Below are 144,179 nucleotides of genomic sequence, written 5' to 3'. Positions count from 1 at the left end.
CCACTTCTCTCAGTTGTCTAATTATTTCTTCAGCAAACTCCAACCTGCTGTTCAGCTACCTGCAACCACTTTCTAGCTCAGACTTAAAGAGTTGTCCACTACTTTTTGACCAAGACCACTACTACTGTCTTCTGGTAGTGGCCGCCGCAGGGTACTACACATCCTCCTCCTATTCAAATCAATAGGGGGCGAATGTGACGCGCCCCCTGGGACATATTCCTTTTTGAGGGGAATACCCGGCACCGGATCTGATGGGGGGTTGTAGTCTCCGAGCGGCTGTGACCCGGTCCCGTGCCCAGGGCGTCAAGCTAAGTGTTATGTGGCAGCTTTATAGATGTTGCTAAAGTTCTTTTGTGTCGACTACGCCACCCGTTGTGATGCGGTCACTGTGGCCGCCGCTGCAGCAGGGTCCGCTGAGGCTGATGGTGGGTGCGCAGCTTGGTGAGATAACCCCCAACGGGAGGGGTATAGCCTCAGAGGGGACAGGCGCAGAGGATGGGGGTTGTGGTGGTGCGGTGCAGCCGGCAATGAAGACAGACTCGGGTTGTGCAGTTAAGGGATTTTACTTACTGCTGATGTTTCGGTCACTCCAGCTGCTAGTGACCACCCGAGCCGTGCTGCGTCCACCAGGTCCTGGATCCAGCCAACCCCCAAACAAGTCCGGAGCGTGGCCCTGAGCTCTCCCTCTGTCCTTTCTTCAGCCGTCCCCACCAGTGATTCACCTAGGTCCAGCTCCCTCGGGCCTTCTTTTGGGACACCCTTGGCCCTGGGTTCCCTGACCCTTCATGTGGTGTGCCTTCGGGGTGAATATGGTGGGTGACCGTGACAGACACTGCCCACGGTCTCCGGTCTCTGGCTGGGGAATGTCTTTGCCCCCACCAGCTTGGGTTCCGGTACCCTCTTGCTGACTCCTCACCCGGTGCTCTAATTTGGGTTCTTGGGTCCCTTCAGTCTTCCCCCTCTGGGTCTTTCTCTGCTCCACTCTCTCTCTCTCCAGGGCTGCTGTTTCCTTCTCTCTCCTCTCCAACTGACTTGTTCTCAGCGTCTGACCCTGATTCTAAGTTGGTGCCCTCCTTATATATCCCTCTATGTGTGAGCTCAGGTGACCAGCACCCAATGAGCTCCTATCACTACCCAGACTGCTCCCCCTATCTGCCCCTACACTACATGGGATGTACCACCCCCCTCCCACTCCAGCCAGGAACAGGCTCGGTTGTACCTGCACATTTCTAAGTGGGAGTACCGTCGGCCTGCTCCTCTGGAATGGGATGTATGTAGTGCATGCAGTCTATCTGAGCTCAGTTCCACACTCCTTCCTTACCCGGGAGTGGAATATCACACCTCTGGGTTGAGGTGCAATACCCCTGTAGCAGCCGAATCCTCAGGGTGCTACATTCCCCCCTGGTAAATCACAGCACGTCCTCGGGCTGTAAGACATAAAACACCAAAACATACAAAATTTTTATATGAACATATAAAACAGTATATATATAAAACTTTTTTTTTTTATATAAAACATTCTCGTCGTCTCTGGTTTCAGGTTCCTCCTCCGGACACTGTGCAACGTGTGTCCGGGAAAAGTGCGACAGTCTCTTAGAAAAATCTGGTTTTCTTATAAAACCGGTAGGGGGCGCTTTAGGACGCGCAACTATATACAGGGAAAGTTGAAAGTTGGCCGCTCTCAGTCCTCGGCCAGGTAGAGGGTAGGGAATGGCTGCTCACAGTCCTCAGCCTGTAAGATGAAGGGGTTAACGGGTAAACAGTTCCCTGGTCCCAACGGGGACTATTTTAGCAGCAACAGTTTCAGTTTCTATATACCCCGATTGGGTAACTATTTACATCACTTGCTCTGCCGCACTCAACGGCGTCTTCCTCCTGCTCTTTGCTTATAGCTGGTTGTTACTTCAGACCCGTCCGGGTCCTCTTGCTCCTCCTCCTCGCACCGCAACTCCTCCTCCGTCAGGCGGTGTACGTGGAGGGCGTAAGGTCCTTTGGCACACTTGTGCCGGGTGAAAGTGACCTCGTCTCCGACGTAGAGGTCACGGCCTTTGTGACCTTCCGGCAGGTGGGACTCGACGTCTCTGCGGGTCACAAAAACGTCACCGCGGTTGTTACGGTCCCGAATAAAGCCCCACCCATGCTGCGGGTTGAACTTTATCACTGTCCCGATGGTGCGGGGACAATGCGCTGCACGGGGGTTCCTCCTAGTCCGGCTCTTCTGCTCCGCGCTCTGGATTTGGGCCTGTTGTTCTCTGACCCGCCTCTCCTCCCGTTCTCTCTTAAACTCTGCCAGCTGTTGACGGCAACACTCTGTACGTTCAGCTGCGGCTGCCCGAGTTTCTCCGGTGAACCCCATCAAATCTTCTCCCGTGGGGTCCCACACGAATTGGGCTTCTGCTAGAGGAGGCGAGACCCGAGCCACGGGCTTCGGAGCCGGGATTAGGGGCTCACACAAGGGCCCTAGTCTTTGCTGCCGCTCCAGCTCAGGGTACCCTTCGGGCCAGATGAAGGGCCGCCCGTCCGGCCATGTGAGCTGGCCGAAGAGGTCCTCCCCCAGGTGTGGCACCCTAGGTATTGCGGGCGCGGGCGCGGTGGTGGTGGCGCCCGGGTTGCCCAGGCCTTGCGGCCAGGCCTGGGGCACCTGGAAGGTGAAGGGCACCGTTAGGACGGCGGCGCCCTGGGCTACCTGGCCTTGCGGCCAGGCCGGAGGCTCCGCGGAGGTAGGGGGCGCTGTTGGTGGTGCGGCGCCCGGGGGTACTAGGCCTTGCGACCAGGCTGGTGGTACTTCCTGCTTTGTCACGCTCCGGGTCGGGGCGCGTGACGTCACAGGGGTCGCTGCAGCGGCTTCCGGTCGGGGCCTAGTCCATGGCGGTGACCTGGCGGCTACGGGCACAGCAGGGGGACTTTCGGGCTCTGCGACGGGGAGCTGGGGCAGGCGAGCGGTGTCACGGCTTGGGGTATAGGCGTCCCCTTTACCTGCCTCCATGCGTTCGGCTCCCTCCTCGGCGCCGTCTCCGGCCTTGGGTCCTCCCGCGCCATCCTCAGAGGCGGTCTGCTTCCTCTTCCAGGGTAGCGTGCTCCGCTGACTGGTCTCTGCTTGTTGGGCCATCTCCCGGCTCCACTCCGCCAGTATCTCGCGCTGTACCCGGGCCATCCTCCTTGCGAGGCCCTCCAGGGCAGTTTGTGCACACTCCCGGTCTCGGGGGAGCTGCGCTAGGATCTCCGCTAGACCTAGCGGGGTTGTGGACTCTAGCAGGCTCCTGACCATCGGGTCGGTGCTGCTCTGCTCGGCTTCCGGCAGGCTCCTGGCCAGCGGGCCGGTGCTGCTCTGCCCTCCTTCCTCGGTCTCTAGCAGACTCCTGGCCAGCGGGCCGGTGCTGTTCTGCTTTCTTTCCATCTCCGGGTGAGCTTTTCTGCTGCTCCTTTCCAGGCTTCCTGCCTCCGGGTGCGCTCGCTCCAGACTGCTCCAAGCGACACCCATCTTTTCTCTTCTCTTTCGTCTCCTCCCACTTCGAGGGCGGTCCCGGGGTAACTCGGTGACTGTCAGCTCCAGGGGGAGTTCTTTCACGCTGACAGACACCTCCAGCATCACAGTCTCTGTTGGTGGGGGCGGTTTCCACTTTTGGCGCCATTTTCTGTCCTGGCCCACGATGGGAGGTGGCCTCCTGCCCTCCTTTGGCACGCCCATAATGGCGTCCGCTGCTCTTCCAAGGCGGGAAATCTGCGGTTTTGGCGGGAAGCGTCGCCCAGCGGCGGGAAACTCTGCAGATGGCGGGAACAAGCTGGAAATGGCGGACAATCGGCGGGAAACGACTGGTGATGGAGTCCGATGGCGTGGACCCTCCGGAACCGGCGGGAGACTTCTTTCTGAGGTAAACTTGCACTTTTCTTCAGGCACGCAGTACCCGGGTGTTGCGGGCACGTAATCCTGCCGACTACGCCAAAGTTGACGCGCCCCCTGGGACATATTCCTTTTTGAGGGGAATACCCGGCACCGGATCTGATGGGGGGTTGTAGTCTCCGAGCGGCTGTGACCCGGTCCCGTGCCCAGGGCGTCAAGCTAAGTGTTATGTGGCAGCTTTATAGATGTTGCTAAAGTTCTTTTGTGTCGACTACGCCACCCGTTGTGATGCGGTCACTGTGGCCGCCGCTGCAGCAGGGTCCGCTGAGGCTGATGGTGGGTGCGCAGCTTGGTGAGATAACCCCCAACGGGAGGGGTATAGCCTCAGAGGGGACAGGCGCAGAGGATGGGGGTTGTGGTGGTGCGGTGCAGCCGGCAATGAAGACAGACTCGGGTTGTGCAGTTAAGGGATTTTACTTACTGCTGATGTTTCGGTCACTCCAGCTGCTAGTGACCACCCGAGCCGTGCTGCGTCCACCAGGTCCTGGATCCAGCCAACCCCCAAACAAGTCCGGAGCGTGGCCCTGAGCTCTCCCTCTGTCCTTTCTTCAGCCGTCCCCACCAGTGATTCACCTAGGTCCAGCTCCCTCGGGCCTTCTTTTGGGACACCCTTGGCCCTGGGTTCCCTGACCCTTCATGTGGTGTGCCTTCGGGGTGAATATGGTGGGTGACCGTGACAGACACTGCCCACGGTCTCCGGTCTCTGGCTGGGGAATGTCTTTGCCCCCACCAGCTTGGGTTCCGGTACCCTCTTGCTGACTCCTCACCCGGTGCTCTAATTTGGGTTCTTGGGTCCCTTCAGTCTTCCCCCTCTGGGTCTTTCTCTGCTCCACTCTCTCTCTCTCCAGGGCTGCTGTTTCCTTCCCTCTCCTCTCCAACTGACTTGTTCTCAGCGTCTGACCCTGATTCTAAGTTGGTGCCCTCCTTATATATCCCTCTATGTGTGAGCTCAGGTGACCAGCACCCAATGAGCTCCTATCACTACCCAGACTGCTCCCCCTATCTGCCCCTACACTACATGGGATGTACCACCCCCCTCCCACTCCAGCCAGGAACAGGCTCGGTTGTACCTGCACATTTCTAAGTGGGAGTACCGTCGGCCTGCTCCTCTGGAATGGGATGTATGTAGTGCATGCAGTCTATCTGAGCTCAGTTCCACACTCCTTCCTTACCCGGGAGTGGAATATCACACCTCTGGGTTGAGGTGCAATACCCCTGTAGCAGCCGAATCCTCAGGGTGCTACATTCCCCCCTGGTAAATCACAGCACGTCCTCGGGCTGTAAGACATAAAACACCAAAACATACAAAATTTTTATATGAACATATAAAACATATAAAACAGTATATATATAAAACTTTTTTTTTTTATATAAAACATTCTCGTCGTCTCTGGTTTCAGGTTCCTCCTCCGGACACTGTGCAACGTGTGTCCGGGAAAAGTGCGACAGTCTCTTAGAAAAATCTGGTTTTCTTATAAAACCGGTAGGGGGCGCTTTAGGACGCGCAACTATATACAGGGAAAGTTGAAAGTTGGCCGCTCTCAGTCCTCGGCCAGGTAGAGGGTAGGGAATGGCTGCTCACAGTCCTCAGCCTGTAAGATGAAGGGGTTAACGGGTAAACAGTTCCCTGGTCCCAACGGGGACTATTTTAGCAGCAACAGTTTCAGTTTCTATATACCCCGATTGGGTAACTATTTACATCACTTGCTCTGCCGCACTCAACGGCGTCTTCCTCCTGCTCTTTGCTTATAGCTGGTTGTTACTTCAGACCCGTCCGGGTCCTCTTGCTCCTCCTCCTCGCACCGCAACTCCTCCTCCGTCAGGCGGTGTACGTGGAGGGCGTAAGGTCCTTTGGCACACTTGTGCCGGGTGAAAGTGACCTCGTCTCCGACGTAGAGGTCACGGCCTTTGTGACCTTCCGGCAGGTGGGACTCGACGTCTCTGCGGGTCACAAAAACGTCACCGCGGTTGTTACGGTCCCGAATAAAGCCCCACCCATGCTGCGGGTTGAACTTTATCACTGTCCCGATGGTGCGGGGACAATGCGCTGCACGGGGGTTCCTCCTAGTCCGGCTCTTCTGCTCCGCGCTCTGGATTTGGGCCTGTTGTTCTCTGACCCGCCTCTCCTCCCGTTCTCTCTTAAACTCTGCCAGCTGTTGACGGCAACACTCTGTACGTTCAGCTGCGGCTGCCCGAGTTTCTCCGGTGAACCCCATCAAATCTTCTCCCGTGGGGTCCCACACGAATTGGGCTTCTGCTAGAGGAGGCGAGACCCGAGCCACGGGCTTCGGAGCCGGGATTAGGGGCTCACACAAGGGCCCTAGTCTTTGCTGCCGCTCCAGCTCAGGGTACCCTTCGGGCCAGATGAAGGGCCGCCCGTCCGGCCATGTGAGCTGGCCGAAGAGGTCCTCCCCCAGGTGTGGCACCCTAGGTATTGCGGGCGCGGGCGCGGTGGTGGTGGCGCCCGGGTTGCCCAGGCCTTGCGGCCAGGCCTGGGGCACCTGGAAGGTGAAGGGCACCGTTAGGACGGCGGCGCCCTGGGCTACCTGGCCTTGCGGCCAGGCCGGAGGCTCCGCGGAGGTAGGGGGCGCTGTTGGTGGTGCGGCGCCCGGGGGTACTAGGCCTTGCGACCAGGCTGGTGGTACTTCCTGCTTTGTCACGCTCCGGGTCGGGGCGCGTGACGTCACAGGGGTCGCTGCAGCGGCTTCCGGTCGGGGCCTAGTCCATGGCGGTGACCTGGCGGCTACGGGCACAGCAGGGGGACTTTCGGGCTCTGCGACGGGGAGCTGGGGCAGGCGAGCGGTGTCACGGCTTGGGGTATAGGCGTCCCCTTTACCTGCCTCCATGCGTTCGGCTCCCTCCTCGGCGCCGTCTCCGGCCTTGGGTCCTCCCGCGCCATCCTCAGAGGCGGTCTGCTTCCTCTTCCAGGGTAGCGTGCTCCGCTGACTGGTCTCTGCTTGTTGGGCCATCTCCCGGCTCCACTCCGCCAGTATCTCGCGCTGTACCCGGGCCATCCTCCTTGCGAGGCCCTCCAGGGCAGTTTGTGCACACTCCCGGTCTCGGGGGAGCTGCGCTAGGATCTCCGCTAGACCTAGCGGGGTTGTGGACTCTAGCAGGCTCCTGACCATCGGGTCGGTGCTGCTCTGCTCGGCTTCCGGCAGGCTCCTGGCCAGCGGGCCGGTGCTGCTCTGCCCTCCTTCCTCGGTCTCTAGCAGACTCCTGGCCAGCGGGCCGGTGCTGTTCTGCTTTCTTTCCATCTCCGGGTGAGCTTTTCTGCTGCTCCTTTCCAGGCTTCCTGCCTCCGGGTGCGCTCGCTCCAGACTGCTCCAAGCGACACCCATCTTTTCTCTTCTCTTTCGTCTCCTCCCACTTCGAGGGCGGTCCCGGGGTAACTCGGTGACTGTCAGCTCCAGGGGGAGTTCTTTCACGCTGACAGACACCTCCAGCATCACAGTCTCTGTTGGTGGGGGCGGTTTCCACTTTTGGCGCCATTTTCTGTCCTGGCCCACGATGGGAGGTGGCCTCCTGCCCTCCTTTGGCACGCCCATAATGGCGTCCGCTGCTCTTCCAAGGCGGGAAATCTGCGGTTTTGGCGGGAAGCGTCGCCCAGCGGCGGGAAACTCTGCAGATGGCGGGAACAAGCTGGAAATGGCGGACAATCGGCGGGAAACGACTGGTGATGGAGTCCGATGGCGTGGACCCTCCGGAACCGGCGGGAGACTTCTTTCTGAGGTAAACTTGCACTTTTCTTCAGGCACGCAGTACCCGGGTGTTGCGGGCACGTAATCCTGCCGACTACGCCAAAGTTGACGCGCCCCCTGGGACATATTCCTTTTTGAGGGGAATACCCGGCACCGGATCTGATGGGGGGTTGTAGTCTCCGAGCGGCTGTGACCCGGTCCCGTGCCCAGGGCGTCAAGCTAAGTGTTATGTGGCAGCTTTATAGATGTTGCTAAAGTTCTTTTGTGTCGACTACGCCACCCGTTGTGATGCGGTCACTGTGGCCGCCGCTGCAGCAGGGTCCGCTGAGGCTGATGGTGGGTGCGCAGCTTGGTGAGATAACCCCCAACGGGAGGGGTATAGCCTCAGAGGGGACAGGCGCAGAGGATGGGGGTTGTGGTGGTGCGGTGCAGCCGGCAATGAAGACAGACTCGGGTTGTGCAGTTAAGGGATTTTACTTACTGCTGATGTTTCGGTCACTCCAGCTGCTAGTGACCACCCGAGCCGTGCTGCGTCCACCAGGTCCTGGATCCAGCCAACCCCCAAACAAGTCCGGAGCGTGGCCCTGAGCTCTCCCTCTGTCCTTTCTTCAGCCGTCCCCACCAGTGATTCACCTAGGTCCAGCTCCCTCGGGCCTTCTTTTGGGACACCCTTGGCCCTGGGTTCCCTGACCCTTCATGTGGTGTGCCTTCGGGGTGAATATGGTGGGTGACCGTGACAGACACTGCCCACGGTCTCCGGTCTCTGGCTGGGGAATGTCTTTGCCCCCACCAGCTTGGGTTCCGGTACCCTCTTGCTGACTCCTCACCCGGTGCTCTAATTTGGGTTCTTGGGTCCCTTCAGTCTTCCCCCTCTGGGTCTTTCTCTGCTCCACTCTCTCTCTCTCCAGGGCTGCTGTTTCCTTCTCTCTCCTCTCCAACTGACTTGTTCTCAGCGTCTGACCCTGATTCTAAGTTGGTGCCCTCCTTATATATCCCTCTATGTGTGAGCTCAGGTGACCAGCACCCAATGAGCTCCTATCACTACCCAGACTGCTCCCCCTATCTGCCCCTACACTACATGGGATGTACCACCCCCCTCCCACTCCAGCCAGGAACAGGCTCGGTTGTACCTGCACATTTCTAAGTGGGAGTACCGTCGGCCTGCTCCTCTGGAATGGGATGTATGTAGTGCATGCAGTCTATCTGAGCTCAGTTCCACACTCCTTCCTTACCCGGGAGTGGAATATCACACCTCTGGGTTGAGGTGCAATACCCCTGTAGCAGCCGAATCCTCAGGGTGCTACAAATGCATAGTACCCTATGGCGGCCACTATCAGAAGACAGCCAGCTCCGCAAGTGAGTACTATTGGCCGGTGGCTGCAGCCGCCAATGCCAAGAGCAGCTAATCGGCGGGGGTGCCAGGTGCCGGACCCTGGCCGATCAGACATTGATGACCTATCCTAAGGATAGGTCATCAATCAAAAAGTAGTGGTCAACCTCTTTAAATTTTTATGCTGACACTACCTACACAATCTCTGCACAAAGCCAGGCTCTGATTCATGCTGCCTGTGATTCTGGCAGCATGAATTTAGAGACAGGTTCCCTTCAAATGATAAGGACGACAGATATTGCCAAATGTATCCATTGCCACATTCCACTCCATGACCTAATTCACGAATCACTGAATGCATGCTGACAAAAATCAGAATCTAACAGCCTTAGAACTTTATTGCGACTTTCTGATTTGCAAACTTTAGCTAGCTCTAATTAGATACTGTTTGAGCCTTCACAAATATATGTTGGAAAGATTACCCCATGGATACCTTCTATGGAAGATTGCCATGTATATTATTCCATGTTAGCTTACTTGAATTCACAGAGAAACAGAGAAAAGAAGAGAAAGAAGGAGTTTTGTACTACAACTGTTCTACTGATGAAAATGTAACTGACAATAAGAAGCATGATATCATCTCCACTCAGGGGCAGACATAGACTGAAGAGGGCTTGTGTACTGTTTGCTACTTTGGAGGTGGACCTCTTTATCTCTAGGGCCCCTATGCAGCTGCACAGGTTACAGAAAGGCCGTGAGGCGAGATCAGCATCTCCTCTCAGGCAGCAAACTGAGGTGACTCTCTTTGGGGGGAGAGGGTGGCATTTTCCCGTCTCCTGCGAACAGGGCCTGCAAAACTTCTAACAGTATTGGTGTCCTCAGGACACCGATATTGTGAACCGCTGTTGCGGGGCAAAAAGTCATCTACTCCCGACTCTGCCAGTTTCTCTTGTAGGCTCCACCAACTACTTCTGTCCTGTGGCATGTCTGGCGCTGTGCTGGGGACGTTGAGCGAAGTGACGACATCACTGTATCACAAAGGCCCGCAACAAGACAATCCAGAAGAGGAGATGGAGGTAGCGGTGGATAGGTATCCTGTATTAGGTAAGTAATAGGGCTTTTTTTTTCTTTTTATCATGCAGCTCAGTAGTTGGGGGTTGTGGTGGCACTATACGGGGAATATACAACGGGGCAATAATACTATGCATATGAGATATCATACTGTACATAGGGAACTTATAGGGCTTCACATTGTATATAGGGGCTATGGAGCATCATACTGTGTGTGAGGTCATCATGCATTGTATGGGGGAATGTACTGTGGGAAATCATATTTTATATAGGGGTCTGTTGGCCGTCATACTATGTATAGGGGCTATTGGTCATCATACTGTGAATAGTGTTGCTATGGAGGCATTATACTTTGTATGGAGGCTATGGGCCATCATACTGTGTATGAGGGTCTGTGGGACCATTGTACAATGTATGTGGAGCTGGGGGGGCGATCATATTACGTATCAGTGGCTGTAGAAAGGAGGCATAGTACAGAGAGGGGGGAAGTATAGAGAGGAGGCACAGTGTAGACAGGACACAGTATAAAAAAGGGGAAGTATAGAGAGTAGGACACACTGAAGATGGGGAGAGACTGAAGGGGGCAGTGTGGAGATAGGTACAGCATGGGGGGACACAGTGGAGAGGGGACAACATTAAGCAGGAAAAGTGTGGTGGTTATAGTTTATAAGGGGTATGTTGTAGATTATAAGGAGTGATGGTGCATAATAGTTGATAAGAGCAGACAGTGTAGAGGCTATCTCCCTACTTAATTGTAAAGTGCTGCTGAATATGTTGGCGCTATATAAATAAAAATTATTAATATTATTATTAAGGACACATGCTGTCTTATTGTTCATTGGAGTGGATGGTTTGCATGCAATATTTTATAGGAGATGAGAGTGTGGAGACTATCTACCATAAGAGGGACTGTATTAGTCATATTATGTGCAGGAAGCAGTGAGGGGCAATAATTATTCACGGGCATAGCATGGGCACATATTTTTAATCAGGAGCATTATAATGACACTGTTATTTTTAAGGGCATCATATTTCAGAAGACTGAAAAAGAGGGAAGTCTACATACATGATCTGTGAATGTCCAAAAAACATCATGGCATCAGGACTAGATGGAGATGACAGGGATGAGAATGACTCCAATTAGAGAACATGTCACTTATAAGGTACCCTACGTGAAAATATTTATTTGTGATACTGACTACATCTCATCAGTACTATGTTTCCTGTATGGTCCACAGACTGATGATGACTGGTAACAACTAGTATCAACTTACCATTGTCAAGGTCATTCTAGGAGTTTCTGACATTACTTTACCCCTTTTCTGAAACAATATACCTCAAAACTATTTTCCCTTCTCTCCATGCCCAATTCATGGCCTCCAGAAGAAACGTCCCAGAATAGCTAGTTTACGAGAGGTTTCTGGCCGGCATGGCAAAGCCTGGGAAATTTGCTGATGCTTCTTGGAAGTTCTCCTTATTCTCGGAGTCTTCTGGACATGTGGGAGAGTTGGCAAATATATAACATGATATACTTCACATTAAGAGAGATCAAGGAGAGCATCAATAATATTTATTCTTTGAGCCTATTTTGCTTTTTTGTAACTGCCACTGCTCTACCTGGGTATATTTATGCTTTCTACTTTTCAGGCCATCACCCACTGGCCTGCAAAACTAGGCCCTAAATCTTTACAATACTAAAACCACTATTTGAATATTTTGCAATATGGAGAAAATGAAGCTTTATGAGTAGTACAAGTTTTTATTTGAATTATTTTTTTGTGAAAAATAAAATGTTAAATCAAAATTAGTTTGTTTTCCCAAGTATTTATACTAAAGTTCTTAAAATGTCTCTTTATTTACTTACTTAAATGAGCGAAATTATGAAGGAAATTATTAAAAATGAGGAGAAAGATTCAACTACCATGGTCTGGTTCCAGTTTAGAGCAGGGCAGTGTTCTCTTTCCGGCATCCTGGGCCTCTCTGGCCACAAGGTCTATGCAACATCTTCACATTGCGGTGCGATGGCCGTCATAACCTCGTGGAGGCTTAGTAATCAAAAGACATTGCCGGAATGCTGGCACTTGAGGATGTTTGTACTGTCCTGGTCCATCTGCTACAAAGTACCAACGTGGACACTGGACCATGGTCCTGCAAATCTTTTTGCTCCACTCTTATCAGATTTCAATTAGATGTATATGGGGCTACTGATTAATTCTTTAAAAGGTGTTTCTCATCAAAGACAACTACTCTCAAAATGTACCCCACCCCCAATGTTCCTCGCAAACACCCAATTTTGTGGGGAAAAGCTACAACCAGAAAAGTCTTAAATCCACAAAATGGGAATCGCTCATATAGAGCAGCTCTTTATTCTAGCCCACAAAGGGGGTCACTGGACCCCCTATATGATGTCCTGATGTCTTAATATGCCATATAAATAGGAGCTATCCTCAATAATTATTACATATTTATTCAGATGTCAGGGCAAACAGAGCTTACAATATCTTTCTTTTAAAAATATTATTTTTTTCTTATAGAATGTCTTTTAATCTAAATTGGGCTATGTAGTAATAGCGACAATGGTTTTTGTGCTCGTCTACTAGAGACAATAATCATGAGCAGATATTTATCAATTTACTACTGACTAGTAGTAGAGGCACAAAGGACAGGACATGATACACTACAAACATGGCATGTCTATTCTGTCAGTCATTTTAAACATCTCAGAAACCTTAACAGCATCCAGTACTGGAAAATACACAAAATATCATGGAATACAGTAATTTATATATTAAGAACAAGGAGAATTTTGTAGTTCAGCCAGCGTTCCTGCTCCAGAAGATATCAGCTGGCTGCCCATACAGCAGGCTTTTTGACAGCTGTCAACTGGCAGAGGAAATCCATTAAATGTGTGTTCAGGGAAACCTCCTATTAGCCCACGAATCATTAAATCAACAGCTTTCTAGGAGAAAAATTCATACAGTATGCAACAGGTTAGTTGTAACTCCACATTATAAAACACTGCGTGTTTCTTATGGACAAGTAGGTATTTTCAGATTTCTTGATTGGGAATCTAAACATTGGGTTTGATGCATCGTCGATATATTTTATTCTATTCTTTTATCATTGATTTTCTTATATCAGCTTAATTTGTATTATATCTTTGATAATGTTTGGAAAGAAAGGAGTTTTGGTGGCCTAAGTAACCCCTGCCTTGACCATGTTTATGGTCATTTTGACCTACAATGATCATTTTGGTGATAGTCTATTGGGAAGGTATGTAAGAACAACATGCTGGTTGACAATTGAGGAATATCGAAAAGGGGATGTTTTAGGTAATTTGGAAATATAGCATATGGTAAAAATTAGGATTAATCACTAAGCATATTTGATTATTTGATATTATACCTGTGTCAAGTGCATGCTTTAATATGGATGATTTTAATTATGTGCCCCTACACATAGATAATACCTTTTATAAACTTTATAACCCAGCTAAAGCACAACATCAAATTTTAATATTGCCTGTTCAATAAATCAACATTGCTTTTTTAGTAACGTCTTGATGAGAAGTGTAAATTACAGTCATATTGGTCCCTGTGCGCTGTGTGTTTATCATGCACACTAGGGCTGCCAGTACCGGAGGCTTTGATAGAACGCTAGATAAAATGGTAATGCCTGAGCTTAGCTTTCCTTGAGGACACTGTGTATTTTGATAAATATACCCCATGCAAAGAAGCTGTGTCCAGTTTTCCTGCCTCGCCATCTTTGCTCTGAGCATTTCAGGCTACATGTTGATAAACTATTTGCCTTTGCAATTACTCCTCTGCCTGTATTGGAAGGGTTATCCTACATCATCAGCTTGAGAACGCTGCTGTTATCTCTTGCATATCAATGTGGACTGCAAAGCATTGTCATGCTTCTCGTCCTTCCCTGCCTCCCTTAATGTTCCAAGACGAAAGAAATCATGTGTATGCTATGTGCCTCATGTTTATATCAAGACTGCATTGAAACACTCAAGGCAATGACATGTTCTTCACACCTTGGGTTAAATATGTGAACGTTTAGTAAGATTTCTGTTGGCAAACAAGATATGGATATGTTTACCAAGAAAAATTCTACCATTTGGGTCTTTCTAAAGTCACAATCAGTTTGTTTGTTTCTCAAAATATTTTCATTATTATAAAGACATTATCGTATTGTGATCTCAATGATATTGTAGAATAATTTCAGCTTTTAAATTCCAAATTGTAACCAAAAATATTAAGCGGAATGTGAAGTAGCTCTAACAGCTGTGAGGATATTGCACCTGTTAACCTTATGAGTTGTCCTAAATGACCTCTAACCTTTTGGGGGAACCTTAAGATAGTCCCATTCTCATAGAAAGGTTCTTCTTCTGTATATTTGGCCCAATTTAATACAGTTCTATCTTTGCTTGGATTTGACCAGGTGCATTGCTCAGTTTTACAGAAATTTTTTAAGAAATGTGTGATAAAGGTTATGTTCATGTATGCAATAACATTCCCATTATTTACTTATTTTGAAGAATCTCATTTACGTAGGGACATTAGCACCTATTTACATTCATTAGTACTAAGTTAGATACAATTTCCTTGGAATCACAAAACATGACTTACCAGGTCACCCTGAGTTCTGAAGGTCAGTTTCTGGTCTTTGCTTTTCGTGAAAAATAGTGGTTATTGAGAGGTTCATTTATTCCTAATGTGGCCAACTCTGTTGTCTAATCCATTGCCCAACATCCTAGATTAAATCCCATGATCACAATCCACATCTCGGCAGATATACCACAGGATTACATATAGAATCAACAAAATGGCAAAAATGAACAAAGCTACTAAAATAGCCTTGGTCACAGGAGAAATGAGGGACTGCATGTCACCTACAGGTTCAGACTGAGAATAGTTGGCAATTACTGTGATTAATGAAGCAAAGGTTAACCGATGGTCTCAACTGCTGTTGAGCAAGGTACCAACTAGGACCTGTGGATCATCTGCATTGCTTCGTGCCAAGTTGAATGAGATGTACAAATGGTGCTTTATTCCAGTTGACAGGGAAAAGGGAAAGAAAATGACAGCTCGTCTTTAACAGATTCAAAATCTGCTCTGCACACATCCATCTGAGTCTCCAGAACGAGAGATCAAAGCTTTAACTAGAGCAAAGAGAGGGACTGCGCAGAGGAAACTTAATGATGCTAATAATCCTGCCATGGGAGCAGCCCTGATCCTCCAGACTTCCTTTATTCTAGCAGAAGACACAAGACGTAGTCAAACTTGAAGAACAAAAAAGAGTGAGAAGAGTTGAGTTGGAGTTGATATGAGCACCTGCTGTCGCTGCCATCAAAAGCCATCAGCTGGGAACAGAGAGGAGGCTGCAGAATAACTGGAAAGAGGAATAAAAGTTGCAGGAGATGAGGTTTAGAGGGTCAGAGGTGTATGGTTTACCACTATAGCTTAGAAGACAAAGTGCTGGAGGTCATGAGTCAGTGGTGGCAAACGATGTACCTCCATTGGCGAGGTATAGCTGGCATATCTGTGAGTGGTGGGTAGTCAGTAGGCATGCATGACAGAGGAAGGCTTCATGTGTAGTGTGAGAGTCTCTTGTGTGTGTATATGTCTGCAGCTAGGCTGCTGCAGACTGAGAACTAGCTTGATTAGTATTCCACCCAGCAATGTCTCTCCCTCCTTCTCCTACCTCAATATCTCCCTCTGTCCTCCCCCTTTCTCCCTGCAAAACTCCTCCCTTTCTTCGCTGTCATTCAGTCAGTCACCCCCATCCTCCGGTGTCATTATTGTGTTGTGATTAAACAGCGTGCTGGAGGTTACACTATAAATACGACTCGTGGTGTAGAGTACTGACGCTGTGCAGACATCAGACTGTACATTAATGGGATTTCCATTAGCACACTTGTTTGCGCATCAGGTTCCATAACAAGTCCTGTACCCTATAATAATGCCATGGCATTAACCCATTACTATTTCAGTTAGAAATAACACCTATAAAATGAGAAACCTTAATGAACACAGTGACTGTAAACCTCTATAATCAGAGCGAATAAATGTGTACACATCTTTAAACTTATATGTATGCAGCGGTGGAACTCTATGGCGTGCAGAGATTGCAGTCACACCCGGGCTCTAGAGCCCCTGGGGCCCAAAATGTCCCTTTAGTCCATATCAGAAAACCAATACTTAGAAAGACTCATGATAGTTGGATGTTGGAGATTTTGCATTGAGACCCACCACTGTATAGGTGGATGGATCAACAAAACAACCATAGAAGCTTTCCTAATAGGGTTGAGCGAGTATGTTCTGTCCGAGTATGCTCGGGCCGAGCTCCAAGTATTTACAGCTGCTCGGTGATAAGGTTAAATCGCTCCCGTGTGCATGATTTGCAACTGTTTGACAGCTTTATTACATGTGAGGAATGTGTAAGAAATAGACATTCCTCACATGTATTAAAACTGTCAAACAGTCGCAAATCATGCACACGGGAGCGATTTAACCTTATCACCGAGCAGCTATAAATACTCAGAGCTCGGCCCGAGCATACTCGGTGAAAGGGTTAATAGAACATACTCGCTCAACACTATTTCCTATCTGTCTAGAGAAAGGAAACTGGTGTTGAAGTAAATTGATTACTTAAGGTGTCGGTGTTAGTGCTACCAGCTCTTGCAATGCACAATCTATATTCATGTGCTTTACAGCAGATGTAGTTTAATTGAGGGAATATGTTTGATGGCTACCACTCTGATGAGGATATCTTACTTAATCTGGAGAGTAAAGAAACCCATCATTGCTTCTACTTCATTCATTCTATAAATTGCAAGCTGTGCTACCTTAATTACTTAAATGAGTTGTCCAGGATTTTCTTAAAAAATGGGCAAAGAGCAGCAATGCTTGAAGAGGACAATTTGCATATTCCAGGTGCCTTCTGGGAAAAGCGAAGAGTCTCCTTCAGCTAGAAGATCGTTGGGTACAGCCGGGACCAGCTGCTTGGAAAGCATCGCCAAACCAGGGATTGAAGCTTGAAGAGGACAATTTGCATATTCCAGGTGCCTTCTGGGAAAAGCGAAGAGTCTCCTTCTGCTAGAAGATCGTTGGGTACAGCCGGGACCAGCTGCTTGGAAAGCATCGCCAAACCAGGGATTGAAGCTTGAAGAGGACAATTTGCATATTCCAGGTGCCTTCTGGGAAAAGCGAAGAGTCTCCTTCAGCTAGAAGATCGTTGGGTACAGTATCACCAAACTTGTTTAATTTGTTTATCCTAGGGTATCACAAGAAAGAAGACAGACATCAAGTCAGCAGGGACAAGGAGCAGCATGGCAGATGTGACAACCTACATGGTGAGCTGCAACATGTGCTACATGTTCACAGATCGACCAGAAGCTGAAACCAACTTCACCTGCCAGAAGTGTAGACTACTGGCTCTTTTAGAAGAAAAGGTGCGGGGACTGGAAGAAAGAATTGCAACATTAAAACTCATCAAGGAAAATGAAGACTTCCTGGACAGAACAGAAGCGTCACTACTGGTCACGGAAAGTGAAGGAAGCGTCAGAGAACCTCCAGAGGCAGACCAGTGGAGGCAAGTGACCAAAAGAAGCAAGAAGACCATGGAGACACCACCAACCACACAACTGAGAAACAGATTCCAAGGACTTGTGGAGGACGAAGATGGCACACCTAAGGATGAGGCACTACCAGCAAGCAAAAAAGAAAAAAGCACCCAGAAACACCAAGAAGCGACAAGAAAAAAGGGCAGCCAAGAAGGGAAGAAGAGTGGTGGTGGTGGGAGACTCACTACTGAGAGGAACAGAAGCAGCTATCTGCAGACCGGACATAACCGCAAGAGAAGTATGCTGCCTCCCAGGGGCAAAGATCAAGGATGTTACCGATAGGATACCGTAGCTCATCAGTTCCAAGGATGTCCACCCATTTCTTCTGATACATGTTGGCACCAATGACACGGCAAAGAAGGACCTACCGACAATCTGTAAGGACTTTGAAGCATTGGGGAAGAAAGTAAAAGAACTGGATGCGCAGGTAGTTTTTTCTTCTATCCTTCCAGTAGACGGGCATGGTGTCAGGAGATGGAACAGGATCCTTGATGTGAACAACTGGCTGAGACGGTGCAGACAACAAGGATTTGGATTCCTGGACCACGGTGTGAATTACCTCTATGACGGACTCCTTGCCAGAGACGGACTACACCTCAACAAACCCGGGAAACACACATTCGCCAGGAGACTCGCAACACTCATCAGGAGGGCGTTAAACTAGAAGAAGAGGGGATGGGAAGAAAAACGCCGGACACGAACATGCAATCAGAGAACATACTAATGAAAGATATGAAGTGCGACAAAGAAGGTCCAAGACAAGATACTTGGAAGGGAGGTAAGAAAATGTCTAATACAATCCACAGGGAGAAGTTTGGAACAAAACAAAATCGTGTAAACTGCGTGCTAGCAAACGCCAGAAGCCTGACAAACAAGATGGATGAACTGGAAGCAGAAATATCTACAGGTAACTATGACATAGTGGGAATAACCGAGACATGGTTAGATGAAAGCTATGACTGGGCAGTTAACTTACAGGGTTACAGTCTGCTTACAAGGGATCGAAGAAATTCGAAAGGGGGTGGAGTCTGTCTATATGTAAAGACGTGTCTAAAGCCTTCAATACGGGAGGATGTATGGGAGGGAAATGAAGAGGTCGAGTCCTTATGGGTGGAGATACATGGGCGAAAAACAATAATAAAATTATCATAGGAGTCTGTTATAAACCACCAAATATAGCAGAAGCCACGTAAAGTCTATTAATGAGACAAATAGACGAAGTAGCAAAAAATAACGAGGTGACTTCAACTACCCCGATATAGACTGGGAGACCGAAAGCTGTAGATCTCAGAAAGGAAACAGGTTTCTGTCAATTATCAAAGACAATTATTTGTCACAACTTGTGCAGGAATCAACTAGAGGGACGGCCCTTTTAGACTTAATATTAACTAACAGGCCGGACAGAATAACTGAGGTGCAGGTCGGGGGGCACCTGGGAAATAGTGACCACAACATTATACAATTCCACATGTGCTTCAGTAGGGTGCCCAGCAAGGGAGTCACAAAAACACTGAACTTCAGGAGGGCAAAGTTTGATCAGCTAAGAGATGCCCTTCACCTTATAGACTGGGATAGTATCTTTAGTAATAGGAGCACGGATAGAAAATGGGAAATTTTCAAAACAGTCCTACATAGTCACTGTAGAAGGTACATACCTTATGGGAATAAAAGGGCTAGGAATAGGAGGAAGCCAATGTGGCTAAATAAGGAAGTCAAGAGGGCAATGAAAAACAAAAAAAGGGCTTTCGGTAAACTTAAACAAGAAGGCAGCGAGGAAGCGCTAATATCTTATAGGGAAAAAAACAAAATCTGTAAGAAACAAATAAGAATAGCAAAAGAGGAGACAGAGAGACTAATTGCCAAGGAAAGTAAAACGAATCCCAAACTGTTCTTTAACTATATAAACAGTAAAAGGATTAAAACTGATGGAGTTGGCCCATTGAAAAATAACCTGGGTAAAATCATCGAGGGCGATGAGGGTAAAGCAAACCTACTCAATAGCTTCTTCTCCACTGTTTTCACAAAAGAAAACAATTTATCGGAAGAAATGCAGAGTGATAAAGTAAACCCTCCGCTAAATATCACCCACCTAACCCAGGAGGAAGTTCAGAAACGCCTAAATAATATCAAAATAGACAAGTCACCAGGCCCAGATGGCATACACCCCCGGGTACTAAAAGAATTAAGTAATGTGATAGACAGACCGCTGTATCTTATATTCAAGCACTCTTTATGGACAGGGACTGTCCCACTAGACTGGCGCCAAGCAAATGTGGTACCAATATTCAAAAAGGGGTCTAAAAGTGACCCTGGGAACTATAGACCAGTCAGCTTAACGTCTGTTGTGGGTAAATTGTTTGAAGGATTTCTTAGAGATGCTATTGTAGAATATCTTAATGATAATAACTGTCTAACTCCATATCAACATGGATTCATGAGGGATCGCTGCTGCCAAACAAACCTGATGGCCTTCTACGAGGAGGTGAGCTCACAGCTGGACCGGGGAGAGTCAGTGGATGTTGTATACCTTGACTTCTCCAAAGCGTTTGATACCGTGCCACACAAAAGGTTGGTATATAAAATGAGAATGCTTGGTCTGGGGGATAATGTGTGCAAGTGGGTAAATAGCTGGCTGAGTGATAGAAAGCAGAGGGTGGTTATCAATGGAGTAAGCTCAGGGTGTGTCAGGGTTACTAGCGGGGTGCCTCAAGGGTCTGTCTTGGGCCCTATATTATTTAATATATTTATTAATGATCTAGTGGAAGGGTTGCATAGTAATAGCAATATTTGCAGATGATACTAAACTTTGTAAAGTAGTTAATACAGATGAGGATAGGGCACAGCTACAGGAGGATTTAGATAAATTGGGGAGTTGGGCCAAAAAATGGCAAATGGGGTTCAATGCCGATAAATGTAAGGTCATGCACATGGGAAAGAAAAACAGCAGTCATCCATACATATTAAATGGGAAACCGTTGGGGAAATCTGACATGGAGAAGGACCTGGGCGTCTTGGTTAATAGCAAATTAAATTGGAGTGCCCAGTGTCAGGCAGCAGCTGCGAAGGCAAATAGAGTCATGGCATGCATCAGAAGAGGAATAGGGGCATGTGATGAGAACATTGTTCTTCCTCTGTATAAAGCACTGGTAAGGCCGCACTTAGAATATTGTGCACAGTTCTGGGCTCCAGTGCTCAGGAAAGACATATTGGAGCTAGAGAGGGTACAAAGGACTGCGACTAAGGTAATAAAGGGAATGGAGGGACTAGAATACCCAGAGAGGTTGTCAAAATTAGGCCTATTTACGTTGGAAAAGAGAAGGCTCATAAACATGTATAAATACATCAGGGGGCAGTACAGAGATCTCTCCCATGACCTGTTTATACCAAGGATGGTGACAAAGACGAGGGGGCACACTATGCGTCAGGAGGAAAGGAGGTTCCTGCACCAGTATAGAAGGGGATTCTTTACGGTCAGAGCCGTGAGACTCTGGAACTCTCTGGGAGAGGAAGTGGTGATGTCCAACTCACTTAATGAGTTCAAGAGAGGCCTGGACGCCTTTCTTGAGAACAATAAAATTACATCTTATGCTTAGCGATAGTTAATTAATCCAGGGATTTAATCTGACTGCCAGATTGGTGTCGGGAAGTGAATTTTTCCTCAATGATGTAAATTGGCCTATACCGCATGTTTGTTTTTTTTTGCCTTCCCCTGGATCAACGCTGCGGAATAGCTGCAGTGCACAAGAAATAGGCTGAACTGGATGGACGCTTGTCTTTTTTCGGCCTTATAAACTATGTAACTATGTAACTATGTAACAATGCATTAAAATAATAAAATAATCATTATTCAATCACTCCTCTCCCCCCGCCCAATGATTATACTTGGATGATTGATGCCAGTAACGCAGTGACACAAGTCCATCATTCCTTTCACTGCTGCAGCCAATCACTGGCCTCAGCAGCCAAATGATGTGAATGATGTACGTGATGTCATCGCTACAAGACAGGAGGAGATTACTGAAACATTGGCGTTGGAGAAACAGGGGAAAGAATAGTTGAGTATTAGTTATTGTTTCATCAACTTTTCTGCTCTCAGACCATTTTTTAAAATCCTACAAATCCCCTTTAACTATTGAAGACAGGAGCCAATGGCAAAAGGGAAAGGAATCAGATTAGACATGACGTAAATAAAAAAAACATGGTTTCTGGTGATTAGGTGGCATACTATGTGATGGTAGGCTAGCAATGGAGGATTAAGCATAGCCAGCACATCACCAGTAGTTAGGATAAAGGTATTGACCTACAATTGTCAATGACAGTAAATTAGTTACTTACAGATTATACCTTGAGGTGTGAAATTGATTTGAGGCAAGTTTATCGTCCTCGGTCAATTGGTAGAAAATAGGATACAGGTCATCTACAGTATTGTAAGCAGTTGTATTCTTATTTTTACAAATGGGTTCTGTTCATCTTATACCTTTTGTGTAAAGAGATGCCTAAAATTAAGATCAAGTCCAAATGCGACTAATATCAAAATAGATCATTGAATTATTTTCTATCTATCTATCTATCTATCTATCTATCTATCTATCTATCTATCTATCTATCTATCTATCTATCTATCATCTATCAAATAAGGCATGGTCCTATCATGTTCATATAGTCATACATTTTTATCTATTTGGGCAGGACTGAACAAGATAACATGTGTGAAATGCCATGCGTTTTAGTCTTCCCCACTGGGATATTTCCCATTTAATGTACATCGCTCATTATAGATCTTCTTCACCTTTAGAAATTCCAGGATTATCCCTGAAGGACATTCTGAAACTGTACACATTTGTCATTTATTCCATGGCATGTACAATACTGCATGTTACTCTACCTCTAACTCCATCTAGTGGATTTCTAAGCCCATATCTATACAGTCCTAACAATAATCTAGTAACCTCCTGACATTTTGATATAAAGTCATGAAGTTATGATCAGTAAAGTATTCCCTACAGCCTTATTCACATTCCACCTTTAGCAGCTTTAGCAGCTGGTCATGCTCTCCTCCTGTGACTTTGGCTCAATTATGACTTTGTACAATCAGTATGCCATCATCACATGTACAATTACTTACAATTATTTCAAGTTGTTCTGCATGTTACCATCAGGTATAGACATCCCATTCTGCCATTGGAGATGTGATGCTTTGGATGCACACTTTGAGATTCAAAAAACAGAATTTACAGCTTATGTCTAACTTTCAGCCTACTGGATAACACGTTTCATGCAACATCAATTCTGAAACACGCAACCAAAAACATTTGCGCAACCCGAGACCCGAGAGGTTCAGCTCTGCTTCTGTTCTTATCCAGACGGATGAGACCAAGCCATTTTTGGTTGAGGTGGATGCCTCATCTATAGGCATAGGGGCAGTTCTGTCCCAGGAGGGTGAGGATGGGGGGCATCCCTGTGCTTTCTTTTCAAAAAAATTTTCTGAGACAGAGCTCAACTATGATGTTGGGAATCATGAGTTGTTGGCTATTAAACTCGCGTTCGAGCATTGGCAACAGTTTTTGGAGGGGGCTCGACATTCTATACAGGTGTTCACTGATCATAAAAATTTGATTCATCTGGACGCAGCTAAACGTTTGAATGCCTGTCAGGCTAGGTGGGCACTGTTTTTTGCCCGGTTCAATTTTTCCGTAACCTTTGTCCCGGGGACAAAGAATGTTAAGGTTGACGCTTTGTCTCGTAGTTTCTCTCCAGTGGTGAATGCTGAGAGGGAGGAGTGTATTTTGCAGAGAGGGGTGGTGGTGGCCGCATTGGATTCTGAGTTGGAGAATAGTATCCTAGGAGCTCAGAGTGCGGCACCAACTGACACTTCGTGTGGTAAATTGTTTGTGCCTAGAGCCTTGAGGAGAGCGTTGTTTGTTGAATGTCATGAGTCTTGGTTGGCAGGTCACCCAGGGATTTCAGAAACTAGGAAGTCAATCGGTTGGAGTTTCTGGTGGCCAGGGTGGCAAAGAGAAGTCATCAAGTGGGTGCGTCAGTGTTCTGTGTGCGCTAAGTCGAAGACCTCTCACTCTCCGGCTGCGGGGTTGCTATGTCCCTTGGAAGTTCCTAGTTCCCCATGGATACACCTTGCCATGGATTTTATCACTGATCTGCCTTTATCGGAGGATTTTTCTGTCATCTGGGTTGTTGTGGACCATTTTAGTAAAATGTGTCATCTGGTTCCGTTCAACAAGTTACCTTGCGTCAAGACTCTTGCTAAGGCTTTTGTGAAGGAGATTGCTAGGCTCCATGGTGTTCCCAGGGACATTGTTTCCGATAGAGGACCAGTTTGTGGCTCGCTTTTGGCGTGCTTTTTGTGACAGATTGAAAATTAATTTGTCATTCTCGTAGGGTTATTATCATCCAGAGTCCAATGGACAGACTGAAAAGAAGAACCAGGATGTGGATCAGTTTTTGAGATGTTTTGTGGCAGACAATCAGGAAATGTGGTCAGAATTTCTACCACTTGCAGAGTTTGCCCTTAATAATCATACTTCTTCCTCGGCTGGTTGTTCTTTTTTTTGTTGTACTGGCAGGTATCCATCTTTTGGTCCATTTTCCAAAGTTGGGGTTGCTTTACCGGAGGAGGACAATTTTTCTGGTGATTTGGAGAGGGTTTGGACCAGTGTATGTCTGAACCTTAAAGAGGCTAACAGGAGATTGTGGCGCCCCTGCGGGTTCAGTCGCCACAGAGGTACTGCATCTCACCCAGAGGTGTGGTATCTCACTCTCAGGTAAGGATGGAGTACTGCCCGGGACCCTAACACCTGCATCCAACGCACCACTCCAGGCCAGCAGGAGGGGCAAGATGACTCTGTTTCTTGCTGAGCCCCTTTCCTGGCTGGAGTGGGGGGGAACCAAGTGAGGGGGAACCATGTAGTGGGTGTGGGTGGAGGACGTAGATCAGGGGAGCACTTCAGTAGCTGTATAAAAAGGGGAGCCATCTTAGAAGGACAGGCCAGTCAGAGGAGGAAAGTGAGGGGAGCAGAGGCTCTGCAGGAGCTCTGCTCCGGAGGCGGGCCTAGTGAGAGGCCAAGGACTGAAGAAAGAGGAGAGGGAGCAGGAGGGCTCCAGGAACGGAACGGAAGGGATCCCAGTTGTACGGGAAGTGCTGGAGGCCACCCGTATGCCCGAATCTGCCAGGCGGTGGAGGGATCAAGCAGCAGAGGGGAGAACTACAAGGCTCAGCTAGGAACCGGAGGCTGCTGTACTTGCAGGGTGCAGTGGCCACATCCGCAACTATATCGCCGAGAAGGTGGCCACAGAGGGTCCAGGGGACTGCAGGTCGCCCGGCAAGACCCGAAGCTACCGGATTGGGACACTGGTTGCGAGGCGCAGGGCAGGAGGGTGAGAGCCAGCGCAGGAAGACGACTGAGAAAGGCACACAGAAAGGGGTCCCGTTAAGTGCTCCTGAATTATCTGGGGGATTGCTGAACCCCTGCTTGGTGAATGCAGCGCGACGTGGGAGGCTGTAAGCTGGACAGTGCAACCTGAGGAACTTAACAACTGTGAGTAAACTCGGAAGACTGCACCCCACTGTCTCTGTGATTATTGTCTGCGCCATCACTCCCTGCACTACAACGCCCAGCACAACCTTTAACATCTACACTGCACTGGAGCTAAGCTCTACCTGTGGAGAGCCACACCATCCCTGCTGCAGTAACATCAGCTCCAGGGGACCTGCTCCACAGCGGCGGCTCCCTTTAGCCGCATACCACGGGTGGCGTCACGAACTTTGTATATGAATCCCCTGTAAATAAACCCCTTTTTATTGACCGCCCTGGGTCACGAACCGGGTCACCGCCACAGTGACATCCCCCAGCATCTACCGGCACCGGGTACCCCACGGCCCAGGGGGCGCGTCAAGATCAAAAAGGTATTTTGACAAAAAAAGAAAGGAGTCCTTGTTTGCTGTTGGGGATATGGTTTGGTTGTCCTCTAGGAATATTCATTTGAACATTCCTTCTAAAAAATTGGGGCCTAAATTTATGGGTCCTTTAAAAGTGGTTCAGATTGTCAACTTGGCAGCGGTGAGGTTGGGCATTCCCTCATCCTGGAGGATTAATTCTGTGTTTCATGTGTCGTTACTTAAGGCAGACACACCTGATAAGCAGGCGAAGCCTACTGTTCCTCCTGTTGATGAGGACGGTGAATTTGAGATTTCTCGCATTTTGGATTCCAGGGGGCATAGAGGAAGATTACAGTATCTTGTGTCCTGAAGAGGCTTCGGCCCCAAGGATAATTCCTGAGTGAAGGCCGAGGATGTCTCAGCCTCAAGGCTAATTAAGGCTTTTCACAGGGGATTTCCTGGTAAGGCTCGGCCTAGAGGATCCAGAGGATCCTCGTAAAAGGGGAGGTAGTGTTAGAATCTATTTTGTTTTACTATCGGCCATCTTGTTGTGGTTTGCTGGCTTCTAGTCTTTTCCTCTGGTGCTGGGTTTCTTGGTCACGTGATCTCTGCACTCTTTATTACTCAGCACCTGGCTCCCATTCTCCGCTGGACATCAGTGTTGTAATGCTCGTGCTCTGGCTAAGTAGCCTTGTTTAGTTCTTCTTGCTTTGGACTATTGTTATCCTGGGACTTTTGTTCCACCAGTTTTGTTTCCTTTAATTTTCATTTCTGCAACTAACTTTTCTGTTAGGAGGTCTCCTGCTTTTGCTCCCAGTCCTTAGATCTTTTAGGGACCCCTTTCACCATCCTACAGGTCTTCGTCTGAATTCAGTGCAGGAGTTTCGGTGGGGCTATTCATAAGGAATAGGGCACCCACCTCAGCGTAGGGTTAAGCTGAGTCTCAGTGCAGGGACAGCTTTTCCCTCCTATTCCTTAGTTCTAAGTTGCAGAACATAACAATTACATTTATAAGTCACATGTTTAATGAAAGGATGCCCACCTGTGTGCAATCTGTAATGCACACGCCCGGGCTGAGCGGCGTGTGCGTGTGATTGTAGTGATTCCACTGGACCGTGCCGGAGAGTGAATGCCTGGAGGGGCGTAACTAGGTATTCACCCGATCCGACCAGGGTCGCACGACGGCATATGATGCCAGTGCACCAAGGAGGAACCGAGCAGAGGGACCAGGTGCTACTCCAGGACAGACCCCGGACACGGCTGTTGACCCACACAGGGGAATGCAGGAACAGACTGGTAGGCTGGCACACAGACTGGTGGGTATAGGCAGGCACGACTGGTATGCAGGCAGGCAGGCATGCAGGCAGGCAGGCAGGCATGCAGGTATGCAGGCAAGCACAGCTAGAGTGCAGACAGGGAGGCACTAGCAGGTAGGAACACAGGCGGGATAGGACCCAGTACACACTGGGACTCAGGAACAATACAGGCAGAGGGGTACAGGCAAGCACAGCTAGAGTGCAGACAGGGAGGCACTAGCAGGTAGGAACACAGGCGGGATAGGACCCAGTACACACTGGGACTCAGGAACAATACAGGCAGAGTGAGGCCGCCCAGAGAGGTGAGCGAGAACAGGGCAGGACAAGGCCGCCTGGAGCGGTGAGCAAGAGTAGAGCAGGACAAGGCCGCCAGGAGCGGTGAACAAAGGGTCAGAGCTGAGCGAGACTGCCGGAGCAGTGAGCAAGCGTAAAGCAGGACGAGGCCGCCTGGAGCGGTGAGCAAGAGTGGAGCAAGACTGCCGTAGCAGTGAGCAAAAGGATAAGAGCGGAGCGAGACTGCCAGAGCAGCGAGCAAAAGGGTCCGAGCGGAGCAAGGCTGCCGGAGCAGCGAGCAAAGGAGTCAGAGCAGGCTAGAACCGCAGGAGCGGTGAGCAAAGGAGTCAGAGCAGGCTAGAACCGCCGGAGCGGTGAACAAAGGAGTAGGAGCAGGCTAGAACCGCCGGAGCAGTAAGCAAGGCAGAGCAGGGGGGACAGGGCTCTGTTCACACGGAACAGACAGGAAGAGAAAGGCAGAGCCAGATACCCACAGGATACTTGCAGTGAAGTAGCGAGTGGACCACAAACTCACAAACGGGAGTACAGAGACAACAAGCAGGAGTTAGGTACGAGTTCAGACTCTGCAGAAAAAGGAAGGGAACGGACATAGAGGCAAAACAGGTAAAGGATAGGAGAGAGTTCAGACTGGAACTGAGTGTACGGAGGAGACCGACACTGCAGCGGAATACAGGAGCAGGTCTGGGAATACGGCCCCCAGAGAGGCAGGACGAACAGGCAAGGAGCGTGTTCAGACAGGACAGACAAGATACAGGAGCGGGTCTAGGTAATCGGCCCCTAGAAGGCGGGAGGAACAGGCTAGGAGCGTGTTCAGACAGGACAGACAAGATACAGGAGTGGGTCTAGGTAATCGGCCCCTAGAAGGCGGGAGGAACAGGCTAGGAGCGTGTTCAGACAGGACAGACAAGATACAGGAGCGGGTCTAGGTAATCGGCCCTTAGAAGGCGGGAGGAACAGGCTAGGAGCATGTTCAGACAGGCCTGGAAATACAGCCTCCAGGATAGGCAGACAAGAGAACACAGAACGGGACCTGGCACCTTCAGAGTGCAAGCACACACTGAATGAAACACTATGCTCAGGCAGGGATAGATGGGAGCAGCTGAGCTATATACCAGGTGACAGACAGCAATAGGCTGAGGACGCACAAGGGGTGTGACCCACAGCAGGTACAAAAAGCAGGAAGTGATCGGGCACCGCCCTTAAGCAGCAGAAACAGACACAAACAGACAGCATGGAGGGAAGTCAGAGAGACATTCTGGACTGGAGCTCAAGTGCGCGCTCTTGCACAGTGGGAGATGGACCACCATGCAAGGACGCCGCCAGGTATGTTACAGTACCCCCCCCCCCTTACGCCCCCTCTTCTTCAGGCCTGCCAGGATCTTCCGCAGGGAATTCGAGGGCCAATTCTTCACTTCGAAGAGATCACTTCCACTGTCCACCGGAAAAACTGGTCTCCTCTGGGTAGCTAGGATGCTACCTCCCATCCAGCCATCCTCAGCAACAGACGAAACGGGTGGAGTACCAGGAACAGCACACAAGGAAGTCTCTTTCCACATATTTTCAGGTGGCACCCCAGAGGGTACAGGAGACAACTGGAAGTCCTCCACCGGGTTGGAGGGGGACAGAGACTTGGGGGTAATCTCTGCTTCGAGGTACATCTTGTCAAGCTCACAGGAAGAAATAGACAGGTTATCAGGTACATAATGAGGAAAAGTCACTGTCTCTTTGTTATCTGGTGGTACCCCGGAGGATTCAGGAAACAACTGGAGGTCCTCCGCCGGGTCAGAAGAGTGCAGAGGCTCAGAGAAAACATCTGCTTCAGAATACACTAGGTCGGACTCACTGGACGAAGCAGGCGAGGTATCGGGTACCGAGTATAGGAAAGTCTCTGTCCATTCACCACCAGGTGGCACCCCGAAGGGTTCTGGAGACAACTGGCAGTCCTCCGCCTGGTCAGAGGGGTGTAGAGACTCACGGGTAACCTCTGCTTCAGAGTACACTAGGTCGGACTCACTGGACGAAGCAAGCGAGGTATCAGATCCAGGATATAGGAAAGTCTCTGTCCATTCACCACCAGGTGGCACCCCGAAGGGTTCTGGAGACAACTGGAGGTCCTCCGCCTGGTCAGAGGGGTGTAGAGACTCAGGAGTAACCTCTGCTTCGGAGTACACTAGGTTGGACTCACTGGACGAAGCGAGCGAGGTATCAGGTACAGAGTATAGGAGAGTCTCTGTCCTTTCGCTACCAGGTAGCACCCCGAAGGGTTCAGGAGACAACTAGAGGTCCTCCGCCTGGTCGGAGGGGTGTAGAGACTCGGGGGTAACTACCACTTTGGGGTACCCATTGTCAGGCTCACAGGACGAAGCGGACAAAGTATCGAGTACCGGGTGTAGAGAAGTCTCTCTCCATTTGTCATCGAGTGGTATCCCGGAGGATTCAGGAGGCAACAGGGGGTCCTCCGCCAGGTAGTAGAGGTGCACAGACTCTGAGGTAACCACAGCTTTGGAGCATCCTTGGACATGCACACCGGTTAAAGTGGGTGAAGCATCTGATGCCGGGTGCAGGAAGTTCCCCTGTGTGGAGTCTGGATGGGCAGAAGTCTCTTCGGGCAGGAGAACTGGAGCACTACCCACGCACATTACCCGTTGGGGCTTCTCCGGGATACAGGGAGATGAAGCTTCAGTAGGGACTTCAAGGTTGGGGTCAGGAGGTCTCAGGGAGGACAGACCCTGGCGTGACGGCTTGCCTCTACGTCTAGCACGTCTGGACTGCCTCTTGAGGTTGGGAGAAGTATTCCGGAAAGCGTAGTCACCCTGTGAGGATTCTGGGTGGGCAGTAGTCTCATTGGGCTGGAGGACTATTGCGCTACCCACACACATTACCCATTGGGGCTGCTCCAGGATATTGGGAAGTGAAGCTTCAGCAGGAGCCTCCGGGTTAGGATCATCGAAGACCATTAGAAAGGCCACCAGGAAGGCCATTAGGTCCAGGAGGATCGGATCCTGTGTTTCATATAGGGGGTTGATCCATTCCAAGGCATCATCCGCCAGGTAAGACATAATGAATGCCACCTTAACCCGATCGGTGGGAAAACATAGAGGGTAGAACTTGAAGTGTAGCATGCATTGCTCCACAAATGCACGACTTTGTCTTGGATCCCCATAATAACGTAGCGGATCCGCAGGAACGAGAGCAGATAGATCCATCTGGACGGGTGCGTAATTCGCCTGGAACTCAGCTAAAGGAAAAAAAAAAATTATTTATTTATTTTAATGCATGTATTCGCTGGAAAACTTCTCAGAGAGCGAAGGCCGTGGGGCTCAACGGGAACCATGGCCTGAGCATGCTGTAATGCACACGCCCGGGCTGAGCAGCGTGTGCGTGTGATTGTAGTGATTCCACTGGGCCGTGCCGGAGAGTGAATGCCTGGAGGGGCGTAACTAGGTATTCACCCGATCCGACTAGGGTCGCACGACGGCATATGACGCCAGTGCACCAAGGAGGAACCGAGCAGAGGGACCAGGTGCTACTCCAGGACAGACCCCGGACACGGCTGTTGACCCACACAGGGGAATACAGGAACAGACTGGTAGGCTGGCACACAGACTGGTGGGTATAGGCAGGCACGACTGGTATGCAGGCAGGCAGGCATGCAGGCAGGCAGGCAGGCATGCAGGTATGCAGGCAAGCACAGCTAGAGTGCAGACAGGGAGGCACTAGCAGGTAGGAACACAGGCGGGATAGGACCCAGTACACACTGGGACTCAGGAACAATACAGGCAGAGGGGTACAGGCAAGCACAGCTAGAGTGCAGACAGGGAGGCACTAGCAGGTAGGAACACAGGCGGGATAGGACCCAGTACACACTGGGACTCAGGAACAATACAGGCAGAGTGAGGCCGCCCAGAGAGGTGAGCGAGAACAGGGCAGGACAAGGCCGCCTGGAGCGGTGAGCAAGAGTAGAGCAGGACAAGGCCGCCAGGAGCGGTGAACAAAGGGTCAGAGCTGAGCGAGACTGCCGGAGCAGTGAGCAAGCGTAAAGCAGGACGAGGCCGCCTGGAGCGGTGAGCAAGAGTGGAGCAAGACTGCCGGAGCAGTGAGCAAAAGGATAAGAGCGGAGCGAGACTGCCAGAGCAGCGAGCAAAAGGGTCCGAGCGGAGCAAGGCTGCCGGAGCAGCGAGCAAAGGAGTCAGAGCAGGCTAGAACCGCAGGAGCGGTGAGCAAAGGAGTCAGAGCAGGCTAGAACCGCCGGAGCGGTGAACAAAGGAGTAGGAGCAGGCTAGAACCGCCGGAGCAGTAAGCAAGGCAGAGCAGGGGGGACAGGGCTCTGTTCACACGGAACAGACAGGAAGAGAAAGGCAGAGCCAGATACCCACAGGATACTTGCAGTGAAGTAGCGAGTGGACCACAAACTCACAAACGGGAGTACAGAGACAACAAGCAGGAGTTAGGTACGAGTTCAGACTCTGCAGAAAAAGGAAGGGAACGGACATAGAGGCAAAACAGGTAAAGGATAGGAGAGAGTTCAGACTGGAACTGAGTGTACGGAGGAGACCGACACTGCAGCGGAATACAGGAGCGGGTCTGGGAATACGGCCCCCAGAGAGGCAGGACGAACAGGCAAGGAGCGTGTTCAGACAGGACAGACAAGATACAGGAGCGGGTCTAGGTAATCGGCCCCTAGAAGGCGGGAGGAACAGGCTAGGAGCGTGTTCAGACAGGACAGACAAGATACAGGAGTGGGTCTAGGTAATCGGCCCCTAGAAGGCGGGAGGAACAGGCTAGGAGCGTGTTCAGACAGGACAGACAAGATACAGGAGCGGGTCTAGGTAATCGGCCCCTTGAAGGCGGGAGGAACAGGCTAGGAGCATGTTCAGACAGGCCTGGAAATACAGCCTCCAGGATAGGCAGACAAGAGAACACAGAACGGGACCTGGCACCTTCAGAGTGCAAGCACACACTGAATGAAACACTATGCTCAGGCAGGGATAGATGGGAGCAGCTGAGCTATATACCAGGTGACAGACAGCAATAGGCTGAGGACGCACAAGGGGTGTGACCCACAGCAGGTACAAAAAGCAGGAAGTGATCGGGCACCGCCCTTAAGCAGCAGAAACAGACACAAACAGACAGCATGGAGGGAAGCCAGAGAGACATTCTGGACTGGAGCTCAAGTGCGCGCTCTTGCACAGTGGGAGATGGACCACCATGCAAGGACGCCGCCAGGTATGTTACACAATCTAAGCATCACATGGTGGTCTGTCAGTATATACACACCTTTTCTGAAAGCCACAGAGGCTTCAACACAATTAAGCAAGAGGCACCACTAACCAAACAACAGCATGAAGACCAAGGAAGTCTCTAAACAAGTCAGGGACAAAGTTGTTGAGAAGAACAAGTCAAGGTTGAGTAATAAAAAAAAATCCCAATCTCTGATGATCTCCCTGAGCACCATCAAATCCATTATCATCAAATGGGAAGAATCTATGTCACACCAGATGTGAGTGCAACACAGAGAACACACCAGGTGTGAATGCAACACAGAGGAGAAAGGGAAAGGAAGCCCAGACACTATGGAAAGGGGGAAGAGGTGACCTCCTAATATGGACTAGCGTCACCCTGCCTCCCCCTAACATCCCTATAGAGCCTCCGCAGCTGTCGCCGATCACGTGCCTCACCCTACTATCCCTGGCGTAAGGCTATAGCTGGGGTTGGAAGGAGATGAGCACTAGTCAATATCCTCTAGCACTCTAAAGACAAAAGTGGAAGACAACACAAGGGAACAACAACTCAGCTTTAGAAGAACTCCAACAGGGCACATGGCCTCAAGACTCCAGTGAGGACGTGATGCTGCTTCAGCCAAGTTCCAAGTAGAATTGAGTATAATCAGCGACTCCCACCTAGACACACCAGGTATATATACACCCAGACTAAAGGGAGGTAGTCGCTGGGTCCTAAACACAGCCTGCTATCTAGGTAGCTGTCTGCATTGCCAAACGTGGAGATCTCCTGCCAACCACTGCAGGGCGACTGTCTGTCACCTCTGACACACCCATGACAGTACCTCCCCCTCTACGAGTGGCCTCCGGACACTCAGGACTGGGTTTCTCAGGAAAAGAGGTATGAAAAGAGCGAACCAATCTGGAAGCGTTCACCTCTGACGCTGAAACCCACGTCCTCTCCTCCGGACCATAGCCTTTCCAGTGCCCCAAGTATTGCAGAGAACGACATTGGAGACGAGAATCTACTCTCCTCGAAATCTCAAACTCCAAATTACCATCAACCATTACTGGGGGAGGTGGTAGAGGCGAGGGCTCAAGAGGTTCTACGTACCTTTTAAGTAAGGACCTAAGGAACACATTGTGAACCTTAAGGGTCCGAGGAAGTTCAAGACGAAACGCTGCTGGGTTAATGATGGCGGTAATTTTGTAGGGACCAATAAACCTAGGTCCCAGCTTCCAAGAAGGAACTTTCAATCTTATATTCTTGGTAGACAACCACACAAAGTCATTCACATTCAGTTCTGGACCTGGCAAGCGTTTTCTGTCAGCCATACGTTTATACCAGCCACCCATGGTCTTCAAATTACACAGAACACCCTGCCACACCCAGGAGAGCGACAAAGCAAACCATTCCTCTTCAGGAACTCCTGAAGCTCCTCCCCAACTGAAAGTATCAAACTGCGGATGATAACCGTATGCACAGAAAAATGGTGACCTGCCAGTGGATTCTTGACGATAATTATTGATGGCAAATTCTGCCAGTGGTAAGTAGGATGCCCAATCCTCCTGATTTTTGGAGATGAAACACCTGAGGTATGTCTCCAAGTTCTGATTGACCCGCTCGGTCTGACCATTCGACTGAGGGTGGAAGGCAGAGGAAAAGGACTGCTGCACCCCCAGTCGAGAACAGAATGCCTTCCAGAACTTGGAAACAAACTTGGTCCCCCGATCAGACACCACATCGGAGGGAACCGAGTGAAGCTTCACAATCTAATTTATGAACACCTGAGCAAGTGTCTTAACATTGGGAAATTCAAGTAAAGCGACGAAGTGAACCATTTTACTGAACCTATCTACTACTACCAAAACCACCTTTTTGCCTGCAGAAACCGGTAAGTCAGTAATAAAATCTATGGACAAGTGTGTCCATGGCCTGCTAGGGATAGGTAGCGGAAGAAGAGTACCTGTCGGACGGGTGTGCGAAACCTTAGAACGCACGCAAATACTACAAGCAGCTATGTGTTCAACTACATCCCGATGCAACCCCGGCCACCAAAAACGACGAGAGAGGAGATCCGCGGTTGCATTACCATCTGGATGCCCAGCAAGCACATAGTTATGATGTTCCTTGATTACTTTACTGCGCAGATCAGGTGGTACAAATAACTTTCCTGAAGGGCAGGAGGCAGGGGTGTCCCCATGAGTCTCCAGCACCTCACCATCCAGTTCAAGAAAAAGAGCTGAAATAACTACCCCTTTCTGTAATATCGGGGCAGGGTTCTCATGGTCACCACTACCAGAGAAGCTCCGGGACAAAGTATCAGCCTTGATGTTTTTGACCCCTGGACGAAAAGTGACAACAAAATTGAACCTAGTAAAAAACAGGGACCTTCTGGCTTGCCTAGGGTTGAGAAGTTTAGTTGACTGGAGATATGACAGGTTCTTATGGTCAGTAATAACAGTAATAGGATGGACAGCCCCCTCCAACCAGTGTCGCCATTCCTCGAACGCCAATTTGATCGCCAAAAGTTCCCTATTACCCACGTCATAATTTCTCTCAGCTGAAGACAATTTTTTAGAAAAGAAGGCGCATGGACGCAATTTACCAGGGGACGAACCCTGAGACAACACAGCCCCAACTCCGACATCCGAAGACCTCCACAATATAGGGTTGAGAAACATCGGGTTGACTGAGAATAGGTGCAGTGGCAAAATGATTCTTTAAGGGAGAAAAAGCCTTGAGGGAAGCCTCCAACCAGTTGGAAAAATCAGACCACTTCTTAGTCATGTCTGTAAGGGGTTTCACTATCACCGAGTAATTTTGGATGAATTTTCAGTAAAAATTAGTAAAGCCCAGAAAATGTTGTAGGGCCTTCCGATTCCCAGTTAAGGACTGCACGGATCTTCTCCAGATCCATTCGAAAACCTGAAGATAACAGCAAGTACCCCAAAAACTGCACCTCCTGAACTGCAAAAACACATTTTTCTAGTTTGGCATAAAGTTTGTTATCCCTTAACATCTGGAGCACCTGCTTAACATGCCCCCAATGGGTCTCAAAATCAGGTGACTAAACCAATATATCGTCCAGATAGACCATCACAAACCTCCCCACCAAATGATGAAAAATATCATTTATGAAATGCTGGAATACCGCAGGTGCATTGGTCAAACCAAAAGGCATAACCAGACTCTCAAAATGACCTTCTGGGGTATTGAACGCTGTCTTCCATTCGTCCCACTCTCTGATTCTAACCAAATTGTAGGCTCCCCTCAAATCCAACTTGGAGAATACCTTAGCTCCCACAACCTGGCTGAACAAATCAGGAATCAGAGGAAGAGGGTATGGATCACTGATCGTAATTTGATTTAATTCCTGGAAATCTAAACAGGGACGTAGACCGCCATCTTTTTTGTTCACAAAGAAGAACCCTGCAGCCACGGGCGAAGATGAGGGTCTGATATGTCCCTTCTCCAGACTTTTCGCAATGAAAACCTTCATGGCTTGTCTCTCAGGGCCAGAAAGATTATATAGTCTCGTCTTTGGCAGTTTAGCTCCGGGGGTCAGGTTAATAGGACAGTCATAAGCACGTTTAGGAGGCAAAGCCTGACACCCCTTTTCAGAAAAAACGTCTCCAAAACCAGACAGAAAAGCAGGCAGTATCCCAGTAGAGACAGCAGCAATAGAAACATTCAGACAGTTCTCCCCGTTTTGCCAATCCACCAACGGATTATGTTTAACAAGCCAGGGGATACCTAAAACAATCGGAGTAGGGAGATTTTCCAAAACATAGCAAGGGTTGATTTCACAATGAACTGACCCCACCCTCAGTTTTACATTATGTACAATCTGAGTAATGCTTTCTGTGCAAGTGGCGCCGAGTCAATGGCAAAGATGGGAATAGGTTCAGCTAAAGCACAGCAAGCAAGACCAGGAGTTTTCACAAACTCAGCATCAACCATGCTGACCCCGCCTCCACTGTCAACAAACACAGAATTTTTTTCGGTTTTGCTCTCTAGCACCACCTCTGATGTCAGAACAAAGCGGGAACCACAGTTTGGCCACAAATGCACCCCCTTGTTTATCCAACTCCAGACTACCGAAAGTTAAACAAGTCTCCTTTTGTTTAGAAATTGAAGGACAGGTCCCAACAAAGTGTGCCTTTTTCCCACAAAAAAAACATACGACTCTTTTCTTGTGAATCTCCAGGGAGATGTATGATGAAGGGACACCCCCTACCTGCATAGGTTCCTCCACATCCCCCAGTGCTGGTTCACCCCCAGACCGCTCCCTTGGCAAAGGTACACAACCCCGACAAGAAGACCCCGGAGAAGAAGGTTGCACCCGTCTATCCCGAAGGCGCCTATCCAGACGTATGGTCAAAGACATGGCAGCCTCCAAGGACTGAGGGGTATCATATACAGCCAAGGCGTCTTTCAACCTTTCAGTAAGCCACTCACAAAATTGACTTTTAAGGGCTGAGTCATTCCATTTGGAATCCGTTGGCCATCTACGGAATTCTGAACTGTATGTTTCCACTGACCGAATTCCCTGCTCAAGGTGACGTAGCTTAGACTCAGCCAAGGCGACTCCGTCAGAGTCATCATAGATGAAGGCAAGAGCTCAAAAAAAACTCTCGGCAGACTGGAGACAAAATGAGTCCAGCGGTAACGAAAACGCCCATGACTGAGAATCGCCCTGCAGTAGAGAGATCACAATACCATCGGTTGCTCCTCATTACCGGAGGAGTAGGGATGAAGTTTTAAGTACAATTTGCATGCCTTCTTAAACACAAAAAACTTGTCCCTACCTCCTGAAAACCTGTCCGGGGGGGTAACCTTGGGTTCAGACTGGACAGGTCTACCAGCAGAAACCCCTACATTGGCGGCCTGTAACCGGTGATACTGCTGCTGATCCTCACAGTGGAGGTCATTTGACTCGCCCCCTGGGCCGTGGGGCACTCGGAGCCGGGCAACAGGGAAACGATGGGGGTAGTGGTGGCGACCGGGTTCCGTAGCTCAGGGTGGTCAGACCAGTGGTAGTCTACGATGTGCTGTAGGTAATGTCCGACTACGCCACCCGTGGATTGCGGTCAGGGCTAACCGCCGCTGCTGTGCAGACCGCTGGGGCTGATATAAATGTGCAGCACTGAATAGTTCAACTCCCCACGGGAGGAGTATGGCCCCAGGGCAGTATATATAATGGATGATGGAGGGGATGATTCCGACCGCGATAGCCAGTAAACGGAGGGCTCTTAAACAGTTCAGAGTCTTTATTAGGACAGGTAAAATGACCCAGAAACAGGCCCGGCTAGGAGGGGGCCTGGATGTCTGAGAACAAGTGGGAAGCTGACCCTGGTCAGGGTGAGGGTGTAGGCCTACCGTGCTCTCTGTGCTCCTTCTGGCTATTTCCCTCCTTGTAGTGTAAGAGCCCACGTTCCCGAGCTCACCGTGTCCTCTCGCCCGTATGGCTTGCAACCTGGGTCCCTTTCTACTCCCGGCCTGGTACAGCTTTGCTGGTCCCTTCTGCTGTGGCGGAGCCTCCGGGCTTCTTAGGCCAAGGAACATACAGTCCCCTGCGGACTGGTTATCTGCTGTAGGACTTGGAATCCTCCCAGCCTCAGACACCAAAGTCTGGTAGATTAGTTTCTTTATCTGCCAGGACAGGCTCACTTCGCCTCTTGTCCCTGGCTCGTGGCTCTCCTACTGCCACACGTCCTCTTAGGCTGCAACACAACTGTCTGTCCCTGCTCTGGGACACCTCTCAATCCAGAGACAGGATGTCCAGTTCTCCCTAACCCTGCCCCCAGCTCCAGCTTTTATAGGGGCAGCCTGCTCCACCTACTGGTCTGGGACAGGAGGTGCTGCATGCTAATGGTCCTTGACTAGAGGACCTCCCCCTTGCTCTCAGACACAGCTTTATTATATTTGTGGCATCCAGGCCAGGGTGACACATTAACCCCTAGTAAAATTTAGTACTCCAGGACTAAACAAGAATAATATGCATGTCCATAAAACATTAGTAGACAAATAACGCACAGGTTGAGTTCTTAAGGTCACAGTATGGTCTGTGACCGGGTGTCCATCTCACCAACACAACGGTGAGCCTTAACCAGGTGGGGGTCTGTCCTAGCCCCAAGTCCTTTACAGTCTTAGTTCATTCCTTGGTTAGGCTCCGAACGCAGTCCATACAAAGTCCCGGTTATTAAAAGTTCATAACCTTTGAGTCCGTACGGCAACTGTAAGAAACTGAAATACACAATTACTAATCATGCATGTAACTTTGCAAACATTTCAACACTTGGCAACAGGGTTATTTACAGTTTTAGTGCACCCTATATTCTCCAGCAAGCGGGTATCTGCCCCTTTGTGCTCCTGGTCGACCTGCGTAACCCACTGTCTGGTGGTGGACCGACCTGGTTTTCTTCACTACCATTTAGGGTACAGTCACTGGCTAGACTTACAGGCAAGGCAGGCAGCTGTCTGCGGGTCCTCTGGCTTACCGCAGGCATGGCAGGCTCACTGTCAGCAGAGGGTTGATTCTCCTGGGCTGCTGGTACCGGCTCTTCTGCCTCTGGAACTGCTTGCTCTTCTTCACCTTCCGGCTCTGGTGCAGGTTGTTGCTGAGTCGGTTGCAGGAAATGCAGGACAGGTACCACTATGGCATCGTTTATTCGAGTCCAGGACTGAGGGAACTCTCCGAGAACGGTGCTGATCATTTCTTCCTTGTCCTCTGCGGGTTCAAGGTCACTTTGATCCTCTTCTGCACTACGGAGTTGCTCGGGGCACCTTTTTAGGTGGTCTCTGGAGACGGTACTAGTGGTTTCTCCTCCATCCTTGGTGATCACGCACACCTTCGAGTTGTCGTGATCAGACTGCAGTACGGTGTAGGGTTCCCTTTCCCACTGGTCGTCCAACTTATGTAGCCTTCTCGTTCGCATCAGGACCTGCTCACCAGGTTCTAGGGGACCAACTGGGGCGTGTTGGTTGAAGAGTCTTTCTTGCCTTTCTCTCACCTGGGCCAGGCTCTTCTCCACACTCTCCTGTACCTTCTTGTACTGCAGTCGCCTTTCCGTATCCCAGTCCGCATCCGGGGAGGTGTCCTCAGGTGTTAGGACTCCCATCTCCACGTCCATGGGCAGCTTACCTGGTCTGGCTCGCATCAGGTAAGCCGGGGTGCAGTTTGTAACATTCACCGGGATATGGTTGTATAAGTCTATTAGGTCCGGCAGTTTTTCTGGCCACAGGCTGCGTTCCTCCAGGGGCAACGTCTTCAGGAGATCAATGACTATATTGTTCATTTTCTCACACATCCCATTGGTTTGTGGGTGGTAAGGCGCTGTACGAATCTTCTTACAGCCATAGAGGTTGCAGAACTCTTGGAAGATTTCAGCTTCAAACGCTGGACCCTGGTCCGTCAGGACCTGTTCCGGATACCCGTGTGGACGGCAGAAGTATAGCTGGAAGGCTCTGGCCGCCGTTTGGGCTGTCAAGTCTTTTACCGGGACCACCACTAGAAAACGGGAATAGTGGTCCACGATTGTCAGGGCGTAGACGTATCCTGACCGGCTTGGAGCCAATTTGGCGTGGTCCAGAGCTACCAGCTCAAGAGGCTGCTGGGTGACAATGGGCTTCAAGGGTGTCTTCTGGCTGGTGCGGTCTTTTCTCCTTAAGTTACAAGGGCCACAGTCCCTGCACCACTTCTCTACAGCCCCTCTCATGCCGACCCAAAAGAACCGTCCTCTTAGCAGGAACTCCAGTTTCTTCCAACCGAAGTGCCCCGCTCTGTCATGGTAAGCCCCCAGGACCATAGCTGCATCCCGCCTTGGGACCACGACTTGCCAGATCAGCTCATGTGTCCGGTGGTTGACAAGTCTTCTGCACAGCTTGCCTTCATAGAGGAACAGCTTGCTCTTCTCTTTCCATAGCTGCTTGGCTTCCTCTGGAGCATCCGGATCTAAGCGGGCGTCTTCCTGGGTCAGCAGATCTTTCACCAGGCGGATTGCAGGGTCACTATCTTGGATCTCAGCCCAGCTGTGGTGAGGTAGGGGATTGATCATAACGGTTGTTAAATCTTCCTCCTTCACGCGGTGGGAGTATTGAGCGGCCCCATACCGGTGAAACGCGGGGAGTCCTACCTCCTCCAGCTCTTCTGGGTCTTCGTCACCTTCAGGTAAGTGAGGCATTCTCAACAGGGCGTCAGCGTTGGCATTGGTTTTGCCTGCCCGGTGCTTGATCACGAAGTCATAATTGGAGAGACGGGCTATCCACCACTGTTCCAGGGCACCAAGTCTTGCACTGTCTAGGTGTGTTAACGGGTTGTTGTCCGTGTACACAGTGAACTTTGCGGAGGCCAGGTAATGCTTGAAGCGTTCCGTTACGGCCCACACCACCGCCAAGAATTCTAACTTGAAGGAGCTGTAATTCTCCGGGTTCCTCTCGGTGGGCCTCAGCTTCCGGCTGGCGTACGCGATCACCCTTTCTCTGCCCTGTTGGTTTTGTGACAGTACGGCTCCCAGTCCCACATTACTGGCGTCTGTGTGGAGAATAAAAGGCTGGCCATAATCAGGGTAGGCCAGGATCTCATCCCCTGTGAGGGCCATCTTCAACTGGCGGAAGGACTCCTATTCCGGTTTATCCCACTTGAAGGGTGGCTTTTGGCATCTGGACTTAGACTGTCCTATCAGCAGGTCATGCATAGGAGCTGCCATCTTAGTGAACCCGGAGATGAACCTTCGGTAGTAGCCTACCAACCCGAGGAACTGCCTCACTTCTTTGATGTTCGAGGGGCTTGGCCAGCTCCTGATTACCGTGACCTTGTCAGGGTCGGGGGCTACTCCTTCTGCACTTACCACGTGCCCTAGGTACTGGACTTTCGGTTTCAACAGGTGACACTTTGATGGTTTCACCTTCAGGCCATAGCCTGCCAGGGCTTCGAACACCTCGGCCAGGTGCTTTAGATGGTCCTCGTAAGTCTTCGAATAGACGATCACGTCGTCCAGGTAAAGGAGGACCATCTCGAAGTTTCGGTGCCGTAGACAGCATTCCATCAGCCTCTGGAAGGTCCCTGGTGCGTTGCAGAGCCCGAAGGGCATACAGTTGAACTCGCTCAGTCCCATCGGGGTGGTGAAGGCGGTCTTCTCCTTGTCAGCCTCTGCCACAGGAACCTGCCAGTACCCACTAGTAAGGTCCAAAGTAGAAAAGAAGTTAGCTGATTTTAGTGCGGCTAAAGACTCCTCTATTCTAGGCATATAAACCTATAAAAGTATCACTAAAAAGTGAAAACAGTTCCAAATTAAGTGAGAAACCAAAAAACAAAACATTCCCAGATCAATGTCGCCAACCCAATGGTATAACAAATAGTATATGATCAAAGGCAAGCGGGAATTAAGACAAACTGTGGGATCAGTTTATAAGAAGGTAACAAATTTTATTTAATATAATAGATATATAACATAGAAAATATCAGCTAAAATGGTTTGGAGTGACAGAAATTACTGCAATGGCACTATAGAAAAAGTGATGGCGGTCTTCTCCTTGTCAGCCTCTGCCACAGGAACCTGCCAGTACCCACTAGTAAGGTCCAAAGTAGAAAAGAAGTTAGCTGATTTTAGTGCGGCTAAAGACTCCTCTATTCTAGGCAGCGGGTATACGTCTTTATGGGTGATACGGTTGATTTGTCTATAGTCCACGCACACTCTCATGGTGCCGTCTTTATTTTTTACCAGAACCAGGGGGGCTGCCCAGGGGCTACAGCTATCTCTAATGACCCCAACTTCTTTCATTTCTCTTAGCATGCCCTCTGCGTTCTGATAATGTGCAGGGGGTACAGGTCTGTGTCTCTCTTTTATTGGTGGGTGGCTCCCCGTGGGGATATGGTGTTCTATCCCTTTTAATCTGCCGAAGTCTAGCGGGTGCTTACTAAAAATTCTCTCGTACACCTGGACCACCCGGTAGACTCCTTGTTTTTGGTACAGGGGAGTGGAGTCAGCACCCACATGGAGTTTCTGGCACCAGTCCTCCTTTTGTTTCTGGGAGCCATTACCCTCCGCCAGTGGAGATGGAGGCAAAGGCTCCACGGCCCTGATAGCTTTGTGTTCGACAGCAAACAGTTTGGCAAGTGTAGCGTACCTGGGTAAGTGTACCTCCCTCTCCCCAATGTTGAGAATGCGAACGGGCACCCTCCCATGACGGACATCAACCACCCCCCGGGCTGTCAAAATGGTGGGCCTGCTGTCTGAGTACACGGGTTCTACCATGGCTTGGTAGTCTCTACCTCTCAACCCGATTGCAGTCCGACACCAGATCATCATTTCACTTTTGGGAGGCATGGAAATGGGGAATGGGTCACTCAGTCTTACGCTACCGATCTCACCACCAGACAGTTCTACCTGCTGCCGTCTCATCAGGGCTTTTATCTCCTTGTTGAGGACTCTCTGTTGGCTGGAACTAGCATTCACCGCCACCTGTTGTAGAATTACAATTACCTCTGAAAGACAGTTTTCAATCACGTTAGTACCCACAGTTATTTTAGGGTGACTTTCACGACGGTCAATGTCCACAATAATCACTCCCTGTGCCGGTAGTTCAACTTTACCAATTTTAATGGTCATCTCCTTGAACCCCAGTTGCGGCACGGGCAAGCCATTACTGGCGATGATGCTCAAGTCACTGTCCGGATACCGTGTTATATCAGCATCAGTCCAATACTGCTTAAAAAGTACATAAGGGATAGTAGTTACTTGCGACCCGGTATCCAGCAAGGCGCTCATGGAGATGCCATCCAGCACCACGGGTAAAACCGGGCGCCCCCCAACGTACTTATCACGCCAATTATAAGGGCCTGGTGATCTTATGCCTGGGGGTTGGCCCTCTGCCCCAGGTTGGACCCGTTTAAATTACAGTACCTGGAGATGTGTCCGGGCTTGTTGCATCGACGGCAAATGGGCTGTCCATCCTCTGCTTAGTGATCTGTGGGCCTCCCTCGGAACAACGGGATCCTCCTCTGTTGACCCCACGGGACATCCTCCGGACTTGAGGCCAACTTGATGGGTCTTGACTGGTCCACTTGCAACGCCTGGACGGTCCTTGTCAACGCCGCGACGTTCCTGGTCAGCTCCTGGACTTGGTGGTGCAGATCTTTCGATGGGGCTTGGTTCAGGGCTTGTGCGTCAGCCCCCACAGAGTCCATAGAGGAGGGCGCTGTCTCCTGGTGATAGGTGAGAGCAGGGCACCGGGGGTTTATAGCGCCACTTGTTGCGGGTTCGCGAAGCACCCTTATGGCCCTGTCCTTAAACTGGGCAAAAGTCAGATCAGGGTTCTGAAAGAACATGAGGCGCAGCTGGGTCCTGTGGGCACTAGACAGCAGACCTTCTATGAACTGTTCTGTTAGTAGCTTATCCGTATCCTGCACGCTGCCAGGGTCAGCTTGTTTGATGGCTCTCAAGGCTTCCTGCAAATTTAGGGCATAGTCTCGGATGCTGTCCTGTGCCCGCTGCTTACATCCGTAGAACCGCATTTTAATTTCAGCAGAGGTACGTGTATCAAAGGTACCCCGCAGCCGGGCCAGAATGTCCTTTATGGTCCTTTTCTCCTCAGCGGGCCATGACTTTACCTCCCGCTGGGCTGCGCCAGTTAACTGCCCTGTCAGTATGCTAATCCTCTGTTCCTCTGTCAGGGGGTAAACTTGGAACAAACTGTAAAGCCTTTCCATAAAGTCAGTTAGGGCATGGGGCTCCCCTGAATACTTAGGCAGCCAGGCCGCTCCAGGGATGTAGGGCAGGGAAATTGGCATCACCGCTGCTGCAGCTGCGCTGGTGGTAGTGGGCGGCTCCGTGTCCGACATCTTCCTCCCCCCTTGTTAAGCGTGGCCTACCTTCTGACGATCCTCTTCTGTAGGCCGCAGCTCCGCTGGTGCTGCTCCGGACGAGGACCTTGCGTCGCGTCCTGGTGACGTCAGCGTCGCTCCCTCTCCCTTTCAGAACCTTGCGCAGCGTCGGTGCGTGGGGCGGAGCTTCGGGTCTCGCGCGGTTTGGACGTCCACACCCCTCTTCTTCCCGCGCGGCGTCCTGAAGATGGCGTCCGATGGCGGAAAACAGCTGAAGATGGCGGGAACCGACGGAAGATGGCGGGAGACGGCTGAAAATGGCGGGAAACGGCTCCGGATGGCGGGAAACCTCTTCTTCAGGTACGTGTACAGTCTTTTTCAGGCACGCAATACCCGTTTGTGGCGGGTTGGTTACAATCCTGCCGACTACGCCAAAGCTGACTCGCCCCCTGGGCCGTGGGGCACTCGGAGCCGGGCAACAGGGAAACGATGGGGGTAGTGGTGGCGACCCGGTTCCGTAGCTCAGGGTGGTCAGACCAGTGGTAGTCTACGATGTGCTGTAGGTAATGTCCGACTACGCCACCCGTGGATTGCAGTCAGGGCTAACCGCGGCTGCAGTGCAGACCGCTGGGGCTGATGTAAATGTGCAGCACTGAATAGTTCAACTCCCCACGGGAGGAGTATGGCCCCAGGGCAGTATATATAATGGATTATGGAGGGGATGATTCCGACCGCGATATCCAGTAAACGGAGGCCTCTTAAACAGTTCAGGGTCTTTATTAGGACAGGTAAAATGACCCAGAAACAGGCCCGGCTAGGAGGGGGCCTGGATGTCTGAGAACAAGTGGGAAGCTGACCCTGATAAGGGTGAGGGTGTAGGCCTACCGTGCTCTCTGTGCTCCTTCTGGCTATTTCCCTCCTTGTAGTGTAAGAGCCCACGTTCCCGAGCTCACCATGTCCTCTCGCCCGTATGGCTTGCAACTTGGGTCCCTTTCTACTCCCGGCCTGGTACGGCTTTGCTGGTCCCTTCTGCTGTGGCGGAGCCTCCGGGCTTCTTAGGCCAAGGAACATACAGTCCCCTGCGGACTGGTTATCTGCTGTAGGACTTGGAATCCTCCCAGCCTCAGACACCAAAGTCTGGTAGATTAGTTTCTTTATCTGCCAGGACAGGCTCACTTCGCCTCTTGTCCCTGGCTCGTGGCTCTCCTACTGCCACACGTCCTCTTAGGCTGCAACACAACTGTCTGTCCCTGCTCTGGGACACCTCTCAATCCAGAGACAGGTTGTCAGTTAAGCATTAAGCATGTTATCTTCAGCACAGCCTGTTGCCGCTTGGCCAAGGCAGTGCTGCAATGCTGTCAGCTTGTGACTGATGTGATCATTTCGGAGATGGAGGAGGAGGTGCAGGAGCTGAACAATGTGATTACATTGAGGTTAAATTGGTGACGCTGTTTTTTATACTAAAGAAAGATCCTATTGTTTTGTTTTTTTTACTTTATTTTGTAAGACAAATGCATTCACCGAGAAATGTCATTTTAACATTTTACAACCTTATCTGGCAATGTGGTGTGTGACCCATCATCAGACACATCCTTTTTTATTTATGATGGAGGTACTCTGAAAGTCATAAAGCCTATTTTTATAGGAACATCAGACGGCCCTTACTATTCTTAAAAGGCCAGCAGTCGGCCCTAGCTAATGTTAGAGAGCCATCAGCCGACTATGCTTTGTTGTTCCCATTATTAACAAGTTGGTCTCCTATACTGTTATTGCGTATCCAGTGACTGCAAGGGCTGCCAAAAATTTGGATGCAACCCAATACCCCTTTGAAGAGACATAGAGGAGGGTCTCAGTAAAAAAAATGTTCCCATTATAAAGGAGCGGGTCTCCTATAGTGGTAATGGCCATGCTGTGACTGCAAGGGCTGGCAAAATTTGGGAAAAACCCCACTAAGAATTTAAAGACACATAGAGGAGGGCCAGAGTAACGACAAATTCCCATTAGAAAGGAGAGAGTCTCCCATAGTGTTGGCCTATGCAGTGAATGCAGGGGCTAGCAAAAATTTGGAGGCACTTCAATGCCCCTTGGAAGAGATGTGGAGAAGGGCCTCATAAAAAAATGTTCCCATTAGAAAGGAGCAGGCCTCCTATACTTGTAATGCCCATGCACTATGGGCTGACAAACATTTACCCCTGGGGGGTATACATGAACATACTGTATAAATTTTTTTTTTTACGGGCATCATAAGCACCCTTTAAAAGAATTATGTGGGTGTTGCATCACGGACCACGGTGACCCTGGTGATATGGTGGTGGAGGATGAGGAGAAGGAGGAGGACAAGAGCAAATAGACAAAATCAGGAAGCGTATACCCATGTGTGGGTGTGAAAAGGTGCATTGGAATACACCTCCCAAGAAAAGACACTGGATTTGAGTTTATGTTACGCTGCTATCATTTGGTGGTGTTGAGAAGTCTGGCCCAATCCAGCCCTTGTTCATTTTTATAAGAGTCAGCCTGTCAGCATTTTCAGTTGACAAGCGGATGCGCTTATCAGTTATAATTCCACCAGCGGCACTAAATACCCGCTCTGATAAAACGCTGGCGGCAGAGCAGGCCAGGACCTCCTAGGCATAGAGAGCCAGTTCATTCCACGTATCCAGCTTGGATACCCAATAATTATAAGGCACAGAGGAATCACGGAGGATGTTGGTACGGTCGGCAAGGTACTCCCTCAGCATCTTCCCAAACTTTGCACTTCTTCTGAGAGTACCCCGCGCCTCAGGGCCTGTGCGATGGGAGGGTCTGAGAAAACTCTCCCAGAACTTTGACAGTGTTCCCCTGCCTCTGCTGGATTGAAGTTGTGTCTCTCTCGCCTGTACTCCTTGGTTGTTCAACGAAGTGTGCCCTCTCCCGCCAGCGTTTTCAGATGGGAAATTTTTTAATAGTTCCGCAACAAGGTCCTTCTGGTACTGCCCCATTTTTGTACACCTCTCCGCCTCAGGAATAAGAGATATAAAGTTCTCCTTGTAGCGTGGGTCTAGAAGTGTCACCAACCAGTAATGACTGTCACCCAAAATTTTGAGAATGCGAGGGTCATGGGAAAGGCAGCGTAACATACTCAGCCATGCGTGCCAGACTACTAACAGGCAAGACTTCCGTGTCCTCACCAAGAGGATGACTGACCATGCTCTCCTCCTCCTCCTCCTTTCTGTCCTTTGGCCATCCGCGCTGAACAGACGGTATGACAGTTGTGCAGGTAGTACCGTCTATAGTGCATGAAACTAGCTCCTGTCCTTCCTCCTCCTCCTCCTCGTCCTCATTGTCACCTAATCCACATTGGGATGAGATGAAGCTTGGCTGTGTGTAATCACCCTGTATGGTACCTTGCTCCATCTCATCGTGCTCCGCCTGCAATGCATCCTCTTTGATTGTGAGCAGAGAGCGTTTCAGAAGACAGAGAAACGGGATGCTGATGCTAATTATGGCGTCATCGACGCTCACCATCTTGGTGGAGTCCTCAAAGTTTTGGAGGATGGTACATATGTCTGACATCCATATCCACTCCTGAGGTCTTATGTGTGGAACTGAATACCGACGGCCTTGTTGATGCTGGTACTCAACAACTGCCCTCTTCTGCTCACAAATCCTTCCCAACATCTGCAGTGTAGAGTTCCAACGCGTGGGGACATCACACACCAATCTGTGAGCCGGAAGCTGCAAATGCTGCTGAAACACTGCAAGGGCGGCGGAAGCTGTAGCTGACTTTCCAAAATGGGCACACCGGTGGCGTACTTTAACATGCAGATCCGGCAGCTCCGGGTAGGATTTGAGAAACCGCTGAACCACGAGGTTAAGCACATGGGCCAGGCATGGTACGTGTGTGAGCTCGTCTCGCCTCAGAGCCGCCACCAGGTTCCGGCCATTGTCACACACGACCATGTCTGGCTGTAGGTTCAGCGGTGTGAGCCACAGATCTGCCTGCTCTTTCAGAGCTGTCCACAACACTTCAGCATTGTGCGGTTTTTCACCTAAGCATATTAGCTTCAGCACAGCCTGTTGCCGCTTGGCCGAGGCAGTGCTTCTGTGCTTCCAGCTTGTGATTGATGTGGTCATTTTGGAGATGGAGGCTGAAGTGGAGGGGGAGGCTGAGGAGGATGAGGTGCAGGAGCTGAAGACCGTGGGGGCAACCCTGATTGACCTAGTGCCCGCAATCCTTGGCGTCGGGAGGACATGTTCCGTCCCAAGGTCCGACTGAGTCCCGGCTTCCACTATGCTAACCCAGTGTGCCATCAGCGAGATGTACCGTCCCTGCCCACAAGCACTTGTCCACGTGTCCGTGGTTAGATGCACTTTACCGGTAACTGCGTTGTTGAGAGCACGGCTAATGTTTTGGGACACTTGCTTGTGTAATGCGGTGACGGCACACCGGGAGAAATAGTGGCGGCTGGGGACCGAGTACCGAGGGACTGCTGCTACCATCAGGTTGCGGAATGCTTCCGTCTCCATGAGCCTAAAAGGCAACATTTCGAGCGCAAGCAGTCGTGAAATGTGAGAATTTAGTAGTGTGGCCTGTGGGGCGTTGGCTGCATATTTGTGCTTGCGTTCCAAGGACTGGGGTATGGACAACTGAACGCTGCACTGGGACAAGGACATGGATGTGCTTCCTGATGCTGCTACTTGAGAGTGTGCATCGACAGGTGCAGGGCAGGAGGCATCTTCGCTTGGACCATGGACAGGGGATTGCTTTTCATGCACAACAGCGGAAGAAGCAATGGTGCCACCCGCAGACACTGTTCCTGGACCCTGGGGTTCGGGTGCTTTGCCGCCATGTGCCTGATCATGCTGGTGGTGGTTAGGCTGGTCGTTTTGCCACCCCTGCTGATGCTGGCTTGGCAGGTGGTGCAAGTGGCCTTTTTGGGGTTATCAGCAGAGTCTTTAAAAAACAACCCAACTCGGGAAGACCTAACAGTTCCTTCATGTTGGTGTTACGGGGAACAGTTGCCTGCCTTCTGTCTGTGGCCACCACACTGCTTCTTCCTGCCTGTTGGGGTGCTCTGCCTCCCTCCCCCTGTGTGCTCCTGTCCTCTCTCTGCATGTCCTCCTGCCAGGTTGGGTCAGTTACTATATCATCCACCACCTCGTCTTCCACTTACGCATCCTGGTCTTCCTCCTAACTTTCTGGCAATTGTGTCTCATCATCGTCCACCTCTTCTGACACTTTCCCACCGTCGCCTTCGTGTGACCGTGGCTGCTCAAATATTTGGGCATCGCTACACGCGATCTCCTCTTGCCCCGCTTCAAGTGGACTGGGTGAGAGGCCCGAATCTATAAATGGAAAAGTGAACAGCTCTTCAGAGTGTCCAAGTGTGGGATCAGTTGTCTCTGGGTACTCGGCATGGTGGGAGGAAGGAGGATCAGGGTGAGGAATATGCGGTCTAGACTCACGGCTACTAAGACTTGACCGTGTGGAAGACAGGGCGGTGGTGGCTAAGTGACTGGAAGCATTATCCGCTATCCAACAAACAACCTTTTGACACTGCTCTGGGTTTAATAGTGGTGTGCTGCGGTCCCCTAGAAATTGGGACAGGAAGGTCAGGCGAGAAGATGTGGGTGTTTGTTGTGGCACAATTTCGGCTTGCCCACGGCCTTGTCCTCGGCCTCTGCATGCACCATTAGCATCACGTCCCTTGCCACGTGCCTTGCCCATTTTAAATGGAGGACAATATCTTCCACGGTCACTACAAGTGACTCAGTTTGGAACGAACTTATATGTGATCTGTGTGATGGAGAAAACTGAGTTTTAAATACCTGGCCTGTAGGTAAGTAGTTTGAACAGCAAACTGCTGTGAATTGCTTTACTGACACACTAAAGGAAATTTTTAATGGAGGATAGAAGTGGCAGTATTTTCTGATAACATATATGTGATCCGTTTGATGGAGAAAACACAGTTTTAAATAGCTGGATTTCTAGCGCTCTAATATGGAAAGGACCTGGCTGTATTCTCCAGTACCAACAAGCAAATGGCGCAGAAAAACCGGTATTCTCTGGATTGCTTTTTAAGCAAATAATGAGGATTAAGATCCAAAGAAAAGTATTCCTGGCTCCTGAAACCTGGGCCTTTGTATAGAAATATCTAACAGCAGCAGAAGGCAGAATTGGAATGGAGCCTCTTGTGCTATATGCACTGCAGTCTGCTATATACACCGCCTGCCTATACACCCTGCCTGCCTGATATCTCTGCAGATGGATTAGTCCTCAGAAGGACTGTTTGTTAAGATGGATATGTGTAATGTACGGTTTTTGTTCCTACACTACCTAATACACGATCAAATCTCTCCCCTGACACAGCAGCACCTCTCCCTACACTGCCTGATTCCGGAGTAGACTGTGACGAGCATGGCGGCACCAGGTCTGATATAGACCTGATGACTCTGTGTGGCCAGCCAATCACTGTAATGCACACAACCAACATGGCTACGGCATTACAGTACATGGCAGGCAGTCCCTGCATGTTCATTGGCTCTCTAAAGAGCACCAAACATGCGGGGAAGGGACCCGAGTTCCCCCCCGAGCAACTCGGAAATACTCGGCGAGCGCCGAGCATCTCGAGCAGTGAGATGCTCGGGCGAGCACCGAGCAGTAGCGAGCATGCTTGCTCATCACTAGTGAGAAGCTGTGCCATCCAAAAATGGCAACACATTTCCATTAAAAAATTGGTACAAAAACAATAGTTTTTAGATAGATACTGACTTTAAAAGTAGTCAGTATCTATCTAAAATAAGTAAATACACACATACAATTATATTTTTAATTTTTAAATATTTTTTTTTATAAAACTACATTTTTGGATATGTATCAGTATTTGGTCAGTATTCAGTCAGTATTTTTTCCTCAGGAGTGGGAGCCAAAACCAGGTGAGGAACAATCAGATAAAAGGTATAATAGAAACAAGTTACCAATTCTGCATTTATCACCCACTCCTGGTTTTGGCTCCCACTCCTGAGAAAAAATACTGACCTAATACTGACCAAATACCGATAGTGGGGCAGTGGCCTTTAAGTAATAAACGCATTATGATCTGATTATTACAAGTTGGCCAACCAGATATGTATCCACATTGCTCTTGTGATAATGGAGTTTAATTCATATAGCTCTGACTTTTAAACGAATATAATTAAGTAGTGTTAATCAGTAGATTTCTGGTCAACAGAGTTTTCCAGCAAAACCTGGATATGAGACATGGTTCACAGATGTCAAACTTTTATACACTAAAGTCCCTATATTTTCCTCGTTTGTCAATGGGTAATTTTTTAAAACTGGATATAGAATATAAAAATGCCCCAACATCCAGTTTTTATGCAAATATTGATGTATGAAAATCAGCCGTATCCACACTACCTCGAAAGCATATGCACTCTCTTAGTTTACAGTGGTTTACACTAAAAGCCATAAACTCCTCAATAGACTTGAGCAGATAAATTTGCGGAGGATCATGTTTCAGTTGAATTTCCTGAATATTTTAAGATTCAATTTGTAGTTTGCAAAATAAAAAACAGCTATCCCTCCAAAAATTTCCACACTACTGAAGTATCAGAGAGTAGGCAAACATCATATTGCATTGCCACCCAGGTTTCCCCATAATGCCCTACAGCTATGGCATCTAGTGGATTATCATACCATGTACAGTGGTGGACAGGACCTTGGCTATCACAGATCAGTGGGTCCAAGTGGAGCACAGTCTGTACAGCAGAGTAATTTTCCATCTCCAGAGTCACTGGTCAAATCTCTGTAGAATGTAAGATCCTGTAGAGTGTAAGCTTTGTAACTATTAATAACATAGTGTGGTCACCTTGCAAGAAGGGGCTGGAGACGTATGGAAGTAGGAGGAAACCCCCCATGACTGGGTCTGGTGGAAGGGTTTTCCTAGGTTTTAAATAAAGTTCCCTTTTAGGTTAGGAATGGGGCGGAGGAGGATTTGGAGCGGAGGTTATGGGGTATATAGGTAAAAGTGTGGGGGAAGGGGGCCATTTTGGGAGCAGAATTCTTTCTAAAGAGTACCACCCACGCTCGCTCTTTTTAGGCAGCTGTTTTATTTCTGTATAAAAATTCTGCCGCAGTGGCTTTTGGCGGGGGGCAGGGTTCTTGGAGTTGGTATATAATTGGTGGTGGAGGGAATTAAATTTAATTATTCCCTACGGTATTAAGTAATTAGGGGTTGATCTGGCATTTGGTTGCTCTGGATGGGGTTTTTACCCTGGGAGTTGGTGGTGTGGAAGATACCACGCACGTGTGTTACAATGACGCCCTTGAGTTGGGTTTCACGGCTGAGGGTAAAATGGCTTGTTAAAAATTTAAATATGTGCCAGATCTTTTTAGCTTCCTTTTCTAACTTATTATGGTTATTGTATTGTTAAATAAATGGCCGCTGTGACCAAATTGTCCAAAAAGATTTAATGAGTTGTTTTATTTTGGGACAATGGTAGGGAGGGTTAAGTAGGATCATGGGGCGATCCCTTACCCACCTGAGTCGGCCATACCCGGTCATGTTCAGTTACTCCTCATTGTAGGAATTCCACAACTACCAATTGCTGGATGACTGGGACCAAAATTTCATTATTCATACAACATCAATTTAAGAAAACCCTTTTTTAGTGAATAACTCATGTAAATAGCACATTGATCTATTTTACCTTTTCTATGTGTTTAGACTCCATCTACTAGTACTATTGCATTTTATCAACCAAAAATTGCCCATTATTACATTACAATTACATTATTATTACATTTTAGATTTTTTTCCACCACATGGTAAATGAGTTTTAAAATAAATCTCAAATAAATGTTACCAGTTATAGCTATATCTTACAGGAAGTCAGTTTAAAGTAAAATAACATTAGTACGAGTACATTGTCCGACAGTTGAATGCCCATTAACGGTGTAGATTGGACTCAAGAATCCCATAATCTACTGTCTTTATTTAGTTCTATGTTCTTTAGTAATGTCATATATACTAAAAAAGAACAAGAAAAACTAATTGTGTTAAAATCCAATTCAAGAGAGAACACTTCACATTTCATCTGATGGCTTTATACAAGGAAGCTATTTTAATAATGGGATGAGGTAGGATACCATAATTAAGATGCAATTGTCAGCCATTTTGTTCCAGTAGACTGCCCTGAACAATTAACACACACATTCATGTTTCAAAGTAACAATGCAACTGATTCTTACAAAATATACTTCGTGGTTTGCTCAGGAAAGGTACATTTTTGCATTCTTTTTTTTATTAGCAATTATTGGAATGTTGGGTTAAAGTTGTTGCATCTGGAATTTTAAGTGCCGGTCAGTGTTTTGGGTAAGAGTAGTGCTATAGGATGGTGTGTGGTGACACTGTTGCACTGCATTACTACATAAGTAGAAATGGACTAGAGAAAGCCTATAAATTGTGATGGTTTGATTCTAATAAGGGGTGCTTGTTTTTATGGCATGATGTACTAGATCAGGTGACAGTTGATCTGAGCAAGGAATAGCCTAATGTCATGTTTGGAAGTAGAAATTGCCCTCTATGTAGTGAGGTGAAGAATCGCTGAAAAGTGGCTGGATCAGAGTGGTTGGTAAGTGTTAGAGCTAAATAGAAAGTGTGGAAGTTTGGCGCCAAAGGTGGTGCTGTTTTATCATTTGATGTGCTTGACTGAGCTACCAGTGGACCAGAGATGTTATGGAAAGGCCTGTGAGGACATGACATTAGATGCCACCAGACAAGTGCTGACCTTTGAACAGCAGTGGTCTGGTGCTGAAAAAAATGTGCCATATAGGAGGTTGGCATGGGAGTTTCATGTGGGCTGCCACTTAAAGGGAATCTGGCAGTAGCAGCAACCCGCCTGAGTCATCTATATGAGCTTGTAAGTCATAGGAAGCTGAATGATACCTAGAAATCCAAGTTTTTTTTATATGTAAATGAGCTGTTCAGGACTATAGGCCGGACTCAGATCTGCATGAGTATCTGCCTCCAGAGCTTATTTTAACCCCTTTCTGACGTGATCAGTAATAGTACGTCTCACAGCCCTGGGTCTACTGGACCAGGTACATACTATTACGCATCACGCCATCGCGCTTGCACACAAGCTGTGTGGGGCGATCGCCGCCACGTGTCAGCTGATTCTCAGGGTTGTGCTAGGATTAGGGTTGTGTTAGGGTTAGGGTTGTGCTAGGGTTGGGTTAGGGTTGTGTTGGGGTTGGGAATTTTTCAAAAGTAAAGAAAAAAAAAATGATGACGATATGTCGACTAGTGTTGAGCGCTAGTGCTCGTTACTTGAGTTTGCATCGGGTGCTCGGGTATGCACTGAGTATCGCGGGTGCTCGAGTGACATGCACGAGTCTCCGCCCCATATGTTTCACGGCTGTTATACAGCCAAAGAAAACTGACGGGGATTGCCTGCCATGCACGAGCGATCCTTGCATATTTTTTTTTGGGTGTCTAATAACTGTGAAACATGCGGGGCAGGGACACGAGCACCCGCGATACTTGGTGCATACCCGAGTACCCGATGCAAACTCAAGTAGCAAGCACTTTTGCTCAAGACTAATGACAAATTATTCAATATGATGGCCTAATATTATCAATTTCTGTGTCGTACCTTTGGGTTCAAAATGCTCACTATACCCATTGATAAAATCCTTGAGGGGTGTAGTTTCCAAAATGGGGTCACTTGTGGGGGTTTCCACTGTTTAGGTGCATCAGGGGCTCTCCAAACGCGACATGGCGTCTGCTCTTGATTACAGCCAATTTTGCTTTCAAAAAGTCACACAGTGCTCCTTCCCTTCTCAACCCTGCCACGTGCCCGAACAGTGAATTTTCCCCACACATGGGGTATTGGCATACTCAGGAGAAATTGCACAACAGTTTTTGGGGTCCATTTTCTCCTCTTACTCTTGTGAAAATAAAACATTTAGGGCTAAAAGATCATTTTTGTGGAAAAAGTTTTATTTTATTTATTTTCATGGCTCTACGTTATAAACTTCTGTGATGCACCTGGGGGTTTAGGGTGCTCAACACATCGAGAGAAGTTCCTTGAGGGGTCTAGTTTCCAAAATGGGGTCAGTTGTGGGCAGTTTCCACTGTTTAGGCACATCAAGGGCTCTTCAAACGCGACATGATGTCCGCTATTATTCAAGCAAATTTTACATTCAAAGAGTCTAAAGGTGCTCCTTCCCTTCTGAACCCTTCCGTGCGCTCAAACAGTGGTTTTCTCCCATATATGGGGAATCGGCTTACTCAGGAGAAATTGCACAACAAATTGCATGGTGCAATTTTTCCCGTTACCCTTATGGAAATGCAAAATTTGGGGCTGAAAAACATTTTGTGGGGAAAATGTGAAAATTTTAGTTTTACGCCTCAATGTTATAAACTTCTGTGAAGCACCTGGGGGTTCAAGGTGTTCACCACACATCTAGATGAGTTCCCTGAGGGATCTAGTTTCCAAAATGGTGTCACTTGTGGCGGGTTTCCACTGTTTAGGCACATTAGGGGCTCCCCAAGCGTGACATGGCGTCTGCTAATTATTCAAACAAATTTTCCATTCAAAAAATCAAATGGCGCTCCTTCTCTTCCAAGGCCTGCCATGTGCCCAAACAGTGTTTTTTCCCCACATATGGGGTATCTGCGTGCTCAGGAGAAATTGCAGAACAAATTTTGGGGTCCATTTTTTCCCATTGAAAAAATAAAAAAATTTGGGTCTGAAGTAACATTTTTGTGAACAAAAAATGGTAATTTTTTTCTTCCACATTCCAAAAATTCATGTGAAGCACTTGAAGGGTTAATAAATGTTTTGAATGTGGTTTTGAGTACCTTGAGGGGTGAAGTTTTTAGAATGGTGTCACTTTTGGGTATTTTCTGTCATAAAGGCCCCTCAAAGTCACTTCAAATGTGATGTGGTCCCTAAAAAAATGTTATTGTAAATTTTGTTGGAAAAATCAGAAATCCTTCGTCAACTTTTAACCCTTATAACTTCCTAACAAAAAAAAATTGGTTTCAAAATTGTGCTGATAAAAATAAAGTGGAAATAATGTAAAGTAGACATGTGGGAAATGTTATTTATTAACTATTTTGTGTGACATAACACTCTGATTTAAGGGCATGAAAGTTCAAATTTTGAAAATTGCGAAATTTTCAACATTTTCACCAAATTTCAGATTTTTTCACAAATAAACGCAAGTCATATCAAAGAAATTTTACAACTATCATGAAGTACAATATGTCACGAAAAAACATTCTCAGAATCAGTGGGATCTGTTGAAGCGTTCCAGACTTATTACCTCATAAAGTGACAGTGGTCAGAATTGTAAAAATTGGCCTGGTTATTAACATGCAAACCCAATTCATGGGTAAAGGAGTTAAATAGAAGGGGGTGTTACCAGTGTGATGTGAAATGGCTGCTCTTTGCTTGCTGATCTCACTGTAGATCTTTGTGCGACTATACCTGACATATCTGCAGGTTCTTCTCAGTGCTTCAGCTTCCATCCGACAGGCAGACAGTGTTGCAATATAGCAGAGCTGTGAGAGATGCAGAAAATGTGTTTGTAAGGAGACAAAGTTCAGTTCTACTGTGCAGTGTTAGTCACATGTGTTACACTGATAATGCCCCCTTTTATTTAAGCTCTGGAGATTCTCATGCAGTTCAGTCTCTGGACCATAAATCTTAACAGCTCATTTACATATAATAAAAATGTGGTTTTCTCTGGAATAAGACATTGGATCACAGATAACAAGGTATCATTTTATTCAGATTCCTATGACCTAAATGCCCATATACACGACTTAGGGGGTTGGTCCTAATGACAGATTCCCTTTAACCAGTAATGGCTGGGATGTATCTTCAGTCCTTCTGATTAGCTATGTATGTCTACTCACAGCTGTGGGGATGATCAGCTAGGTAAAGAACCAATGTGGATCTGAGTGGTGCAAATAAGTCTGAGAAACAAAATCCTTGTGTGCCAGTAGGGATAAACGCAGGGACATTGTAGAGACTACGAAAAAACAAGACCCCTGACAAGTGGTGGAAGAGTGAAAGTAAATTTACACTGCACAATTATTCTAGGAACAGTCAGTTCCCAATAATTGTGTAGTGAAAACAGGCTGCCAATCAACTGATGCATGACCAAAATGTTTGTTTGTCGTGTGAAATGATCTTTTGGTTTGCTTAAAAATGCATGGCTCTCTGCAGCACATTGTCCTATGCTCCAAGAAGTTCTATATCTCCAAAAGAATATCATCAGTTGGTCACTGGACATAAAGGTATTTATAATCTCTTATGCACACCTTATATAGTATCCCTGATGAAGTTGTGCAGACAACGATACACATGGGGTTCCAGCATTTCCGTGAAATTACTTACCCATCACTGCTAAGTATTTGTATTTATTTCATCAATGACTTTTTTCTCACATGTGCTTTCACTTGAAGGTTTCTTATATTACCATGTTATTTCTGCACTGTTATGTGGCTTCAGGGTTGTTATTACTTGTGACTTTTGCAGATATACTATTATAAGTTTCGTTGTGTCTCTCATTCACTAATATTGGCAAATATTGGGGGTATTGCCTTTTAAGGTCCAGGATAATCTGGTCCAGGATTGTCACAGACGAATTTTCTGTTTTCCTGTGGATTTAGAACTTTTTTTTAGATGCTTTTAACTTATATGGATGTTTGTCTGGTTTGCTCTGTATAATTATACTTAATAAAGATTTGGTATATTTTGTATGTATTTAGAAAAATCCTGGAGAACAGAAAAAGTCCCAGAAGAATGGAGAAGGGCAAATGTTGTCCCATCTTCAAAAAAGGAGTCAGGAAATTACAGGCCAGTGAGCCTTACTTCTATACCAGGAAAATCTTTGAATAAATGATTAAACAGCATGTACTGTATGTAATTGCTTGGATAAGAATACAGTAATTAACCAGAGCCAGCATGGGTTTGTAGTAAACAAATCATGCCAGACTAATCTAATTTCCTTCTATGATGGAATCTCTGACTGGGTGGATCAGGCAAATGTGGTAGATATAGTATATCTCAACTTCAGCAAAGCATTTGATAAAATATCTCATACTATCCTTATTGAAAAAAGTACCAAGTGTGGGATTGACAAGGCTACGATTAGGTGGATTCATAACTGGCTCAGTGATCGCACTCAAAGAGTGGTAATAAATGGTTGCACATCCAATTGGAAGAGTGTTTCAAGTGGGGTACCACAAGGCTCGGTCCTGGCCCCAGCCAACATTTTTATAAATTATCTAGATAAGGGAACTGAAGGTAAACTAGACAAGTTTGCAGATGATGAAAAGCTAGGAGGGATAGCTAACAGTAGAGAAGACAGAGAAAGGATTCAGAAAAATCTAGATAAGTTTGAACAATGGGCAGGGACTAATAGAATGGGAGAAATGCAATATTCTGCATCTGGACAAGAAAAAAGAAAATGACATCTACAGAATGGGTGGAATAGAGCAAAGCAACAGCACGTGTGAAAAAGACTTGGGTATACTAATAGATGACAGACTGCACATGAGTCAACAGTGTGATGCACCAGCTAAAGAAGGCAAACACAGTTCTAAGATGTTTTAAGAGAAGCATAGAGTCTAGATCATGTGAAGTAATTAGCCCCCTCTAATCCTCCTTGGTCAGACCTCATCTGGAATACCATGTCCAGTTCTGGGCACCACATTTTTAAAAATACATCAAAAAACTGGAACAAGTTCAGAGAAGAGCTACCAGGATGGTGAGCGGACTGCAAACTATGTCCTAGGAGGAAAGGTTAAAGGATCTGGGAATGTTTAGCTTGCAAAAAAGAAGGCTAAGAGGAGACTTAATAGCTGTCTACAAATATCTGAAGTGATGTCACAGTGTAGAGAGATCATCCTTATTCTCATTTGCACATGGAAACACGAAAAGCAATGGAATGAAACTGAAAGAGGGAAGATACAGATTAGATATTAGAAAAATCTTTTTGACAGTGAGGGTTATCAGTGAGTGGAACAGGCTGCCACGAGAGGTGGTGAGTTCTCCTTCAATGGACGTCTTCAAACAGAGGCTGGACAGTCATTTGCCTGAGATGGTTTAGTGAATTCTGCATTGAGCAGAAGGATGGACACGATGACCCTGGAGGTCCCTTCCAACTTTAACATTCTATGATTCTATGTGCTCTGTTCTTCTTTTTCTTTTCCATTTTATGTGTGCTTGCTTTCTTTAGTATGTACAGATTTGTTCACAAATCAGTGGCACGTTATAGACTTTATTGTTTTACTGTGCCTACTTCCTCTGATTTATGAAGCCTATATGCACAGCCTAAAACAGTTGTGTTATGGACCCGCAGGCTCTTCATGTGTCACTGTATGAGGCACCATATTTTGCCCTATAACGTGGAGAAAGATGCAATTTTTTGTATAAATTCTCATGAAATCAGTAAAGAAAAACATTACAATACAATCTGAGGCTAACTGAGGTACAATGTGGTCCTATATACAGTCATAGCCAAAAGTGTTGGCACCCTTGAAACTGTTCCACCAAATGAAGCATTTTTCCCAGAAAATGATTGCAGTTACAAATGTTTTGTTATATACATGTTTATTTCCTTTGTGTGTATTGCAACAACACAAAAAAACAAAGGAAAAATCGAAAATTGGACATAATTTCACACAAAACCCCAAAAATGGGCAGGGCAACATTGTTGGCACTTTTCCAAAAATGTGAGTAAACAACTTTGTTTCAAGAATGTAATTGTCGTTCAAACTCACCTATGGCAATTAACAGGTGTGAGTAATACGAAAATCACACCTGAAACCAGATAAAAAGGGGAGAAGTTGACTAAATCTTTGCATTGTGTGTCTGTGTGCACCACACTAAGTATGGAGAGCAAAAAGCATAGAAGAGAACTGTCTGAGGACTTGAGAATCAAAAATTGTTGAAAAATATCAACAATCTCAAGGTTACAAGTCCATCTGAAGAGATCATGAGATGTTCATTTGTCCATGGTTCGCAACATAATCAAGAAGTTTACAACTCATGGCACTGTTGCTAATCTCCCTGGATGTGGTACACCTAAAATTTTATGTTTATTAGTATCATTAAAAATTAAATTGTAACTGACCCTCAAAAAAAAACCCCCAAAAAACACCAAAAATGGTTAAAAGGCCGTACAGTATTCTCAGCCCAAAAAGATTCTCATAAAGTGGGGAAGGGGCAATGCCCTAAGCTGACCCCTAATCTGTCCCTACCTCACAGTGGAGGTTGGCACCCTCTTGAACGCAAATGGCGCCCCCGCTCCTCGTCAGCTCACCCTATAAGTCCCTGATTAGGTGAGAGTGGTGGAAGTCAATTATCAGTGTAAGGGGATGCAAGAGGGTAATCACCATTCAATCCCCAAGACTAATGGGCCACCACCACTGTACCTGCAGTTTGGTAAATCAAAAAATAGGAAATTAATGGGTATTCATTTCCTAACAGTCAGTTATCTTAATGGCCCAGATACTCAAGAGGATATCAATCATCAAACAATAATACTGTGTATAGATCTCAATCTGGCTGTAAATACAGAACAAGTATATGTGTATTAGTAACAATAATGATCACATGGAATATTCCTGCTTCCCTCACCAAACCAGAAAATAGATGTCACTTTATACCAATATATACAATAGACCAATCTTCAAGTACAATAAGCATAAAAAGATTCACTAGTCAGCCAGAAAGTCAAGAGATAAAGTATGGAGTTGTCCTTGGACCCTCCTATTCATAGGGACAAGATCAGAAATGCAAATAGACCAACCCCACAACTACACCACTAAGTTCAAATACAAATGCAGGTATGTATCGCTCCATGCGGGCGAGTTTCTCCTGCTAATCGGCTCATCAGGAGCCACAGACCCTATAAATTCAGATAATATAATATGAATGCTTAATAAGAGAGACTTAGCTTAGATGAATCTTTTTGGTATTCTCAGTAAGGTGTCTCGTGCAAACTGCTCCGCAGATGTGGCAGTGGAGATAGTGATAAAGTGCTCAGTGCAAACATGGGGATAATGTCCCATTCCCATGAGGTCTGTGCCAAATGGCAACCACTCTCACTGACCACCACCTGCACGTATATCCACATTATAGGGTGGCTGGAATGTCCATGGAAAGCCGCTCATTGAGTTCAGACAGCATTCACTTGAGTGCTGTCAATCAAGTCATAACGATGCTCGTTAGGCAAATTAAGGGCGCATAATGGTGCAATGGTCACGCTAAGGGCGCATGGAATATACCTCATTTGTATACCAAATAAATAGTTTTTTTAAGGCAACTAAACAACTCAAAGCAATTTTATAGGTATTTCTGTAGGCGCTAAGTCCCCTATATCCTTGTATAAGTGGTTTACTTAGTGTTTTGGGGGTGACTTTCAAATGGTTTATAGCAGTGATCGGAGCTCAGCTATGGGCCGCTGCAGTTAGACATAGCTATTAGTGATGAGCGAGCATGCTCGCTACTGCTCAGTGCTTGCCAAGCATCTCACTGCTCGAGATGCTCGGCGCTCGCCAAGTATTTCCGGGTTGCTCGGGAGGGAACTAGGGTCCCCTCCCTGCATGTTTGGCGCACTTTAGAGAGCCAATGAACATGCAGGGATTGCCTGCCATGCACTGTAATGCCATAGCCATGTTGGTTGTGGGCAGTGATTGGCTGGCCGCACAGCGTCATCAGGTCTATATCAGACCTGGCACTGCCATGCTCGTCACAGTCACTCCGGATCAGACAGTGTAGGGAGAGCTGCTGCTGCGTCAGGGAGAGATTTGATCGTGTATTAGGTAGTGTAGGGAGAAAAACCGTACATTACACATATCCATCTAAACAAACAGTCCTTCTGAGGACTAATCCATCTGCAGAGATATCAGGCAGGCAGGGTGTATAGGCAGGTGGTGTATATAGCAGACTGCAGTGCATATAGCACAAGAGGCTCCATTCCAATTCTGCCTTCTGCTGCTGTTAGATATTTCTATACAAAGGCCCAGGTCTCAGGGGCCAGGAATACTTTTCTTTGGATCTTAATCCTCATAATTTGCTTAAAAAGCAATCCATAGAACACCGTTTTTCTGCGCCATTTGTTTGTTTTGGGAGAGGTGCTGCTGTGTCAGGGACAGATTTGCTTGTGTATTAGGTAGTGTAGGGAGAAAAACCATACATTACACATATCCATCTTAACAAACAGTCTTTCTGAGGACTAATCCATCTGCAGAGATATCAGGCAGGCAGGGTGTATAGGCAGGCAGTGTATATAGCAGACTGCAGTGCATATAGCACAAGAGGCTCCATTCCAATTCTGCCTTCTGCTGCTGTTAGATATTTCTATACAAAGGCCCAGGTCTCAGGGGCCAGGAATACTTTTCTTTGGATCTTAATCCTCATTAATTGCTTAAAAAGCCATCCAGAGAACACCATTTTTTCTGCACCATTTGGTTGTTGGCACTGCAGAATACAGCCAGGTCCTTTCCATATTAGAGCGCTAGAAATCCAGCTATTTAAAACTGTGGTTTCTCCGTCAAACGGATCACATATACATTGTCAGAAAATACTGCCATTTCTGGCCTCCATTAAAAATTTCCTTTAGTGTGTCATTGAAGCAATTCACCGCAGTTTGCTGTTCAAACTACATACCAACAGGTCAGGTCAGGTATTTAAAACTCTGTTTTCTCTATCAGGGACGGGGAACTGGACGTGATCGTAATGGTGCATGCAGAGGCCGAGGACAAGGCCGTGGGCAAGCCGAAATTGTGCCACAACAAACATCCACATCTTCTCGCCTGACATGCCTGTCCCAATTTCTAGGGGACCTCAGCACACCACTATTGAACCCAGAGCAGTGTCAAAAGGTTGTTGGTTGGATAGCGGATAACGCTTCCAGTCACTTAGCCTCCACCACCACCACCCTGTCTTCCACACAGTCAAGTCTCAGTAGCCGTGAGTCTGGACCGCATATTCCTCACCCTGATCCTTCTTCCTCCCACCATGCCGAGTACCCAGAGACAATTGATCCCACACTTGGACACTCTGAAGAGCTGTTCACTTTACCATTTATAGATTCAGGCCTCTCGCCCGGTTCACTTGAAGCGGGGCAAGAGGAGATCACCTGTAGCGATGCCCAAATATTTGAGCAGCCACAGTCACACGAAGGCGACGGTGGGAAAGTGTCACAAGAGGTGGACGATGATGAGATACAATTGCCAGAAAGTCAGGAGGAGGACCAGGGTGCAGAAGTGGAAGATGATGTCGTGGATGATATAGTAACTGACCGAACCTGGCAGGAGGACATGCAGAGCGAGGACAGGAGCACACAGGGGGAGGGAGGCAGACCATCCCTACAGGCAGGAAGAAGCAGTGTGGTGGCCGCAGACAGAAGGCAGGCAACCGTTTCCCGTAACACCAACACGAAGGAAGATGCCAGTACAAATGTTAGGTCTTCCCGAGTCTGGTTGTTTTTTAAAGACTCTGCTGATAACCCCAAAAAGGCCATTTGCACCACCTGCCAGGCCAGCATCAGCAGGGGTGGCAAAACAACCAGCCTGACCACCACCAGCATGATCAGGCACATGGCAGCAAAGCACCCGACTTTGTGGGCCGAACCCCAGGGTCCAGGAACAGTGTCTGCGGGTGGCACCATTGCTTCTTCCGCTGTTGTGCATGCAAGCCAATCCCCTGTCCATGGTGCATGCAAAGACGCCTCCTGACCTGCACCTGTCGTTGCACACTCTCAAGTAGCAGCATCAGGAAGCACGTCCATGTCCTTGTCCCAGCGCAGCGTTCAGTTGTCCATACCCCAGTCCTTGGAACGCAAGCGCAAATATGCAGCCAACACCCCACAGGCCACACTACTACTCTGTCCCCAGCCACCACTATTTCTCCCGGTGTGCCGTCCCCGCATTACACAAGCACGTGTCCCAAAACATTAGTCGTGCTCTCAACAATGCAGTTACTGGTAAAGTCCACCTAACCACGGACACGTGGACAAGTGCTTGTGGGCAGGGATGGTACATCTCGCTGACGGCACAATGGGTTAACATAGTGGAAGCCGGGACTCAGTCGGACCTTGGAACGGAACACGTCCTCCCGACGCCAAGGATTGCGGACCCTAGGTCAATCAGGGTTGCCCCCACGGTCTACAGCTCCTGCAGCTCATCCTCCTCAGCCTCCTACTCCTCTTCAGCCTGCATCTCCGAAATGACCACATCAGTCACAAGCTGGAAGCACTGCAGCACTGTCTCGGCCAAGCGGCAACAGGCTGTGCTGAAGCTAATATGCTTAGGTGAAAAAACGCACAATGCTGAAGAGTTGTGGACAGCTCTGAAAGAGCAGGCAGATCTGTGGCTCACATCGCTGAACCTACAGCCAGGCATGGTCGTGTGTGACAATGGCCGGAACCTGGTGGCAGCTCTGAGGCGAGGTGAGCTCATACACGTACCATGCCTGGCCCATGTGCTTAACCTCGTGGTTCAGCGGTTTCTCAAATCCTACCTGGAGCTGCCGGATCTGCTTGTTAAAGTACGCCGCCTGTGTGCCCATTTTAGAAAGTTAGCTACAGCTTCCACCGCCCTTGCAGTGTTTCAGCAGCGTTTGCAGCTTCTGGCTCACAGACTGGTGTGTGATGTCCCCACACGTTGGAACTCTACACTGCAGATGTTGGGAAGGATTTGTGAGCAGAAGAGGGCAGTTGTTGAGTACCAGCATCAACAAGGCCGTCGGTGTTCAGTTCAGACTCCACACATAAGACCTCAGGAGTGGACATGGATGTCAGACATAAGTATCATCCTCCAAAACTTTGAGGATTGCACCAAGATGGTGAGCGGCGATGACAGCATAATTAGCGTTACCATCCCGCTTCTCTGTCTTCTGAAATGCTCTCTGCTCACAATCAAAGAGGATGCATGGCAGGTGGAGCACGATGAGATGGAGCAAGGAACCATACAGGATGATTACACACAGCCAAGCCTCATCTCATCCCAACGTGGATTGGGTGACAATGAGGAAGAGGAGGAGGAGGAGGAAGGACAGGAGCTAGTTTCATGCACTATAGACGGTACTACCTGCACAGATGTCATACCATCTGTTTAGCGTGAATGGACAGAGGACAGAGAGGAGGAGGAGGAGAGCATGGTCAGTCATCCTCTTGGTGAGGACACGGAAGTCTTGCCTGTTAATAGTCTGGCACGCATGGCTGAGTTTATGTTACGCTGCCTTTCGCATGACCCTCGCGTTCTCAAAATTTGGGGTGACAGTCATTACTGGTTGGTGACACTTCTAGAACCACGCTACAAGGAGAACTTTATATCTCTTATTCATGAGGTGGACAGGTGTACAAAAATGGGGCAGTACCAGAAGGCCCTTGTTGCGGAACTATTAAAAAAATTCCCATCTGAAAACGCTGGCGGCAGAGGGCACACTTTGTTGGACAACCAAGGAGTACAGGCGAGAGAGACACAACTTCAATCCAGCAGAGGCAGGGGAACACTGTCAAAGTTCTGGGAGAGTTTTCTCAGACCCTCCCATCGCACAGGCCCTGAGGCGCGGGGTACTCTCAGAAGGAGTGCAAAGTTTGGGAAGATGCTGAGGAAGTACCTTGCCGACCGTACCAACGTCCTCCGTGATTCCTCTGTGCCTTATAATTATTGGGTATGCAAGCTAGATACGTGGAATGAACTGTCTCTATGCCTTGGAGATTCTGGCCTGCCCTGCCACCAGCGTTTTATCAGAGCGGGTTTTTAGTGCCACTGGTGGAATTATAACTGATAAGCGCATCCGCCTGTCAACTGAAAATGCTGACAGGCTGACTCTTATAAAAATGAACAAGGGCTGGATTGGGCCAGACTTCTCAACACCACCGAATGATAACAGAGTAACATAAACTCAAATCCAGTGTCATTTCTTGGGAGGTGTATTCCCATGCACCTTTTCACACCCACACATGGGTATACGCTTCCTGATTTTGTCTATTTGCTCTTGTCCTCCTCCTTCTCCTCATTCTCCACCACCATATCACCAGGGTGACCTTGATCCATGATGCAACACCCACATAATTTTTTTAAAGGGTGTTTATGATGCCCGTGAAATTTTTTTTTTATACATTATGTTCATGTATACCCCCAGGGGTAAATGTTTGTCAGCCCATACACTTAGTGCATGGGCATTACAAGTGTAGGAGGCCCGCTCCTTTCTAATGGGAAAAAAATTTTTGAGGCCCTCCGCCACGTCTCTTCCAAGGGGCATTGAAGTGCCTCCAAATTTTTGGCAGCCCTTGCATTCACTGCAAAGGCCAACACTATGGGAGACTCTCTCCTTTCTAAAGGGAATTTGTCATTACTATGGCCCTGCTCTGTGTGTCTTTAAATTCTTTGTGAGGTTTTTCCTAAAATTGGTCAGCCGTTGGGCTCACTGCATACCCTATAACTGTATAGCAGACCCTCTCCTTTCTAATGGGAACATGTTGTACTTGTTACTGTGGTCCTGCTCTGTGTGTCTTTAAATTCTTAGTGTTTTTTTTTTTTAAATTGGTCAGCCGTTGGACTCACAGCATACCCTATAACTGTATAGTTGTCATGATCTGCTACAAGCACTAAGGAAAGACAGGAGATCTGTCCCTACAATAGAACTAAGCTAGATCCCTACGATGTAACGGGGAACCTGATCCTGCGATCAGACCCGCTAAAGTCCTCAGTTAGTCGGAACGAAGACCTATAGATGTGAGGAAGGGATCCCTACAAGAACTAGGGACTGGGAGAAATATGGACACCTCCTAGCAGAAATTGTAGCAGTAAAAAGACAAACAAACAACATAGAACATAGAGGTCAAAAGACCTAGCTAAACTGACTGAGAAAGGTAACAAAGCACCTGGCTAGCTTAAGAGTAGAAATTACAATGAAGTCCAGCAAGGCCAGAAGGGCGGAGCAGGATTAAATAGGCAAAAACGGTCATGTGACCACATAATAGAAAAAACCTAACAGGAGAGTTCTAACAGTACCCCCTCTTCTATGAGGATCCTCCGGATCCCCTAGGCCCAGGCTTATCAGGAAAGCTCTTGTGAAACGCTCTGACAAGTCTGGAAGCAGAAACATCATCTGCCCTCACCCATGAGTTATCCTCGGGACCGAAACCCTTCCAAGCGACGAGATACTGCAAACTCCCTCCATACCGTCTAGAATTAAGGATGCGGGAAATTTCATATTCCCCTTCCTCCACCACCGTAGGAACAGTGGCAGTGGCGTCTCTATCTGATGCATAAGCTTTTTTCAATAGAGAAATATGAAACACCGGATTAATCTTCCAGGAGGTAGGTACCTCCAACCTAACAGCAGATTGGTTAACTACCTGAAGCACCTTAAAGGGCCCTACAAACTTGGGACCCAATTTTTTAGAAGGAATCCTCAACCGCAGATTCTTAGAGGACAACCAAACCATGTCACCAACCGTAAACAAAACCTCTTGACGTTTCCTGTCAAAGTACCTCTTAGATTTTTTGTTAGCCTCCTGAAGATTGCCACGCACATCCGTCCAAACTCTTTCCAAATCACCGGAAAAACTCTCCTCCTCAGGCACAGCCGATACCAATTTGGAGAATGACCCAAAAGACGGATGTCTCCCAGAACAGCAAAAAAAAGGCGAACACCCAGCAGAAGAGGATGTATGGTTGTTAAGAGCAAATTCAGCAAGCGGCAGAAACTCAGACCACCCCTCTTGATTGTCTGCCACAAAACAACGCAAGAACTGCTCAACATCCTGGTTCTTCCTTTCTGTCTGGCCATTAGACTCAGGATGATATCCAGATGAAAATGACAAATGAACTCCCAACCTGTCACAAAAGGCACGCCAAAAATGAGCCACGAACTGAGGTCCCCTATCAGAAACAATGTCAGTAGGAACACCATGGAGTCTGACAATCTCCTTGACAAAGGCCTTAGCGAGTGTCTTAGCGCAGGGCAGTTTGATGAAGGGAACCAAGTGACACATCTTGCTAAAACGGTCCACGACCACCCAGAAGACCGTGAAACCCTCAGAGGGGGGGAAGGTCAGTAATAAAGTCCATAGCCAGATGTGTCAAGGTGCACTAGGAACCTCCAGAGGGCAAAGCAACCCCGCAGCAGGAGTTTGTGAAGACTTAGATCTAGCACACACAGTACATTGACGCACCCACTTAATGACCTCCTTCTGCCATCCAGGCCACCAAAAACTGCGACCCACAAGTCTCTTGGTCTCAGAAATTCCAGGATGACCTGCCAACCGAGACTCATGACACTCAACAAACAAATCTCTCCTAAAGGTCCTAGGCACAAACAACCTCCCATGGGGAGTGTTAGATGGGGCATTCTCCTGTGCTTTAAGAATCTCATCTTCCAAAACGGAGTCCAATGCAGCAATCTCAACACCTTCTTGTAAAATGCTCTCCTCCTCCTCAGCACCGACCATGGGAGAAAAGCTGCGAGACAAAGCATCAGCTTTAACATTCTTGGTACCCGGGATGTAAGTAACAGAAAAATTAAACAGCGAAAAAAAAAGTGCCCACCTAGCCTGACGGGCATTCAAGCGCTTGGCAGCATCAAGATAGATCAGATTTTTATGATCAGTGAAAACCTGAATTGGAAAATCAGCACCTTCCAAGAGATGACGCCAGTGTTCAAATGCGAGTTTAATAGCCAGCAATTCCCGATTACAAATATCGTAATTAAGTTCAGTCTCAGAAAATTTTTTTGAAAAAAAGGCACAGGGATGTACTCCATCCTTGTTTTCCTGAGACAACACCGCACCGACCCCCACAGAAGAAGCATCAACCTCAACCAAAAACGGCTTAGTCACATCAGGCTGCATAAGGATGGGGGCAGAGCTGAGCCTCTCCTTTAGACACACAAAAGCTTCAATGGCCTCAGCAGTCCACTGAACCATATTAGAACCTTTCCTGGTGAGATCGGTCAGTGGTTTAACAATAATAGAAAAATTTTTAATGAATTTTCTGTAATAATTGGCGAAACCCAAAAACCTCTGTATCGATTTCAAACCAATAGGCCTAGGCCATTCCTGCACAGCTTGAACTTTCACCGGGTCCATCTCAAAGCCCTCGCTGGAGATAATGTAGCCCAAAAAAATAATTCTCTGTACAGCGAACTCACATTTCTCCAGCTTAGCAAAAAGCGAATTGTCAATCAATAACTACAATACCTCACGTACGCTCCGCCAATGAGACTCCAGGTCAGGCGAATAAATCAAAATGTCATCCAAATACACAACCACATTTTTGCCGATCAAAGGTCTAAGGATGTCATTAATAAGATTCTGAAAAAATACTGGTGCAATGGTAAGACCAAAAGGCATAACCAAATTCTCAAAATGACCCACAGGAGTGTTAAAAGCAGTCTTCCATTCATCACCCTCCTTCATGCGCAACAAAATGTATGCCCCCCGGAGATCAATTTTAGAGAACCACTTGGCCCCCACTAATTGGTTAAACAAATCAGGAATCAATGGCAGTGGGTAGGGATTGCATACAGTAATTTTATTAATCTCGCGAAAGTCCAAACAAGGACATAAACCGCCGTCCTTTTTTTTAACAAAATAAAATCCAACAGCCACAGGTGACTTAGAGGGTCTGATATGACCGGCGGCCAAGCTCGTCTGTATGTATTCCTCCAAAGCCTTTCTCTCAGGAATAGTCAGATTAAATAAACGACTTTTAGGAAGAGTCGCTCCAGGGACAAATTCAATGGTACAATCGTAGTCTCTATGGGGAGGCAAAATTTGCGACTCCTCCTCAGAAAAAACTTTCCAAAAATCCTGAATAGGTACAGGTAATTCCTCTTTATCCACAGCAGCAATGCGCCCGTTACAACACTTGTCATAACACTTAGGGCTCCAGGACTTGATTTCATTGGTAGACCAATCCAGTACAGGATTGTGCAATTTTAACCAGGGCAACCCCAAAACTACTGGAGAAGGCAAATTATTTAATACCACCAAATCCAAATTTTCTTGGTGAATACCATTAATAGTGAGGGGAAATTCATAAACCTTGTGAGTAACACATTTCAAGGGAGAGCCATCGACAGAAACCACGGCAATAGGGGATGACAAAGGTTTGGGTTTTAAATTAAGTTTTTCCAAGAATCTCCCATCAATCACATTCAGAGTTGAACCACAATCCACAAATACCCAAAATTCAATTAATTCTTCCTGAGCTGCGGTAGTAGCAGAAAGAAATACACCCTTAGTGTTTAAACAGGCTATACGGGTGTAACTGACCTTTTTTTTTTCTTTGTTCATACGAAGCACACAGTTCTTAATGAAATGGTCAGATTTGCCGCAATAAAAGCACAAACCTCCAGAAAACCTGCGGTCTTTTTCCTGAGAGCGGGGTGACATCTTCCCAATCTCCATCGGCTCTCCAGTGTCAGTACAGACCCTCTCAAGACTCGGAGCTGACATGGCAGAGGATTTACTCTCATTAACCCTTGCACGCTGTCTCCTGTCCACCCGTATAGCTAATTGCATTGCCTCCTGCAAGTTTCCAGGTGTGGGATAAGCAATCAGCAAATCCTTAACCCTTTCACCTAGCCCAGCAAGAAACAAACTTTTCAGAGCTGAATCGTTCCACCCCACCTGAGCAGACCACCGACGGAAGTGAGTACAATAATTTTCCACATTACCTGATCCCTGCCTCAAATGTCTCAATTCCGTCTCAGCTGATGAGACACGATCAGGATCATCATACAACAACCCCAAAACAGAAAAAAAAACTATCCACTGATCTAAAGCACGGATCACTAGGTTGGAGAGAAAAGGCCCATCCCTGAGGTTCTTTGCGCAAAAGTGACATTATGAACCCTATGCGCTGTGATTCATCACCAGAGGATCTGGGTCTCAAACGAAAATACAATAAACAAGCATTTTTAAAGGAAAAAAAATCTTGTTGTTCACCAAAAAATTAATCAGGCAATCGTACCTTTGGCTCCACAAAATGCGCTCCAGAACAGCTACTCACGTGTTGTTGGAGCTCGGCCACCTCCAAAGAGAGTCCCTGCAGGCGTTGAGCCAAATCCTGAACCGACACCATGATGGAAACTGGAGGTCTTTCCTTAGAGAATTTTTTTGGGCTGGACTTACTGTTATGATCTGCTACAAGCACTAAGGAAAGACAGGAGATCTGTCCCTACAATAGAACTAAGCTAGATCCCTACGATGTAACGGGGAACCTGATCCTGCGATCAGACCCGCTAAAGTCCTCAGCTAGTCTGAACGAAGACCTATAGATGTGAGGAAGGGATCCCTACAAGAACTAGGGACTGGGAGAAAGATGGACACCTCCTAGCAGAAATTGTAGCAGTAAAAAGACAAACAAACAACATAGAACATAGAGGTCAAAAGACCTAGCTAAACTGACTGAGAAAGGTAACAAAGCACCTGGCTAGCTTAAGAGTAGAAATTACAATGAAGTCCAGCAAGGCCAGAAGGGCAGAGCAGGATTAAATAGGCAAAAACGGTCATGTGACCAGCATAATAGAAAAAAGCTAACAGGAGAGTTCTAACAATAGTGACTCGCCCCCTGGGCCGTGGGGCACTCGGAACCGGGCAATAGGGAGACGTCGGGGGTAGTAGTGGTGACCCAGTCCGTGGCTCAGGGTGGTCAGACCAGTGGTAGTCCCTTTATAAGTTTTAAGTGATGTCCGACTATGCCACCTGTGGATTTCGGTCAGGGTTAACCGCCGCTGCAGTGCAGACCGCTGGGGCTGATAGTGTGTGCAGCTGAGACTGTATAACTCCCCACGGGAGGAGTGCGGCCCCAGGGCAGTATAGTAGAAGATGGGGGTGATGGTGTAGGGCGTCCCAGCGCTGTTAGTGCTGGAGGAGCAAGGAGCACACAGACAACAGGTTGAAGTCCAGGGTCTTTACTAGAACAGGTGAACTGACCCACAAACAGGCCCGGCTAGGAAGGGGGGGGCCTGGACGTCTGAGAGCAAATGGGAAATTGGCCCTGGTCAGGGTGAGGATGTAGGCCTACCGTGCTCTCTGCGCTCCTTCTGGCTATTTCCTCCTTATAGGGTAACAGCCCACGTTCCCGAGCTCACCGTGTCTTCTCGCCAGTATGGCCTGCAACTTGGGTCCCTTTGTATTCCCGGCCTGGTACGGCTTTGCTGGTCCCTTCTGGTGTGGCAGAACCTCCGGGCTTCTTAGGCCAAGGAACATACAGTCCCCTGCGGGCTGGTTATCTGCTGTAGGACGTGGAGTCCTCACAGCCTCTGACGCCAAAGTCTGGTAAATTGGGTTCTTTGTCTGCCAGGACAGGTGCACTTCACCTCTTGTCCCTGGCTTGTGGCTCTCCTACTGCCACACGTCCTCATAGGGTGCAATACAACTGTCCCTCACTGCTCTGGGACACCTCTCAATCCAGAGACAGGTCGTCCAGTTCTCCCTAACCCTGCCCACAGTTCCAGCTTTTATAGGGGCAGCCTGCTCCCCCTACTGACCTGAGACAGGAGGTATTGCATGCTAATGTTCCCCTGACCAGAGAACCTCCCCCTTGCTCTCAGACACAGCTTTATTATATTTGTGGCATCCAGGCCAGGGTGACACAATAGCAGACCCTCTCCTTTCTAATGGGAACATGTCATACCTTGTTACTGTGGCCCAGCTCCGTGTGTCTTTAAATTCTTAGTCGGGTTTTTCCTAAAATTGGTCAGCCGTTGGGCTCACTTCATACCCTATAACTGTATAGCAGACCCTCTCCTTTCTAAAGGGAACATGTCGTACTTGTTACTGTGGCCCTGCTCTGTGTGTCTTTAAATTCTTAGTGGGGTTTTTCCTAAAATTGGTCAGCCGCTGGACTCACTGCATACCCTATAAGTGTATAGCAGACCCTCTCCTTTCTAATGGGAACATGTCGCACCTTGTTACTGTGGCCCTGCTCCATGTGTCTTTAAATTCTTAGTGGGGTTTTTCCTAAAATTGGTCAGCCGTTGGACTCACTGCATACCCTATAACTGTATAGCAGACCCTCTCCTTTCTAATGGGAACATGTCGTGCTTTGCTACTTTGGCCCTGCTCTATGTGTCTTTAAATTCTTCTTGGGGTTTTTCCCAAATTGTGGCAGCCCTTGCAGTCACAGCATGGTCATTACCACTATAGGAGACCCGCTCCTTTATATTGGGAACATTTTTTTTACTGAGACCCTTCTCTATGTCTCTTCAAAGGGGTATTGGGTTGCATGTAAATTTTTGGCAGCCCTTGCAGTCACTGGATACGCAATAACAGTATAGGAGACCAACTTGTTAATAATGGGAACAACAAAGCATAGCCGGCTGATGGCTCTCTAACAATAGCTAGGGCCAACTGCTGGCCTTTTAAGAATAGTAAGCGCCGTCTGATGTCCCTGTAAAAATAGGCTTTATGACTTTCAGAGTCCCTCCATCATAAATAAAAAAGGATGTGTCTGATGATGTGTCACACACCACATTACCAGGTGATGTTGTAAAATGTTAAAATGACATTTCCCGGTGAAAGCATTTGTCTTAAAAAATAACGTTAAAAAAACAAAACAATAGGATCTTTCTTTAGTATAAAAAACAGCGTCACCAATTTAACCTCAATGTAATCACATTGTTCAGCTCATGCACCTCCTCCTCCATCTCCGAAATGATCACATCATTCACAAGCTGACAGCACTGCAGCACTGCCTTAGCCAAGTGGCAACAGGCTGTGCTGAAGATAACATGCTTAATTGACAAACTGCCCAGCGCTGCAGAGTTGTTGAAAGCTGCCTGATCTGTGGCTCTCACCGCTGAACATACAGCCAGGCATGGTCGTGTGTGACAATGGGCGGAACCTGGTGACAGAGAAATGACAGCCGGGGTAGATACGGTTTCCCTCTATGCCAGTCCTTTCACCGAGCTAAAGACTATGGCTGTGGTGAAATACAACTCCCACTGAGTAGCTGTTTCAGATTGAAAAACATTGTGCCCACCAGAAGATTTGATTCTGAGAGCTAACCTTTCTCACCTGCTCAAGAGCCACATAGCAGCTGCAAAGTTAGCGCTATCATGAACTCTCCTGAGGTAGAAGCCAAGGCACACCAGAGGATTCTCTGGTGGGACCGTCCAACCCTGCCGAGAACTAGTCCTGGCTAAGAAAAGTGTGTGGGAAGGTTCCCGGACACTCTATGGCTGCTTTTTTACTGAGGAGGAAACACACACAAACAAGGGGAGAACATACAAAGTCCTTGCAGATGTTGTCTTTGCTGGGATTTGAACCCAGGATCCCAGCGCTGCAAGGCTTCAGTGCTAACCACTGATCCAATGTGCTGCCGTTCACCATCTAATATCGAACAGGCTGGAGAAACTTGCACCTACTGCCACTCTATCTTCAGCTCCTTTGTGAGAAAATGTATTTGGGCAGCCACTCAGTCTACCAAATAAAATTCCTGAGAAGGAAATTGGGGATGGCTTCGCTACTGGTACTGGGGGCAGTGCTAATACCATGGTGTCATACCATAGTTTGATGGAAATATTCCAGGCTGGTAGGAGGCAAGCAAATTCCCTCAGAAAAGTACCGGCAGTAATGTTCAGGCCACACTTCAAGTGCAAGCAGCTTTAGAGGACTTCCTGGGAGAAATGACACTCAGGGTAGATACGGTTTCCCTCTATGCCAGTCCTTTCACCGAGCTAAATACAACTCTCAGCAAAAAAAGTTGTGGACTGGCTCCGTACCGTCCCTGGCCACATTCACCTGTCCACATGTTTGTGGTTAGGCGGTCCTTCCCAGTAAGTGCACTGGGGAGGGCACGGGTAATGTTGTGGGACCCGTGCTTGTGGAAGGCGGAGGTGATACTGGGAAATATAGTGGCGGCTGGGGACCAAGTATGGACACCCAGCTGCCGCCGGCATGAGGTTGTGAAAAGCTTCCGCCAGTTTAGTGTTGCAGCTTGTGGGTGGGTGGGTGGCTGCATACTTGCACTCGCATTCCAAGTAACAAAAAACTAAGCAGATGGTGGCCTCTATCATCATCATGGCCTCACCTCAGCACTTTGAACTCTCCTGAAGGAGAAGCCAGGGCCCGCCGGAGGAGTCTCCGGTTCTCTGGTGGGCCCATCCAACCCTGCCGAAAAGCAGCCCTGGCTAAGAAAAGTGTGGGGGAAGGTTCCCAGACACTCTATGGCTGATTTTTTAATGTGGATCGGCCATGCTTATGCATGTTATTTCTCAAAACGCATTACAGATCAGGCAATTGTCCAACTCTGAATTCATGAAATTAAATGCGCAAAGAAAGATGTGTGTGTGTGTGTCAAAGCACCACCGACAAGTGCGAGTTGATGTTGGACTCAGGGTAGATACGGTTTCCCTCTATGCCAGTCCTTTCACCGAGCTAAATACAACTCTTAGCAAAAAAAGTTGTGGACTGGCTCCGTACCGTCTCTGTCCACATTCACCTGTTCACGTGTTTGTGGTTAGGCGGTCCTTCCCAGTAAGTGCACTGGGGAGGGCATGGGTAATGTTGTGGGACCCGTGCTTGTGGAAGGCGGAGGCGATACGGGGAAATATAGTGGCGGCTGGGGACCAAGTATGGACACCCGGCCACCGCCGGCATGAGGTTGTGAAAAGCTTCCGCCTCCACGAGCCTAAAAGGCCACATTTCAAGTGCAAGCTGCTGTCAAAAATTTGGCAGTATAGTATTGCAGCCTGTGGGTGGGTGGCTGGCTGCCTGCATACTTGCGCTTGCATTCCAAGGAATGGGGTAGGGACAATTGAACGCTGCAGTGGGACAAGGACGTGGACTGTGATTGTTGCAAGTCTGCAACGACAGGTGCATGGCGGGAGGCATCTTCGCATGCGCCAAGGATCTCTTATGATGGGCACACTTTTAGGCAGTGACCTGGGAGTCAGAGATGCTTCCAGAGGTCTTCCCCATTCTGTTCCCATGTCTTTTCAGCACTGTATGCTTGTGTCTGATGATGTGTCACACACCACATGACCAGATAAGGTTGTAAAATGCTAAAATGACATTTCCTGGTGAATGCATTTGTCTTGGTTGAAAGCAATTCAAAAGTGCAGAAACGCATCAAAAACGCTACGTGTGAACATAGCCCAAGTTGTGAAGGAGTATTTTTGTTTTTGTTTATTTATTTTGCCTTATATACAAGTCATTACCCTGGAAAGGATGTTCCTTAACATATTTCCCAGGAAAATCCATTTTGGTTTCGTTTTTGTATGTTTTATTGTGAGTCCGTAAAAGTGGCATAATACTCTGACTACGTTGCTGACAGCAGTGATCTGGGAGTCAGAGATGCTTCCAGGGGTCTTCCCCATGCTGTTCCCATGTCATTTGAGCACTGTTCCCATCGATTTGGGCAATTTTTAGGCCCTCTGCAGACCGCCGGGGGGAGCCGCCTGAAAAATGCTCGAGTTTCCCATAGAAGCACCCGAGTATTCCAATTTGCTCGACCCGAGCAACGAGTACCCAAGCATTTTAGTGCTCGCTCATCACTAATATGTAATGTAGCATTAACCACGTGTGGACAAAGCTCAGCACCTTAGCCCTCTCCACATATGGAGCCCTCCACAATGATACACATGCGCATGATATTGCTTTAAGCGGCCAATCTCTATGTGTAACATTGTGTTTTCCAGTTTCCAATTAAACAAAGGCTTCAATGTTATATTTATTTTGCTTGATATTGCAATTAGAGTTTATTTTACAGTTTTACAATAATGGATTCTCATACTCATTGCTGGATCTGACCAGATTTAATGGAGATTAAAGTTAATTTAAATATTAGGAAAATACAACTCTGAAAGAAAGAAGAGTAATATAAATGAAAATAGTGTTGGTGCTGCCCGATACATTCCTAGCATGCTTACTGTATGTCGTATTATACACTATTCCTCTGTTGCTTTTGGTCTTGACAAATATTTCCAGCAATAAGACTTTTTTTTATTTTTGTAGTTCTGTTTTGATCACCAATAAATTGCTGGTCCCACAACTTCTGCTCAAGCTATTTTTTACCTTTATTTTTCTGAATACTTTGGCGCTTAAGCAGATTTCCAGTTTATTAAAATTCATGGGCAATAAGCTGTTTAAAGGAGCCACATTTGGACAAGCACTGTGTCCTCCCCATTGTTACACTGTGGCCAAGAAGCACACCTCTTCATGAACCTGGAGTGTCTGACGAGTGGCGTGTGCTCCCGTGTGCCAAGCCATAAATCTTACTTTAGTCCCCGACTGGAGTGAGCAGTGGCATAGGAAATGCCAAAGAGTAGAGAGCTGTGTAGGGTAAACCATGAAAGAGACTAATACTTTAAAATTAATGGCCAACCCCCATCTGGTATCTGCTCAGAATGGAGAGGTGGGTGTCCATTCACAGCATATTCCATTCACTTCCATAGGAGTTCTAAATAGAGCTAAACACACTTGCTTCTCTACTTTCAAAACTCCCATAGAAATGAACAGAGAGTTGTGCACATGCGGCCATCTGTTCATTGACAGTTGGTGCGAAATAGGGGTCGGCGGCTCAGTTAAACAGAGTCAGTAATACCGAGAGATACTTAGGTTTGGCAGCTGCACAAATTATAAAGTATCAAGCTAATAGAATCCAAAGAAAACAATTTCAGACTAGGTACACGGATACAAGATGTCCAATGGAGAAATAGATAGATAGATAGACACTAGATAGATAGATAGATTGATAGACACTAGATAGATAAATACATAGATGGATGGATGGATGGATGGATGGATAGATAGATACATAGATAGATATATAGATAGATACATAGAGAGATAGATGGATGGATGGATGGATAGATAGATACATAGATGGATGGATAGATAGATAGATAGATAGACACTATGTGATATGCAGAAGTAGTGTTGTTGCTTTAAAAGCATTCAGCAACTATTAGAAGTAACACAAGCACATGAGACAGGAAGTGTTGTGTTCCAGAAGCATCCAGCAACTAGAGGGGTTAACACAGTTACAGGAGAAGGGGAGTGTTTTAGCAGAAGCCAAGGGGGATTGTGGGGAAGTTCTTTACTGTCTGGCTGGAGCCAAAGAGAAAGTGTGTGTGTGTTCTGTATCTCACAGAAGGCCCCTGCAAGTGAAAAGGATTCAAGTCAGGAGTGAAGCTAAGCACAGGTCAGGTAGAGTTCCTGAACTAACAGTGCAGAGTATTGCCAGGCAGAAAGATAAGGACTGGAAGAAATGATGTCACAGGGATCATCTCTCTCAGAAAACTCTCCCCCCCTTCCTCCATCTCACTCTGCTATAAAGAATGCTGTGTTCATCATTGTGCCTTTGCATTAGAACTGCGCTGTCCTGTACTACTGGGAAGACTGTGAACTGCTGTGCTGCTAAGGAAACTGTACTATTTGTCACTGCAACCTGTTACTCATAAGATTTAACTTGCACTGGCTGTTTGGCTTCTTATTAAATGCTACTGTTTTACCGTTTATGAGGACTCTTGTCAAGTGTGTGTGGTCTGCAAGTGAAACAACCTACGTGTCTGTGCCTGAGGGTCAATACCCCTGTGTGCATGAGAGAAGCTGCAGCATATGGTCTATGGTCGCCCTGAGTAAAGGTTCCCCCAGGATTCCAAAGAATTCATGTAACCTGTCTCGCCCCTATCTGAACCTAGCGGCGTGTGTGTAACAACTAGATAGATAGATTGATATGGGATAGATAGATAGATAGATAGATAATTAGATAGATACAGTGCATGGATAGATACTAGATAGTTAGAGTCTATTTGGTATATATCTATCTAGTATCTATTTATGTATCTATCTTGTAATAATTTATCTATCTAGTGTCTGTCTATCTCTCTTGCTGTCTATCCGATAGTTTCTATTTATGTATGTCTTGTAACTATTTATCTATTCATCTAATCTTTCCCAAATATTCTATCTATCTATCTATCTATCTATCTATCTATCTATCTATCTATCTATCTATCTATCTATCTAATCTATCCCAACCATCCCATCTATTAATCTATCTAATGTATCTGCCTAGTTGGCTTTGTCTATTTTTTTCAGAATATTGTGCATTTTTTCCACTTTTTACACACCAATATAGCTTAATATACTACTCTATTTTCAAGAATATGAATCACACGTTGAACCATAATACTGCTATTGTTGACTGCAGATGAATATATGCTCAGATGATTGGGTTTCTGAGGGAGTAGGTTCTGCATTGCAAATGAGCAATGATACGTTCTCATGTTGATTTCATATTCCTACAAATGTATTCTATGTAACCTTTATTTTACAGCAGCAATGATGCTTTGATGGAGTACAAGAGAGGAAGCAGAAGCAGAAAATTTTGTTCTAGCAGCTAAGTAAGATTCAGTAATTACAAAAATGTATGTAATTAATGTGGAAATTCAACTGTTTGTTCAGTGTCTATCCACAGTAGAGAAATACTTCTAAGGCTTCATTCACATCTGCATCGGAGGCTTTTGTTAGGAGCCACTGTCGCAGATTCTGTCAAAATTGTCAGACTAAATAGCGCAGTATGCTCAAAGTCCCCCTGGTGAACGGAGCAATATTGTATTGAAACTGATTTTATTAGAAAATTGAATAAAGAAATATTTTATAAAAAAAAAAAGTGGTGAAAAAATAAATGGAGTAGTTGTATGCATGTGCGTTCACTAATCCTATGCAGAGTATAGATACATATAGACCTATGTTGACGCTCAGCTGGGCGTTCATGTGGTTTCAATAGGGAGAGCAGGGCAGGCCGCTCCCTGACTAATGTGGCAGGGACTTATCTCCAGGTAGAGCAAAAGGATTGGCAATTTAATTCAAAATGCTGGATTCTTATCTACCACACATTATTTGTTGGGGAGAGTCAGCAGACCCCCATACACATTAGATGGTCAGATTTAAACTAATATGTATGGAGGCCTTTAGTAAGGTCTGGAGGGGTCTAGCCAGTTGACCATCTGATGTTTTGGGACTTTCCAACTCTTCCTCCAACGGATGATGTTGGGAAGAAAATGATTGGGCAGTCGAAATTCAAATGCAGATCCCTTTTGTTTTGCTTTTTTTCCGGTGAGATATGTGTTTTTACTGGGCAGTGGAAGAAAGCCTAAGAAGTGAGAGATCTGAGCGTTCATGTCATGGGGAAGTCGGGAGAGATGGCTGTAGACCAAATGAGTATTTGGCAGACAGCAATCATGTCTATGGCCAGCTTTGGTAAGTACAATAGTTATCATGCCTATGGCAATATTTACAGATTTAGGCAAATTAGCCCATTCCTTAAAACGTTAAAATGTACTATACTTGTGTGAATAATAAAGTACTGCTTACTTCAGTGTCATTCAGAGTACGTCATTATAGAAGACTTTGTGAAGAGTCCAGGTGTTTCCTTCTCCTGCTTGTAAGGTGTGGAAAACTTCCCTGTCATGCGACATGCAAACAATTTCTATTGTTGTAATGAGATCCTAAGAAAAATAGTTAATAGAGAGATCCCTGGGTGACTAGGGTAATAATGTGCACCCCGTTCTACGGTTAAATGGTTTGATTTCTTTGCCTGTGTGGATTGTATGGGTTGTTACCGACATCTGGTGAGAATATCATGTCAATAGTTCCTTTAGAAATACATTTACTTAGAAAATTGTTGACGTGTTCAATACTGATTTCATCCGCTGTATGTACCACTCATAGTTAATTACTGAAAAATGTGCTCAGTTTCAATTACTGAATTAATATTTTGCAGAACATATTGAGGATTCACACAGATGAGCAGGTCTGGCTGACTTCACGCAGCAGGCATATGAACTTAATACAAGGTGCTGATCTGGATTATTACTCCCACAAGCACATCTAAATATTGCTGGACAGGAGCATTTTTATGCATTGACTATTTCTTTTGGTTGCAGTTTAAATTACAGTTAGGTCCATATATATTTGGACAGAGACAACATTTTTCTAATTTTGGTTCTAGACATTACCACAATGAATTCCAGGCCTTTTATCTGCTTAATTGAGAATGACATAACGAAGGGATTGCCCATACCTGTCCATGAAATAGCCTTGGAGTCAATTGTCCAATTACTTTTGGTCCCTTTAAAAACAGGGTGGCACATGTTAAGGAGCTGAAACTCCTAAAGCCTTCATCAAATTTTAATGTGGATACCCTCAAATAACAGCTGAAAGTCTGAACTTCCACTGCATCTGAATTGTTTTGTTTAAAATTCATTGTGGTAATGTCTAGAACCAAAATTAGAAAAATGTTGTCTCTGTCCAAATATATATGGACCTAACTGTAAATGAATGGCCCCACCATGAAGCACTGAGCGGCTGTAATTAGTTTAAAGAGTCATTCTGTGCTGACAGAGTCCCTTTAAATAGCCAATGTCTATACATAAGTATATAGTGGAGAAAATTTAAAGAAATCTTACAGATCATTTACTTTTCCATAGCTTTAGAGCTCCTTATAGAACTGCTCATATGAAAGCTGAAGTGCATCTTATTAATAGTGGTTAATACTTATATTGTGTTACAGGAGTCCATTAAGAAACATATCAAGTATAAACTAAATGTTCTTGAACTTAGAAAACCTTTAAAGAGGTCAAACACAAATTTCCTATGCAATCTACAGCACACAGTCATCTGTCATCACCCGTTCTCGGCTCTACAGTCTCTCTGGTAATTGCATTACCGTACTATTTTCTCTAGAAATTGTCTGTAGGTGTAGAATTTCATGTTAAAAACAAAGGTGTTAATACAGTTATCAAAAAGAGAGCTGAACAGTAACTCAGAAATGAAATGCCCTGTACAAATACAGTATGTCCATGTATATGACAATGCTCGTTCATATGGCATATGAATCATTGCCGCAGTGAAATAAACAAAAGGTCTGGCAGGGAGGATAAGAGACACAGCTCTGGAATGGCGTACATTAAATGGGTGTGTATACCTTGATTGTTTTATCAATATTGGTGGCGTTGGGCATATTTTTTAATTAAATCAATTTTTTAGGAATAGAACAAATAATAAATAACAGAAATGTCATTATAAATTCCTAAATACCTTTAATTAGCAAATCGCACTTGTTTTGTCCTAGGGAGGAAATCACTATTGTACATTAAAATGGCTTGTTACACTAGAGAAACCTGTTCTAGAATGATAATAGGACAGATTCCAGTGAGCATGTGCAGTAGGAAGCTCCACTGCTATAACCTGGGGATGCCTTAATAGATGCCCGATACTGGGTAGAAGTTACTTTCATCTCACAGGAGCCACTGAACATTCAGAAAATCAGATTGCACAACAGTGTGAGTGGCCTCTTCTTACTTTAGCACCTCTAGTATCTACAGTGTTAAATCAGATAGACAGGATGGACAGCAGTGTGAGCAGCCTCATTTTAACTTAGCAATAGTGTTGAGCCACCCCCGTAGTGTTCGGGTTCGGTTCGGTTAGTCGAACACCGGGATGTTCGAGGAACTGTTCGTCGAACTGTTCGTCGAACACCTTAGAACACCGTCGAACACCGTTAAAACCAATGGCAGGCAAACAAAAACACATAGAAACACATAGAAAACACCTGCAAAGGTGTCCAAAAGCTGACAAACTGCTCAGAAGACACTCTCTTTAAAAAAGCCGGCCGGCAAATTCAGCAGCGGCATACACCGGTACCCGACAATTTAGACAAGAAGGAATAGAGCATCACACATAGATTAGATAGATAGAAACATGTCAGTCACACATATAAGAAGCACAGTGACAGTGTTGGTTACTGCACTTGTCATTTAGTGTAAAGGATTTATTAAAAAAAATATTAGTGTTTTCATGCACCGTCTCTTTAAAAAAGCCAGCGGCAATTCAGCAGCGGTACCCGACAATTTAGAACAGAAAGAATAGAGCTTCACACATAGATTAGATAGATAGAAACATGTCAGTCACATATATAATAAGTACAGTGACAGTGTTGCTTACTATACTTGTCATTTAGTGTAAAGGATTTATTTAAAAAAATAATAGTGTTTTCATGCACCGTCTCTTTAAAAAAGCCGGCCGGCAATTCAGCATCTGTACCCGACAATTTAGAACAGAAAGAATAGAGCTTCACACATAGATTAGATAGATAGAAACATGTCAGTCACATATATATGAAGTACAGTGATAGTGTTGCTTACTATACTTGTCATTTAGTGTAAAGGATTTATTTAAAAAAATAATAGTGTTTTCATGCACTGTCTCTTTAAAAAAGCCGGCCGGCAATTCAGCAGCGGTACCCGACAATTTAGAACAGAAAGATAGAGCATCACACATAGATTAGATAGATAGAAACATGTCAGTCACATATATATGAAGTACAGTGATAGTGTTGGTTACTGTACTTGTCATTTAGTATTAAAATAAAGGATTTATTATTAAAAAAATTGGCGTGGGGTTCCCCTTAATTTTAGGCTCTAGCGGAGGTTAAGCAGACGGCTGGGGCAGATGTTTGAAGCCTGGGAAGGGGGTAATACCCACGGAGCTTCCCAGGCTACTAATATCAGCCCCCAGCTGAATACATAGCCTTTACTAGCTATTAAAATGGGGGACCCCCCAAAAAAAATGACGTGGGGTCCCCCCTAATTTAATAGCTAGCAAAGGCTAGGCAGACAGCTGGGGGCTGATATTAATAGCCCAGGAAGGGAGCCATGAATATTGGCCCCCTCCCAGGCTAGAAACACCAGCCGTCAGCCGCCCCAGAAATGGCGCATTCATAAGATGCGCCAATTCTGGCACTTAGCCTCGCTCTTCCACGCTGCCCTGGTGCGGTGGCAGGGGGTAATAGGGTTGGGGTTGATGTCAGCTTATAATGCCAGCTGACATCAAGCCCAGGTTAGTAATGGAGAGGCGTCTATAAGACACCCCCATTACTAACCCCATAGTCAAAGTTAAAAAAAACACAAACACCCAGAATAAAGTCCTTTAATTGAAATAAAGACACAATCCTTTATTGTTCTAAATTAAACCATACTTACCATCACGCCCATTCCAGCTGAAGCCAACGATCTCCTGCAATAAAAGAAAAATAATAAAGCAACCTCATCCTTACCTTTCCATGGTTCCCACGACAGCTTCAGCTCTGCTACATCGAGATGACAGGCTGGACCGCAGCAGAACGCTGCCATCCAGCCTGTCATCCCGCAGACACTGAGAAGCGCAGGCTTGCTTGCGCTGCTCAGCGTCTCTCTGTGACGACATCCAGATGAGCCGAGTTCATGTCCAATGAACTCGGCTCACCTCATGCACGTCACTGACAGCGTGGGAAAATTCTCACGCTGAAGCGCTGATTGCAGGAGAATTTTCTCACGCTGTCAGTGACGTGCAGGAGGTGAGCTGACTTCATTGGACATGAGCTCACCTCATGCACATCACTGACAGCGTGGGAGAATTCTCCTGCACTCAGCACTTCAGCGTGAGAATTTTCCCACGCTGTCAGTGACGTGCATGAGGTGAGCCGAGTTCATTGGACATGACCTCGGCTCATCTGGATGTCGTCACAGCGAGACAGTGAGGAGCGCAAGCATGCCTGCGCTTCTCAGTGTCTGCGGGATGACAGACTGGATGGCAGCGTTCTGCTGCGGTCCAGCCAGTCATCTCGATGTAGCAGAGCTGAAGCTGTCGTGGGAACCATGGAAAGGTAAGGATGAGGTTGGTTTATTATTTTTCTTTTATTGCAGGAGATCGTTGGCTTCAGCTGGAATGGGTGTGATGGTAAGTATGGTTTAATTTAGAACAATAAAGAATTGTGTCTTTATTTCAATTAAAGGACTTTATTCTGGGTGTTGTGTTTTTTTTAAATACTTTACTAGAATTTCATGGCGGTCATGTCTAATACTGGCGTGACTCCATGAATTTTGGGCTTGGGGCCAGCTGATAATACCAAGCTGGCCCTAACCCCTTTATTACCCAGTGAGCCACCGCACCAGGGCCCTGGATGAGTTGGGTACAGCGCCAGAAGATGGCGCTTCTATGAACGCGCCATTTTCCGGGGTGGCTGCGGACTGCAATTTGTAGCAGGGGGGGGCCCAGAAAGCTTGGGCCTCCCTGCGCTGCAGATTCCAGCCCCCAGCTGCCTAGTTGTACCTGGCTGGACACAAAAATAGGGCGAAGCCCCACGTACTTTTTTTTTAATTATTTCATGAAATTCATGAAATAATTAAGAAAAAAAGGCCTTCCCTATATTGTTGTGTCCGGCCAGGTACAAATAGGCAGCTGGTGGTTGGGGGCAGCCCGTTCCTGCCTGCTGTACCTGGCTGGACACAAATATAGTGCGAAGCCCCACTTCAATTTTTTTTAATTATTTCATGAAATTCATGAAATAATTAAGAAAAAAAGGGCTTCCCTATATTGTTGTGTCCGGCCAGGTACAAATAGGCAGCTGGTGGATGGGGGCAGCCCGTTCCTGCCTGCTGTACCTGGCTGGACACAAATATAGTGCGAAGCCCCACTTCAATTTTTTTAAATTATTTCAGGAAATTCATGAAATAATTTAAAAAAAATTGATTTTTCTTAATTATTTCATGAAATAATTTAAAGAAAATTGACGTGGGGCTTCGCCCTGTTTTTGTGTCCAGCCAGGTACAACTAGGCAGCTGGGGGCTGGAATCCGCAGCGCAGGGAGGCCCAAGCTTTCTGGGCCACCCCCGCTGCAAATTGCAGTCCGCAGCCACCCCGGAAAATGGCGCGTTCATAGAAGCGCCATCTTCTGGCGCTGTACCCAACTCATCCAGGGCCCTGATGTGGTGGCTCACTGGGTAATAAAGGGGTTAGGGCCAGCTTGGCATTATCAGCTGGCCCTAAGCCCGAAATTCATGGGGTCACGCCAATATTAGACATGACCACCATGAATTTCTAGTAAAGTATTTAAAAAAAACACAACACCCAGAAAAAAGTCCTTTAATTGAAATAAACACACAATTCTTTATTGTTCTAAATTAAACCATACCATCACGCCCATTCCAGCTGAAGCCAACGATCTCCTGAAATAAAAGAAAAATAATAAAGCAACATCATCCTTACCTTTCCATGGTTCCCATGACAGCTTCAGCTCTGCTACATCGAGATGACAGGCTGGACCGCAGCAGAACGCTGCCATCCAGCCTGTCATCCCGCAGACACTGAGAAGCGCAGGCTTGCTTGCGCTCCACAGTGTCTCTCTGTGAGGGCATCCAGATGAGCCGAGTTAATGTCCAATGAACTCGGCTCACCTCATGCACGTCACTGACAGCGTGGGAAAATTCTCCTGCACTCAGCGCTTCAGCGTGGGAGAATTCTCACACTGAAGCGCTGAGTGCAGGAGAATTCTCCCACGCTGTCAGTGACGTGCAGGAGGTGAGCTGAGTTCATTGGACATGAGCTCACCTTATGCACGTCACTGACAGCATGGGAAAATTCTCCTGCACTCAGCGCTTCAGCGTGGGAGAATTCTCACGCTGAAGCGCTGAGTGCAGGAGAATTCTCCCACGCTGTCAGTAACGTGCAGGAGGTGAGCTGAGTTCATTGGACATGAGCTCACCTTATGCACGTCACTGACAGCGTGGGAGAATTCTCCTGCACTCACCGCTTCAGCGTGAGAATTTTCCCACTCTGTCAGTGACGTGCATGAGGTGAGCCGAGTTCATTGGACATGAACTCGGCTCATCTGGATGTCGTCACAGAGAGACGCTGAGCAGCGCAAGCAAGCCTGCGCTTCTCAGTGCGGTCCAGCCTGTCATCTCGATGTAGCAGAGCTGAAGCTGTCGTGGGAACCATGGAAAGGTAAGGATGAGGTTGCTTTATTATTTTTCTTTTATTGCAGGAGATCGTTGGCTTCAGCTGGAATGGGCGTGACGGTAAGTATGGTTTAATTTAGAACAATAAAGGATTGTGTCTTTATTTCAATTAAAGGACTTTATTCTGGGTGTTTGTGTTTTTTTTAACTTTGACTATGGGGTTAGTAATGGGGGTGTCTTATAGACGCCTCTCCATTACTAACCTGGGCTTGATGTCAGCTGGCATTATAAGCTGACATCAACCCCAACCCTATTACCCCCTGCCACCGCACCAGGGCAGCGTGGAAGAGCGAGGCTAAGTGCCAGAATTGGCGCATCCTATGAATGCGCCATTTCTGGGGCGGCTGACGGCTGGTGTTTCTAGCCTGGGAGGGGGCCAATATTCATGGCTCCCTTCCTGGGCTATTAATATCAGCCCCCAGCTGTCTGCCTAGCCTTTGCTAGCTATTAAATTAGGGGGGACCCCACGTCATTTTTTGGGGGGGGTCCCCCATTTTAATAGCTAGTAAAGGCTATGTATTCAGCTGGGGGCTGATATTCGTAGCCTGGGAAGCTCCGTGGGTATTAAACATCTGCCCCAGCCGTCTGCTTAACCTCCGCTAGAGCCTAAAATTAAGGGGAACCCCACGCCAATTTTTTTAATAATAAATCCTTTATTTTAATACTAAATGACAAGTACAGTAACCAACACTATCACTGTACTTCATATATATGTGACTGACATGTTTCTATCTATCTAATCTATGTGTGAAGCTCTATTCTGTCTGTTATAAATTGTCGGGTACCGCTGCTGAATTGCCGGCCGGCTTTTTTAAAGAGACAGTGCATGAAAACACTATTATTTTTTTTGATAAATCCTTTACGCTAAATGACAAGTACAGTAAGCAACACTGTCACTGTACTTCGTATATATGTGGCTGACATGTTTCTATCTATCTAATCTATGTGTGAAGCTCTATTCTGTCTGTTATAAATTGTCGTGTACAGATGCTGAATTGCCGGCCGGCTTTTTTAAAGAGACGGTGCATGAAAACACTATTATTTTTTTTGATAAATCCTTTACGCTAAATGACAAGTACAGTAAGCAGCACTTTCACTGTACTTCGTATATATGTGACTGACATGTTTATATCTATCTAATCTATGTGTGAAGCTCTATTCTTTCGGTTCTAAATTGTCGGGTACAGGTGTATGCCGCTGCTGAATTGCCGGCTTTTCATGTTTCACTGTTGGCACTGTTCCCATCGATTTGGGCAATCACTGTAATGCCACAACCACCATGGCTGTGGCATTACAGTGAGTGGCAGACAATCCCTGCATGATTGGTGCTCTAAATAGCGCCAGACATGCAGGACACGCTTTTGGTGCACGAACAGTTATCGAACATAACCTCGAACAGCCGAATTTTTTGCAAATCGTTCGGGTTCGTCGAACAACTCGAACACCGCCCAAAACAGCTCGAATTTGAGATTGGCGAACAGTTCTAGTCGAACACCGCTCATCTCTACTTAGCAACACTGGTATATCCAGTATTAGATCAGATAGACAGAGTGGACAACAGTGTAAGCAGCATTTCCTTACCTCAGCACCTCTGGTATCTCTAGTATTAGATCAGATAGGTAGGGTGGACAGCAGTGTGAGTGGCCTCTTCTTTTCTCAGCACCACTGGTATATCCAATATGAGATAAGATAGACCGGGTAGACAACAGTGTGAGCAGCTTCTCGTTACCTTATCACCCCTGGTATCCCCAGTGTGAGATGAGACTGAGCACTGGGAAAACATCTTACTGCACATGAAAGGAGGGGGTGGAGCTTCTTACTGCACATGCTCACAGAACCTGTCCTATTAGCATTTTAGGACAGGTTTCTGTCAGTGTAACAAGATAGTAGCCACTTTAATGTTCTATAGTGATTACTTCTCTAGACAAAAGGAGGAAAAGGAACAAGATTTGCTAACTAAAGGTATTTAGGAATTTATTCATGCTGACATTTTCCAATAAGTTTTCTATTCACCGAGAATTGCTTTAACTCGTGGAACGCCTTTAAGTTTGCTTACCAATCTGTTCCTTGACAAACTAACATTGGCTATGTATTCAGTATATATGTATAAAGGGAACACTGAAATAACACATCCTAGATCTGAATGAATGAAATATTCTCATTGAATACTTTGTTCTGTACAAAGTTGAATGTGCTGACAACAAAATCACACAAAAATCATCAATGGAAATCAAATTTATTAACCAATGGAGGCCTGGATTTGCAGTCACCCCCAAAATTAAAGTGGAAAAACACATTACAGGCTGATCCAACTTTGATGTAATGTCCTTAAAACAAGTCAAAATGAGGCTCAGTACTATGTGTGGCCTCCACGTGCCTCCCTACAACGCCTGGGCATGCTCCTGATGAGGTTGCGTATGGTCCCCTGTGGGATCTCCTCCCAGACCTGGACTAAAGCATCCGCCAACTCCTGGACAGTCTGTGGTGCAACGTGACGTTGGTGGATGGAGCGAGACATGATATCCCAGATGTGCTCAACCGGATTCAGGTCTGGGGAACTGGCGGGCCAGTCTATAGCTTCAATGCCTTCATCTTGCAGGAACTGCTGACACACTCCAGTCACATGAGGTCTGGCATTGTCCTGCATTAGGAGGAACCCAGGGCCAACCGCACCAGCATATGGTCTCACAAGGGGTCTGAGGATCTCATCTCGGGACCTAATGGCAGTCAGGCTACCTCTGGCGAGCACATGGAGGGTTGTGCGGCTCTCCAAAGAAATGCTACCCCACACCATTACTGACCCACTGCCAAACTGGTCATACTGAAGGATGTTGCTGGCAGCAGATCACTCTCCACAGCGTCTCCAGACTCTGTCACGTCTGTCACATGTGCTCAGTGTGAACCTGCTTTCATCTGTGAAGAGCACAGGGCGCCAGTGGAGACTTTGCCAATCCTGGTGTTCTGTGGCAAATGCCGAGCGTTCTTCATGGTGTTGGGCTGTGAGCACAACCCCCATCTGTGGACGTCGGGCCCTCATACCACCCTCATGGAGTCGGTTTCTAACCGTTTGTTCAGACACATGCACATTTGTGGCCTGCTGGAGGTCGTTTTGCAGGGCTCTGGCAGTGCTCCTCCTGTTCCTCCTTGCACAAAGGCGGAGGTAGCGGTCCTGCTGCTGGGTTGTTGCCCTCCTATGGCCCCCTCCACATCTCCTGGTGTACTAGCCTGTCTCCTGGTAGCGTCTACATCCTCTGGACACTACGCTGACAGACACAGGAAACCTTCTTGCCACAGCTCGCATTGATGTGCCATCCTGGATGAGCTGCACTACCTGAGCAACTTCTGTGGGTTGTAGAATCCGTCTCATGCTACCATGAGTGTGAAAGCACAACTAACATTCTAAAGTGACAAAAACATCAGCCAGAAAGCATTGGTACTGAGATGTGGTCTGTGGTCCCCACCTGCAGAACAACTACTTTATTGAGGGTGTCTTGATAATTGCCAATAATTTCCACCTATTGTCTATTCCATTTGCCCAACAGCATGTGAAATTGATTGTCAATCAGTGTTGCTTCCTAAGTGGACAGTTTGATTTCACAGAAGTTTGATTTACTTGGGGTTATATTCTGTTGTTTAAGTGTTCCCTTTATTTTTTTGAGCAGTGTATATATACAGGGTGGTCAAAAAGTAGGTGGCCAGAAAATAATAACATTTATTTTGATTTATATATAAAATTATATTTACTAACACAAGCATAACATTGACAATTAAATTTTATTCTGAACAATAATACAAAAGCCCTTAAATTTTATCAATGCATGTGCTCCAACTGTTTTCCATTACAATTTGCACAGCTTTGAAGTCTGCCTCTTACGCTTTGACAAACTTTTTTGCACAAGTCTCTTTGGTTATTAATTTCTTGAAATGCATCTCTTATGTAATTTTTCAAATCACTGACACTTTTTGGTTTTCGATTATAAACTTTGTCCTTGAGTACTCCCCAAAAGAAAAAGTCCATTGGGGTCAAGTCTGGTGAACGTGCCGGCCAATCAAGTGGGCCTCTTCGGCCAATCCATTTATTAGGAAATGTTTCATCAAGATACTCGCGGACTACTCTTGAATAATGTGGAGGGGCCCCATCTTGTTGGAAATAAAGGTCATTTCAGTTAGGCTGTTGCTGTAACTGGGGAACAACTTGATTCATTAGAATTTCGAGACACTTATCTCCTGTGACTGTTCCATCAAAAAATATTGGTCCTAAAACACCAAAACTTGATATACCACCCCAAACATTGACACCAGGCTCATTTAGTTGTTGCTCTAATGATAAATTGCATGTTCTCATTATACCAGTAAATACAATTATGTTTGTTGATATGGCTGGATAATTTGAAAGAAGCTTCATCACTCCACATGATGTTATCTAAAATTACTGGATTTTCTTCAATTTCGTTAAGCATAATCTCACTAAATTGCAGCCGCCTGTCTGGATCATCCTCCAATAAACCATGAATTAGACGTGGACGATAAGCTTTCCACCTAATAGATTTCAGGATTCGCATGATAGAAGCTCGTGAAATTCCCAATTCCAAAGAGGCTCTTCTGGTGGACTTTTTTGGACTCTGAACAAATGTTTCAGAGTGCATTTACTGAACATACATTTCAGTAGGCCAACATTTTGGATTTTAAAAACATTTTTCAAGCTGTTGTTAGAAAGTATTCTAATTTACTGAGATAATGACTTTTGCATTTTCATTGGCTGTAATCCATAATCATCAACATTAACAGAAATAAACACTTGAAATAGATCACTCTGTTTGTGATGACTCTATATAATATAAGAGATTCACTTTTTGTATTGAAGAACTGAAATAAATTAACTTTTTGATGATATTCTAATTTTGTAAGATGCACCTCTATATACATATACACAGTCATGGCCAAGAGTGTTGGCACTCTTGAAATTGTTCCAGAAAGTGAAGTTTTTCTCCAACAAATGTATTGCAATTACACATGTTTTGTTATACTTCCTTTGTGTGTATTGCAACACAAAAAACAGAGGATAAAAAGGTAAATTGGACATCATTTCACATGCATCCCCAAAAATGGACAGACAATTGTTGGCAACTTCAACTTAATATTTGGTTGCACACCCCTTGGAATAAATAACTGCAATCAGTCGCTTCCTATAACCATTAACAAGCTTCTTATACCTCTCAACTCAAATTTTGGACCACTCTTCTATTGAAAACTGCTGCAGGTCTGGTTTCAGGTGTGATTTTCATATTGACCACACCTGTTACTTGCCACAGGTGAGTTTGAACAAGCATTACATGATTGAAACAAAGTTGTTTACCCACAATTTTGGAAAGGTGGCAACAATTTTGTCCTGCCAATTTTTGGTGTTTTGTGTGAAATTATGTCCAATATACCCTTTTTTTCTCAGTTGTTTGTGTTGTTCCATTATGCACAAAGAAAATAAACATGTATATAACAAAACATGTGTAATTGCAATAATTATTGGAGAAATACTTTATTTTCTGGAACAATTTCAAGGTTGTTAACACTTTTGGCCATGACTGTAGTGTCACAGATCACACCGGAGTGATCACGCAGATCTCACTGCTGCCAACAATTGTTAAGGATAACAGCCAAGGGAGTCGCGCTGATCCCAACGCTGTCACTAGTTTGCCAATGGATGCTATTTTCAATGGTCAGGACAATTACACAATGGACTGATGAGTGACGGACAAGACCACAGCTGCTAGGTCGGTTATTGGGGAACTCCCAGTGAGCGTATGATATATACACCTCTGCTTCCAACGCATGGAATATATATATACCCCGGTACGGTCACTGCCAACTCCACAATAATGAACTACTAGCTGCCACGACCAATCGCTTATACAGACCAATTGGAAACCATTACAAGTGGCATATGGCTTCAGGAGAGCGGTTTACAGAGCAAGAAGAACAGAGCTATTACATTTTATATATTCAATCCAGAAAGGTAGGCAGTGTTTATAAAAAATATACAAAGATGATTCAAAATGGGAACAAAACAATACGGTATATACAGTTACATGCCATAAAAGGAATAACAAAAGAAAATTGCTAAAAATATGTCATGGAAATGACTCAGAGCTTAGTGGAAGGAATTACTTCTTAGTAAAATGGACAGAACTACAGCAAGCTGTACCTTCCAAGACTGATAAATGACAGAAACCCAAACTCTGGTTTTTATTAGATCAAGATTACGTCCGCATACCTCCACTTGGTGACCTCATGTGGGGGCTGAATGTGGGATGTGCTAGGTCTGTTAAAAGTTTATGAGATCCCCAATTTACAGGATATCTTTGCCCCCGGAGGTCTCATGTGGTAGATATTGTCATCATGTTTCTTATCGTGATTTTATCTGCCTATAGAGATGAAACAATGCATGGATAGCACCATCCATGGGACCAATATTAAGTTGGAGGGGTTCTGCTGGCCTTATGGTGATGCAAGTGAATGGGTTATGTTCGTCCCTTCGCTGCGATGCTAAAAATATATCTCTCATAAATATCGGATTGATGCAAACCCCAATATTCATCCTTGAGCACTGGCTCCAAAACATCTCAAAACAGTGCTTTGATCAGAGGATGCTCTATCTCTGAGAAGTGTACTTCCCCGCCTCTTTGTAAATGAATCTCAGTCTTAGTGTCTTTTTCCCAGAGCAAATCTCCTATGGTCATTACAAGTTCACTGCAGGAGGCCCCTACTTCAATGGACATTGAAATGTTAGTTCTTTCTCTCTTCTCCAGTTATAATTAGTTTTTCTCTTCCTCAGCTATAATTAATCCCATATGTTCAATGTGAGGGTGATATGACCCCTCTCCGGAGATTTCTTATGGATTTAAATTTTTCTCTATGACATATATATATTGTTTTTTAATTTATTAATCTATACATTATGCTTTTGCAGTTTGGACATATTTATTAGATTGATTTTCTGTGTATGGTGTGTAGGGATGGTACTCATTCAGGTGCGGTTTGAGGCAAACAGGAGGCATGTTCCTTTAAATGTCCATAGTGGTTTATTGGCTTCATAAACTGTTCAAAAGGAAAATGCAAACAAAACAGCCTTTAGTGCAGGCAAAAGCAAAGATAACAGTCCTTATAGCAAAACCTCTAGATGTACAGCGCTGTGCTCACACAGGCTGGTGTAGCGTCCAGTGTCCTGGCTTGGTCTGTAGGCAAAACATACACTGGAGGCCTTTCCCTCCACCCACACAGACCATGTGACAAACAACAGCCTCCATTAGAAAGGCTGTTAACCACACCCAGAGGTGAGGTATATGGGTTGCTGGACCCTCCCATCTCTCCTAGCCACCTGTACCCAGGCTGCCAGGTGCAACAATTAGACCACTTTGCATCACAGAAATCAGCCATCTCTGCGATACATACCTCCCATCTACTACACGACCATTAGCCACCTTACAGGTGAAAAAAACCTGTTCCTGCCTGTATAGCACACAATTGGAGTAACTGCTGCTTTTGGATGTTTTCCTGGCAATATTTTTATTCTACCTATGGTATGGAACATCTGTTACAGTGGTGTGAAAAAGTGTTTGCCCCCTTCCTGATTTCTTATTCTTTTCCATGTTTGTCACACTTAAATTTTTCAGATCACAAAACATGAGAACAGGTGTGGCAGTAATCAGGCCTGTGTGTGGCTAGGGAAATTGAACTCAGCTTCCCAAAGATGTGATAAACCACAGTTAATTTATGTTTTAAGTGGAGTGGGGGGCAATCACTTTTTCATACAAGGCCCTGTAGGTTTGGATTTCTTCTTCCCTTAATAATAAAGTCCTTAATTTAAAAACTGCATTTTGTGGTTACTTGTGTTATCTTTGCCTAATATTTAAATTTGTTTTGTGATCTCAAACATTTAAGTGTGACAAACATGCAAAAGAATAAGAAATCAGGAAGGGGGCAAACACTTTTTCACACCACTGTACATTCACTTGCATGGTATGCTACTTCATTGTTGTAATAGATATAGGAGAAAAACGTGGACTTTCTGCTCTGCTGATACGTGGAAATCAGTTCCAAAAGTCAGGAAATGTGTTAGATAGCCTCAGGATATAACCACATAAGTGTGTACTTCGAAACGCGACATTTAACACAGTTCTTGGCTTTGGATCCTAATTTCCACTTATCAGCAGCACAGAAAGTCCACATTTTTTCTTCTATATGAATTGTACCAGTCGGATGACCTGTGGATCTGCAGCAGCTGGATGCTCATGCTCTTTTATTGTTATGTAATCACAACTCTACCAGGTTAACGTAACCTTTTTTATTGATTTAATTGTTAATCCGGGTAAGACCCTATTGCACTTTTCTGCTCCACAGCTCCTATAATACTTCATTGTTGTAGTTCACCTACAAAAGATGTGTAGTGCAGCTGCTCACAAGTTGTTTAAAGGGAAGCCATCATCAGAAAATTACCTATTTAAACAGGATTTTGTTACATGTATTTTTTTTATTTTAGGCAATTTTTATTACACATACCACAATGTGTGTTGAAAACACAAAATAGAAATTTTAAATTTTTCACACAGGTCACATATACATTGCCGCAATGTTCGGATCCTGACTCTATCTTTTGTATTTTAGTGTCTAATGATTCTTTACAAAGGTTATACTGCAGTGAGAAGGAGCAGGGTCAGCTGTCACATCATCTACAGTTGTTGGCATAAATTTTGAGACTGACTGGAGTTTTGTGGACATGGACCCAAACTTTCAATGTTTTGTTCACCGATCAACTTAGTTATCACTTTGGCTTTGTGACATGGTGCTCCATCATGCTGTAAAAAGCATGGTGCATCACCAAATTGTTACTGGAACATTGGAAGAAGTTGCTCTTAGAGGATGTTTAGATCCTATTCTTTATTTATAGCAGTGTTCTTAGGCAAAATTGTTAGTGAGCCAACTCCCTTGGATGAAAAGCAACCTCACACATGTATGGTCTCAGAATGTTTTTGTCACAGCACTGTTGTAGGATATCCCAGGGCAAAGGGGCTCCTTCCCTTACCCTTAAGCTAAGGGGCACCATAGTCTATCCCTGTCACCCAGATTACTTCTGATGGTGAAGATTCCAGGGTCACATGCCATGCTATTTTCCTATATCAACCCTTATCTGTCCCCTCCCCCACCCAGGGAGGTGGGAAGCTGAAGTGTATGGGAATATACTAAAAAGACAAACAAGGAAAGACAGACAGGGATAAATGAAAATATCAATCATACAAAATGCACTCACAAAACAACAGTGTAGAACACCAGGGAGTTAAAGGAAGGAGAAACCAAATAAGAGAGGATGAGGATGTGCACACAAAAACTCCAAGCAACAGTCATCTGAACAAATCTCCTAATGCCACCTCCAACCACAAGGTACACCTCCAACTCCAGAGCCAAGCAGTATGAACTAACACTGGCAACACTTAAGTGCCAGAGGAAAGAATATATAGCAGAGGAGAGTGGTCAACACTGAACAGATGAGACCATCTAAGCAGGAAAGCTCCAGGAGCTTTCAACAGAATAGAACGCTGCTAGCAAGTAAAAAACCTGCATTGTTTAATATGATGGTAGAGTGCTTCTAACCAGTGCAGGAGTACGTGAAATTAGACACAGCGGTCTTCTGCCCCCTCTCTGTCACAGTATACCTGTGACAGCTTTACTTTTGGCGTGGCACAAAACTCATGGTAGCGCTCACCTTTACCTCTCTGGACAATCATTCTTCATTCTTCCAGATGTCTAAAACAGTCAGAAGGGGGCTTCAACAGAGAAAATAACTTTCCCCTTTCTGCTGCAGTCTAATCACTCTACTTCTTGTAAAGTTATTTGGGGTTTACAGGGAGTGTATCAGCATAAATTGACTGTTTAAACAGAATACAGGTGCTAGGTTTACTCTTGGAATGGTAGTTCAGTCCACCTTCCCACCTACTTGTTTTTATCTATCCTTGCCCCCAACCCCACCCTACCCTCTACTCTTACTTTCCAGTAGGCAGTGGAGGACGGAGAAGTAACATTCTAAGAGTGCACTGAGCGCCTGTGCCTGATTTTAACTGTCATTTTGAGCTGACAAACTCAATTTAAGCAGTGGGATATTATGAATTTTAATACAATAGTTGTTTCAATGTTAACACTATACTCATGTAATCTATTATTACAGCTCATAAAGGGAAATTGTGCCTTTTTCTGTTTATTATAAAAAATACTTCAGGTCCCTGGGGAATTATGTGTCAGTAAGTGCCTGAGACTTTGTTTAGATGTAGAGAAAATACAATCTGACTTTGAAGAACTGAGGAACAGAAGAGATAATTGAGCATTAACCTTAGAATGTGGTAGTGTTATTGTACATTTACAGCTCATGTTATATAACAGTAGCAACAGGCTCGGCTAACACTAATACCACACTCTCAACTATAGACAGAGTGGTGTTTGCTGCTGATCATGTCAATGCCCTGTGATACAGGTTCACGATTTACTATTAATAATATATCACTATAATGTATTAAAATATATTGCAGCTGCGTAATCTATATTCGTAGCTGATTGTCAAACCTTACATTGGTACAAACACAAACAGAACAAGAATCCTCCTAATGTCATATGATTAAGTAGTTTAATGAGCCAATAAGTAATGCAATCAGATAGACAGAAATAGAAGAGCTTATCACTGGGAACCCTTCCTGCAGTCAGAAACAAAAAGCATTTAGTCACTGGAACTGACCAACATTTCCACATACTGAGAAATGGTAAGAGAATCTGAAACATAATTACTTATTATCATTATAGCACTTAATCAGATGAAGCCGCTGGAGCATATCACATGTGATGAAAGCAGCTATGCCCATCCAACAACTTTCCACATCCTTAAGTGTTCTTAGAATTATTAGTACTAATTGCATTATCTGTTCGTGTGTTTTATTCTTGCAAAGTAAAATAAGCCCTATAGATCATATTTACCACCTGGTTTTCCCAAGAAATGCACAAAATGCTAGAATAAAATTTTCATCGAAGCATTGAATGCTTCACCATTCTCTCGCTGTCAGGCAAGCGTATAAAAAAATCGTTCCGAGTATCATACAAAGAAAATGGGCATCCGTATGGCATCCAATTATACATTAAAATATACAAGACCAAGTTAAATATAGGGCTCAGTGTAGTGGATCACATGATGGCATTAGATGCAGGGCTCAGCAGAGTGTATCACACAGGATGGGATTAGATACACAGAGTATATCACACTGGATGGGGTGAAATATATGGAGTGTGCCACTCAGAATAAGTTTAGATAAAGGGCTCAGCATAGTATATCACATGATGGGATTAGATGGACGAAATGTATCACACGCTGGGATTAGATATGAAGAGGGGCACAGGGCCGGTTTCAACATGCTGTGGCCGGAATTGAGTTCTCTGCGCCCTGTAACCACTCTGCTAAAAAGGACGGAGAGTGGAGTGTTTGGTGTGCTGGAATCTGTTCTTTACTCACTGCTACTTCGGAAGTCCTCGTTACCTCCCTATCCTCAGGACCGGTACCGGCTGCAAACAGACAGTAGACTAGGAGCCTGGGTTAACAGGTTCGTCTATACTGTGCAATTCATTTACACACTGCTGCAGCATACAGATTAAGACAGAGTCTTTTTGTGGTGATATTCCCTTTGTTTTGTGTCTTAGCAGTCTTTGTCCCCATCCTGTCCTGAGATTCACTATCCTTCTCTTCCCCTGCGACCCCACCGACATCTTCCTCTTCTGGGAGACAGAGTCCTTATTGTCAGGCCCTCTACCGGGCTGTGAGCCCAAGACTGTCAAGGCGTCCAGTTGAAGTATTGGATGTGCCCTCATTCTTCTCAGAAAATGTACACTGACAGAACACTTTCCTTTCCTGCTGTATCTGCTTCTAGAACCTGTTTTCCTGCTTGTTCAGCCTGCTTCCTACCACTCCACTCTCTTTTACAGGACATATAATAATCCTGTGCAGTATGATTCATGGACTCAAAACTCTGGTGTGTGTGTCATGGACTCCACTCCCTGACCGACTGCCAGCAACCCAGAAAACCTTTTCTGTAAACTCCTCTAACCCTTCACAAACTGTGGGCTAAACCCAGTGTTAACTGTCTGTGACATGCAGAAGTTGTGCTGTTGCTAAGCATCCAGCAACTGTTACAAATAACACAAGCACAGGAGACAGGAAGTGTTGTGCTTCAGAAGCATCCAGCAACTAGAGGGGTTAACACAGTCACAGGAGACAGGGAGTGTTTTAACAGAGCCCCAGGGGGAATATGGGGAGCTTGTTATTGTAGCTTTAAGTACCTTTTCTAGTGACCAGAGATCAGAACATGGCAGAGGATCCCATCCTGGGTTAAAATGTAATCAGTGAGGGCATCACGAAACACAAGTCAGGGACACTGGTGGTGGATGCAATTGCCACATCACTTGCCATAGCGGAAAATATGATTCATAGAGTAAAGAAAGAACAAAATACAATGGACCTTAAAGAAGTCAAGGCAGGCTGGCGCCCAACCATCATCCCTGCAAACCAAATAGTGGGGGTGAGGTGTGGAGTCCAGGTAGGACTGGGAAGAAAAGTCCAGAAAAGACTGTTAGTGCCAAAAGACTCCTCAGAACTTCCAGAAGGCCTAGTTCAAGGTGAGGCTGTGCTTACGATTCCTACTGGTGGGTTTGCTCGAGTGACAGTACCGGTGATGAATACTACAAAACACAAAATTAGACTGGATCCAAAGACTGTGTTAGGTCACATTGAAACCGTTAAAACGGTATATCCAGCCAGTGTGAGACCCACCCAGGGGTCTACCGTGAATTCAGTCTCCCTACCAAGAAACAGGAGTTGCCCAGGGGAGGAAATTGCATGACCCACCTCAGGGTCCTGGGATTCCCCAGTATCCCTGGAACACTTGTGTGCTGAAGATATAGCGATAGCAAAACAGATGCTGAGAGAAGAGTGTCATGCATGCTCTAAAGATGACTCTGATATAGGCTCTATCCCGTCATTGCAATTGAAAATCAATTTGAAAGACACGACCCCAGTAACCAGAAGTTACATGTCTGTGCCGAAATCATTACATCGTGAAGTGAAAGAGTATTTACAAGATCTAATCAACAGAGGTTGGGTCCAAAAATCGAAGTCATCTTACTCCTCTCATATTGTTTGTGTTAGGAAGAAAGACGGTACATTGAGACTCTGCTGTGATTACCGGGAACAAAACAGAAAGTGAGTACCTGATCGGCACCCGATACCAAAGATTCAAGATATGCTGGATAGCCTATCAGGAAGTACCTGGTTCTCTGTCCTCGATCAGGGTAAAGCATACCTACAAGGGTTTGTTGAAGAGTCCAGTAGACCCTTGCCAGCATTCATCACACCGTGGGGGTTATATGAGTGGATCCGCATACCGTTTGGGCTCAGTTCAGCTCTAGCAGAATTTCAGAGGAGCATGGAGACCTGTTTGGAAGGACTGAGGGGTGATTTTTGCTAGCAATACTTGGATGACAATGTGGTACCCAGCAAAACCTTCCGGGAGCATGTTGAACACGTGAGGACCGTATTACAGCAGTATCAACAACACAGAGTTAAGCTGAAAAGAAGTGTGAACTGTTCAAAAGGCAAGTCCAATTTCTAGGGAAAATTGTGTCCAGAGAAGGATATACCATGGACCCAGCAGAAATTGCTCCGGTATTGGCCTTAAAAGACAAGCGTCCTTCTACCGTCAGGGAGTTGAGGCCGATCTTAGGATTCCTCTCCTGCTATCGTACTTACGTTCCGAACTTCTCCAGGATTTCCGCCCCGCTATACCTCCTCTTGGGGGGGACGACAGAGTCAACAACACCCACGGAGAAAAAGAAGAATGCGGGTAGGACCGGACTTAAAAGAAACAAAGCCGTTTCGTCCCAACAGCCCATTCTCTGGACAGCAGGCCACCAGGAGTTATTGGAAGAACTAGTAGGCTACCTGGTAAAACCATCCATCTTGGTATATCCTGATTTCAACTTACCATTTGTCTTCATTGTGACGCTTCTCAAGTTGGACTGGGAGCTGCCCTGTATCAGCATCAAGTTGGAAAATTGCGAGTCATCAGTTACGGTTCTAGAACATTGACAGACGCTGAGAAGACTTACCATCTATATTCCGAAAAATTGGAGTTCCTGGCATTGAAATGGGATATCTGTGAACTATTTAGAGATTATCTCTACTACAGCAAAGAGTTTGAGGTATACACTCACAACAACCCCTTTGACCTATGTCCTCACTACAGCCAAACTGAATGCAATGGGTCAGAGATGGGTCGCTGAACTAGCTGACTTCAATCTCAGCAACAAGTACAGGCCAGGAAAATGCAATGCAGATGCTGACAGATTGTTGAGAATGCCATTAGAGTCTGAGGAGTTTATGCAAGAATGCTCGGAGGAAGTCAGTCTGGAAGCAATTGAGAGCACTACCCAAGCAGTGCAAGCTTATCAAGAGGAAGACACACCATTGTGGTGTCCGTTGACGGTGGAAATCACCATAAAAGCAAGAGAACAAGATCACCCCCTGTCCATTCAATAACTACCAAACGGAAAAATCCGTAGAGCACAACGGGAAGATCAGATAATTCGTAGAATACTACTTTATGTGGACCAAAATAGGTTTCCAAGCAAACGGGAGAGAGATAATGAGTCACCAGCAGTATCTGTTTTAGTTGAAGAATGGACAAAGCTCTACCTCAGTGAAGACAGTATCCTGTATCGTAAAGGAGGACAAAACCGGCAGTTGGTACTACCCAGAGTATTCCTTACGTTGGCCTTCAAAGAACACCATGAAAACATGGGACACCTCGGAGTGGAAAGGACAACCAAATTGATCCGTGAACGTTTCTTCTGGCCGTACATGCAGAGAGATAATGAAAGGTATGTGACCAGGGAGTGTGGGTGTCTGAAAGATAAACGTCCCAACACATCAACCCAGGCACCTATGAGCAACATCCAAACTACGTATCCGCTTGAGATGATCTCACTAGACTTTCTACATCTCGAGACGTGCAAGGGTGGTTACGAATACATATTGGTGGTGATGGACCATTTTACTCGATTTGCCCAAGCATATGCCACCACCAATAAAGCTGGTCGAACAGCAGCAGAGAAGATCTTCAATGATTTTGCTTTGAGGTTTGGGTTTCCTACGAGCTTACACCACGACCAAGGAAGTAAATTTGAGAACCAGCTCTTCGCCAAGCTAGGAAAGTACTGTAGAATTCAGAGATCCCACACAATGCCCCATCACCCAGAGGGTAATGGACAAGTGGAACGTTTTAACCGGACATTATTGTCGATGTTGCACAATTTAACAGCTGACGAGAAGAAAGACTGGAAGAGTTCTCTGTCAAAAGTGGTACATGCCTATAACTGTACAAAGAGCGATGCAACAGGTTACTCACCATTTTTCCTATTGTATGGATGATCGCCAAGACTGCCAATCGACATCATGTTCGATACTCCGGTGTCAGAGACTTACAGAATGTATCCGGAGAACATTCAGAAATGGAAGGAACGAATGGCAGAGGCATACAACATGGCGTCCAAAGTGGTTACGCAAGGACAGAGCAAGAGGAAGGAGTACTATGATCGAAAATGTTAAGGAGCAGAATTGGCTCCGGGAAGCCGGGTGCTAATCAAGAACGTACGTGAGAAAGGTGGTCCAGGAAAACTTAGTTCGTACTGGGAAGACAAGGTGTATGTGGTTGTAAAGAGTAAAGCCGATGACAGTCCAGTGTATTAAATCCGATTGGAAAGAGGGGACAAGAAAACCAGAATAGTCCATCGGAATTTATTACTACCCTGTGATTATCTCCCACCACAGCAAGACTTCCCAAAAGCAGACTGACATTGACCGAGATCGACTAAGGGACCACCACAGACGGAGGAGGATAGTGACATTGAAAGTTCCAATGAGGAAGAGCACACCGTTGTATTTCTCGGACCGGCAAGGAGAGGGATGTACAATCCTCAAGAGAGTGAACTAAGTCCCGAGGCTCCAGAGTTTGTACCAAGGAGTACAGATGAAGTCCAATTCAGATTTGATGATCGAACACCGGTCACTGAAGAGACCGATCGACACTTAGGAGTAGCAGAATTACCTGACCAGGTGGACACGGACGATTCAAGAGAAGTACAGGAACTTACAGAGGCAGTTCTAAGATCATCTGAGGAAGAATGAGAAATGAGTGCAGCAGAAGAAACTCCTGTAACCGAAGAACCCGTTGTATCTGAGGAGCAACCCACCAAGAGGATGTTGACTCGAGAAGTGAGGAGGCCCGTGATGCTGATGCATGAGACACTTGGAGAACTGAATCAAGTGCCAAGGACTGTCAGTAGTAAGAGCACCCACCTCTCGTCAACACGCCCACTTCCGTTTTTTTGACAGGTGCCCCGCCCCTTTTTGGCACCTGTCCCGGCTCCACTTCCGGTATAAACCCCTCCCCTCTCCTCCCCATTCTCTGCCCACTCTCCGCCCCTATGTGTGTCAATACCTGTTACATCAGTTCCGTCCCCGCCCCCGGAAGCAAAATCCGTCCCCGCCCCCAGAAGCAAACCCTTACTGCCCCTATGTGTGTCAATATCTGTTACGTCAGTTCCGTCCCCGCCCCGGAAGCAGCCCATGTTCAGCCTCTGTTACGTCCCCCATGACCGCCCACATGCCCTTCACCCAAGGTTGTAGGTTAATGTGTAAGCGCCGATCATTTTTAATTCGTTCAGAGCGTCTCTGGTCGTATGGTGACTGATCACGGTCGAAGGTATGTTTAACTCGGCCATAGCCCTCATAAAAACGTCCCATCCTTGTGGAGCGTTCTTTTTGGTTAGTCCGTGACTGCAGAGTGCTCCGTACAAGGTCCAACATATGGGTGCCGGGAATGACGGTCCCTTTGTAGACAAATTCACCTTTCTCAGTCCATGTAGCAATGTCTTTGTGTTGCAAGAAACTGTTGAGTAGTATATCTGCATTTTTTTGGAAACGGGGGTTGAGGTGATCTACAAACTGAGGGGCAGAGGGGCGTATCTCTATTTCACCCGCTTGTGATGGTGCTTGTTCACCGTCAGGAGGTTTAAACGTGTAAGTTCAGAACCTTCGCGCTTAGCATGCAGCAAACTTCTCTGTAGTATTTCGGTGTATCTTTTAATCTTTTTTTAATCTCTTTTTCGTCGTCTAACCTTTGGAGTGTCGTCTGACGCACGGTAGGCACCGACGGGCCGACGTTTTTTAGTCTGTTAATCTCATGCGCCGGAACCAAGTACATTTTCTCAGCACGTTCCATCATCTACCGGTTCTTAAACTCGTTATTAGCGGTATAACAATAGCTAGAAGCGGCCCTATGAAGCCTCCAGACTGATTCAATAGATACTGTTTTCACTGAATGGACACTTTTTTGTCACTCAGATTTCTTATAGCTCTATGCCATTTTTGTAATATTTTTCTTTGGCGCTCTTTGAGAGGAAGCCGCCCTTTCAGAATATTGAGAGCTATTTCCGCGATGGCAGCGATTAAATCTCTGCCGGCGGTCTTCAGAATAAGCTTTCTCTCTGATGCATTTGCTTTCACCAGCTTTTTCAAGAGAGCCCAGTTACGCCTCACTCTCTCAGACATGTTGACAGAATGAAGGTTACGGGTATGAATAATCACAGCAGTGTAAAAAATTCACTTTTTAGAACGAGTTTTACCTTTTTGAATGTACGCTGCTGGTAAAGCTGGTGGAAACAAACCAGTTCTTAAGCGATATTCCTCGGGCGTATCACCTCTCAAATCTACGAGCAAGAATCCGTAAGGCTCTCGCGTAGCATCTTCGAAAGCTTCTAAGAAGAAACGCGAGTTCCTCGGATACATCTGTCTGGCTAGCGTCACAATTTGTATTTTATCGCGGGGGTTATTAAATAGAACCATGTACTTGGTATTGAAGGTGATGGTTCTACTCTTTTTCCCCTGACAAAAAACATTTTGAACCAAATAGAACAGGCTCAAGCTTCTATGATGAACGTATTTAGTAAATGCTTTTTCCAGTTCTGAATTACAGCTAGCGGTCTCCATGAGATCGTCCACCACCGCCAAGTTGATCATGTCAGGCGGGAATAGTTCGTCATCTACAAACGTCTGCGGCAAACCTTCGATAAAACGAATACTGGGGAAGGAATGACTCAGTTCATCGTACATTTTTTGCCAACAAGAATAAAACCAAACAATATTATCGGGTTTGTGAGATAAATGTGTTGTCGCGTGACCTAAAACCTGTTTGACAAAATAGGATTTTCCTGAGTTAGAGGGGCCCGCTAGAATGCATGAGAATGGGTGTTGTAACCGGGGATCCATGATGTTGTATGTTTAAGACCTGTTGCACTACGGAGTAAATTCGTCGAGCACGTTTCTCTTTAGACTTCACGACTCTATCTATAGCTACGCGTCGGTCGTTTGATGGTACGGTAGTCTGTAGCGTATTCTGCACCTGTAGCGGAGATAAAGGTACATCAGTTGTTTGAAGAAAAGGGAATTCATCGTTAATACCCGTAGGGTAAAGCAGTAAAGTCATCAAACAACTGCCTCTTGGTATAGACGCAGCGTTGAGTTTTGCGTAGGGGTCGAGTTACAATATCCGAGTACTTTTTGATCCGCACAATACCATTCTGCTCTACAACGATCGTCTTTTCATTTCCAGGATCTGCAGAGTTCTTGTAAGCTAACACTAAATCTTTTAGACTGTCGAAATTGATAACGCCAGTGTTAGCGATATTAAGCGTGATACCTTTCACTTTCAAGATCGTGTTACCCGTGTTTAATTTGTAGCCGTAAGTTTTTGGACCGGCGGATACAAATTCTGTGATGTGACTCCCCTGGGGTATTTCGCTGGTGAGTTCACCCAGGTAATCACCTAAGGGAGGCTGCCACTCGCCGTCACGACTTACAAAAATGACGGAGTCTGTGTCGTGGTAAAGACAGCGTTCCTGCAGTTTGTCTAGAAGGGTGTACAATTCTAAGCGCGCATAAGCTGTAGTGAAGCATGCAATGAAAATGTTGGTGTTTTTGTTGACGGTGCGGTGTTCTTTTGTGTATTTCCAATTGACAGTCGAAGTATCATCACTGATAAAGTTTAACTCAGAAATCTCATAGTACGGGAGAAAGGCATACTCAAAGAGTTCATCGGCGTTGTTCACGACGCTGGTGGTAGGTAAATTAGAACGCTGCGCAAACTTTCCCCATAAAGAGTTTAAGAATAGTTTGGCGATTTGTCTTTTAGCTGAATTTGGTTCTATATGATCGGGGTCTAACTTTATACCTTCTTTTTCAAGATAGGCGGCTACATAGTCTTTTTTCATGGCTTCGTCCGTGCACCACGAGGGATACCCTTCCTGTTTGTGTCTAAGATGTAAATCGATGTATTGCGCAAATAGATCGGTCGTCTTCTCTTCAAAATGCCACACCTCGTAAATGTGTGCCAATCTGTAACCCTTCTCCAAAGCCATTTCTACCTCTATCATGCACCACGATAGAGCCCTCTCTTCCTCTGAATGAGCGCAGGGATCCGCTTCTGAATGCAAAGCTTATTGTGTGACAGAGGGGGAAGATCAATTTTTTGTTCATTTTAACAGGGAGCACAGGGAAAAACAAATCCCTGGGCGGGTAGACTTTCACTTTGGCGATGCCAAAGTACTGCTTGATATAACCAAAGTGGTCATAGATTATTTTAGGATGTCCTACGGGGTACACTTTTGTTTTATTGACGTACGGGTATAAACTGGTGAAATCGTAATACTCTATAGTTTCACCGGGTTCTTGTTTGTGATAGAGTTTGATAGCATTAGTACGACCACCGTACAGTCATGGCCAAAAGTATTGAGAATGAGACAAATAGTAATTTTTCCAAAGTTTTACTGCTTCATTTTTTGTAATGGCAATTTGCATATACTCCTGAATGTCAAAGAGTGATCAGCTTAACAGCAATTACTGTACTTGCAAAGTCAATATTTGCCCAGAAAATGAACTTTAACCCCCAAAACACATTTCAACATCATTGCAGTCCTGCCTTAAAAGGAGCAGCTAACATCGTTTTAAAGATTGATCCATTAACACAGGTGTGGGTGTTGATGAGGACAGGGCTGGCGATCAATCAGTCATGATTAAGTAAGAATGACATCACTGGACACTTTAAAAGGAGGCTGGTTCTTGGTATCATTGTTTCTCTTCAGTTAACCATGGTTATCTCTCAAAGAAACACGTGCAGCCATCATTGCACTGCACAAAAATGGCCTAACAGGGAAGAGTATCGCAGCTACAAAGATTGCACCTCAGTCAACAATCTATCGCATCATCAAGAACTTCAAGGAGAGAGCTTCCATTGTTGTCAAAAAGGCTCCAGGGCGTCCAAGAAAGACCAGCAAGCGCCAGGACCGTATCTTAAAACTGTTTCAGCTGTGGGATCGGACTACCAGCAGTGCCGAGCTTGCTCAGGAATGGCAGCAGGCTGGTGTGAGTGCTTCTGCATGCACTGTGAGGCGGAGACTCTTTGAGCAAGGGCTGGTTTCAAGAAGGGCAGCAAAGAAGCCACTTCTCTCCAGAAAAAACATCAGGGACCGACTGATATTCTACAAAAGGTACAGGGAGTGGACTGCTGAGGACTGGGGCAAAGTCATTTTCTCTGATGAATCCCCTTTTCGATTGTTTGGGACATCTGGAAAAAGGCTTATTCGGAGAAGAAGAGGTGAGCGCTACCACCAGTCTTGTCTCATGCCAACTGTAAAGCATCCTGAAACCATTCATGTGTGGGGTTGCTTCTCAGCCAAGGGAATCGGCTCACTCACAGTCTTGCCTAAAAACACAGCCATGAATAAAGAATGGTACCAGAATGTCCTCCAAGAGCAACTTCTCCCAACCGTCCAAGAGCAGTTTGGCGTCCAACAATGCCTTTTCCAGCATGATGGAGCACCTTGCCATAAAGCAAAGGTGATAACTAAATGGCTCATGGAACAAAACATAGAGATTTTGGGTCCATGGCCTGGAAACTCCCCAGATCTTAATCCCATTGAGAACTTGTGGTCAATCATCAAGAGACGGGTGGACAAACAAAAACCAACAAATTCTGGCAAAATGCAAGCATTGATTATGCAAGAATGGACTGCTATCAGTCAGGATTTGGTCCAAAAGTTGATTGAGAGCATGCCAGGGAGAATTACAGAGGTCTTGAAGAAGAAGGGGCAACACTGCAAATATTGACTTGCTGCATTAACTCATTCTAACTGTCAATATAACCTATTGGTACTCATAATATGATTGCAATTATATTTCTGTATGTGATATAAACATCAGACAAACACTAATAAAAACCAGAGGCCAGCAGATCATGTGAAAATATAATTTTGGTGTCATTCTCAAAACTTTTGGCCATGACTGTACAGAGCGTCACGAGGCTCTAAAGGCTCAGGGAACTGTATGTGGCGCAGAAACGCTTGTAGGTCAGAGCTTTTTTCAACCATCTCTCGCCACTCGTGCTCCCACAATACGCGGACGTCGAACCCCTGTTGAAGCAAGAAATGTTTCTTCACCTCAAACATTTGATACAATTGCCCGTAAGTGGTCTTTGTGAGTTTGTTCGTGTCATTATCGTTATAGCAAACGGGACACCCGTGGTAAAAACACCCCTGAAATTCAAAAGCCGTTGGGCGACCGCTGACTCTCGCATAGCCATCTAGAAAAAAGTTTCCTACTCTTTTCTCACCACCTTTCAAAGCGTGTTGCAGATCTAGGTTCTCTGTATGCACTACGTACATTAACCATTGAATAGCCGGGGACGAGTAACGTTTGTGCTTTTTGTGATAATTATCCCCAGGCAAAATGGCTATTTTGTCTTCAGGGAGAAATTTAAAGCGGTACATGGCCAGACAAACAGATGCTAGTGTCGTGAGCTGAAACGGATCTATACTGATGAGATTTTCAGTAAATTTATTTTTGTGCTTACAGAACTGTATTTGTTTTTTGGCTGTCATTTCTACGACGCGCTCGCGATACACTACGCAGGCGCGTCTCAAGACCTCTACGTCCTGTTGACAGTATGCTTTGATCTCTCCTTGCAAATCAAACGTATTGTTTTTCACCGATTCGTACCATGTTGTGAATTCCTTTTTCTCACTATGCGTCATGTACTCTACGCCATAATAGTTAGCATCTGGCATAGGCCCTACATAGGACTGATTTTCATCAGTGTTAAAAAAATGTGGAAAGTGACCCTTAGCGCCTGAAAATCCCATAGCTTGCGGCAACTTACTGAGCTTCATGGGAATGAAATTTAAAGAGTCGATGAATTTCATGTCTAAATTGGGTAATGATACGCACAAAAGGCGACCGCCTTGTGCTATCATGTTGACGCGCAGCTTCTCACGGATCAGCTCTTTAATGATAAAGTAGGAATCGCATCGAGCAGCATTGTGAGCTATAAAAGTGTAACCTACATACCCACCCTTTGTAAAAAAATGTGCAAAGTCGGTAGTACATGTTTTATCCACAAACTCCCAGCTAGATATCCCGTGCAAATCTGTGGCAAAAACGTAATTGGGATGGTGCGTTCCCGTCTCTTGCGTACATTCAAAATCGTAAAAGATGTATTGTTCCGTAGATTTCTTCAGTGTATAGCGCTGCATGTAACATAGATGATTATCGAATCTGCTCACCGGAACGCCGCAAACGGAGCATCGTACACCGACACATCGGTGTTCATCATCTACGATTTGGGGCACATAGTGATAGCAGAAAAATTTAAGTTTACAAAATGACCAGACAGTCTCAGCGAGACTTCTGTGGAGTTCTAAGCAACTCGCTGAATGACAAAATACACGGCAGCGTGGGCATTGCAGATGCTCTGCAGCTGTATCAGAGCAATCCGACCTCTGACACGCGGAGCAAAAGTATTGACAAGAGTGATTATTTTTGTGATGAAATGCAGAACTGCACTTTTCACAAAAGAATTTAGCTCCTATGAATCCTTTTATATTTTTTATACTGTAATAATGATTATCATGATGTAGAATATATAATATTTTGTCTGTGGGTTCTTTATCCGTGTGAAAATAGCGCCAGTCTCCCTGACTAAAGTATAGAACTTTAATGGTAACGTTCAAATACGTCTCAAACGCTCTAATGTCGCTAAAGCTCACTAGTTGATCGTCGGGTAGTTTCAAATTTCTGTGCTGCTCCGCCGCACGTTTCATTAAATCATCGTCAGGCGGGTCGTCTTCAGCCAGTAAGGCATAGGGAGACGTGGCCAAACACTGATTAGAGCCGTAATTGTTAAAATCAAACAACATTTGACGTTTCTGATGAATAATTCGTGTATAAACTATAGATCTCAGTCGTCTGCGTTTTATACCTCCCCATCTATTCCTAACGACGCTTACTATCAATTTCAAGCAGTCGCCGTCTATGCCCTCGGCGTTGCTTTGCAACGCGTTGCCCACGGCATTTAGGAAAGCAGTCGCGTCAAATTGTTCTCTACGTTGTTTAAAACCGTAGACTGGATTTAGTCTACCGTCCCCTTCTAATCTTAATTGTATAAAGTCGCCCGACTCGATATCCCTCACGATCCTATCCAGTAATGTTTGAATAGAAAAGTGTATGATCTCCAAACTTTCTTCAAAGGAGCGTATACGGTCTAAATTCACAAATCTAAAATGATCGATATACTGATAGGCGTTGAGGTTACTCATCTCCCTACGAACATGAAATAAGTGTTCCAAAAAGTGCGAATGTTCGCTTATGGCCGGTGTATGAGGAGGTGAAAACTGTGACGATGCATCTTGTCGATCATCGTTCGAGATTTCAACGCCGGAGACTGTAGGTGTATCCGACGCAGAATTCTGTGGCGTGTCTCGGAATTGAGAATCTATCGAGGAATCGCGTTCCGCTGTCTCAGTGACGACTGTCGGTGAAAGCTGAAGAGTTGTAGTGTTCTGTGGGGGTCGTCCTTGTGTAACGTGTGGTGAGTCAATAGCAGTGCGCTTTATCCTATTCTTTAGTTTTTTTCGTCTCTTTAACGCGCGTGTAGCGTTTGTTGCTTTTTTAATAAAACGTTTTATGACGCGTGGTTTATTGAAAAAACCTTTACGCGGGGGTCTGCGTTTCATACCGCGACCCGTCATGCCTAGTCATAATATATGAGCCCTCGGTAGGTTTTTGACGGCTTCAACAGCCTCTGTGTACAGCGGCTCTAAAGCCATTATTTCTGAAATGCTGGCTCTATCCGGACGCTGTGCGGACAGTTCTGTACAACGATCCAACAGGTAAGCTAAATGATTGTGTGCATTGATAAGCATCATGGTATGACTGTATAGGTTGTTAAATACTCTTTTTACATCTAGGGGCCATTGTTAGTACGTTGATATACTGTCTCGAGTTTTCTGTTTTTTAGGTTTTATTGGACGTATTGTGGTGTTACACGGTCGTTTCTGAACTTTAGGCTTCTGTGGTGTAGCTATAGTGTCACAAACCCGTAATACATTTGGTTCAATACTCATTGATCTACCTGAGGGTCCTGCAGAGATTGTTTCAGAATTATGGGATGTCGAGGTTCCTGCATTTAGATTGCCGCTTTTGTTGACAGATCTGGTTTTAGGGCTTGGATGAAATGAGTTACTTGTGGCTTTTTGCTCTGAGGGGTGCGGAGGGTTTACTTCTTTAAGTTGAGTGGGTTGCTTCCACAGATGTTCCAATGGCAGCCTGCGTTCAAATTCTTTTTTCTCAAAAATAGTTCTGAAGACTTGTCTACGTGCTGTCTTTCTAGGCGCGTCTGCGTAAGAAAATGGAGAGCTCGTAATTAATCTATGGCGCATCTTAGCAAAATAGGAAAATGAGAGTAAACATTGTTGTAACGGATTAGTACGGATTAAAAATCTTACACGTCAGGTTGATAGGTCTCCAGAGCGGTTGGGTGGGGGATGAATAAGACGTTGACGGGTGTGTATAATTTTCTTCGGTTCTTGTACTGGTACCGAGTGGTGAAACATTTTCTTTGTCTTCTGTTTCATCGTCTGATCCAGTTAAATCGATGATGGTCTCTGAAATAAATAACCGGTGATTTACCACATAGCTGTCTGTTCTATTGTAGAGCACGGCGACATTTGTAGTTGACAATACCTTCTGAAGATGTTGACGGGTACGTAGGGCTCCAGATATCCCGGCCTGTGACTGAATATACAGGTTGTTGCGTAAAAGCTTCATCGTCGCTGGTGGTGGCGGACGGACGGTCATCGTCAGAGACTGTACAATCTATGAAACTCTCTGAAATAAATAGATGTCGAATTACAACAAAACTTCACAAGATAATGTAGAGTACAAAGAGCTTTTTGTTACCGGACTTACCATACATAGGTATGCTGTGTATATCCAAGGTCCTGGAGTTATCCTGGGTAGTGTTGAGCCACCCCCGTAGTGTTCGAGTTCGGTTCGGTTCGTCGAACACCCGTGTGTTCGCCGAACTGTTCGTCGAACTGTTCGTCGAACACCTTCGAACACCGTTAAAACCAATGGCAGGCAAACAAAAACACATAGAAACACATAGAAAACACCTTCAAAGGTGTCCAAAAGCTGACAAACTGCTCAGAAGACATAACTAACACATGGAAAAGTGACAAGTACATATAGTCATGCGAAAATAAAAGAGGTGGAGGAGTAAAAGGAGGGGGAGACACAGATATAGGCATGTCATGCCCTTCTAAAATCCAAAAAGTGAGAAGCCGACACGGCCAGTCCGCTCCTGCCCGTGCCACCTCCGTGTCGCCGGGTTTGTGCCAGAGCCGCGGTGAACCCTGACGGCCAGCCCCCCTCTCCCAATACTGGTGCCTGTCCGCTGGTGGGTCGAGCGAGCCCCCTTGTGGTGGAGGCAGCTCTAAGCTTTTTAATTTAAATTGTCTCTCTAATTTGAATGAATACACTTTAAATCCATTTACAAGGATCTATTGGAGGGCAAGTCTCATGCCAGCAGCCGCGGTAATTCCAGCTCCAGTAGCGTCCACTAAAGCTGCTGCAGTTAAAAAGCTTTTATAAGGATCGAGCTCGGCTGTCCACCGCAAGGCATCCTACTGCCAGTCCCAGCCCCTATGCCTTGGGGTGCCTCCTGATGCTCTTCACTAAGTATCCCATGGTCCCGAAGCATTTCCTTTGAAAAAATTAAGTGTCTAAACTACAGGTGGTGCAGCTTGCTTAACAGCCGGGATAATCCGCTTACTAGCAGACACTGCTACTAGGCACAAAGTATTTCCTGGGCTAGATGCAGTTAAAAATTTGTAATTAGATACTCTCGTTGGATGCTGAGAAAGCATTCCATAGAGTCTCCTGGCACGCCATATATGATTCTCTTAAAAAGCTTGGGGTAGGGGTCTAGGGGACCCTTTTATAGCCAAAATCACGGCCCTGTATCGCAATACGTCACCTAGGCTGAAGATAAATGGAACTGTAGCACCCTGAGGGCTCGGTTGCTAAAGACGTATTGCACCTCACCCAGAGGTGTGATATCTCACTCTCAGGTAAGGATGGAGTGTGGATCAGGACCCGACACCTGCATGCATTACACCACATTGCCGTGGGGCAGGGCGACCAATATGCCCCTGAGATGGGCACGACAGTCCCTGTCCCTGGCTGGAGTGGGGGGAGGGAACACTGAGGAAGGGGAACCCTGTAGTGCAGGAGCAGGGAGGAAGCAGTTCCTGGGTGCATTGAGAAGGGAGTATAAAAGGTGGGCACCATCTTAGTTCAGTGCAGAGAAGTCTGAGCAGAAGTGGCAGGGAGCAGGGGCTCTGCATGAGCTCTGCTCCGGAGGCGGGCCTAGTAACAGAGGCCCAGGCCTGGAAGAGGGAGAAGGAAGGAAGAGGAGCGGAGAAGGCTCCAGGAACGAGGAATGAAGGGATCCCAGGGGTGCGGACGGGCGAGTCGCCACCGCACGCCCGAATCCACCTGCGTGGAGGGGTCAGGCCAAAGGGGGAGACCGGTCCCCGAACTAGTGGAGGCAGGAAACGACCCTCAGCTAGAAACCGGAGGCTCTGACATTTTATGTGGCGCAGCCCCTCGCTACACCCGCTAGGAAGGCACCACATAGGGTCAGGGAAACTGGCGCCAAGTTTACCAAGAGGAGGCCCGAGGCAGCCGGACAGAAGTGTTGGTAAGAAAGGCCAGACAAAGGACACACAAAGGGGGTCCTGTGAAGTGCTCCAAAGTTATCTGGGAGTTGTCTGAGCCCCTCACCTGGTGAGCACAGTACGACGTGGGCAGCCGTTACCTGCAGACGTGGTCTGGATAATAAGAACTGTGAGTAAAGGCCCTGAACTGCATCACTGACTCCGTGTCGTTACTGCTGCTGCCCTGCACCATCACCCCCATCCTCCGCATACACTGCCCTGAGGCTATACTCCTCCCATGGGGAGTTATGCTACGCTCTGCTGCACCCACAACACCAGCCTCAGTGGTCTGCCCTGTAGCGGCGGTTCACTCTGACCGCAATCCACGGGTGGCGTAGTCGGACATTTAAACATCAAAACCACATAAATAGTTCCGCCACTGGTTTGACCGCCCTGAGCCACGGAACTGGGTCGCCGCCACGAAGACTACAACCACCAGCATCCACCAAAAAGGGTCCGGCTCCGGGTGTCCCAAGGCCCAGGGGGTGCGTCAGAACATTTTCATCACCTTTCACAATCACCAATGGGACAAGGCAGTGATGTCCTCTGTCCCCTCTCTTATACATCCTAGTGACGGAGCACCTGCTCTCATCAATTCGCCATAACCCCAATATTAGGTGGATTGAGGTGGGAGGCACCGAGTACAAGTGCTCTCTATTTGCTGATGATGTCCTAGTATATATCACTCAATCACATATATCCATCCATGCTGTTATGGCTGAAATAGATCACTTTGTTACATGGTAAAATTTTAAAATCAATGCAGCGAAGTCTGAGGCCCTCGATGTCTCCCTCCCCAAATCCATATAGGATTCCATCCAGTCCAACTTTCCCTTTGCCTGGCCCTCACAGGGTATCAAATACTTAGGAATTCCTATTCATAGAGACCTCTCCCATCTATGTTATCTTAATTTTGGGCCCTTTATTGAACAACTCCATACAGACCACGGTTGGCAAGTTAGAACTGTAAGATTCACTACGTGAACCACTGGTGTTTTGTGGAAAAGCACATGTACACTGCGTTCCAAATTATTATACAAAAAGTGTTTAGGAGTGATAAGGGAAGAATTTGTTTGTTTGTCAGTTAAACTCATTGATGGTGATGTGTGTCAGGGCTCTTTATATCACTGTAAGCAATTGCAGACACCTGTGCTAATTAGTTTGGCAGGTGTGTCCAATGAAAGGCAAGACTACTTAAGAAGGCTCTCTCACATTATTAAGCAGCCTACATTTTCTGCCAAAATGGGAAAGAAAAAGGATGTGTCGGCTGCTGAGAAGCAACAAATTGTGGAGTGTTTAGGTCAAGGCATGACTACAATCAACATTGTGCGATGATCAGGATGAAGTGTCTTGGCAATCAAGAAGTATGTAGCTGATTCACAGTACACACGTGTGCGTGCTGATAAGCGCAAATTGAGGACTCTTTCCTACAGGCAATTACGTCAGGTTGAAAGAGCAGCGGCAAAAAAGCCTTGTCATAGCAGCAGACAAGTTTTTGAAGCTGCTTGTGCCTCCAACGTCCCCCGAACAACAAGATGCAGGGTCCTTCAGAGGTTTGCAGCTGTGCATGCGCCATCCTGTCGACCTCCTCTATCCACTTCACACAAGCAGAAACGGCTCCAGTGGGCCAAACATTACATGAAGACTGATTTCAAAACTGTTTTGTTCACGGATGAGTGCCGTGCAGCGCTCGATGGTCCAGATGGATGGAGTGGAGGATGGCTGGTTGATGGACACCCCACGCAAACACGGCTACAGCGCCAACAAGGAGGAGGTGGAGTAATGTTTTGGGCTGGAATCATGGGGAGAGAGATTGTCGGCCCCTTTAGGATCCCTGAAGGCGCTAAAGATGAACTCCATAATGTATGTGGATTTTCTCAAACAGCACTTCCTGCCATGGTTCAAGAAGAAGAACCGTGTATTTCACAGCAAGATCATTTTTCTGCATGATAATGCACCATCTCATGCTGCACATAAAACATCTGCATCTCTGGCTGATATGGGCATAAAAGGGGACAAACTTATGGTGTGACCCCTATGCTCCCCTGACCTCTACCCCATTCAGAACCTTTGGAGCATCATTAAAAGGAGTGTCTATGATGGCGGGAGGCAGTTCACATCTAAGCAACAGCTCTGGGAGGGTATTCTGTCCTCATGCAAAACAATTGAAGCAGAAACCATCCAAAACCTGACAAATTCAATGGACGAGAGAGTTCAGAAGCTCCTTTCGAACAAGGGGTCCTATGTGAAAATGTAACATCACCTAGAATAAAGTTTTGAGTTGAAAACTGTTTGATTTCAGTTTCTAACAACCTGCTAATGCTTATAATTTCAAAAATGACCATTTTTTTGGTCTTTATTAAAATGAAAAGGTTGATCGAAAAGTTTGGGGGATCTAAGAGTGTGGCAACCCAGTAGTCATGATTACTTCGAATTCTGACAATATGAGGGTCATGCTGCAGGTAGTGCAGCAAGAAGGCACTTATGTGCCTTGCGCATCTCGGAGCCCCAAAATTATTTTCCGGGCTAGATGCAGCTAAAAATTATTTTTAATTTTAAATCTGGTGAAGCTTTAGTATAGATGGCCTAATAGGATCAGTGCTGCACACTGCTACAAAGCCCAAATTATTTTCCAGTCAAGATACAGATAAACATGATTAGTAATTTGAAAGCTTAAAACGGTTGGTAGGGTGATTTTAACCAATCATCAAGCTTTTACTCTCCCCAGGATGACACAGGGGTAGAAAAGTCGTTTCGGATCCATGATTTGTTCATCTTTATGAACGTGAGTCTGTCTACATTATCAGTGGAGAGCCGCGTGCGCTTATCTGTCAGCACACCACCAGCAGCGCTAAACACACGTTCAGACAGAACGCTGGCTGCGGGGCATGACAAGATCTCCAAGGCGTAAGTGGCTAGCTCCGGCCATTTATCCAGATTGGAAGCCCAAAAAGAGCAAGGGTCCAGTGACACAGTCGTGGCTTCAATGTTTACTTGGAGCTACTCCTGTACCATCGTCTCTAGGCGTTGACTATGTGTCAGACTTCTTGTCTCCTGTGGCCTTGCAAAGGATGGGCTAAAAAAGTGGTGAAATGATTCCGCAAAATTGATGTTACCAGCAGATACTGTGGTTCTGTCACGGTTTGAGTGCTGAACACTTGACGGTCCCACGGTTGGCAAGTTGGAACTGTGAGATTCACTACGTGCACCACTGGTATTTTGTGGAAAAGCACATGTAAGATTCTGCAACAGTCTCTGCTGATACTCCTGCATGCGTGCATCCCTTTCTATGGCAGGAATAATTTCTGCAAATTTACTTTTGTACCGGGGATCTAACAGTGTGGCAACCCAGTAGTCAGGATTATTTCTAATTCTCACAATTCGAGGGTCATGTTGCAGGTAGTGCAGCAAGAAGGCACTCATGTGTGTTGCGCATCCAGGAGCACCAAGTCCCTGTTGTGTTGGTGGCGAGGTAACAATCATGCTTCCTTCCTCTGTCCTCTCCCCCCAACCTCGCACAACAGAAATGTGATCAAGGTCTCCCTCATCTGATGAGTCTTCCATAAGTTCGTCCTCCACTTCTTCCTGGGCTCCTGCACCTTCCTCACTAGTTTGGCTGCTACCATGCGCCCTGGTAAAACCATCTCCCCCACCCTCACATGCCTGCCGCCTTGGTGCTGCCGACCGTCTGGACCTTGCAGATGTTAGCCCTTCCGCATACAACTCCTCCTCCTCTACTTCCTCCACCTCCTCTTGTGCCACCACCTGACTCCGAATTCTGTTTAACATGTGCTCCAGCATGTAAATCACCGGAATAGTCATGCTGATAATGGCATCGTCAGCACTAAACATCTTCGTCGCCATTTCAAAACTGTGCAGAAGGGTGCATAGGTCCCTGATCTGAGACCACTCCTCCAGCGTGATTTGCCCCACCTCTGAATCTCGTTGGCCCAGGCTATACGTCAGAACGTATTGCACCAGGGCTTGTCGGTGCTGCCACAGTCGCTGCAACATGTGCAGAGTTGAATTCCACCGGGTAGGCACATCGCATTTTAGCCGGTGAAGTGGCAGGCCCAACGACTTCTGTAGAGATGTAAGTCGCTGAGCTGCGGGATGCGAACGGCGGAAGTGAGCACACAGCGACCGTGCCCTCTGCAGAAGGCCATCTAGTCTGGGATAGTGGGCTAAAAATTGCTGGACAACCAGGTTCAACGCGTGAGCCATACAAGGCACGTGTGTGACATTGCCCCGGCGAAGGGCCGCACCCAGGTTTGCAGCATTGTCGCACACGGCCTTCCCTGGTTTCAGGTCCAGTGGAGACAACCATTCATGAAATTGGTTCTCCAGAGCTGACCACAACTCCTCAGCTGTGTGACTCACATTTCCCAGACATTTCAATGTAAAAACCGCCTGATGACGTTGAGCCCTACTGCCAGCATAGTAAGGAGGTGTGCAGGATCCCTTCTGCGCAGTTAGAAAGCTTGTGGCATGACCAGACAGGCTTTGGGTGCAGGTGGAAGACCGAGAGGAGGTTGAGGAGGCAGAAGCAGTGGTGGAAAAATGACATAAAGAGGATTGACGCACAACTCGTGGGGACGGCAAGACTTGGACAGCAGCCCCTTGTCCTGCTGTCACCATAGTTACCCAGTGCCCAGTCAGCGACATGTAACGCCCCTGTCCATGCCTACTCGTCCAAGTGTCTGTGGTGAAATGCACCCTGTCACACACAGAGTTTCTCAAAGAAGCGGTGATGTTGTGTGCGACATGCTGGTGGAGCGCAGGCACACCTTTCTTTGAGAAGTAGTGCCGACTGGGCATCTGGTACTGGGGCACTGCGACGGACATAAGGTCTCGAAAATCCTCTGTGTCCACCAGGCGGAAAGGCAGCATTTCTGTAGCCAAGAGCTTGCAGATGGTGAAATTCAACCTCTTAGCTTTCTCATGGCTAGGAGGAAATGGTCTTTTACTTGTCCACATCTGAGGGACCGAGGGCTGGCTATTGTGCTTAGACGGGGTTGATAAGGGTGTCCCCGGCAAACTGCCGGTCTGTGAGGAAGATGCAGGCGGACATGTTAGGTTGCCTTGATCCAAAGGTGGTGCTATCGATGTCGGACAGCGCTCAAGACCAGCTGGTGTTACCACCTCCAAAGAAAATGATGACCTGCCAATCACGCTGGCTGTTGCGGGTAAAGAGGTGGCAGGTCTGCGCCCCAAAACAGGTGTGACTGCTGTCCCCCCAGTCACAGAGGATGAAGAGGCCACGGATGCACAAGATATGGCAGACGGTGGTTGGCCCGGCCGGCTAGACCGCATTGTAGCACACTGAGCTTCCCACTGCAACTTATGCTTCATGTCCATGTGCCGGTTCATGCATGAAGTACTCAAACTATGTATTTTTTGGCCTCTACTTAGCTTTTGCTGACAAATGTTACAGATAACACGAGTTGGGTCATCTTTATCGATCTGAAAAAATGCCCAGGCTATGCAAGGCTTAGCACCCATGCGACCTGAAGAGCCACCACGACTTGTGGTGAGAGGCAGAGTTGTGTTTGAGGATGCAGTTGTTGACGTGCTTCCAGTACTACGTCTCTGTCCAGGAAGGCGCAACCTGACCTCGTCGTCACTAGCATCTTCCTCCACCTCCTCTGCTGACCTCATCTCTTGGCTGACTGTGGGTTGACAGTAAGTGGGATCTCCGACCTCATCATCATCACCCTGTGCGTTATCACACCCGTCGTCCTCAGAGCCAACCTGTTCCTGCCCTGACAAAAAACTAAAGTTGTCGCTCCAATCAGGTATTTGAGTCTTATCATCGTCTTCCTCATTGTCTCCACCAACAGGAGTTACAGTTTGGGAATGAGGGTCTACATTATGGTCAGAACCTTCTGCGTCTGGTCCTGGATCCGACTCATAAAGATTCTGGGCATCAGTGGAGATCATTTCCTCGTCTGGATTCACAGAAGCGCTGGAGTCGACCTCTGATTCCCAGGCTATAGTATGAGTAAACAGCTCTGCAGACTCAACCATCTGTTCTACCTCATACTCAGATGGGCAGCTGGAGATTTGGGAGCTGTGAGGAAGCAAGTGCGATTTGGGTGACACCTTTGAGGACTGGAGTATTTGTGATGTTGAAGTTGATGTGGAGGAGAGCCCACTTAAAGGAGCACTTGATATCCGTTGAAGCACCTGCTGTTTTTGTGCCTCATCTGGAATTTGTAGCGATTGGCGTGGCCGTAAGAAAGGGATCTTATCACATTGTCCGCTAAAAGAAGTAGACATTTTAGTTTGGCTGGAAGATAGTCTTTCTTCTGCACCTACCCCACGGACACAACCTTTTTTCCCCTTCCCAACACGCCTATTCCCCTTTCCACCAGCAGCAGGCCTTTTTCCACTCATTTTGGTGGTTAACTAATTCACAACTCTGGAGTTGTTTGCACAAAAAAACAATGGATGGTAACCGAGCAGAGCTGAGTGGCCAAACTGTGGTATTAGGCCAAAACTATTGGCTGGGTTAGATGCAGAAAAAAATTATTTTTAATTTGCAACCTGATGGAGGTCAGTATAGATGGACTAATAGACCAAGTCCCACACACCGCTAGAAGCCCAAATATTTTTTCAGAGCTAGATGCAGAAAAAAATTATTTTTAATTTGCAACCTGATGGAGGTCAGTATAGATGGACTAATAGACCAAGTCCCACACACTGCTAGAAGCCCAAATATTTTTTCAGAGCTAGATGCAGAAAAAAATTATTTTTAATTTGCAACCTGATGGAGGTCAGTATAGATGGACTAATAGACCAAGTCCCACACACCGCTAGAAGCCCAAATATTTTTTCAGAGCTAGATGCAGAAAAAAATTATTTTTAATTTGCAACCTGATGGAGGTCAGTATAGATGGACTAATAGACCAAGTCCCACACACCGCTAGAAGCCCAAATATTTTTTCAGACCTAGATGCAGAAAAAAATTATATTCAGTTTGCAACCTGATGGAGGTCAGTATAGATGGACTAATAGAATGATGCTATGCCCAAAAGATTTAACTTCACTAGGTGCAGTAAAAAAATTGGTATTCTATACACAGGTGTTATATCTTGCAACACAGATAGGCTACTCCACTGACTAACACACTCTGCAATAGGCCAAAAAGGATTAGCTTTGCTAGATTCAGCCAAATGCTGTGAAAAAAACTTGCACAGCACTGGCACAGACCTGCCTGGCAAAAACTGATAGGAACTCATGTAACCTAGTCCTGAAAAGGACTCCAATTACAATTAGTCTTTACTCCCACAACCTATCTATTTAAGAGCACAGACCTCCCTGATAAAAGTCGTAGGAAATGCTGTAACCTAGTCCTTAAAAGGACTGCAATCACAACTATTCCCTACTCCCAAGCTATCTGTAGATTTCAGAGAAAATTGGCTTGAAATTAACAAGGTATAGCACACACAGCAACAGCGGTGCCGTCTAACACGCAGCTGCAGCAGTGAGAAAATGGTGGCGACGGGGAAAATGGCTTGGTCTTATAGGGCAAGGACATGTGACATACACTGCCAATCACACATGCCCTTGCTTGTGTGAAAAAAAGCACTTCGCTCCGTGTGTGCGCTGCTGATAGGCTGACAGATTGCACCTCCCCACTGCAAATGCGGGAAAGAGAAAAAAAATGGAGATCTTCATTGTTCCTGCAGAGAAACATCCCCTGCCCCTCCCCCCGCCCCGCTGTACACTCAAACTGCGTATTAACATTAATTTTCATCATTACTGAGAAAAAATCCAGTTATGATTTTGGTGCACGAACAGTTATCGAACATAACCTCGAACAGCCGAATTTTTCTCAAATTGTTCGTGTTCGCCGACCGGCTCGAACACCGCCCAAAACAGCTCGAATTTGAGATTGGCAAACAGTTCGAGTAGAACAACGCTCATCTCTAATCCTGGGACCACTCGGCCATTACTTCAGCGTCCAATTGCTGCGATTCGGTCAGTAGTTCCTGTGAGTCTGGGTATTGTGGATCTTCCGCTAGATCGAAATTAACATGACGGCCCCCAGAGACCATTTCACGTTGCGCTTCAGCCATCAGACACTGTCGTTGCGTGGCATTCCTCTTACATATCGGCGTCTAGGAATCTAGCTTTTAGAATAAAATAAAAGTGTGGTAGGTATCCCCGATCCTATAACTTCATTTTCACACATTCTCTCTAAAACTTTTAGTTGGCTGTCCGTGAGTTGCTCTTCGCCGGCGCCGTGATCGTTAAAATTACGGTTCATCTGTAACAAACGCATAACGTCATACAATATATAGGGACAAAATGAGCGCATAAACTATAAAATACTTACAACAATTACAATTAAAAATTAATATACAAGACATAATAATGGTGACAATCAGGCATTCAGTATTAAATAAACATTATACAGCCCCATGATATGCTAAAAGATAATTACTTACATTGACGGTATTCAATATCTTCAGACTGAGTGTTCTGATAATCTGAATGAACAATTCGCACGGATATATATACACGGTTGACTATGTCACGTGAGCGGTTTTTTGCTGCGGTATACTAAAAAAATGTTACCTAGGTTGGGAAAAATCAATCCATACCAGTTTTACCATGTATAACTATATTAGCTAGTTAATTAAGGACTGACCTTAATTATCTTGTCAGAAACCAATAATCATTAACATTATTGTATTGATTGATATGGCTAGTTAATGTTACTTCATAGCCTGGGAATAGTTTTTTTGCTGCGTCATACTAAACATGTTCCCTAGAATAGGAAAATCAATCCATACCAGTTTTACCATGTATAACTATAATAGCTAGTTAATTAAGGATTGAATCTAAATCCGACACCATTTTGTTTTCAAAATGCCTAACTCGAAACTCTGTTACACAAGCATTATTATACAGCAAAGAGCCCCGGTTCCTACGGAGGGATACAGCGACTCTATAATGCCATTAAGAAATATGGCGTGCATAGAAAGACTGTCGCAGAGTGGCTTAGCGATCAAGAAGCGTATTCTCTACACAAATCCGTAAGAAGATGGTTTATCAGAAATCGGATCATAGTTAGCGATGTGGATAGTCTCTGGCAGGCGGATCTCGTCTACATGAATGACTACGCTAACGATAACGACGGTTTAAAATATATTTTAACGGTCATAGATGTGCTATCCAAATACGTCTGGGTCATCGGCCTGTGGACCAAGACCGGCAAGGAGCTTGCAAAAGCTTTTGAGATGATTTTTAAAAGCGAACGACGTATCCCACAAAAACTACAAACGGATCGCGGGAAAGAATTTATGAATAAGTCCGTCGCTACGCTTTGTAAAGAGTATAACGTACATCAGTTCTTTACGAATAATACGGTGAAAGCTGCGGTCATGGAAAGATTTAATCGCACGTTGAAAGCTCGTATGTGGCACTATTTAACGGCTCATAACACATTGAGATATATAGACGTATTACCTGATTAAGTGCACTCTTACAATAACACTTATCATCGCACTATAAGATGCAGTCCTGCCTCTGTCGCAAAAGCTAACTCCATGACCATATGGCGCAGCGCTTATCAAGATGTCTCTACAGCGAAAAGATATAAACCTCTATTAAAACCGGGGGGATAACGTCCGGATTGTACGGCATAAGCATATCTTTTCAAAAGGCTAAGAGCAAACCTACACGCGTGAAATTTTTGTGGTCTTGTTCGTAAATACACGATTCAGAAAACCTACGTTTTTTGAGCGGTGAAAACGTAGAAGGGTCTTTTTATGAAGACGAACTACAAAAGGTGCCGCAAGACGCTAATAGGATCTACAAAGTTGAAAAAGTGTTGAAAAAACGCAGGCGTCGCGGCGCAACTCATTATTTTGTGAAGTGGCTTGGATATCCCGATAAATTCAATAGTTGGATAGAAGAAAATCAATTAACGTCCGTATAAAGCATGGAAGACGATTCGTTTTACGTTACACTACCTAGCAATTCATCATCCAAAATCTACCCCGAAAACACAATTTCAAGTTACACCACCAAGCTAGCAAAGGCCGTTCATCTTTCAGGAGCTTATGAAGTGGCGTTAACGGAAATACAGTACCCCCATAGGTGGAACACGTTCGACGCTTTTGAATGGAACTTCTACGCTGCTAAACGCAATGAGCCGTTAGAGGTTTATCATGTAAAATCAGGATTTTACCCGAACATTCAAAAGCTGGTCGGTACAGTCAATGCGCGAATAGAAACGCTGAATTTATCCACGCCTGCCTATAGGATACGTTATGATGATCTACGTCGAGAGGTAATCCTACCCGACTCACCCCCTATACAGTTTGCTCTGGGTACTAAGCTAAAATTTATTTTCGGACTACAGACCGTCGATGATTCACCCGCAGCTTTAATGCCGTAGAATCGCCGCTTTTACCCCGATTCAAAGGCAGGTTTTTATTCGCTTTTTGTATACACTGATATAATTCAACATTAGCTTGTGGGCGACAGCTATGTTCAACTGTTACGGACCGTAGAAGTTAGCGGCGATGATAACGATATTGTCACAGTGCGCTACTCGGGCCAGATTACATACCGCTGTGCAAACAACACTTTGACTCCGTAACTATTACTGTCATGTCGGACCAGGGTACGCCGGTTAAATTCAGATACGGAAAGTGTATAGTGCGATTACATTTTAGGCCTCGCAAGACTACACCACGGTAAAAATGATGTCTCAAAGAGTTTACGGCGATCCCGCCTTGTACGCCTGGTACTATGTAGCTCAAGCAGGGCATGGCTTAGAGGGGTTCTGCGGTGATGAATACATATACGGCGCCGGTCTCGGTGGTCTGTTTAGAAGTCTTTTTAGAAGAGCTGTACCGCTTTTCAGAAAAGGCCTAGAACTAGTCAAATCGCATGTTAAAACAGCCGTAAGAAACATTGCTAAAGACGCTATCACGAGTATGTCTACGGCCGTAGTGGACAGATTGGATCGCACCTCTAAAAACAATCAAGAGGGCGACGGACTAATCTACGTAACCACAAAATCGCGTAAAAGAAAAAGAGAAAGAAACTCTTTACCACGAGCGAAAAGAGTCCGCTCACCGCTATTCCCGCCGCGCCTCATGAATAACACCGCTCAACGTAAATCGAGTTCGCGTCAGAAGTCCGCAAGACGCCTCACGAGTGACATCTTCTAATAACAGGTCATGGCGTTTATTCACGATGCGTCGATAGAGTGCGCTAAAAGCGAACTGGATATCTTTACCGTGCCTCCCACGCAGACTAGCGTAGAAAAATCGTTTTTTGTCGAGGTGCAACCCATCGCTGCTCTAGCCGATAACGCACCCCTGGAATTTTTTGTATCGGGAAGCGGAGAATATTATTACGATTTAAATAATACACTCTTGAACGTCCAGTGCCGTACCCTGAAACAGGACGGTACGGTTCTTGCTGCCGGCACGCATGTGGGACTTATTAATTACCCCATAGCCACACTTTTCATTCAGGTGGACATTTCTGTAGGGGAACGGTTGATTTCACAATCTGATAACCGTTATAGTTACCGGACCTACATTGAAACGCTTTTAAACTACAGTACGCAAGCGTTGAGATCGCAATTTACAGCGGGGTTATTCTATAAAGACACTGCAGGCCATCACCAGACCACCGTACTAGATGGCGAAAATCAAAATCATGGGTTCGCACGCAGAGCCCACGCAACCCGTCTCTCAAGGCCTGTGGAACTCGTGGGCCCGACATTTTTAATCAACTGAAACTCATTTTGAACGGTCTAGATCTTAAGATCAAGTTATCAAGAAATAAGGACTCGTTTTGCCTTATGACTCCCGAACAAGAACAGTTTAAGGTTCAGATCGTGAACGCAGCCCTCTACGTAAAGAGAGTACAAGTCTCTCCAGCCATCAGGATCGGTCACAGCCAAGCTCTTCTATCAAGCCCCGCTAAATACGCTCTAGACAGAGCCTGTTTGAAAGTCTATAGCATCCCTGGAGGAACGAGAAATAGTAATCATGAAAATCTTTTTCTGGGCCAGATACCAAAAACGGTGATTCTTTGTGGACAACGAGGCCTTCAGCGGCAGTTACCAGAAAAACCCACTTTACTTTCACCATTATAGGATCATGCTCTGTATTTGGATGGACAGCAGATCCCCGCCAAGCCGTTTCACCCTAATTTTGACGCTGAACATGCTGTGAGGGAATATATGGCTCTCGTTCACATCTCCGGAAAACAAAAAACCGACACAGGATTAAGCATAGACTGTGATGATTTTATGAGCGGCTACACTTTCTTCGCGTTCGATTTGTCGCCGGATCAGGAACCGAGCGCTCACTTTTCGCTCATTAAAACGGGTAACCTACGAGACGAAATTCATTTTGCGGATGCCACACCACACACGGTGAATATGATCGTTTATGCTGTCAACACGGCTGTACTGGAGATTAACCAACGTCGAGAAGTTCTATACGACTTTAATTAAACTTTTGTGACTCCACAGTGGACTTCGTCTATAATGAATACTATGCAACTGTCATGCATTTTTAGTATGTTTGGCGGCGTATTTCCCTGCGACCTCTTACCACGCCACGTTATCAGGTATAGACCTAGAGCCTATATCGTCAACACAGATTCTTTGGAAGAGCCCGGTACGCATTGGCTACTCATTATTCTATGCAGGAACAAATCCTTATTTTTTGACAGTTACGGGTTACAACCTGACGCCGCCGTATTTCCGAATACGATTATACAATTTTTAAGAAGAAACACCACGACGTATTGTTATCAGAACCGCCAGCTGCACGACTCTATGTCGAGTTTTTGCGGACAGTTTTGTATTTACGTGTTGTATCACGTCGCTGCGGGAATAACATTGAAGCGATTACTGAAAAACTTTACAAATGATTTAAAACATAATGATCGTCTAGTACAGGGGTCTCAAACACGCGGCCCGCGGGCCGCATGCGGCCCCTGAGGCTGCTTTATGCGGCCCGCAGGCACAGACCCCTTGACGATCCCGACCTGGTCCAGGAGGAGCCGCCGACAGCAGCGCTGAATTGCCACGCAGAGACTGTTTCCCAGCACTGCATTTCCAATGCCAGCCGCTGGCCAATCAGAGGCCAGCAGCTGATATCTGCGTGTCGGCGCAGCGAGTATGACGTCATTGCCATATGCAGATGTCAGCTGCTGGCCTCTGATTGGCCGGCGGCTGACATTGAAAATGCTGTGCTGGGAGACAGTCTCTGTGCGGCAATGCAGCGCTGCTGTCGGCGGCTCCTCCTGGACCAGGTCGGGATCGTCAAGGGGTCGGACTCTGTGGTGCCTGCGGGCCACATCTGCAGGAAGGCCGCCGAGGGAACGGAGGACAGGTGAGAATCATCTTTTTTTTTTTCTATTTTATATGTGTGAAGAACAGCACAGGGGGCACAGAGCCACAACATGGGGACCGGGATGGTGCACAGAGCCACAAGAGGGGACCTGGATGGGGCACATAGCCACAGGATGGGGACCTGGATGGGGCACATAGCCACAGGATGGGGACCTGGATGGGGCACAGAGCCTCAAGATGTGGACCTGGATGGGGCACATAGCCACAAGATGGGGACCTGGATGGGGCACATAGCCACAGGATGGGGACCTGGATGGGGCACATAGCCACAAGAGGGGACCTGGATGGGGCACATAGCCACAAGATGTGGACCTGGATGGGGCACATAGCCTCAAGATGTGGACCTGGATGGGGCACATAGCCACAAGATGGGGCACATAGCCACAAGATGGGGACCTGAATGGGGCACATAGCCACAAGAGGGGACCTGGATGGGGCACATAGCCACAAGATGTGGACCTGGATGGGGCACATAGCCACAAGATGGGGACCTGGATGGGGCACATAGCCACAGGATGGGGACCTGGATGGGGCACATAGCCACAGGATGGGGACCTGGATGGGGCACATAGCCACAGGATGGGGACCTGGATGGGGCACATAGCCACAAGAGGGGACCTGGATGGGGCACATAGCCACAAGATGTGGACCTGGATGGGGCACATAGCCTCAAGATGTGGACCTGGATGGGGCACATAGCCACAAGATGGGGCACATAGCCACAAGATGGGGACCTGGATGGGGCACATAGCCACAAGAGGGGACCTGGATGGGGCACATAGCCACAAGATGTGGATCTGGATGGGGCACATAGCCACAAGATGGGGACCTGGATGGGGCACAGAGCCACAAGATGGGGCACATAGCCACAAGATGGGGACCTGGATGGGGCACATAGCCACAAGATGGGGACCTGGATGGGGCACATAGCCACAAGATGGGGACCTGGATGGGGCACATAGCCACAAGATGGGGACCTGGATGGGGAACATTGCCACAGGATGGGGACCTGGATGGGGCACATAGCCCCAAGATGGGGACCTGGATGAGGCACATTAGTACAAGATGGGCGCCAGGATGGGGAACGTTGCCACAGGATGGGGACCTGGATGGGGCACATAGCCACAGGATGGGGACCTGGATGGGGCACATTAGTACAAGATGGGGACTTGGATGGGGAACATTACTACAAGATGTTTTCCATTATTACTATATGATGCTAATTGTAAGACAATATTACTGTATGTGGCCAATTGGGGGAAATAAAATTGTAAAAAAAATAAAAAATAAAATAAAGCATGAAAAAATATTGGGCACTAAAAATGCTGTTTTATATGTAAACTAAAGTAAACACAAAAAAGTGCACGTTTATTATCGCCACATCCATAACGACCCAAGCCATAAAAAAATAAACACGGCAAAAATGTTCAAAAGGTGTATACAAAAAAAATGGTATCACTAAAAATGTCACATTGAACAAAGAATGCGGCCCCCCAAATTCAAATTTTTTCCATGTGCGGCCCATATACCCAGCCGAGTTTGAGACCCCTGGTCTAGTAGATGCATTTGTACAAAATCTTTCTAACTCTATCATGATTTTACGTACGCCATTATGCGATTATAATTAGGTTTGCAAACCGCCCTGCGAAACATGATCTTGCTCTATTTCTGCTATAGAACTAATGTGGTTTTATAACGATATTTCCTTTTTGTAATGTGTACTACAAATGTTTATATCTTAGTATTTCTTATTCAATAAATCATTCAATCTATTTTGCTGTGCCTGTTAACATTAACCCTGGGACTGCCTTTTCTCACAAAAAAAAACATGTATTGACATGTTTTTTCTTACATAAGATGCTTACACTTTAACCTATAACATTGGGGGTGAAGGGCATGATCACCTTCTAGCAATTCGGTTTACACAATGTGGAATGTGCCAAGCTTACACATTAAACTATTACCTTACAGAGAATCGAGCCGGAATGTGCCAAGTTTACACATTATCCTACAACCTTACAGAGACGCTGTCGCCGAGCGCATGGTTAACTTTGTAAATATTAGCATTGAAATGTATTGTAACCTATAGATTTGCTTGTATAATGTATTTTGAAATCTATTTACACCTTTTTCCATTTCTTGATTTGTGTATACCTCTAAGTGAATCTACAATAAATGTATATATATTTTTTTTTAAACACTTTTATTACGTCATTATTATGAACACTACAGAATGCTAACCCTAGGGATCCTGGGGGCTGCCTTTTCTCACAAAAACATGTCTTGACATGTTTTTCTTACATACGGCGCTAACACATTAACCTACAACCTTGGGTGAAGGGCATGTGGGCGGTCATGGGGGGCGTAGCAGAGGCTGAACATGGGCTGCTTCCGGGGCGGGGATGGAACTGACGTAACAGATATTGACACACATAGGGGCGGTAAGGGTTTGCTTCCGGGGGCGGGGACGGAACTGATGTAACAGATATTGACACACATAGGGGCGGAGAGTGGGCGGAGAATGGGGAGGAGAGGGGAGGGGTTTAGACGGGAAGTGGAGGCGGGAGAGGTGTAAAAAGGGGCGGGGCACATGTCAAAAACCGGAAGTGGGCATGTTGACGAGAGGTGGGTGCTCTTACTACTACTGTCGACTGGAAACAGGTACCTCTGCCTGCGGACCAGGTAAGCCCAATTGAGTGGTATTCCCAACCGAGAGACAGTATGGACAATGTTACCTGGTGGAAAGACTTGTTTTGGCCTAGTGAGAGAGAGAGCTGATTGAAGACATACGAAAAGCTCCAGTGGAAGAGATGTTGATAGTGTTAACTGTGTTAATTGTTTATTTCTTACAGGAGTCCTACAAGAAAAAGGTCGTAAGAATTGGTTGTTATCAATGTTTATAAATGTTATACCAATTTGACAATGACAAATTTATATATATAGTTACTAAACTTTCACCACTGTCTCAGAATTGGTCAGATTGACCAATTAAGACGAATATCGAGGATGGCATTCAAAAAGGAAGGAAGAGTGTGACATGCAGAAGTAGTGCTGTTGCTTCCAAAGCATCCAGCAACTATTACAAATAACACAAGCAAGGAGACAGGAAGTGTTGTGCTTCAGAAGCATCCAGCAACTAGAGGGGTTAACACAGTCTCAGGAGACAGGAAGTGTTTTAACAGAGCCCCAGGGGGATTGTGGGGAACTTGTTATTGTAGTCTTGCTGAAGCCGAACAGAAAGGTTCATAATCTGGATCTGACAGAAGGTAACTGACCAGGATTCAGATCAGGAAAGAAACTAAACACAGGTCAGATAAACTCCCTGAACTAACAGTGCAGAGTATTATCGGGCAGGAAGATAAGGACTGGAAGGAATTGTGTCACAGGGATCATCTCCCTCATCAAACCCTCCCCCCCTCCATCTCCATGCAGGATAAAGAATGCTGTGTACTATTGTGTCCTTGTGAAGAAAAAGCCTGTGGTTGTATATGCATAGAAGTGTGCTGCTAAGAGATCTAATCTATGCTGAATTATGCTACTGAAGAGACTGTAATACTGTGCCTTGTGAAGAAACTACTGTATTGCCTCTTGATACAGCTACATCTATTGGCGAAACGCGCGTCGAGGCTCCTGCTGGCCATTGTCTTGCCCTTTTGCTGTTCCCCCCTGAGCTGGGCTCCTTGTTTATTGGGTGAGTGACTTTGTCTCCTTATGGAATTGGCTATGACAGTCTACCACAATTATAATTGAGTTACAGGTTCACTTGACCCTTTTTGTGTTGTTCCCCTTCTGTTCATTGCTCATTGGGGCCCCTTGGGGATAGATTTTTTCCTCTTCCCCCCCTTTTTTCCCTCCCCTTTTTTTCAAGCTCAGTTATCAAATATGGCTGATGTATCCGCATGTTTGCACTTTGGTAATACCATTTGTAATTGATGTACTGCTTTTTTATGAATTATATACTAATAAAGTCTTTTTATGCCATTATACTCATGGGTTCTCCTGTGTATATATGTTTTTGAGTAGGCACAACTATACGGCGATGGGGGATGAGTTGTTGGTTTTCCAGACCCCCTACCCGTTAGCTTTATAATGTGGGCCGAAGTTTTTTCATGTATTGTTACTGGAGCCGGTTGCTCAAGAAACTCAGACTGTACTGTAATGAAGATTGTTGCTGTAATATCCCTGAATTGCACTGGCCGTGCTTCAGATTAAATTCCACTGTTAAACTGTTGAAAAAGAATCTGGTCAGATGTGTCTGGTCAGCAATTGAATCTATCGTGTCCTGAGAGAAGCTGCAGCCTATGGTCGCCCTGAGTAACGGTTCCCACAGGATTCCAAAGAATTCATGAAACCCGTCTCGCCCTATCTGAACCTAGCAGCATGCGTGTAACATGTCTAGTGTCCTATGTAGTGTAATGCAACCTATGTCCCTATCTACTGTAGGGTTCCCCTAGTGGACAGACCTCCCGCATTCCCAGGGACGGCCTTATGCAAAGCCTGTAGGAGAACAGGCATACAATAACGGCCATAGGGATAAAACATAGCACAGTTTTATCACACAAATCATAATAAAATATAACTTGACATAACTTACAACACATATAACCCCTATGTTGCCACCGCGAATTCTTCAGCCCGCCACCCTCCTTCAGATACACAGTGTGTATCACACAGGATGGAATTAGATATACAGAGTCTATCACACAGGATGGGATTAGATACATAGAGTTTATCACACAGGATTTGGTTAGATACACATAGTATATCACACAGGATGGGATTAGATACACTGAGTGTATCACACAGGATGGGGTTAAATGCATGTAGTGTACATCACAGAATGAGGTTAGATACATGGCTCAGTGTAATGTATCACATGATGGATTAGAGACATTTCAGTGTAATGTATCACACATGTTGGGATTGAATGCACTACCTAGCGGATTGTGTCACACGTGATGGGACTGGATGTACTGCTCAGCTGGCCATGTCACACGTGATGGGACTGTATGCATGACCTAGTGGACAGTGTTATACATGATGGGATTAGATGCATTGCCCAACGGACCATGTCATACATGATGGGATTAGATGCATGGCTCTGCTCGTTCAGTGTAACTCCTTATTCAGATGGCTGTAATCCAGGGACGTCTGAATGAGGGTTTACTACTCAATTCTGATGCCCTTTTTTCAATGCAGCAGTAAAGCCATTAATTTCATGGCTGCAGAGTTGGGCAATGGCCTGATCTGCAATGCGGTTTGACAAAAATAACATGCATAAGCACGTCCGATCCACATTAAAAAAGCAGCCATAGAGTGTCCGGGAACCTTGCCCCACACTTTTCTCAGCCAGGACTGCTTCTCGGCAGGGTTAGACGGTCCCAGCAGAGAATCCTCTGGTGTGCCTTGGTTTCTACCTCAGGAGAGTTCATAGTGCCGAGGTGAGGCCATGATGATGATAGAGACCACCATCTGCTTAGCTTGCTGTTACTTGGAATGCAAGCGCAAGTATGCAGCCAGCCACCCACCCTCCCACTCACAGGCTGCAATACTAAATTGCCAGATTTCTGGGCAGCTGCTTGCACTTGAAATATAGCCTTGTAGGCTCGTGAAAGTGGAAGCTGTCCACAATCTTATGGCGGCGGCGACCGGGTATCCATACTCGGTCCCCAGCCGCCACTATTTTTCCCGGTATCGTCTCCGCCTTCCACAAGCACCGGACTCACAACATTTCCCGTGCCCTCCCCAGTGCACTTACTGGGAAGGACCGCCTAACCACAAACACGTGGACAGGTGAATGTGGCCAGGGATGGTATGGAGCCAGTCCACAGCTTTTTTTTGCGGAGTTGTATTTAGCTCGGAGAAAGGACTGGCATAGAGGGAAACCGTATCTACTCTGGGTGTCATTTCTCCCAGGAAGTCTTCTAATGCAGCTTGTTGCAGAAGCAATGGCAGCCCATCCAACATCAACTCGCACTTGTCAGTGGTGCTTTGACACACACACATCTTTCTTTGCGCATTTAATTTCATGACTACAGAGTTGGGCAATGGCCTGATCTGCAATGCGGTTTGAGAAATAACATGCATAAGCACGTCCGATCCACATTAAAAAAGCAGCCATAGAGTGTCTGGGAACCTTCCCCCACACTTTTCTTTGAGGGTCCAGATCTTTCCTTCTTTCTTTCTCCATTGAGAATAATGACTTTAAAATGAAATGGGAATCTCTGGCAGACACTTGTTCACTGGGATTCCTTAAACTCCTGAGAGAGTCTAATGCGGTCTCTCTTAAAGAAATGGAGTCTGAGATTGAGACACTTCAGACTCTTCTTAAAATTGAGTTAAGTAATGATGAACTGAGTAAACTAAATGAAGAGGTAGACCTTGAATCACAGAAGCTTGTTAAAGACATTCAAGCCAATAAAATCAAAAAATTCCAACGAGGTGTCCGGGATAGACAAATGAATACCACCTATAGATGGAAACTTCCCTCTGTGAGGTCCAGATCAAGGTCAAGATATACCTCCATCTCTAGATCAAGGTCGACATCTGTTGCATCTATAACTCAGCATCTCTCAGTGCCCAAAGTTCAATCAAGACCTAACACACGCAGGAAGGGTAACAACTAGTGTTGAGCGAACATGCTCGACACTGCTCGGTACTCGCCCGAGCATCACGCTACTCGGGATGTTCGGCGAGCACCGAGCATTTCCGGGTTACTCGGGCGGGAGCTCGGGTCTCCGCCCTGCATGTTTGGCGCTCTTTACAGAGCCAATGAACATGCAGGGATTGCCAGCCAGTCACTGTAATGCCGCAGCCATGTTGTTTGTGGGCATTACAGTGATTGGCTGGCCGCACAGCGTCACCTCGAGTATTTAAAACCGGGCGCCGCCATCTTGGACACAGTCGCTCCGGAACAGACAGTGTAGGGACAGCGCTGCTGATTTAGGGAGAGATATATCCTGCAAAATAGTTAGTGTAGGGTCTGTAAAGGCTGCCAGATCAAACAAACAGTCCTTCTTAGGACTAATATCCATCCCAGGTATATCAGGCAGGCAGGCAGGCTGTATAGGAGACACAGTGGTTATACCAGCAAACGCTGCATTACAGTCCTGTTGCTGAAATTGCTGGACTTAGCTCCAGGTCCTGGGGGCCCGGAAAAATCCTTTTTTTTTAATCTAAATCCTCTTTTTTTTTCCTCCTTCACAATGTACAAATACCCATCTTATTAACCTTTTGGTGCCCCCCCCCCCCCCAAAAAAAGTGTGCCTCTGATTTTTCAGACACAAATATATCTGTTGAAAATAGTCTGGTGTAGGCCAGAGAAATAGAAGTGTGGTTTTGCAGTTCTATGGGCCATTTGTATCTAAAATAAACAGTTTGAGTGTGTCGCTCACTGTTCAGCCGCAAATATATATATATTTTAAAAAGCCTGGTATACACCAGTAAATTATTACTGTGGTTTTGATGTTCCACGGTAAAACATCTCTATTATCCTGTTTTTGGCATTTTTTGCTGTATAAAAATAATAATAGTGTCTCCCTGATTTTTCAGACACAAATATATCTGTTGAAAATAGTCTGGTGTAGGCCAGAGAGACAGAAGTGTGCTTTTGCTGTTCCACGGTAAAAAATCTCTATTATCCTGCTTTTTGCATTTTTTGCTGTAAAAAAAAAAAAATAGTGTCTCCCTGATTTTTCAGACACAAATATATCTGTTGAAAATAGTCTGGTGTAGGCCAGAGAAATACAAGTGTGGTTTTGCAGTTCCACGGTACAAACCTCTGTATTATCCACTTTTGGGCCATTTGTATCTAAAAAAAACAGTTTGAGTGTGTCGCTCACTGTTCAGCCGCAAATATATATATATTTTAAAAAGCCTGGTATACACCAGTAAATTATTACTGTGGTTTTGATGTTTCACGGTAAAACATCTCTATTATCCTGTTTTTGGCATTTTTTGCTGTATAAAAATAATAATAGTGTCTCCCTGATTTTTCAGACACAAATATATCTGTTGAAAATAGTCTCGTGTAGGCCAGAGAGACAGAAGTGTGCTTTTGCTGTTCCACGGTAAAACATCTCTATTATCCTGCTTTTTGCATTTTTTGCTGTAAAAAAAAAAAAAAATAGTGTCTCCCTGATTTTTCAGACACAAATATATCTGTTGAAAATAGTCTGGTGTAGGCCAGAGAGACAGAAGTGTGCTTTTGCTGTTCCACGGTAAAAAATCACTATTATCCTGCTTTTTGCATTTTTTGCTGTAAAAAAAAAAAATAGTGTCTCCCTGATTTTTCAGACACAAATATGTCTGTTGAAAATAGTCTGGTGTAGGCCCGAGAAATACAAGTGTGGTTTTGCAGTTCCACGGTACAAACCTCTGTATTATCCACTTTTGGGCCATTTGTATCTAAAAAAAACAGTTTGAGTGTGTCGCTCACTGTTCAGCCGCAAATATATATATATTTTAAAAAGCCTGGTATACACCAGTAAATTATAACTGTGGTTTTGCTGTTCCACGGTAAAAAATCTCTATTATTCAGGTTTTGGTAGTTTTTTCTGTAAATAAAAACAGTAGTGTCTCCTGACTGTTGTGACACAAAAATATATCTGTTGAAAAGAGTCTTGTGTAGGCCCGACATCCCAGTGTGGTTTCGCAGTTCCACGGGTCAAATCGCTGTACTATCCAGTTTTGGGCCTTTGGTATCTAAAAAAAAAGCAGTTTGAGTGTGTCGCTCACTGTTCAGCCGCAAATATCTCTATTTAAAAAAGTGTGGTATACCCCAGTAAACAATAACTGTGGTTTTCCTCTTCCACGGTTCTAATCTACTCTTTATTACCCTTTTTCCATTGATAGTGCAAGTGTAAGCTATTTTACTTCATTTACAATGGGCAAGGCGCGTGGCAAGGGACGTGGAAGTGGACGTTCTGGTGATGGTTCGTGCAGAGGACAGGGCGGTGGCCAAGGTGAAAATGTGCCACAACCAACAGCCACATCTTCTCGCTCCCACTTCTTGACCGAATTACTAGGGAAGCACAGAAAAACACCAGTATTGAGAACTAATCAGTGTGAACAGGTTATTAATTGGATAGCAGACAATACTTCCAGTTACCTGGGCACCACCACCTCTGGTCTGTCTTCCACACGGTCAACTCTTAGTAGCCGTGAGTCTCGACCGCATACTCCTCCTCACCCTGATGGTCCTTCCTCCCACCATGCCGAGTGTCGTCAGACAGCAAGTGATCCCACACTTGGACACTCTGAAGAGCTGTTCACTGGTCCATTTCCATATTTGGGCCCCTCGCCTGATACGCTTGAAGTGGTGGAAGAGGAGATCCCATGTTGCGATGCCCAAATATTTGAACAGCCACGGCCACAGGAAGTCGACATTGGCAATCTGTCACAAGAGGTGGACGATGACGAGACACAATTGCCAGGAAGTGAGGAGGAGGATCGTGGTGCGCAAGTGGAAGAGGAGGAGGTGGTGGATGATCTAGTAACTGACCCAACGTGGAAGGAGGACATGCAGAGTGAGGCCCGAAGCACACAGGGGGAGGGAGGCAGAGTACCCCAACAGGCAGGAAGAAGCAGTGTGGTGGCCGCAGACAGAAGGCAGGCAACCGTTCCCCGTAACACCAACACGGGACGTTGCCAGTACAAGCGGTAGGACTTCCAGAGTCTGGAATTTTTTTAAAGACTCTGCTGATAACCCCAAAAAGGCCATATGTTCCACCTGCCATGCCAGCATCAGCAGGGGTGACAAAAATACCAGCCTGACCACCACCAGCATGATCAGGCACATGGCAGCAAAGCACCCGACTTTGTGGGGCGAAACCCAGGGTCCACGACCAGTGTCAGCGGGTGTCATCACTGCTTCTTCCACTGTTGTGCGTGCAATAGAACCCCCTGTTGTGTGTGCAAGGCAATCCCCTGTCCATACTGCATGTAAAGATGCCCCCTCCTCTCAGTCTTCACTTGTTATGGCAGTTTCTCAAGAAACAGCATCAACGTCCACGTCCACGTCCCACCACAGCGTTCAATTGTCTATATCCCAGACCTTTGAACGAAAGCGGAAATTCGCAGCTAACGCCCCACAGGCCACAGTCCTAAATTCGCACATTTCACGACTGCTTGCATTGGAAATGCTGCCTTTTAGGCTGGTGGAGACGGAATCCTTCCGCAATCTTATGGCGGTGGCCGTCCCTCGGTACTCGGTCCCCAGCCGACACTATTTTGCCGGGTGTGCCATCCCCGCACTACACAAGCACGTGTCCCAAAGCATCTGCCGTGCCCTCAACAACGCAGTTACCGGGAGACTCCACCTGACAACGGACACGTGGACAAGTGCTTGTGGCCAGGGATGGTACATCTCTCTGACGGCACACTGGGTAAACATAGTGGAAGCCGGGACGCAGTCGGACCTTGGGACGGAACACATCCTCCCCACACCGAGGATTGCGGGCCCTATGTCAGTCAGAGTTGCCCCTACAGTGTACAGCTCCTGCGCATCCTCCTCCTCCTCCTCCTCCTCATGTTCAGCCTCCATCTCAGATATCACCACATCAGTTACAAGCTGGAAGCATTGCAGTACTGCCTCCGCCAAGCGGCAACAGGCTGTGCTGAAACTCATAAGCTTAGGTGATAAACCTCACACTGCTTGTGAGTTGTGGACAGCTGTGAAAGAGCAGGCAGATCTGTGGCTGAGACCGCTGAACCTACATCCCGGCATGGTCGTGTGTGACAATGGCCGTAACCTGGTGGCGGCTCTGAGGCGAGGTGAGATCACACACGTACCATGCCTGGCTCATGTGCTTAACCTCGTGGTTCAGCGGTTTCTTAAATCGTACCCCGAGTTGCCAGATCTGCTCGTGAAAGTACGCCGCCTGTCAGCTCATTTTCGCAAGTCGGCTACAGCTTCCGCCGCCCTTGCTGTGTTGCAGCAGCGTTTGCAGCTTCCGGCACACCGACTGGTGTGTGATGTCCCCACACGTTGGAACTCTACCCTCCACATGTTGCAAAGGATTTGTGAGCAGAAGAGAGCAGTTGTGGAGTACCAGCTGCAACAAGGCCGTCGATATTCAGGTCAGACTCCACACATAAGACCTCAGGAGTGGACCTGGATGTCTGACATATGTACCATCCTGACAAACTTTGAGGAGGCCACCAAGATGGTGAGTGGCGATGACGCCATCATTAGTGTCAGCATCCCACTTGTCTGTATTTTGCAACGCTCTCTGCAGAGAATTAAAGAGGAGGCATTGCAGCCAGAGTATGATCAGATGGATCAAGAAGCCGTAGCGGGCGATTACACACAGCCCAGCCTCATCTCATCCCAACGTGCATTGGGGGACAATGAGGGAGAGGAGGAGGAGGAGGAGGAAGAACAGGAGCTGCTATCATGCGTTGTAGACGGTAGTACCTGTACAAGTGTCATACCGTCGGTTCAGCGTGGGTGGCCTGAGGACAGGGGGGAGGAGGAAGAGGAGGAGGAGGAGGAGAGCAGGGTCAGTCGTCATCTTGGTGAGGAAACGGAAATCTTGCCCGTTACCAGTCTGGCACGCATGGCTGACTTTATGTTACGCTGCCTTAACCGTGACCCTCGCGTTGTCAAAATGTTGGGTGACAGTCATTACTGGTTGGTGACACTTGTAGACCCCCGCTACAAGGAGAACTTTCACTCTCTTATTCCTTAGGTGGAGAGGTCTACAAAAATGGGGCAATACCAGAAGGCCCTTGCTGCAGAACTCTTAAAAAAATTCCCATCTGAACACGCTAGCGGCAGAGGTCACAGTTCGTTGCCCAACCAAGGCGTACAGGCGAGAGAGATGCAACTCCAATCCAGCAGAGGCAGGGGAACACTGTCAACGTTCTGGGACAGTTTTCTGACACCCGCCCAGCTTACAGGCCCTGAGGCGCGGGGTACTCTCACAAGGAGAGGAAAGTTTCAAAAGATGGTGAGGGAGTACCTTGCCGATCGTACCAGCGTCCTCCGTGATTCCTCTGTGCCTTTTAATTATTGGGTATCCAAGCTGGACACTTGGAATGAACTCCTTGGAGGTCCTGGCCTGCCCTGCCGCTAGCGTGTTATCGGAGCGTGTTTTTAGTGCCGCTGGGGGAATTATAATTGATAAGCGCACTCGCCTGTCAACTGACAATGCTGACAAGCTGACCCTTATCAAAATGAACAAGGGCTGGATTGGGCCAGACTTCTCATCACCACCAAATGACAGCAGAGTAACATAAAGTCAAATCCACTGTGTTATTTCGGGAGGTGTATTCACATGCACCGCTTCACACCCACACATGGGTATACGCTTCCTCGTTTCGGCTGTTTAATCTTCTTCTCCTTATCCTCAGCCTCCACCACCACTATACCACCAGGGTGCCAGCATTGCAAGTTCCTCCGTCCTAATTTTTGTCAGCTTTTGCTGGGAAAGCATAAGCAAATACCATGGGACACCCACTCCCCAATAATGGGACTTATGTTTGTAATATGCTGTACTGCATGGCTCTTGTAAGGGGCATTGCAAGTTGCTCCGTCCTAATTTTTGGCAGCTTTTGCTGGGAAAGCATAAGCAAATACTATGGGAGACCCACTCCCCAATAATGGGACTTATGTTTGTAATATGCTGTACTGCATGGCTCTTGTAAGGGGCATTGCAAGTTGCTCCGTCCTAATTTTTGGCAGCTTTTGCTGGGAAAGCATAAGCAAATACTATGGGAGACCCCCTCCCCAATAATGGGACTTATGTTTGTAATATGCTGTACTGCATGGCTCTTGTAAGGGGCATTGCAAGTTGCTCCGTCCTAATTTTTGGCAGCTTTTGCTGGGAAAGCATAAGCAAATACTATGGGAGACCCCCTCCCCAATAATGGGACTTATGTTTGTAATATGCTGTACTGCATGGCTCTTGTAAGGGGCATTGCAGGTTGCTCCATCCTAATTTTTGGCAGCTTTTGCTGGGAAAGCATAAGCAAATACTATGGGAGACCCACTCCCCAACAATGGGACTTATGTTTGTAATATGCTGTACTGCATGGCTCTTGTAAGGGGCATTGCAAGTTGCTCCTTCCTAATTTTTGGCAGCTTTTGCTTGCAAGGCATAAGCAAATACTATGGGACACCCACTCCCCAATAATGGGACTTATGTTTGTAATATGCTGTACTGCATGTGACGCGCCCCCTGGGCCGTGTGTACACGTGTGTGGGATACCCGGTGCCAGGTCTCTGGGGTCTGTAGTCTCCGTGGCGGTGACCCGGTCCCGTGGCTCAGGCTGGTCAAACCAGTGGCAATCTTTCTTAGGTTTTGAGGTTAATTGTCCGACTGCGCCACCCGTGGATTGCGGTCAGGGAGTACCACCGCTGCGAGGCAGACCGCTGAGGCTGGTGTTGTGTGCGCAGCATAAAATGGGATAACTCCCCTCGGGAGGAGTATAGCCTCAGGGCAGTGAGTGTGGATGATGGTGGTGATGGTGCACGAGCGCAGCAGCAATGACTCAGAGTCTTTGCAGTGCAGTTCAGGGTCTTTACTGATGATTATAAGGTAGACCCTCCCGGGAGTACTGGCTAGCATAAGAGGCCTGGTCAGTCTGTGAGCAAGCAGGAGTTCCCCTGGCCAGGTGGAGTTGTAGGCCTCCCCGTCTGTCTGCACTCTTCCTGGCTACCTTGCTGTAAGCGGGTAGAAGTAGCCCACGTCCCTGAGTGTACCGTGTAGTGCTCACCCGTATGGCTGGTAACTTGGGGCCTTCTGTTAGCCTCCGCTCCACGACGGCGGTGCTGGTCCCTTGCTTGTGACTGAGCCTCCGGGCTTCTATGGCCAGAGGAGCTGAAATCCCCTGCCGGCTGGTTTCTGCTGCTGGATATATAAGTCCTCACAGCTTCGGACTCCTGTGTCCAGTTCCTATTGTCTTCTGCCAGGGCGAGCTCTGCTCAGCTTCCAGCCCCTCGTCTTTAGCTCCTAGCTCCTACAGAGCTCCTTGCTGTTACTTTCCCTTGCTCTCACTCTGACTCTGACTGTTCTCTGACTCACTCAACCCCACCCCAGATCCAGTTTATAAGGGCAGAATTCTCCCCTCCCAGGACTGGGGCAGGAGGATGTTGCATGTTTAAGGGATCCTGACCAGGAAACCTCCCACTTGCTCTCCGACGTAATCTCAATTACTGTGGTGACCAGACCCCTGGAGTGCCACATATGGCTCTTGTAAGGGGCATTGCAGTACCTCATAATTTTTGGAAAGCATTCCATTCACTGCTTAGGCCAACAGTGCACAGGAGACCCAGTTGCTATAAATGGAAAAAAAGGTTTATTTAACGCCCTCTGACCTCCATGTCATTTCCAAGGGGCATTGGAGTGCCTCGAAATTTTTGGTAGGCATTGCACTCACTGTATGCCCTATAACTGTGTAGCCGAACCGCTCTTTTTGTTACAGAAACATATCCTACAAGACATATCTGGTTGACTGGCCTGATATTGATGTGAATGGTCCCTGTTCCTCCTGCTCTTTCTCCTTTGCCACTACCTCATCCATCATTTATCACCTGAAGCTTTGTTTTAACGGGAGTCATAGAACTTGGATAGTAGCAGGAAAACATCCAGCAATCCTCGGAGGAAGTAGGATATGCGCCAAAACGCTGACCTCCTCAGGCCTAGCCGCTACTACATACATGCGCTTGCATTACATCAAAACAAAGCAGATGCTAACTTCTATCATCCTCATCATGCTCCTCACCTTGGCACTCTCAACTCCCCTGATGGAGAAGCCAGGGCCCACCGGAGGAGTCTGATAGTCCGGTGGGCTCGGCCAATGCTGCCCTAAAGAAGGCCAGGATAAGAAAAGTGTGGGAAAGGTTACTGGTACAAATAGGGGTGGCTGGGGACCGAGTATGGACACCCGGCCACCCGCTGGAGGCTGGGGAGCAAGCGGGGACACCCGGCCACCAGGCGGCTGGGGACTGAGTATGGATACCAGGCCGCCGACACAGCCATGGCGTGGTGGCCAGATTCTGCCTCCACATGCCTAAAAGGCCCAATTTAAAGTGCAAGCAAGCAAGCAGTATGGTATTGCAGCCTGGGGGTGGGTGGGTGGCAGGCTGCATACTTGCGCTTGCATTGCAAGGAATGGGAGAGGTACAATTGAACACTGCCCTGGGACAAGGACTTGAATGGGGATAGTTGCAAGTCTGCAACGACAGGTGCAAGGTGGGAGGCATCTTCGCATGTACCATGAACAGGGGTTTGCCATGCACACACTACAGCGGAATAGGCTCTCCTTCCCACTAAATGCACTGGGGAGGGCACAGGTAATGTTTTGGTATACGCGCTTAATCTTATGTATAAGGCACACCAGGACAAATAGGGGCGGCTGGGGACTGAGTATGGATACCTCGCTGCCGAAGCAGCCATGAGGTAGTGGCCAGCTTCGGCCTCCTCTAAACTAAAAGGCCCCATTTCAAGTGCAAGCTAGCAGTATGAATTGCAGTCTGGGGGTGGGTGGGTGGCAGGCTGCACACTTACACTTGCATTAAAAGAAAACATAGCAGATGCTAACTTCTGTCATCATCATCATGCTCCTCACCTTGGCACTCTCAACTCCACCGATGGAGAAGTCAGGGCCCACCGGAGGAGTCTGGTTCTCTGGTGGGCTCGTCCAATGCTGCCTAAAGCAGGCCGGGTTAAGAAAAGTGTGTTGGGGGATGTTCCAAGGAGAAATGGGGGCGGCTGGGGACCGTTTATGGACACCCGACTGCCCCCAGACGGCTGGGGACCGTGTGGACACTCGGCCGCGGGGCGGCTGGCGACTGAGTATGGACACCCGGCCGCCGGGCGGCTGGGGACTGAGTATGGATTCCAGGCCGCCAACACAGCCATGACGTGGTGGCCAGATTCCGCCTTCACATGCCTAAAAGGCCCAATTTCAAGTTCAAGCAAGCAAGCAGTATGGTATTGCAGCCTGGGGGTGGGTGGGTGGCAGGCTGCATACTTGCGCTTGTATTGCAAGGAATGGGGGAGGTACAATTGAACACTGCCCTGGGACTAGAACTTGCATGGGGATAGTTGCAAGTCTGCATCTTCTGATGCGGCAAGGATCACTTATGATGGGCACACTTTTAGACAGTGACCTGGGAGTCAGAGATGCTTCCAGGGGTCTTCCCCATGCTGTTCCCATGTCTTTTCAGCACTTTATGCATGTGTCACACAGCACATGGCCTGATAAGGTTGTAAAATGTTAAAATGACATTTCCCGGTGAATGCATTTGTCATAGTTGAAAGCAATGCAAAAGTGCAAAAACGCATAAAAAATGCTAATTGTGAACATAGCCGAAGGTGTGGAGGAGTATTTTTGTTTTTGGTCATTTATTTTAACTTATACACAAGTCTTTTCCCTGGAAAGGATGTTCCTTAACATATTTCACAGGAAAAAAGTTTCACTTTCGTTTTATTGTGAGCCTGTAAAAGTGGCTTAATACCTCTGACCACGTTGTTGATAGCAGTGACCTGGGGGTCAGAAATGCTTCCTGGGGCGATCCCCATGCTGT

This window comes from Phyllobates terribilis, unplaced genomic scaffold (genome assembly GCF_046119375.1).
Source record: "Phyllobates terribilis strain yellow unplaced genomic scaffold, ASM4611937v1 Scaffold_2__4_contigs__length_985480577, whole genome shotgun sequence".
NCBI lineage: Eukaryota > Metazoa > Chordata > Amphibia > Anura > Dendrobatidae > Phyllobates > Phyllobates terribilis.
This window is presented reverse-complemented; position numbering follows the sequence as displayed.